The 144,179-nt window shown below is 40.7% G+C and overlaps 6 pseudogenes; 3 read left to right on the forward strand and 3 right to left on the reverse strand.

Moving 5' to 3' along the window:
- Positions 1-5,012: 5,012 nt before the first annotated feature.
- On the reverse strand, positions 5,013-44,685 carry LOC128576951 (HORMA domain-containing protein 2-like; annotated as a pseudogene).
- A 32,466-nt stretch (positions 44,686-77,151) lies between these two features.
- LOC128578507 (TAF5-like RNA polymerase II p300/CBP-associated factor-associated factor 65 kDa subunit 5L) lies at positions 77,152-78,940 on the forward strand (annotated as a pseudogene).
- Positions 78,941-89,489: 10,549 nt separating this feature from the next.
- Positions 89,490-90,291, forward strand: LOC128577881 (DCN1-like protein 1; annotated as a pseudogene).
- Positions 90,292-91,831: 1,540 nt separating this feature from the next.
- On the forward strand, positions 91,832-96,261 carry LOC128576952 (methylcytosine dioxygenase TET3-like; annotated as a pseudogene).
- Positions 96,262-109,544: 13,283 nt separating this feature from the next.
- LOC128577839 (DCN1-like protein 1) lies at positions 109,545-110,347 on the reverse strand (annotated as a pseudogene).
- A 10,642-nt stretch (positions 110,348-120,989) lies between these two features.
- Positions 120,990-122,956, reverse strand: LOC128576953 (TAF5-like RNA polymerase II p300/CBP-associated factor-associated factor 65 kDa subunit 5L; annotated as a pseudogene).
- Between the last annotated feature and the right edge of the window lie 21,223 nt (positions 122,957-144,179).

Raw genomic sequence — 144,179 nt, forward strand, 5'->3', positions numbered from 1 at the left:
CTTTCCAGGGGTAGGGACCTGAGCACTGGCCTAGGTCAATGCTTGGGGTGAATCCTCCCCATAGTCCATTAAGACAAGGAAGTGAGCTTGAGATAGATTTTCCTGTTTGGATGGCATAATGGGTGGAGCAGTGTCATGGGTCCTGAAGACACAGAACCAGCTAGGGAAATGGTCATTTCAGCCATGAGCATTGGAGACACATGAGTGATGATGACAAGGGCCTCCCCAATCTATTTCTGGAGGACAAAGTATGGCAAATGGGACTGTTTTGTCAAGGAGCATGAACATTGAACATTTTTAATAATTACTTTTTCGCATTCTAATGTTCTTACTATTGTACATTCCAATCAACTACAAGGCAAAGAGCTCCTCTTTTTCTGAATATGTACAATAATGAGTTTCCTGACATTATTATTATTAGGTAAATATCCTATTGTTAAAATATTAGATTACTCTTCATTTTTTCAATCTATTCCCATGTAAACAGCATATTTCACATGTACATTTCTAAACGCAAGCACAGTGGTGCCACCTTATTTTTTAGGATAAGTCTTGGAATAATATTAGAGTTGACAAGAAAAACTGATCAGTGTGTTTGTTCTTACATTGTGTCCAGTTTAAATTGAGACTGTGGAGTCTCAAGAATTCCACACACTGCTGGTGGAGGATAAAGTGGAACATCATATTTTAGCAGAGACACTGGGCAACATCTATGCAAGTGAGGCCCCTTCAGCTGCTGCCCTGTCAGGTCTCCTCGGCAGAGTCTTGGGCAAGTGTGCAAAGCCAGTTATAGCAGCACGGCTAAATGTCAACATAGCCCCATAGCTGCCTAGTTAGAGACACCTCAGAGACATGATTTTCAATGAAAAAAACCCAATACCTGCTATATAAATATATTATGTACATACTTATAATTTAATCTTTGCACAGTAATTATTTGTTTTGGATGTATCCATAAGTACAAAAATGTGGAGCAAAGCGTGAGAATGATAAAACTAATTTTGGATAGTGGTTTCCCCTGGGGGTTAGACAATCAGAGACATTATCCTGGAGCACCCACTCCATCATGTTTTACTTTATAACCTTGGCTGTGTACGTGTTTGTCTATTATGGTATTTACTAAATATTTTAAAATGTTTGAAAGGTGACATATTTGACATGAATAAATCTTTAATGGGCTTTATCTATGATTAATAAATAGCTTGTTGTGCATTTAGAAAATGTGGAGAATGCATTCAAATACCAAAATGAATATATTCAAAACCTTCAACCCTACTAAGCACTAGTAAAGCTGTTATCATAGAGATGCATCTACTCTGAATATATGTATACACACACCTGTGCTCACACACAATATGGGTGCATTTAACATAGATCTAACTTAGGCTCGGCGCCCATAGGTCAGTGGTTAGGGAGCCGGACATGTAAACCGGGGTTAGTGGGTTTCAACCCAACAATGACTACTACAACAAAAAAATATTTGGGCGTTGTGGCAGGCACCTGTATTCCCAGCTACTTGGGAGGCTGAGGCACAAAAATCACTTAAGCCCAAGAGTTTGAGGTTGCTGTGAGCTGTGATGGCACGGCACTCTACCTAGGGCAACATAGTGAGACTCTGTCTCAAAAAGATAAAAACAGATCTAACTTAACTAGAATATATTAACTATCTGTATGTGTCTGACAAGAAATTTAGTGTCTCGAAGCTATACTCATCCATTAGCTCACAGGTCTATATGTCAGAAATCTGGTGTGGCATGTATGACCTTATTTTCTGTTCAGGGTCTCTCAAGGCTGGAATCAAGGGAGTTTTATGACCTGGCCCGAGATCTTGTCTGGAATTTCTGGGGAAAATTTGAAATTGACTCCACAATTTCAATTTAAACCAGACACGGTATTTAAGTACCTCCAAGATCATTTATTGTTGCAAGTATAAGTTATTTCCTCATAGCTATTGGATAGCAGCCCATTTCTATGATAGCTGTCATCTGGGGATGTTCTCAGCTTCTAGGGGATAAGTGCATATTCCTGCCATTTAGCTTCCTTCCTTTTCCCACCAGCAATTATGTGACAAAGGTTCTCTGTGCTTCAAATATGCCTTCCCCTCATATGAGCAGCCGGATAAAACTCTCTGTCTTTAAAGGGCTTGACTGATTAGATCAGGCCCACTCAGATAATCTCCTTTTTGCCACTAAAAGATCACAATGATATAAGTAATACTTTATTATAGTCTCTGGTTCTACTCACCCTTAAAGGAGAGAGGAATCACCTAATGGTGAGGGCCATTTTAGGTCATCTTAGAATTCTGCCTGCCACACTGAGATTCAGACCAAAAACGTGCAAACTTTAACAATTTTAAGTTTAAACTGCATTTTCTGACAAAGCTCAGGCTCATGTAATAGGGCATCATTATGCTTGGTTGAGGTGGGCACAGGGTAAGTGACTCACTCAATCTTCTGTTGTCAGGGATGTGTCTGGCCCCTGGCTCCAGACTTCTGTCCAGCATTAATGTCATCTTGCCCTGTACTTTCCCTTCTACTTTGGAATCAATGGAAAACTGCTCCTCCTGTCTCAAAGCATACAGTAAACTGGAGGGGACAGGAAGGGAGATGCAATCATGGGAAATATTGTGGTGATTTTCTTCTCTTCCCCATCTCTGGTGAATAACTCATTCTGTAACTCATAACTGGCCCAAAGCTCACAGGTAATGCGAGTATATTTCAGCTCTTGATCATACCCTTTTCAGATTCTTTCTATGTAGTAATGTTCTTAGGTTTAGTCAATGCCATGTTCTCTCTGAGAGGGAGGAGGTAGGTGGGCCAGGGTATGTGCTGAAGTCCCAATACCTCCTCCATAGGCATTTTATAGGTTTTATCATTTACCTCTCAGGGCAGCACTGTTAAGAAGTATCATGAGACCCACTGCACAGATGACCAAGCTCCAGCTCACAGAGACTAAGACCCTCTCCAGATCAGTTGCAGGATTAGAATAAGGTTCCACCTCTTACCCTTCCCACAATATAACTAGCAGCTTCCCATTTGAAAGATGATGATTTTACATTTTCCTAGCATCGTGCTGTATAGGGAGTCACTCAGCAAACCCTCATATTAAAACATAAGATGATAGAGTTGAGATACTGCCTTTTGGGCCATGAGGCCTAGCTGGGAGGATGGCCACATGGATTAGTAGGTCTCTGAGGTTAACTGTGGGAAGAAATGAGGGAGCATGACCTCATGTGGAACAAAAGGGAAGAGGATGATGATTTCCTTCCTTTTTTCTCCTTCTATTCCCTGGAGAAGAACAGGAACAACAGGTCCTCTGGGGTCTACTTCCATCTCTGTCTTTCTATCCTTCACTATCCCTTTTGCCTCTGCCCCTTTGACTATAGGAAATGTCCAGAGAAAGTAAGTGTCAGGGTTTGCTGACAGGGGACAGAAATTTGAGAAGTGCCCGATGACAAGAATGGTAGATTAAGAAGCACAGACGCTGGGACCCATGCCCTGGGTGCTCTATCAAGCACTGAGCACTTGATTTCCACCTGCTTTTCTGCCCCTTGCCGCCACTACCCCAGAGCAAGGAGCGCACACATGACAGAAATATCTGTTTTCAAAGTGAGGCTGACAGGGTGAAGTGATGTAGCCAGGAAACGAAAGTATCCCAGAATTAATTGTTTGGGTCTGGCACCAGGATGCAGGGACATTTCCTGCCTCTTGTTCCAGTGACCTACCTGTCAGGCAGATGCAGTATGAGGATTTCATATCACCTCATGAGAGAAGGGAACATGCTTCTCTCATGTAAAATTTGGGGGCAGGGTGGGATAGCAGACAGGAAACCCCTGGAAAAAGGCAGAAATGGGGTGAGTGGTAATTCCATTTCTAGCCCTCCCTCCAGCCCCATCAGGACACTCAACCTACCATGTGTAAATGCCACTGACTCACAGGGACATTAGAAACATGTGAGTGCTCTTCTCTCTACCTGCTATCCAGGAGAATGGTAAATAGTTACTGTACACTGGATAAATTTGACAGGCACTGTTGCCATTAGGGTCTCTCAGAGAAGCAGTGTTGTGGAGAATAAGACCAGCAATTGAAATTGTATGGAAAATAAAGGGGACCACCACTCTCTCATGGCATGTGGCAACCTTTATTTCTTCCTCCAAACCTTATATAGACACATAACTTAATCAATAAACACATGACTTAAACTTTGTCCCCAGGCTTCTTACTGCCTGGTATTTACAGGCCTAGGATAAACCAGATTAACTAATAAACATTTTACTAACATTATCTAAAGCTATTCTTATGGGCTAAGGTTTAATCGGATTAACTGATAACTACTTTATCCTCCTAAAAATACATGACTTAATGGAGAACATGTTGTTAGCCATTACTTCTTTGCTCTTATCTGACAAAGCCTGAGGTTCTGGGGGAGAATGATAGATTGAATATCTGGCTTACTGGCCTCACCGTATGGAGGCAGTGACTTTAGTCTTTAAGCAAGGCTTAGTCAGGAAATTCCTAAGACATACAGAAACTTGTTTGCAAGCCTCTGCTCCCATGTGGGATTTAAGTCAGGGGGTTTTAATGCCCACAACCAAGCAGGCCGACCTTAGGTCAGGGGGGTTTTAAGCCTGCAACCAAGCCGGCCATATAGGATTCTGCCTCAGTTTCTCACAAATATGCATGCACAAAGTCTTTTCACTACTACCTCTCAAACAGCTGTTTTGGCCAGAGGCATATAGGCCTTTCGCCTATATTTCCCCCTTCAATTTCTTATTGGCATTCATATCAGACATCATCAAAGTAAAAATGGCAGCATGTCTTTCAGTCTCCTTATTAGTTTCATTCACCTTCTTACACACGATATATAAAATCACATTTAAGTTTGATTTACTTTTTTAAACAAATTCATCACCCATAATAACAATAGCCTGTTCCAAATCAGAAATTTCATTACATATTTCAGTATCTATCTGTTTTTGAGCAGTGCATAGTTGTTCTGAATTTTTGTGCCAATCAGCAACAAAGTTCTGTGTCTTTATATTTCGTGCCAAGGTGACTCCCCCTGTTGCGGCAGTTGCAGTAACAGCAATGATCCCTAAGATAGCAGTAATCAACAGTCCAATGAACCAGTGATGTTTTTTCAGGATTCGCTCGACCAATAGCTGAAACATTGGCAGAGCTGAGGACTTCTGCCAAGGTCTTGACAAGTTCACCGGCAGCCACACTCCAGTTAAAGTTCTCAATAAATACAGTTGTTCCTTAGAGGGATCAAAACTCACAGATTTGTTAACACAAGTAAATAATTGTCAAACAGGACAGAATAATTCTCTTGCTTCCCTGTTCCAATTTACATTTCCTTTAAGCCACACAAAAGGTAATGGTAGGCAATCCTGAATATATCGAGTATCTTTAACTTCAAAACTCATAGCATACTGATTATTCTCAGGCTTGTGAGACAGACCACCCCTCCAGGCTTTAATGGCCTGCATGGCAGCAGCAACCTTCCACAAATGAACATGCATTGGGTAACTTCCCAGACTGGGGGAGGGAGGTGAAAACCCACCACTGCTTCAATGCATAGGGTAACTAGTGGCTATTCCAACTACCTTTTTCTTTCTTTCTTTTTTGCAGTTTTTGGCTGGGTCTGGGCTTGAACCCACCACCTCCAGCATATGAGGCTGGCTCCCTAGTCCTTTGAGCCACAGGCACCACAATCCAACTACCTTTTTCTTTAATAGATGTTTATAATTCTCCATCGGGATGTCAACTGGGACATCGAATGGAACAGGAACATCAGATGAGGTTTGTAAACTTGCAACAGGACCCCATCCACAATCTCCCCGTATGTGGTATTTATCAACATAAAGGGATGTTTTCCTTTACATTTCACCCAATGAATATAATTATGAACTTCTTTAAAAGAATGCATCTGGCACGGGGGTAATTCTGGATTAGTGAGCATGTTTTTAACTTGATGTTTTTCCCATGCATAGTACTCAACATATATATTTGAGAGATCAAATATGGTATGTTGGATGGATGTTCATATGAGCTCGCCCATGCTTGCATAGCCATATGGAGACAATGCATAGAGTTACCAATACAAATGGGGGGATCAATCATTCCAGTAGTATAATTAAAAATGGTAGTGTCTTTTTCTCCTTATTTAAAAGGCCCCCTGGTATTGGAGGGGCCTGGAAGCCAGGCAAAATCATTAATATAAACAGGTACAGTAAGTCCCATCCAACTGACTCCTCTTAATGGGGGGAGGGGTTAGGGACATATGTCCAATAATGAAAAGTCTCTCCCCTTGCTGTTGTTGATAAAACAGCAATAACAGCTAAAAGGAAATTAACAGTAGTCATCTCTTGTTGGGTCTTACTTACCACACCTTCGGCAGCATCACATAGTTTCTTTAACTGGCCCCAAGTAACGTCAGACGATTTCAGTGTTCTCTACAGAAGATTCCATCTCTCTCCTCGGGGTCAGCTCATGCTCATCTTGTTCAAGTTGGTTGTTACTCATTTCACCGCCTTTTTCTTCATTTTCCGTTTGCAATATTACTTCCTCTGGGCAGTGTTGTAATTTTAGATTATTATCTGGAACCCAGAGTTTATTGTCTCCTGTAGAAATATAAGCATAGCCTCTTCCCCAACATATAAAAGTAGCTGATATCCATACATTCTTAATTACATCTTTATAATAAACTGGTTGTTCAAGAGCAGATGAGGTCACAGTTACCCAATGTTTATAAGCTGGTATTTCATTTTTCTCATTCATATTCAAAAAATTTAAGGTAAAAAGAGCTGAAGATCTATTTCTAGGGGTGATGTTATACTGTTCTCCCCTTTCTTCTGTTTTAATAACATTTCCTTTAGTGTTCGATTTTGTCTTTCAATAATAGCTTGTCCAGTGCTATTACCAGGAATTCCTGTAATATGTTTGATATTACATAATTTAAAAAAGACTTGACATCTGTTAGTGATATAAGCAGATCCATTATCTGTTTTGATAGTTGAAGGCTTTCCCATAACTGAAAAGGCCTCTAACAAATGGGTGATGACTGCATCAGCTTTTTCAGATGATAAAGGTGAAGCCCATGAGAAGCGAGAATAAGTATCTACTGAATGATGAATATATTTTAATTTTCCAAATTCAGGAAATTGAGTTACTACCATTTTCCATAATTGATTAGACATTAATCCCCTGGGATTTACTCCCATAGGTAAATGTGAAGCTGTTAAAGGTTGACAAGTGGAACAAGATCATACTATGGTTTTGGTGGCATGCCATGAAATGTTATGTCTTTCCTTTAAGGCTTGAGCATTAGTATGATGTTATGTATGCTCTTGCTGAGTGGTTAAAACAGAGCTGATTAATTGATCAATGGCTTGATTTCCCTGAGTTATAGGACCGGGCAAGCCGGAACGAGATCTTACATGGGTAATATAAATAGGATAAGATCTCTGTCTTATAAGCTGTTGCAGTTAAGAGAATAGTAAAGTTAATTCTTCACTATTGTAGGGTAAAGTCACAGTATCAATAGTTTGAACAATGTGAGTACTATTTTGAGAATCAGAAGTTATATTTAGGCCTTCTTCTGGAAAGTCAGTTAATAATATAATGGCAAACAATTCAGCTTTCTGTACCAATGAATAAGGTGATTGCTGGAACTTATGAGTTTTAGAACTCAGGTATCCTGAGTTTATTAGCATCAGTATAAAAAGTTTCTACATTCAGGATTGGTTCTAATTTGACAACCTTAGGAAGGATCCAAGAAGTATTCTTAAGAAATTGAATTCTCTTATCCCGAGTAAAATGATTATCAATGATTGCTATTTAATCTAACAAAGCTATTTGCCAGTCAGGGTTGAGCATCATCAAATCAGAAATCTGACTGTTAGTAAGAGGAACAATAATTTTTTCTGGGTCTCTACTGACTAATTGCCTTAATCTTTGTCTCCCTTTTAAAACTACAAGGGCTATTTTTTGTACGTAAGTTTCCATTCTTTTAGAAGCTTTATTAGGTAAAAAACACCACTCTATAAGAGCTGTTACTTGTGTTAATAATCCTGTAGGAGAGTGTAAAGATGGAAATACAAACAACTGAAAATGATTAAATTCTGACATTTGATTTAACTGAGCATCTTGAATATGTCTTTCTATCCACTGTAACTCTTTTTCAGCCTCAAGGGTTAATTTTCCAGAGCTACAGAGATCAGAGTCTCCTTCTAATGTTGCAAAGAGGTGGCTAAGAGAATAAGTTGATAAACCTAAACTAGGTTTTACTCAATTAATATCTCCTAAGAATTTTTGGAAATCATTTAAAGTTTTTAGAGAATCTCTCCTAATTTGAACTTTTTGAAGAATAATATTTTGGGCTGTAATTCGATATCCTAAGTATTCCCATGGGTCTTGAGTTTGAATTTTATCTTCTGTGATTTGAAGACCATATTCTTTAAATTTATGGCAAGCCAATTGATATAATTCTTGCAATTTTTAAGAATTAATATGAGCTAATAAAATGTCATCCATATAATGTATACATATAGCTTCTGGAAAAGATTTTCGAAGTTCTTCTAGGGGTTGGTCTACAAATAATTGACACAGGTGGGGCTATTGAGCATGCCTTGAGGCGGATGCCAAAGCTGAATCTTGTAAATTAGCTTGAAAAGTGCCTGAACCGACCTTTCAGCAGGCACGAATATATTGTTCAATAGTAATATTTTCTTGATTCTTTATTCCTGCTAGAGCTTGCTTACAATCAGTGTTAGCATTTTTGAAAGCTAACTGTAAAAGCAATAACCTACGAGCATCCTCTCCTGGGATAAATCTTTCAATAGCAGTGTGCAATCAAGCAACAAATTCAGTGTAGGGTACACTGTTCTCCTGGAATACTTAAGTGAAAAATTGTTTAATTTCCCTTTTCTGGTCTAAATGCTACAAGCTCTGATACAGACATCCCTTACTTGTATTATCTGTTCAGGGGTCAGAGCTGCCTGAGTGTTCACTGCTTCAAATGTCCAGTTCCTGTTAGTTCTTCAAAAGTGAGTCAACCAGCAACTCTGTTTCTATAAGCTTGTACTTTTGCCTTTCAGCCCACCAGAATTTAAATTGAATATATTGACCTGGGCTCAAAGTGGTACGAGCCAAAGTGTCCAAATCTAAAGGAATTAAGTGATGGTTTCCACAATAAGAAGATAAAATCCCCACCACATAGGGTGAATTTGGCCCATAAGCATGAACCACATCTTTCAAAATTCTCAATATCTTAATCTGGACTTCAGTATAATTGACAGCAACATTGCCTTGGGCATCAATCACCTGGGTTGCAGGCATGACTAAGGATTCCTCCTTTCCTTTTCTAGAGGTAGAAGCCTCTACATCCTGAACAATGTTAAAAGTATCAGGCTTGACCTTAAAATGAATTATCTTAACAAAAGTAGGGCTGTTAAGATTAGGCCAGACCAGATAGAATGCTGGCAGTGTGGTTGGGGCAGTTTTAGAGGTAGGAAAGGCAGGAGGAGCTGTGGAAGGGGGCCTGAAAGTTTTTGTATATCAAGGCCCAGTCTGCCATTTTCCTAATTCCTGAAGCCGCTTTTCTATAGATAAAAAGCCCTCAGTAAATAACTTTTTAAGGCTCTTAAAGTCTTCTGCATCAGAGACAATGGTAATAGTACAGTCAGAACCAGTTTCACTATGCTCCTGACCAGACAAGTCCTTGCTTGGGGGGCAATGTGTAGAACAGCCAAACCCATCAGGACTTTTTAAGGGTACATCATATATAGGTTTTTCAGCACATGCACCCTCCTTGGTATTCAGAGTGGGGTGGTGGCGGCAAATAATCAAGAGTATTGTCTGTATCAGAATTAGACTGCAATGGTTCTAAGGCGCCTATAACCAAATAATATGCAGTCCAAACCTCTCTATTAATGAATTCTTCTTGCTGGTGTGCTCTTCTAAGAGCTGTTCTTACCTTCCTCCACACTTTAATATTTAGCTGATTTTTCTTTTCTAGCGTAAACCAGTAACAGTGCTTAGTTACCACCTGAAATAATTCCCTTAGAGTTTTAGTCTTCATAAAGACTCCTGTTCTTTGCAGCAGAGCTTTGAGCAAAGCAACATATTGTTCTTCTAAGGAATGATTATTACCCATTTCCCTTTATTTATGCCACAGAGCCTTGTGTACCCAGCATGACCATTACCTTCATTGTTTCATTCGTCCGTGGTTTACCTTAGGGGTCCACAGCTATGTCCGGAGTGTTGAAGTCTGCCGCGCCCACGGCATTACCGCCGAAACGAGGCGGCACTGACCGCGTTTAGAACGCCGGTAAGGAGGCTTGTGCTCCACGGAGCTTCGCCCCCAGCGACCCCTGCACAAACGGCATCAGAAACGGTGCTCTACGTGCCAAGTCACCCGCAGGAGCTTGAACGACCGTGGCAATCTTTAAAATTTATCACTTTGTTTTTCTTTAGCATAGGTCTGTGTGTTCTAATACTAATCACAATGTGCTTTCTCAGGGCTGGACCCATTGCACTGCAGGATGAGATAAGGCACGAGCTTGCTAGACTCAATACTGCCTATAAGTCAGGCACTAAGACGTTTAAGTAATAAATACCTTCACAGTAAATACCAATGATTTCAGACAATGTATAGATGTTTTATTAAAAGAAGAATCATTTATAACTAGAATAGACAATGATCCTATACAAATCAAAATAGTACAATCACGCAAAGGCAGGAAAAGCAGGATAAACAGAGAAGTAAGAAATTATGCCAGCCTTCCCTTTGTCTTGAGCAGTTAGCAAGAAAATGCAAACCTTGTTATCTCTGGAAAGAGGAAGAAGCAAACAACTTCACAACCATGCTGAGACCAGCTCTTTTATAGTGAGTTAAACTTTGTACTGTTTAGTCTGGACATGCTTTTGACTGTTATCAACAAAAGGCAGAGCAATTGAATTGTTGTTGAAAATGTCTCGAACAATCAGAGCTTACCTAAGCATGAGAAACTGCAAACATAAAGGAAAAATCTGTACATCTAAGTAAATGATTGTAACTCTCCCACTAACTCAAAATAACTCTTGTGTATGACGCCCCCTGCCTGTAAGAAAAAGTGTATAAGTACTTGCATGCTTTCACAGTAAAGTTGCAGCTGCATACTCCGACCCGTAGTGTGTCAGACTGTCATTCCTGCGCCGACCTCTCAACCTTCCTCGTTCCTTCTCCCTGCTCTCCCTCGAACTGAAGCCCACCGACTGGGTGGTCCGTGGCAGAAGTCCAGGTGTCTCCCTGAAGAACCTAGCCAGGCTATCCACAGGAAGAACACCCTGCTCACTGCACCAGAATGTTGCCGTTAGGGTCTCACGGAGAAGCAGTATCACGGAGAATAAGACCCACAATTGAAATTGTATGGAAAATAAAGGGGACCACCACTCTCTCATGGCATGTGGCAACCTTTATTTCTTCCACCAATGCTTATATAGACACATAACTTAATCAATAAACACATGACTTAAACTTTGGCCCCAGGCCTTTTACTGCCTGGTACCAAGGAGCCTAGGGATAAACCAGATTAACTGCTAACCATTTTACTAACATTATCTAAAGCTATCCTTATGGGCTAAGGTTTAATTGGATTAACTGATAACTACTTCATCTTCCTAAAAATACATGACTTAATGGAGAACATGTTGTTAGCCATTACTTCTTTGCTCTTATCTGACAAAGCCAGAGGCTCTGGGGGCGAAAGATAGATTGAATATCTGTCTTACTGGCCTCACCGTATGGAGGCAATTACTTTAGTTTTTAAGCAAGGCATAGTGAGGAAATTCCTAAGACATACAGAAACTCATTTGTGAGCCTCTGCTCCCATGTGGGCATTAAGTCAGGGGGTTTTATGCCCCCAACCAACCAGGCTGACCTTAGGTCAGGGGGGTTTTATGCCTGCAACCAAGCTGGCCATATGGGATTCTCCCTCAGTTTCTCACAAATATGCCTGCACAAAGTCTTTTCACTGCTCCCTCTGAAACAGCTTTTTTCACCATAGGTATATAGGTCTTTTGCCTATAAGGCACCACCTTAACCAAATGATGAATGTTAATATTACTAATGATATAATGTAGGCATTCTGTCCCCCAATCTGATGTGAGAAGAAGGCAACATTAACTCAAAGCTATTCTTTCTCAAAACATATAATCCTGGTACAATCAAAACAAAAATAACTCACTAAGCCTATACTCTTCATGGCTGTCAGTGTAATGAAAGTTGTCTGGCAGTTCCCCAAATAGATAAAGAAATTATCAGGAAGGAATTATTGACAAAGGAAGTTGATAGCAATTCCGCTCTTAGGTACATGCCCAAGGAGAAGGAAAACCTATGTTTGCACAAAAACTTACACATGAATATATGGAGCAACATTGTTCATAACAGCCCCAAACTGGAAACAACCCAAATGCCCATGAACAGATGAATGGATAAGTTAAATGTAATATTAGGTTGTCAAGTATGAAATGTCCGATTTCCTTGAGTACTAAATTTGACAGTTGATACCTCTGCAGTTTTACTTTGACCCTTGTGAAGGTACATGCTCATTCTTTCAAATGCACATTTTGGCTTGTTATTATCTTTCAATTTTTTTTTTTTTTGTTGTTGTTGTAGAGACAGAAGTCTCACTTTATCGTCCTCGGTACAGTCATGTGGCATCACACAGCTCACAGCAACCTCCAACTCCTGGGCTTAGGTGATTCTCTTGCTTCAGCCTCCTGAGTAGCTGGGAGTCTTTCAATTTTTTTAAGAGTAATTTTTATGAAACTATGGATAAGTCAAAAAATAGTGTTGTTTTTTAATCTGAGCTCCATCATGAAACCAATACAGCATGCAGGCAGCTCGAAATATCAACCAAGTGCTTGGGAAGGATATGGCTAATGAATACATAGTGTGTCAATAGTTTGAGAAGCTTCTTTCTGATAATTTTAGTCTTGAAAACTAGCCATGTGGGTACCTGAGACCAAAATGGAAATGATGAGCTTCAAGCTGTAGTGGAAGTGAATCTGTTTCATCCTACTCATGAATTAGCACAAAGTTTGATGTTCCTTACCATTCCAACACTATCTGACCATTTCAAACAAATTGGCAAGGTAAACAAAGTAGATAGATGGGTTCTGGATGAATTAAATGAGCGATAGAAGAAAATCATCTTGAAGCTTGCCTTTCCTTGCTGTCACAACATAAATGAAACCTTTTTTTAAAAAAGTTCAGTTTATTATATCTCAGACAAGAAGCACTACAGTGTTTTTTTCTTTTTTTGAGACATAGCCTCAAGCTGTCACTCTGGGTAGAGGGCTGTGGCATCACAGCACAAAAAAAACTCAAAGTCCTGGGTGCAAGTGATTCTCCTGCCTCTGCCTCCCAATTATCTGGGACTCAAGGCACCTGCCACAATGCCCAGCGAATTTTATTTTTATTTTTTTGGTTGCAGCCATCATTGTTGTTTAGTGGGCTCGGGCTGGATTTGAACCCGCCTACTCAGGTGTATGTGGCTGGCTTTACCCGCTTGAGCCACAGGGGCCTAGCCAAAATGATCCATTTTTACAACATATTACTATGCATGATGGAAACTGGATTCATTATGACAATTTCAAGTGCTTGACACAAAGGTTGCATAAAGGTGAACTGCGGAAGCGCAGTCCAAAACTGAATATTCTTCAAAAAAAGCTAATTGTGTCTGTTTGGTAGTCCAGAGCTGGTATCATTCACTACAACATCATGAAACTTGGTCAGCCTATCACAGCAGATGTCTACTGCAACCATTTGGATAAAATAATGAGGATGCTTATGATTAAGCAGCTTAGATCGGTATGATGATTACATTGGTCAATATAGACAGGCCAATCCTCTTGCAAGGGAACACTTTCACACAAACAACACTGCTCAAACTACAGAGGCTAGACGTGGAAACTCTGTCATCCACTTTATCCACCTGACCTTGCACCAACTGAATACCACTTCTTCCAGGCTTGTGAGCACTTTTTGCAAGGAAAAATATTCAGTGGTCAACAAGGTAACAGAAAATGCCTTTCGCAATTTCATGGCTACTCCTTTTTCAGGCCTCTTCACCGCTGGCATACACAAGCTACCATTAAGACTAGGACCATACTTTGACCATACTTCTTCTTGTTTCACATATAATAAACTAAGCTTTTGATTCAAAACCTGACATTTCAGATTTAATGACCTAATATATTCATACAAGATTTTTCAGTCATTAGAAAAAATGAAATTCTGACACATGCTACAATGTGAAAGAACCTTAGATACATCATACCAGATGAAAGAAGCCAAATTATAAAGATACCATATGATTGCATTTATGTGAAGTGTCTAAATGGGTAAATATATAGACACAGAAAACATATCTGTGATTGCCTAGTGCTGGGGATGGGCAAAGGGATTAACTGTATTCTAGCCTGACAGGACTTTTAGGGGTAACGGAAGTGTCAAAATCTAGATTATGGTGATGGCTGCATACCTATACACACTTACCAAAATTTATCAGATTTTACCCTTAAAATGAGTGAATTTTATTTATAATGCATGAAAAGATGTTTAAAATATGGCATTGATCTGTTCTTCTGTTGCACCACAGTAACAAACGTTTTTGTATAAATGGCTTGACGCACATGTTTCTATACCTTCGAATGTACAGTAGAAGCTCCATAGTTGACCACCCCCCTACATCAATCACCTCCCTAAGTTGACCTAATTTTCACAGACTGCACACACATCACATGTATGTATCAGTACCCTAGACCTGGTTCCTTATGTTGTCTACCTTCGTTTGTTGACCAGTTTGTCATGGTCCCTGAAGTGGTCAACTTAAAGAGGTTCAACTGTATAGCAAACTGTGGTTGGATCTCAAGCCTGCTGTCTCTGTCTTGTGTAACTCTAAACAAAGACAATTATCTCTTCACTCCATCTCATATAACCTCAGATCACGCTTGCGCACAAAATTCAATGACATCTGAACACTTCCACATCTTGCAATTATGGCAATAGTTTGAGAGTGGATCCATGATGGAGTCCAGGGCCTGGCCTCTGTTACAAGATGAAAGATGTCAGCATTATTACTTTATTCATTCCTGTGTGGTCTTCCTCACATACCTCCACTTAGGGAGTCTAAATGGCACTAAGTCTTATGAGTATCACTACGCAATATTTATCAAATGGCTATCAAGTGTACAATATTTGAAAAAAAATTTACCTTGTAGAAATTTATCTTCAGGACATAGTGAAGGTGTTGATACATATCTGGTTATGAGGACTGCCATTCTTAAAATTTTATCCTTTCATATCTGGGCCTGAATTTAGGAAGGGAGACCAAATGAAGAGGCAGAAGGGAGCAGGGCAAAATATTGATAGAAACGGACACACACACACTGAGACACAGACCACATCGTGTTATTATGATACTGGAATTGTCTCAAAGAGAGTGCTGGGCTCAGGAAGGGCACATTCATCTCACTAATGCAAACAGCCACAGGAAGGGTGCCCTATGCTGTGCCTACTACTAATGAGCAAACTCTTAAAAAATACCATCCACACGGTGTAGCTAATAGGGAATGTCAGAACACTTTAAATAACACAGAGTTATAAAAATTGATTATGTTGGCTCTGTGCCCATAGCATAGTGGGTACAGTGCCAGCCATGTACACCGAGGCTGGCAGACTCGAACCTGCCTGGACCAGCTAAACAACAATGTCAACTGCAACAAACATAGTCAGGCATTGTGGCAGGGGCCTGTGTTCCCAGCTACTTGGGAGGCTGACGCAAGAGAATCACGTAAGCCCAAGAGTTTGAGGTTGCTATAAACTGTGACGCCACTGCACTTTATGGAGAATGACACAGCGAGACTCTGTCTCAAAAAAAGAAAAATGATTATGTCATATTCATAGGCAAGAATGCTAAAAGGCAGCAAAACCAAGTTGTATTTAAAACAGTGGTGAGAGAGGATTTCTTACCTATCAGATTAATGATTCACATTATTTCTTTTTTTTTTTTTTGTAGAGACAGAGCCTCAAGCTGTCGCCCTGGGTAGAGTGCTGTGGCATTACAGCTAACAGCAGCCTCGAACTCCTGGGCTTAAGTGATTCTCTTGCCCCAGCCTCCGAGACCCAGTAGGCCCGGGCTAGATTTGAACCCGCCAGCTCAGGTATATTTGGCGGTCACCTTAGCTGCTTGAGCCATGGGTGCTGATCCAAAAATAGTTACCTTCACCCTTTGATGTCAGGAGTATTAATTAGTAATAGTATTGTGAGTGCATTGTTATCATAAATTTTTCTAGTTCAAAGGGTGTAGAAATGATACTATTAAGAAATTCTTACAAAGATATTTTAATATATATGAGTATGGTGATAAGTACATGATTGTCTATAATGGAGAAATGATAATGAGTCCTAAATTTTCTTTTTTACTTATTTATTTATTTATTTATTTTTCATTATTAAAGTGTAGTTGTGTATATTAATGCGATCATGGGGCACCATACACTGGTTTTATAGACCGTTTGACACATTTTCATCACACTGGTTAACATAGCCTTCCTGGCATTTTCTTAGTTATTGTGTTAAGACATTTATATTCTACATTTACAAAGTTTCACATGTACCCTTGTAAGATGCACTGCAGGTGTAATCCCACCAATTGCCCTCTTTCTGTCCATCCTCTCGTCTCCCTCCACTCCCTCTCCAGCTTCCCCCTATGCTTAGTATATAACTGGGTTATAGCTTTCATGTGAAAGCCATAAATTAGTTTCATAGTAGGGCTGAGTACATTGGATACTTTTTCTTCCATTCTTCAGATACTTTACTAAGAAGAATATGTACCAGCTCCATCCACGTAAACATGAAAGAGATAAAGTTTCCATCTATCTTTAAGGCTGCATAATATTCTATGGTGTACATATACCACAATTTACTAATCCATTCATGGATCGATGGGCACTTGGGCTTTTTTTTTTATTAAATCATAGCTGTGTACATTGATATAATCATGGAGCATCATTCACTAGCTTCACAGACTGTTTACCAAGTTTCACATATACCCTTGTAAGATGCACCGCTGGTGTAATCTGAACAATCCCCTTTGCTCTACCCACCCCCACCCTCCCTCCCCTCCCTTTTCCCCTTCCCCCTATTCTTAGGTTGTAACTGGGTTATAGCTTTCATGTGAAAACCCTAAATTAGTTTCATAGTAGGACTGAGTACATTGGGTACATTTTCTTCCATTCTTGAGATACTTTACTAAGAAGATATGTTCCATCTCCATCCATGTAAACATGAAAGAGGTACAGTCTCCATCTTTCTTTAAGGCTGCATAATATTCCATGTTGTACATATACCAAAATTTATTAATCCATTTGTGGATCGATGGGCACTTGGGCTTCTTCCATGACTTAGCAATTACGAATTGGGCTGCAATAAACATTCTGGTACAAATATTTTTGTTATGATGTGATTTTTGGTCTTCTGGGTATATGCCTAGTAGAGGGATTACAGGATTGAATGGCAGATCTATTTTTAGATCTCTAAGTGTTCTCCATATCTCTTTCCAAAAGGAATTTATTAATTTGCATTCCCACCAGCAGTGCAAAAGTGTTCCCTTTTCTCCACATCCATGCCAACATCTCTGGTCTTGGGATTTTGTGATATAGGCTAGTCTCACTGGAATTAGATGGTATCTCAAAGTAGTTTTGATTTGCATTTCTCTGATAAAAGATGATGAGCATTTTTTCAAATGTCTGAAGGCCACATGCCTGTCTTCTTCAAGAAGTTTCTCCTCAAATCCCTTGCCCAGCCTGCGATGGGATCCCTTGTTCTATTCTTCCTAATGCGTTTGAGTTCTCTGTGGATTCTGGTTATTAAACTTCTGTTGGAGACATAACCTGCAAATATCTTCTCCCATTCTCAGGGCTGTTTGCTTGCTTTACTTACTGTGTTCTTGGCTGTGCAGAAGCTTTTTAGTTTGATCAAGTCCCAGTAGTGTATTTTTGAAGCTGCTTCAATTGCCCGGGGGGTCCTTCTCATAAAATACTTGCTCAGACCGATTTCTTCAAGGGTTTTCCCTGCACTCTCCTCTAGTATTTTTATAGTTTCATGTCTTAAGTTTAAATCTTTGATCCAGTGAGAGTCTATCTTAGTTAATGGTGAAAGGTGTGGGTCCAGTTTCAGTCTTCTACAGGTTGCCAGCAAGTTCACACAGCACCATTTGTTAAATAGGGAATCTTTTCCCCACTGAATGTTTTTAATTGGCTTGTCCAAGATTAAATAACGATAAGTAGCTGCATTCAGCTCTTGGTTCTCTATTCTGTTCCGGACATCTACTTCTCTGTTTTTGTGCCAATACCATGCTGTTTTGATCACTATCAATTTGTAGTATAGTCTGAGGTCTGGTAGCGTAATTCCTCCTGCTTTGTTTTTATTTCTGAGTAATGTCTTGGCTATTCGAGGTTTTTTCTGATTCCATATAAAACGAAGTATTGTTTTTTCAAGATCTTTAAAGTATGACAGTGGAGCTTTAATAGGGATTGCATTGAAATTATATATTGCTTTGGGTAGTATGGACATTTTAACAATGTTGATTCTTCCCAGCCATGAGCATGGTATGTTTTTCCATTTGTTAATATTTTCAACTATTTCTTTTCTTAGAGTTTTATAGTTCTTTTTATAGAAATATTTCACGTCCTTTGTGAGAAAAATTCCCAAATATTTCATCTTCTTTGGCACTACTGTGAATGGGATAGAGTCCTTAACTGTGTTTTCAACTTGACTATTCTTTGTATATATAAAGGCTACCGATTTATGAATGTTGATTTTGTAACCTGAGACGCTGCTGTATTCCTTGATCACTTCTAAGAGTTTTTTAGTAGAGTCCCTAGTGTTTTCCAGATATACTATCATATCATCTGCGAAGAGCGAAAGTTTGATCTCTTCTGACCCTATATGGATACACTTGATCGACTTTTCTTCCCTACTTGCAGTGGCTAAAACTTCCATTACAATGTTAAAAAGCAATGGAGACAATGGGCAGCCTTGTCTGGTTCCTGATCTGAGTGGAAATGATTCCAATTTAACTCCATTCAATATGATATTGGCTGTGGGTTTGCTGTAGATGGTCTCTATCAGTTTAAGAAATGTCCCTTCTATACCGATTTTCTTAAGTGTTCTGATCATGAAGGGATGCTGGATAATATCAAAAGCTTTTTCTGCATCAATTGAGAGAATCATATGGTCTTTGTTTTTAATTTGTTTATGTGCTGGATTACATTTATAAATTTACATATATTGAACCAGCCTTGAGACCCTGGGATGAAAGTGACTTGGTCATAATGTATAATTTGTTTGATGTGTTGCTGGATTCTGTTTGTTAGGATCTTGTTGAATATTTTTGCATCTATATTCATTAGTGATATCGGTCTATAATTTTCTTTTCTTGTTGGGTCTTTCCCTGGTTTGGGGATCAGAGTGATGTTTGCTTCATAGAACATGTTTGGTAGTCTTCCTTCTTTTTCTATCTTTTGGAACAGGTTGAGTAATATAGGTACTAATTCCTCCTTAAAGCTTTGGTAGAATTCTGACGTGAAACCATCTGCTCCTGGGATTTCTTTTTCAGGGAGTTTTTGTATGGTTGATGCTATTTCTGAAATTGATATGGGCCTGTTCAACATTTCCACTTGATTCTGGCTAAGTCTTGAAAGGTGACGTGCTTCCATGTATCAGTTAATTTCCTTCAGATTTTCGTATTTCTGAGAATAAAGTTTCTTGTAATATTTATTAAGGATTTTTTGGATATCTGAGGAGTCTGTTGTTATTTCGGCTTTGTTGTTTCTGATTGATGAAATTAGATATTTTACTCTTTTTTTTCCTGATTAGGTTGGCCAAAGGTTTATCTATTTTATTGACCTTTTCCAAAACCAGCTTTTTGATTTATGATCTGTTGTATTATTCTTTTGTTTTCAATTTCATTTAATTCTGCTCTAATTTTGGTTATTTCTTTTCTTCTACTGGGTTTGGAGTTGGAATGTTCTTCCTTTTCCTGTTGCTTGAGATGTCCCATTAAGTTGTTAACTTCCTCTCTTTCCGTTCTCTTAGGAAGGCTTCCTGTGCTATAAATTTCCCTCTTAGAACTGCCTTTGCGGTGTCCCAGAGGTTCTGATAGTTCGTGCCTTCATTGTTGTTTTGTTCCAAAAAATTGGCAATTTCTTTCTTTTTTTTTTTTTTTTTGGCGATTTCTTTCTTAATCTCATCTCTGACCCAGTTATCATTCAGCATAAGGTTAATTAACTTCTATGTTTTTGTATGAGTATGCAGATTCCTGTTGTTACTCAGCTCAAGTTTTATTCCATGGTGGTCCAAGAAGATGCATGGAATAATTTATATTCCTTTAAATTTACTGAGGTTAGACTTGTGACCTAAGATATGATTGATTTTGGCGTAAGTTACATGGGCTGATGAGGAGTATGTGTATTCAGTTCTGTTGGGATGAAATGTTCCATATACGTCTGCTAAATCCAAATGTTGGATGGTTAGGTTTAAATCTAAGATTTCTTTGCTCAGCTTCTTGTTGGAGGATCGATCCAACACTGCCAAAGGAGTGTTGAAATCTCTGACCATTATGGAGGTGGAGGAAATCAAGTTGCTCATGTCTGTTAGAGTTTCTCTTATAAATTGAGGTGCATTCTGGTTGGGTGCATAGATATTAATAATTGAAATCTCATCATATTGACGATTACCCTTAACAAATATCAAGTGACCATTCTTGTCCTACCTCACTTTTGTTGGTTGAAAGCCTATTGTATCTGCAAATAAAATTGCAACACCTGCTTTTTCCTGATTACCATTTGCCTGAAATATGGATGACCATCCTTTCAACCTGAGTCTGTATTTGTCTTTCAAGTTAAGATGTGACTCTTGTATGCAACAAATATCTTGCCTGAGTTTTTGTATCCAGTCAGCTAACCTATGCCTCTTTAGAGGACAGTTTAAACCGTTCACATTAATGGAGAATATTGATAAGTCTGGTGAAGTTTTGGGTATCGAGCTTTTCAAAAGTCCAGTGGGCATTTTTAATCCTTTCGCCAGTGTGGAAATTGGAGTTTGATCCGAAGTTTCTGAGTGAGTTTACTTTTGTGGTATAGGATTGGGTTGGTCATTACGGAGAATAGGTCTGAAAATATCCTGAAGAGCTGGTTTGGTTATGGCAAATTTCTTCAACATATGAATGTCATTAAAGTATTTAATTTCTCCATCATAAATGAAACTCAGTTTAGCTGGATACAAGATCCGGGGTCGAAAGTTATTTTCCTTTATGATATTAAAAGTCAGTGACCACACTATTCTGGCTTAAAAGTTTCACCAGAAAGATCTGCAGTCATCCTAATATTCTTCCCTTTGAAGGTAATGGTTTTCTTTCTCTTAGCAGCTTTGAGGATTTTCTCCTTCATATTAACTTTAGTGATGTTAATTATGATATGTCTGGCGGATGTCTTATTGGGGTTGAGTCGTGCTGGAGTTCTGAAGCTGTCCGCTATCTGAATTTCAGAATCTCTAGGCATGTCTGGAAAATTCTCTTTCATAATTTTATGCAGAATGGCCTCTGTGCCTGGCAAGGCCACTTCATCTGTTTGTGGAACTCCAGTGAATCGGATATTCATCTTGTGTGAATTATCCCAGAGCTCTCAAAGAGAATGATCCATTTTTGCTCTCCATTTCTCTTCCTCTTTGAGAGTTTGGGAGCCAAAGGCTTTATCTTTGATGTCAGAAATCCTTTCTTCTGCTTGCTCCATTCTGTTGCTGAGGGATTCTCCTGTATTTTTCATATCTTTGAGGGCTGCAAATTCTTGCTTCAGTGTGTCTAAGTCTTTGGTGGTTTTGTCTTTTAATTCGTTAAATTCTTGAGACAACTTTTGAATTTCTCCTCGAATTCCTAATTCCACTTTGTTAATCTTGTCTGCAATCCAAATTCTGAGTTCGATTTCTGACATCTCAACTAGTTGTTTATGAATGGGATCTTATATTACATCTGCCATATCTTTCCTTGGGGGTTTTGATCTATTCTGGTTATTCATTTTACCCGAGTTTTTCTGCTGATTCCGCTCCATTGTTGTTTTCCCCCTTTGTTTTTTCCCCCTGGGGTTTTCTTGAGGGCCTGTACAGTGTTGTGGCCTGAGAAACTGGGGCCCTGTCTGGTGTGGTGGGGCTAAGTGGTTCTGTCTTGTTTTCAGCTGGTTTCTATTCCACCCTAGTGAAATAGATACTCTGGATTGAAGTCTCAGCTGTGGAGAAATATCAGCAATTAAGTCACCCTGTCCCCCACAGGCAAACAATTAGAAAAGAAAAATCAAAACTTACTACCACCATGCACCCAGGGCACCACCTGATTTGTCCTCAGGCGATTGGTTCAGTTTAAAAAGTCCAAATGAATTGTCTCAGTCTGCACCTGTCTCGGGTGAGAGAGTTTAAGAGGTCTCTGGGAACTGGATCACAGGGGTCTGGTGACTACTCTGGTGTGGCTTGCTCCAGTGCTGCGTGGAGTCAGGAGGAGCTACCCAGCCAATAGATCAGTCTGGGAAGGTTGATGCCTCCTTCCCCACCTTGCACCACTGTCACACCCAGTCACTGATAGCCTTGCAGTTGGGTGACCCAGTTGCCTGTAGTGAATCTGTACTCCAGGAGTTTGCACCTGCCTGAATCACAGGGAAGTTTGCCAGGCTGCTGTTCTCTACCTCTCTCTAGCAGGAGCAGGTGAGGCCTGACAACCTCGGGTGCTTGACGAAGGTTGGGGGTTTTCACTCAGGTCCAGTCTCGCCCCTGATTAATGTTATTCACAGAAGAGAACAGAACAACTCTGTGGTTCCCTTGCAGAAGAGAAGCTGTATTGAGTTCCAAATCAGCTTGTCTTTGATCTTGTATTTTCTATAGGCTGATGATCCCCTGAGGGCCAGGTGCATCTTAGGTTTAGTGAAGCTGACCTCTGGGTCAGCCCTGCCCTGGGATTTTCCCCAGTTTGCCAGTTGGAGTTGCCTCAGGCAAATCCTATACTCAGAGTCTCTGGTTGCCCAGGGAGACAGCGGGTGTGGCTTCAGAATATTCGGTAGTGAGCCATATTGCTACCAAAAGAGGGCTGCTGTTTTATGGCTCAGGCAACTGCTGCTCCGGTGTAGCTCCCTTCTGGCCAACTGTCCTCTCTCTGCTCCCGTACCCCAGAGTCTCCACCAACCGGCTGCAGCCCAGCACTGTCTACACGACTCGAGCATTCACCCAAGAGTCTGGACCCCTGGGGGACAGGCCTCCAGACCTTGGAGCGAGAGCAGAAGGGAGTGTGGGGAGCACTGGGAGCCTGGGGTTGCAGGCAGAGAACACACACAGCTTTACACAGTTTTATGCCTGGCTGTATTGTCACTACAAAATGGCTATTGCACTGTGCCTCAGGGAACTGCCACTCCGGTGCGGTCCCCTCTCCGCCGACCGGGACTGGCCTCCAGACCTCAGTGTGAGTGAAGGGGAGCACTGGGAGCTCAGAATTCCAGGTAGAGTCCATATACAGTTTATACAGTTTTATGCCTGGCAGGAGGACACTGTGGCACCCTAGCAGGGGAGGTAGGTCCAGTTTTTAGAGGGTCTCTCCCGTAGAGTGTAGTGGGAGGACCTTTGAACTCTGCCTGGTTGTTTGTGGGGCACTCTGAGCCGTTCTCATGTGTGAGGGGACTCCCGTCCTCTTGGTTTTGGATTTTGTACCTTTTGTTTGTATCCTTGTGGTCGCAGCTAGCCTCAGCGGGGTTGACGTGCGTTCTTCAACCTTCTCTCTTAGTGCAGCTCAAATCAACCAGGTTACTTGCTGAATTTTTGTCCTTTAACTCTCCTACTGGACGGGAGCCTCTGTGGAAAGCTGGCTTCAGTCAGCCATCTTGTCTCTTCACCCCTGGCACTTGGGCTTTTTACATGACTTAGCAGTTATGAATTGGGCTGCAATAAACCTTCTGGTACAAATACCTTTGTTATAATGTGATTTTTGGTCTTCCGGGTATATACCTAGTAGAGGAATTATAGGATTGAACAGCAGATCTATTTTTAGATCTCTAAGTGTCCAAATATCTTTCCAAAGTGAATGTATTAATTTGCATTCCCACCTGCAGTGTAGAAGTGTTCTCTTTTCTCCACATCCACGCCAACATCTCTGGTCTTGAGATTTTGTGATATGGGCTAATCTTACTGGAGTTAGATGATACCTCAAAGTAGTTTTGATTTGCATTTCTCTGATGATTAAGAATGATGAGCATTTTTTCAAATGTCTGTAGGCCGATGATTAAGAATGATGAGCATTTTTTCAAATGTCTGTAGGCCGTGTGCCTGTCTTCTTCAGAGAAGTTTCTCATCAAGCCCTGTGCCCAGCTTGCAATGGGATGACTTGTTCTTTTCTTGCTTATACTTTAGAGTTCTCTGTGGATTCTGGATATTAAATCCTTGTCCGAAAAATAACCTGCAAATATCTTCTCCCATTTTGAGAGCTGTCTGCTTGCTTTAGTTACTGTGTTTTTGGCTGTGCAGAAGCTTTATAGTTTGATCAGGTCCCAGTAGTGTATTTTTGAAGCTGCTTCAATTGCCGGGGAGGTCCTCCTCATAAAATACTCACCCAGATCAATTTCTTCAAGAGATTTCCCTGCACTCTCTTTTAATATTTTTATAATTTCATGTCTTAAGTTTAAATCTTTAATCCAGCGAGAGTCTATCTTAGTAAATGGTGAAAGGTGTGGCTCCAGTTTCAGTCTTCTACAGGTTGCCAGCCAGTTCACCCAGCACCATTTGTTAAATAGGGAATCTTTTCCTCACTGAATGTTTTTAATTGTCTTGTGAAAGATTAAATAACATTAAGTGGCTGAGTTCATCTTTTGGTTCTCTATTCTGTTTCATACATCCACCTCTCTGTTGTTGTTCCAGTACCATGCTGTTTTGATCACTATCGATTTATAGTATAGTCTGAGGTCTGGTAGCATAATTCCTCCTGCTTTGTTTTTATTTCTGTGTAATGCCTAGGCTATTTGAAATTTTTTCTGATTCCATAAAAAAGAAAGTATCATTTTTTCATGATCTTTAAAGTATGACAGTGGAGCTTTAATAGGGAATGCATTAAAATTATTTATTGCTTTGGGTAATATGGACATTTTAACAATGTTGATTCTTCCCAGCCATGACCATGGTATGTTTTTCCATTTGTTAACATTTTCAGTTAGTTCTTTTTTTAGAGTTTCATAGTTCTCTTTATAGAGATCTTTCATGTCCTTTGTTAGATGAACTCCCAAATATTTCATCTTCTTTGTCACTACTGTGAATAGAATAGAGTCCTTAACTGTTTTTTTTCAGCTTGACTATTGTTGGTATATATAAAGGCTACCGATTTATGAATGTTGATTTTGTAACCTGAGACGCTGCTGTATTCCTTGATCACTTCTGAGAGTTTTGTAGTAGAATCCCTGGTGTTTTCCAGATATACAATCATATCATCTGCAAAAAGCGAAAGTTTGATCTCTTCTGACCCTATATGGATAACCTTGATTGCTTTTCTTCCCTAATTGTGGTGGGTGCAACTTGTATTACAATGTTAAAGAGCAGTTCAGACAATGGGCAGCCTTGTCTGGTTCCTGATCTGAGTAGAAATGATTTAAATTTAACTCCATTCAATGCTATATTTGATGTGGGTTTGCTGTAGATGGGCTGTATCAGTTTAAGAAATGTTGCTTCTATACCAATCTTCTTTCTTTCTTTCTTTTTTTTAATGATGAGGGCAAGAAGTATTTACTTTGGTAGCACAACTTTTTTTTACAATGGTTACTACAATTTTTACAGTTTAACTTAGTTCAAATCAGGTTGAATCCGTTAAAATTAGTTGTTTTAACATATTTGAATATTTTTGTTGAATTATTTAAAAGCACTTTAAAGTACATCAGACAAAATGTAACAAAGCAAATCTGTGGAATGAGTTCTGTGGGCACAGTTTGAAAAACCTCTAATTTAATACAACAAGCAACCCTCCCTCCTGCCCCCACTTTGTGGGTGAGAAAGCTGAGTTCCAAAAGGGTCAAGTCAGAGCCTACTGTTACAATATTCATTACTTAGAGCCAATCTTGCTACCAATCTTGAAAGGGAATAAACTTGGCTATCTAAATGGGATTTTTCTGTTAAATATTATAATAGGCCAAAAATCCTAGTGTGATTCAGGACAAATGAACAAATATCTCAATGTCTAGATATAATAAACGTCTTTGTAAATTCAAAAATATGTGACTTTGTACTAAGAATATCTATGTTTTCCCTTTCTGGAGTTTCTAATTTTGGACGTAAATGTATTTGTTTAACGTACTTCTTTCATGTTTACATGGATGGAGCTGGAACATATTCTTCTTAGTAAAGTATCTCAAGAATGGGAGAAAAAGTACCCAATGTACTCAGCCCTACTATGAAACTAATTTAGGGTTTTCACTTGAAAGCTATAACCCAGTTACAAACTAAGAATAGGGGGAAGGGGAAAGGGAGGGGAGGCAGTGAGGAGGTGGGTAGAGAAAAGGGGATTGGTGGGATTACACCAGCAGTGCATCTTACAAGGGTATATGTGAAACTTGGTAAATGGTCTGTGAAGCTAGTGAATGATGCCCCATGATTATATCAATGTACACATCTACGATTTAATAAAAAAAAAGGAAAAAAAAAGATCTACCAATACAAGTTTGAAGGAAAGCTGATTTAGAAAAAGTAGTTACACTTTTTTGAGGTTCAGATACTTCAGGAATTATATTGGGAACTCTACTACTAATAAGAGTTCATTAAACTCTTGTATACCTGGGATCAGAGTAAACCTTCAAAGACAAAACAAGAAGCAATAGTCTAAAAAAAGGAGGCAGGAGTTTCTGTAAAATAGGTCTGTTCTCTCATCAGTCACAGAAGAATCAAACCCTCAGGAAACTATTTTCTAACTACAGATTTAATAGTCTAAGCGTAAAATCAAGACTGAACAGTGACATTAAACCAATTTTCTTAAGTGCTCTGATCAAGAAGGGATGCTGGATGTTATCAAAAGCTTTTTCTGTATCCATTGAGAGAATCGTACAGTCTTTGTTTTTTAATTTGTTTATGTGCTGAATTATATTTACAGATTTACGTATATTGAACCAACCATGAGACCCTGGGTTAAAACCGACTTGGTCATAATGTATAATTTGTTTGATGTGTTGCTGGATTCTGTTTGTTAGGATCTTGTTGAATACTTTTGCATCTATATTCATTATTGATATCAGTCTATAATTTTCTTTTCTTGTTGGGTCTTTTCCTGGTTTGGGGATCAGGGTGATGTTTGCTTCATAGAACATGTTGGGTAGTCTTCTTTCTTTTTCTACATTTTGGAATAGGTTGAGTAATACAGGTACTAGTTCCTTTTTAAAGGTTTTGTAGAATTCTAACCTGAAGCCAACTGGTCCCGGGCTTTTCATTTTAGGGAGATTTTGTATGGTTGATGCTATTTCTGAACTTGATATGGGCCTGTTCAACATTTCCACTTGATTCTGGCTAAGTTTGGAAGGTGTCGTGCTTCCAAGTATTGGTCAATTTCATTCAGATTTTCATATTTCTGAGAATAAAGTTTCTTGTAATATTCATTAAGAATTTTTTGAATTTCTGAGGAGTCTGTTGTTATTTCATCTTTGTCATTTCTTATTGATGAAATTAGAAATTTTGCCCCTTTTTTTCTAGTTAAGTTAGCCAAATGTTTATCAATTTAATTGACATTTTCAAAAAACCAAATTTTTTATTTATTGATCTGTTGTATAATTCTTTTGTTTTCAATTTCATTTAATTCTGCTATAATTTTGGTTATTTCTTTTCTTCTACTGGGTTTGAGGTTGAAATGCTCTTCCTTTTCCAGTTGTTTTGGATGTCCCATTAAGTTTTTAACTTCCTCTCTTTCCATTCTCTTGAGGAAGGCTTGCAGTGGTATAAATGTCCCTCTTAGGACTGCCTTTGCGGTATCCAAGATGTTCTGGTAATTTGTGTCTTCATTGTCGTTTTCTTGCAAAAATTTGGCAATTTTGTTCTTTTGGGGGTTGTTATATATAATTTATGTTTAAAATGATGTGTTTTAATGACAGCATATCAAGCATATCAATTCAAGAAAATTCACGTTTTTAAAAAAATATTATAACATAAGATAAGGCAATTTCATTCTTAATCTCATCTCTGACCCAGCTATCATTCAGCATAACATTATTTAACTTACATGTTTTTGTATGAGTATGCAGATTCCTGTTGTTACTGAGCTCCACTTTTATTCCATGGTGGTCAGAGAAGATGCAAGGAATAATTTCTATTCCTTTAAATTTACTGGCCTAAGGTGTGATCGATTTTGGAGTATGTTCCGTGGGCTGTTAAGAAGTATGTGATTTTAGTGTTGTTGGGATGAGATGTTCTGTAGATGTCTGCTAAATCCAAATGTTGGATGGTTAGGTTTAAACCTAAAATTTCTTTGCTCAGCTTCTTATTGGAGGATCAATCCAACACTCCCAAAGGTGTGTTGAAATCTCCAACTGTTATGGAGCTGGAGAAAATCAAGTTTCTCATGTCTGTTAGTTTCTCTTATAAATTGAGGTGCATTCTGGTTGGGTGCATAGATATTGATAATTGAAATCTCATCATATTGAGTATAACCCTTAACAAATATGAAGTGACCATTCTTATCCTTCCTTACTTTTTTTGGTTTAAAGCCTATTTATTGTATCTGCAAATAAATTTGCAACACCTGCTTTTTTCTGATTATAATTTGCCTGGATTATGGATTCCCATCCTTTCACCCTGAGTCTATATTTGTCTGTGAAAGTAAGATGTGACTCTAGTATGCAGCAAATATCTGGTCTGAGTTTTTGAATCTAGTCAGCTAACTTATGCCTCTTTAGAGGACAGTTTAAGCCGTTCACATTAATGGAGAATATTGATAAGTCTGGTAAAATTTTGGGTATCGAGTTTTTTGGAAGTCCAGTGGAGATTTTTAATCCTTTCACCATTGTGGAATTTGGAGTTTGATCAAAAGTTTCTGAGTGAGTTTACGTTTTTGGTAGAGGATTGGACTGTTCATTATGGAGGATAGGTCTGGGAATATCCTGAAGAGCTGGTTTGGTTATGGCAAATTTCTTCAACATATGAATGTCATTAAAGTATTTAATTTCACCATCATAAATGAAAGTCAGTTTAGCTGGATACAGGAGCCAGGGTTGAAAGTTATTTTTCTTTAGGAGATTAAAAATCGACGACCACCCTCTTCTGGCTTGAAAAGTTTCAGCAGAGTGATCTGAAGTCATCCTAATATTCTTCCCTTTGTAGGTAATGGATTTCTTATGTCTGGCTTCTTTCAGAATTTTCTCCTTCATGTTAACATTACTGACGGCAATTATGATATACCTGGGGGATGTCATATTGGGATAGAGTTGTGCTGTGGTTCTGAAACTTTGTGCTATCTTAATTTCAGGATCTCTTGGCATGTCTGGAAAATTCTCTTTCATAATTTCATGGAGAAGGTCCTCTGTTGCCAGTGAGGCCACTTCATCACTTTTGGGGATTCCAATGAGGCAGATATTAGCCTTTTTTAAATTATCCCAGAGCTCTCTGAGAGAATGATCCGTTTTTGCTCTCCATTTCTTTTCCTCTTTGAGAGTTTGCGAGTGTTCAAAAGCTTTGTCTTCAATGTCAGAGATCCTTTCTTCTGCTTGCTCCACTCTGTTACTGAGGGATTCTACTGTATTTTTCAGATCTTTGAGGGCTGAAAATTCCTGTTTCGGTACATCAAAATCTTTGGTGGTTTTGTCTTTAAATTCATTAAATTCTTGCGACAACTTTTTCATTTCTCCTCAAATTTCTAATTGTGACTTTTTAATTGCTCTTTGAAATTCTAATTTTAAATTTTCCTCCATTCTATTAATCTTGTTTGCAATCCGAATTCTGAATTCGATTCTGACATCTCTGCCAGCTGTTTATGAATGGTATCTTCAGTTACCTCTGGCATATCTTTCCTGGCGGGGTTGATCTATTCTGGTTATTCATGTTACCAGAGTTTTTCCACTGATTCTGCCCTATGATTGTTTTACACCATTTGATTTTTACCCTGGAGCTTTCTTGAGGACCTGTACAGTGCTATGGCCTGAGAAACTGGGGTCCTGTTTTGTGTGGTGGGGTTAAGTGGTTCTGTCATGTTTTCAACTGTTTTCTGTTCGACCCTAGTGAAATAGTTACTCTGGGTTGAAGTCTCAGGGGGCCTGCGTTTCCGTCCCAGATTTGTTCCGTGGTGGTTGCCACCTGAGTAGATGCCCAGCCTCCTCTGGTTGCCCAGGGAGACAGGGGGTGTGGGTTCAGAATATCCGGGAGTGAGCCCTATTGTTTCTAAGAGACAGCTGTTGCTGTGCACCTCAGGGCACCGCTGCTCCAGTGTGGTTCCCTCTCAGCTGACCATCTTGTCCTCACTCCTGTGCCCCAGAGTCAACACTGTCCAGCTGCTGTTTAGGCACTGTCCACACACCTCGAGAAATCACCCAAGAATCTGGATTCCTCAGGGACAGGCCTCCAGACCTCAGAGTGAGAGTGGAGTGGAGTGCTGGGTGCTCAGTGTTGCAAGTAGAGAATATATACAGTTTTATACAGTTTTATGCCTGGCAGGAGAACGCCATGGCACCCTAGTAGGGGAGGTAGGTCGAGTTTTAAAGGGTCTCTTTCTTGGAGTGTAGTTGGAGGACCTTTGAACTGTGCTCATTTGTTTGTGGGGCACTCCGAGCCATTCTTATGGGGGAGGGGACTCCCATCCGCTTGGTGATGGATTTTGTACCTTTTGTTTGTGTCCTTGGGGTCGCAGCTCACCTCAGGGAGGTTGATGTGAGTTCTTCAACCTTCTCTCTTGATGCAGCTGAAATCCATCATGTTACTTGCTAAATTTTTGTCCTTGAACTGTCCTTCTGGATGGGACCCTCTGTGGAAAGCTGGCTTCAGTCAGCCATCTTGTCTCCGCCCTCTTCTTCTTTTTTTTTTTTTTTTTGTAGTAATGGGGTCTCACTCTGGCTCAGGCTAGTCTCGAACCTCTGAACTTGGGGCAATCCACCCACCTTGCCCTCCCAGAATGCTAGGATTACAGGGGTGAGCCATCCCCCAGCCTGGGTCTACCTACTTTTAAATAAGGTCACTTGTGCAAGTGCCTACTATTAGAACTTTAACATAAATTTTAGGGGTGCAGCCAAATAGCAATATGTTGATTTTTTACTAATGAACTAGGCAGAAATTTAAAGTATTGATAATTATCAGTGTGGTTTGGAATTTTAGGGAATATATCCTATTATAATGTGGAAGAGGCTCCCTCAGGATCTTGTCTGTCTTCCTGAGCTCAGGAACACTCCTTATTCTAAATGTCTGTGGTCAGGGCTGTTTCTTTACATATTCCTGACAATTTATTATTTTATATAACTGCAGGGGTAATAGGTGTTTATTGTAGGTAAGAACATGTAATATAGAACAGGAAATTAATAATATTATCTGTAGACCACTCAAAGATTAGCCATGCTAATGTTTCTATCTGTATTATATCCTTCCAGATGTTTTCTTATGTTGGTACTTATATGTTTATGTAGAAATGCATGCATTTATATACTTATCTGCAAAAGATAAGGTCTCATCCTACATTTAGTTTTGTAACCTGCCTGTATCACAACATATAAACATCAGTCTTTATCATAGAGATACTAATGGCCAATAAAGATAGAGAAATAATGGATGGGTGTGGTGGCTCACACCTGTAATCCTAGCACTCTGGGAGTCCAAAGCATGTTTATGGCCTGAGCACACTAGTTCCAGAACAGCCTGAGCTAGAGCGAGACCTCTGTCTCTAAAACTAGCTGGGTGTTGTGACAGGCACCTGTAGTTCCAGCTACTCGGGAGGCTGAAGCAAGAGAATCACTTGAGCCCAAGAGTTTGAGATTGCTGTGAGCTATGACACTATAACACTCTACAGGGGATACAAAGTGAGATTGTCTCAAAAAAAAAAAAAAAGATAGAGAAATGGAAATGAATGTGGCTAAAACATATGTGCCAAGTGATTTTTAGGTATTGAGGCATTCAATTCTCACAGGACTCTTACAAGGTAGAAAGTTTGGCTAATCCCTCTTTTATAGATGTGAAACGGAGGGACAGATAAAGACCACCCAAGATTGCACAGTTAGGAATTGGGGTAGCCTGGATTTTTGTGCAGTACATCCTGCTCTGGGTTCTGCTAAACTGTCAAATATTTGTTGTGAAATAAAAGAAGCAGTCTTTACAATCATGTATATATTAGGATGTCATTAATAGTAATGGTCAGTATGTTGCTATTTTATAAAAAGTCTGGACATCGTGACAAAAAGGTGAATTGTGACCTTGGTGAGAGCATGTTCATTGAAATCCTGGGACAGAAACCTTAGTGCAGTGGGATAAGGAGTCAGTAGCAAGTAAAGAACATTGACAGGGAATGCAGAAAATTGGGGGGTTACTTTGTGTGTGGTGGGAAGGAGAGAGACAAAGAGAGAAAGGTAGAGGAAGAAACATTGATCTTTTGACTGAATGGGTAAAGAGGTGTCCAAGGACAGAGTTTTGAAAATTTTCAGTTCCTTGAAACTTGCTTAAGTTAAACAAGTTAAAAGTTACTTTTTATCTAGATGTCTGTGTTCTCATTAAGAGAGAATATGAGAAATTATTTTTCATAATGAATGCCTGCCTTAGCCTTGAGGCTCAGCCATCCCCTGCTGCTGTATCCCAGCAATTGAAGGGCCATGAAGTTTCATCACTCCATGCCATGTACTGTGGCCATGTTTTACACTCTGGACAGCTCTGCAAGGATGAGATAGTGTCAGTTCTATTTCACACATGACCAAGGCTCAGGGTCACCAATCCTAAGTCACCTCCTCAGATAAATGCAAGAATGGAAAGAGTTTGCACTGTCGCCATCACTAGAAGACCCCAAGCAGCCTCTGTTTTAGAAGATGGTCTTCCTGGCTTGGCACCTGTAGCTCAAGTGGCTAAGGCAGCAGCCACGTTTCCCAGAGCTGGTGGGTCGAATCCAGTCTGGGTCTGCCAAACAATGACATCTACAACCAAAAAATAGCCGGGTGTTGTGGCAGGTCCCTGTAGTCCCAGCTACTTAGGAGGCTGAGGCAAGAGAATCGCTTAAGCCCAGGAGTTGGAGGTTGATGTGAGCTGTGATGCCATGGCGCTTTACTCAGGGCAGTAGCTTGAGGCTCTGTCTGAAAAAAAAAATAAGATGGGGTTCCAACACTTGAGAAATGGTCAGATCACCCTCCCCTGTGATTTAGAACACAGAGGGCCTCATGCTACAACCAAGTCCTGGCTTTGTGCCAAGAGACCTTGGTATAGAGCCACGGAAGTTGGCTGATCCCTGAAGTGGTAAGTGGGCTTAGGCAGAAGCTGAAGTGTTGTCCTTGGGACAGGTGAGCTGAGGGAAGGGAGGTAATATGTACTGACCTACTATAAGCTAGTGTAGTTTTTATTCCATCCATTCCATAGGATCCATTTAATCCTAACAGCTATTCAAGTTACCTATTTGTGTTGACCATTATTCAGGTCAATGTAATGGCTGTAGGGGAGTTTATGTAAATCAAGGGGACAACTTGGTTACCATCTACTCATCAGCTAACTCTGGAATACTATAAAGATTTTCCATTTTTACTTGATGACACCAGGGCTCTGAGTGCTCTAACCTCCCTGGAGGCTGACTGTACATGCTCTGCAGGGTATTGTTGAACATTTTCTTTCTTTTTAAACTATGACCTGTATAGTTTTTCACTCACACTATTGAAATTCAATACAAATTTTGAATGAACAAAAACGCTCCACTAAGAATTGTATCAAAACAAGGGAGTAAACATTTGCATACTACACCTTAGATATGAATTAGTGTCCATGATTTGTGAAGCACATTCAGTAACAAAATAATTGGATGCTGATTTTTACAGAGAATTCGCGCAAATATATACATGAACAATAAACACATTAAATGTGGCAAAACTGCAATAACCAATAAGATGCAAATAAAATCCTATAATTAATATTAGGTGGAAAAAGGGAGTTGTAAAGGAAGATGTATCCTGTGATTCCCCTTTTGCAACAAGTATCTATGTGTGTAGGAGAACACATTGGTGTGCACCTGACCTACAGGGACAAATTTGGGGAATATGCACCATTCTATGGACTACAGATCCCTTGAGGTAAAGAGATGGGACGTGGGCCAGTGAGACATATAGGTTATTTTGAATGTATGAATATATACTCTTGTATATTGCTGGGAAGTTTATTTCAAGAAAAAGTATATTGATTAAAATTTGAATAAAGATAATATGTGTAAACCGATTGGCAACAGTAATGTGCACATGAATTAATTTGTAAAAGTATTCATTGCATATAATTTTTGGGGGAAGTAAATTGGATTTTAAAAAATGAAGTGTGTGGCTTGGTGCCTGTGGCTCAAGCAGCTAAGGCGCCAGACACATACACGTGAGCTGGTGGGTTCGAATCCAGCCTGGGCCCGCCAAACAACAATGATGGCTGCAACAACAACAACAAAAATAACCGGGCGCCTGCGCCTGTGGCTCAGTGAGTAGGGCGCCGGCCCCATATGCAGACCATGGCAGATGCAAACCCAGCCCAGGCCAAAGTGTAAAAACAACAACAAAAAATTGCCAGGTGTTGTGGTGGGCACCTGTAATCTCAGCTACTCGGGAGGCTGAGGTAAGAGAATCGCCTAAGCCCAAGAGCTGGAGGTTGCTGTGAGCTGTGATGCTACAGCACTCTACCGAGGACAACAAAGTGAGACTCTGTCTCAAAAATAAATAAATAAATAGTAACCAGGCGTTGTGGCAGGTGGCTGTAATCCCAGCTACTTGGGAGGTGGAGGCAGGAGTATCGCTTGAGTCCAGGAGTTGGAGGTTGCTGTGAGCTGTGATGCCACGGCAATCTACCCAGGGTGACAGCTTGAGGCTCTGTCTCAAAAAAAAAAAAATTAAGTGTGTGTGTGTGTGTGTGTGTGTGTGTTTCTCAATCCTCTATCTCCACCACCTCAAATATATCTCACATTGCAGCCTTACCTTCAGTTCAGACTGGGGATGGACTCACAATCTCTGATTTAGACAGCCCTTACAATGTGATTCTTTTATAAACCAGAAAAATGATGCATACAGGAGGATTGCTTCCTGCAGGGGGATTGCTGCCCAAAGGTGAAAAATTCCACCTATCAAGGACTGCCCCTGTGTGCTAGAGCTACCTCATGTTAAAATATAGATGCCTCAGAGCAGAGAATTTTACAATGTTCTTTCGCATCTCTAAGTTTTTTTCTGAGAAAATTAGAATCATTCTGTAAGTAGATTCCTAAACTGGATTTTCAGTGAGGTGCTGTGTATTTTTTGGTTCCTTGACACGTCTTTGTAGAGAAGTTTGATAACGGCAGTACGGTAGTGCCATCTAGCAACCAAAGACTGAACTGCGGCGTGAACATTGCCCAGCTGTAAGGTGGGAGGGAGGGACTCAAGCAAACTGAGGGTCTTTCTGGAAGTCTGAGTGGAAAAGCTGCATTCTCATTGTGTAGGGATACTGATGTGCTCCAGAAAGTTCAGCCTGTTACTATGCGGAAGAGAAATCTGTATGTGAGAGGACTAAACAAATAATTGTTCTAATGCTTTAAGCCTTATGTGTAAATAGTTGGAGATTTTGGTCAGCCAAAATGGATCCAGATTTTCATGATATTTATAACCTGATGTTGCCCTTATTGTGACCATATTTCCATGGAAATACATGTTGATTATACCATTTTAAAATACTTTTTTGAGACAGAGTTTCATTTTGTCACCCTTGGTAAAGTACCGGGGCGTCATGGCTCACAGCAACCTGAACTCTTGGTCTTAAGCGATTCTCTTGCCAAAGCCGCCAAAGCGATTCTTTTGCCAAAGAGGGACTACAGATGCCCTCCACAACACCCAGATATTTTTTGTTGCAGTGGTCACTGTTGTTTAGCAATGCGTTTGAACCCAACTGCGTTTGAAACTGGCAGCCCCGGTGTATGTGGCTGGCGCCCTTAACCACTGAGCTATGGACGCCCAGCCCATTTTAAAATAAATACAAAATTTCCATTTGTATATGGTGATTGGTTATTTCATCAAGTAGATGCCCCCAAATTTATTTCACCAGTGTCCAGTAATGAAAATTTAGTTCTCTTACTATCATTTCTTCATTAGGGACAATCATGTACTTAGCACCATACTCATATATATTAAAATATCTTTGTAAGAATTTCTTAATACTATCATTTCTACACCCTTTGAACTAGAAAAATTTTTGTTAACAATGAACTCACAATACTATTACTAACTAATACTGCTGACATCAGAGGATGAAAGCTCGGCGCCCGTGGCTCAAGCGGCTAAGGCGCCAGCCACACATACCTGAGCTGGAGGGTTTGAATCCAGCCCAGGCACGCCAAACAACAATGAGGCTGCAACCAAAAAATAGCCTGGCGTTGAGGCGGGTGCCTGTAGTCCCAGCTACTTGGGAGGTTGAGGCAAGAGAATCCCTTAAGCTCAGGAGTTCGAGATTGATGTGAGCTGTAATGCCACGGCACTCTACCCAGGGCGACAGCTTGAGGCTCTGTCTCAAAAAAAAAAAAAAAGTAATGCTTTTCACACTTTAGAAATAATGTGAATCATTAATCTGATAGGTAAGAAATCCTCTCTTGGGCGGCACCTGTGGCTCAGTGAGTAGGGCACCGGCCCCATATGCCAAGGGTGGCGGGTTCAAACCCAGCCCCGGCCAAACTGCAACAAAAAAATAGCCGGGCATTGTGGCGGGCGCCTGTAGTCCCAGCTACTCAGGAGGCTGAGGCAGGAGAATCGCCTAAGCCCAGGAGTTGGAGGTTGCTGTGAGCCGTGTGATGCCACGGCACTCTACCGGAGGGCAATAAAATGAAACTCTGTCTCTACAAAAAAAAAAAAAAAAAAAAATCCTCTCTAACCACTGTTTTCAATACCGCTTGTTTTTCCTTCCTTTGGCATTCTTTCCTATGAATATGACATAATCATTTTGCTTTTTTTGAGACAGAGTCTCACTGTGTCGTTCTTCATAGAGCACAATGGCGTCACAGCTCATAGCGACCTCAAACTCTTGGGCTTAAGTGATTCTCTTGCCTCAGCCTCCCAAGTAGCTGGGACTACAGGCCCCTGCCACAACCCCCGGCTATGTTTGTTGCAGTTGATGTTGTTTAGCTGGTCCGGGCAGGTTCAACTCTGCCAGCCTAGGTGTACATGGCTGGTGCTGTACCCACTGTGCTATGGGCACAGAGCCGACATAATCAATTTTTATAACTCTGTATTATTTAGAGTGTTCTGACATTCCCTATTAGCTACACTGTGTGGATGGTATCTTTTCAGAGTTTGTGCATTGGTAGTGGGCACAGTATAGGACACTCTTCCTGTGGCTGTTTGCATTAGTGAGCTGAATGTGCCCTTCCTGAGCCCAGCAACCCTCTTTGAGACAATTCCAGTATTATGATAACACAACGTGTTCCGTGTCTCAGTGTGTGTGTGTCCGTTTCCATCAATATTTTGCTCTGCTCCCTTCTGCCTCTTCATTTTTTTCTCCCTTCCTAAATGCAGTTCCAGATATGAAAGGAGAAAATTTTAAGAATGGCAGTCCTCATAACCAGATATGTATCAACATCCTTCCCTATGTACTGAAGATAAATTTCTACAAGGGAAATTTTTGTTTCAAATATTGTACAGTTATGTAGCCATTTGACAAGTATTGCATAGTGATACTCATAAGACTTAGTGCCATTTAGATTCCCTAAGTGGGGGTATGTGAGGAAGACCACACAGGAATGAAGAAAGTAATAATGATGGCATCTTTCATCTTGTCACAGAGGCCAGGCCCTGGACTCCATCATGGATCCACTCTCAAGCCCTTGCCGTAATTGCAAGATGTGGAAGTGTTCAGATGTCATTGAATTTTGTGCGCAAGCATGATCTGAGGTAATATGAGATGGGAGGAGAACAGAGAATTGTCTTTGTTTAGAGTTACACGGGACAGAGACAGCAGGCTTGAGTTCCAACCACAGTTTGCTATACAGTAGAACCTCTGTAAGTTGACCACTTCAGGGACTATGGCAAACTGGTCAATAAACGGAGGTAGACAACATAAGGAACTGGGTCTACTTTACTGACACATATATGTGATGTGTGTGCAGTCTGTGAAAATTAGGTCAACATAGGGAGGTGATCGATGTAGGGAGGTAGTCAACTATGGAGCTTCTACTGTACATTGGAAAGTATGGAAACATGTGCATCAATCCATTTGTATAACAACATTTGTTACTGTGGTGCAACAGAAGAACAGATCAATGCCATATTTTAAACATCTTTTCATGCATTATAAATAAATTCACTCATTTAAAGGGTAAGGTCTGATAACTTTTGGTAACTGTGTATCAGTATGCAGCCATCACCATAATCTAGATTTTGACACTTCTGTTACCCCTAAAAGTCCTGTCAGGCTAGAGTACAGTTAATCCCTGTGCCCATCCCCAGCACTAGGCAATCACAGATATGTTCTCTGTGTTTTGGCTTCTATCATCTGGTATGATGTATTTAAGGTTCTTTCACGTTGTAACATGTGTCAGAATTTCATTTTTTCTAATGGCTAAAAAATCTTGTATGAATATATTAGGTCAGTAAATCTGAAATGTCAGGTTTTGAATCAAAATCTTAGTTTATTACATGTCAAACAAGAAGAAGTATAGTCAAAGTATGGTCCTAGTCTTAATAGTAGCTTGTGTATGCCAGCGGCTTAGAGGCCTAAAGAGGGAGTAGCCTTGAAATTGTGAAAGGCGTTTTCTGTACCTTGTTGACCACTGAATATTTTTTCCTTACAAAAAGTCCTCACAAGCCTGGAAGAAGTGGTATTCAGTTGGTGCAAGGTCAGGTGGATAAAGTGGATGACAGCGTTTCCACATCTAGCCTCTGTAGTTTGAGCAGTGTTGTTTGTGTGAAAGTGTTCCCTTGCAAGAGGATTGGCCTGTCTATATTGACCAATGTAATCATCATACCGATCTAAGCTGCTTAATCATAAGCATCCTCATTATTTTGTTCAAATGGTTGCAGTAGACATCTGCTGTGATAGACTGACCAGGTTTCATGATGTTGTAGTGGATGATACCAGCTCTGGACTACCAAACAGACACCATTAGGTTTTTTTGAAGAATAATCAGGTTTGGACTGTGCTCCAGCACTTCACTTTATGCAACCATTGTATGTCAAGCACTTGGAATTGTCAAAAAGAATCCAGTTTCCATCACATGTAGAAATATGGTGTAAAAATGGATCAATTTGGCTAGGACCCTGTGGCTCAAGTTGCTAAGGCACCAGCCACATATACTGGAGTTGGCAGGTTCCAATCCAGCCTGAGACCACCAAACAACAATGACGGCTGCAACCTAAAAAAAAAAAAAAAAATTACCCGAGCATTGTGGAAAGTGCCTTGAGCCTCAGCTACTTGGGAGGTGGAGATAGGAGAATCACTTGAGCCCAGGACTTTGATGTTGCTGTGAGTTGTGATGCCACGGCCCTCTACCCAGGGTGACAGCTTGAGGCAATGTCTGAAAAGAAAAAAAAAAAAAAAAACTGTAGTGCTTCTTGTCTGAGATATAATAAACTAAACTTAAAAAAATGGTTCGATTTATGTTGTGACAGAAAGGAAAGGCAATCTTCAAGATTTTTCTTCTGTCGCTCATTTAATTCATTCAGAACCCATCTATCTTGTTTGTTTACCTTGCCAATTTATTTCAAAAGGTCAGTGTTGGAATGGTAAGGAACATCAAACCTTGTGCTAATTCATGAGTAGGTTGAAACAGATTCACTTCCACTACAGCTTGCAGCTCATCATTATCCATTTTGGTCTCAGGTCACCCACATGGCTAGTTTTAAAGATCAAAATTATCAGAAAGAAGCTTCTCAAACTATTGACACACTATGTATTCATTAGCCATATCCTTCCCAAGCACTTGGTTGATATTTCGAGCTGCCTGCATGCTGTATTGGTTTCATGATGGAGCTCAGATTAAAAAACACTATTTTTTGACTTATCCATAGTTTCATAAAAATTACTCTTAAAAAAATTGAAAGACTCCCAGCTACTCAGGAGGCTGAAGCAAGAGAATGGCCTAAGCCCAGGAGTTGGAGGTTGCTGTGAGCTGGGTGACACCACATGACTGTACCGAGGATGATAAAGTGAGACTCTTGTCTCTACAACAGCAACAAAAATTGAAAGATAATTCACAAGCCAAAATGTGCATTTGAAAGGTTGAGCATGTACCTTCACAATAAAAAAAGAAGGGTCAAAGTAAAACTGCAGAGGTATCAACTGTTAAATTTAGTACTCAAGGAAATTGGACATTTCATACTTGAGAACCTAATATTACATTTCATTTATCCATTAATCTGTTCAAAGCATTTGGGTTGTTTCAAGTTTGGGGCTGTTATGAACAATGATTCTCCATAGATTCATGTGTAAGTTTTTGTGCAAACATAGGTTTTCATTCTCCTTGGGCATGTACCTAGGAGTGGAATTGCTAGCAACTTCCTTTGTCCATAATTCCTTCCTGAAAATTTCTTTATCTATTTGAAGAACTGCAAGACAACTTTCATTACACTGACAGCCATGAAGAGTATAGGATTAGCGAGTTGTTTTTGTTGTGATTATACCAGGATTATGTGTTTTGAGAAAGAATAGCTTTGAGTTAAAGTTGCCTTCTTAACAAAAAAACAGCTGAAAACAAGACAGAACCACTTAGCCCCACCACACCAAACAGGACCCCAGTTTCTCAGGCCATAGCACTGTACAGGTCCTCGACAAAGCTCCAGGGGAAAAATCAAAGGGTGTAAAACAATCATGGGGCAGAATCAGAGGAAAAACTCTGGTAACGTGAATAACCAGAATAGAGCAACCCCCCAAGAAAAGATATGGCAGATGTAACTGAAGACCCCATTCATAAACTACTGGCCAAGATGTCAGAAAATGAATTCAGAATTTGGATTGCAAACAAGATTAATAAAGTGGAGGAAAATTTGGAATTAGAAATTTGAGTAGCAATTCAAAAGTCGGAATTAGGAATTTGAGGAGAAATTCAAAAGTTGTCTCAAGAATTATACGAATTTAAAGACAAAACCACCAAAGATTTAGAAACACTGAAGCAAGAATTTTTAGCCCTCAAAGATCTGAAAAATACAGTAGAATCCCTCAGTAACAGAGTGGAGCAAACAGAAGAAAGGATTTCTGACATTGAAGACAAAGCCTTTGAACACTCCCAAACTCTCAAAGACGAAGAGAAATGGAGAGCAAAAACAGATCATTCTCTCAGAGAGCTCTGGGATAATTTGAAGAAGGTCAATATCCGCCTCATTGGAATCCCTGAATCTGATGAAGTGGCCTCACTAGGCACAGAGGCCCTTCTCCAAGAAACTATGAAAGAGAATTTTCCAGACATGCCAAGAGATTCTGAAATTCAGATAGCAGACAGTTTCAGAACACCAGAACAACTCAATCCCAATAAGACATCCCCCAGGCATATATAATTAACTTCACTAAAGTTAATATGAAGGAGAAAATTCTGAAAGCAGCCAGATGTAAGAAATCCATTACCTGCAAAGGTAAGAATATTAGAATGACTGCAGATCTCTCTGCTGAAACTTTTCCAGCCAGAACAGGGTGGTCATCGACTTTTAATCTCCTAAAGCAAAATAACTTTCAACCCCAACTCCTGTATCCAGTTAAACTGAATTTCATTTATAATGGAGAAATTAAATACTTTAATGACATTCATATGTTGAAGAAATTTGCCATAACCAAACCAGCTCTTCAGGATATTCTCAGACTGATCTTCCATAATGAACAACCCAATCCTATACCACAAAAGTAAACTCACTCAGAAAATTTTGATCAAACTCCAACTTCCACACTGGTGAAAGGATTAAAAATGTCCACTGGACTTTTGAAAAACTCTATACCCAAAATTTTACCAGACTTATCAATATTCTCCATTAATGTGAACAGCTTAAACTGTCCTCTAAAGAGGCATAGGTTAGCTGACTGGATACAAAAACTCAGGCCAGATATTTGTTGCACACAAGAGTCACATCTTACCTTAAAAGACAAATACAGACTCAGGGTGAAAGGATGGTCATCCATATTTCAGGCAAATGGTAATCAGAAAAAAGCAGGTGTTGCAATTTTATTTGCAGATACAGTAGGCTTTAAACCAACAAAAGTAAGGAAGGATAAGAATGGTCACTTCATATTTGTTAAGGGTTATACTCAATATTATGTGATTTCAATTATTAATATCTATGCACCCAACCAGAATGCACCTCAGTTTATAAGACAAACTCTAACAGACATGAGCAACTTGATTTCCTCCAGGTCCATAGTAGTCAGAGATTTCAACACTCCTTTGGCAATGTTGGATCAATCCTCCAATAAGAAGCTGAGCAAAGAAATTTTATATTTAAACCTAACCATCCAACATTTGGATTTAGCAGACATCTACAGAACATTTCATCCCAACAAAACTGATGCACATACTTCTTATCAGCCCATGGAACATACTCCCAAATTGATCACATCTTAGGTCACAAGTCTAAACTCAGTAAATTTAAAGGAATAGAAATTATTCCTTGCATCTTTTCAGACCACCATGGAATAAAAGTTGAGCTCAGTAACAACAGGAATCTGCATACTCATACAAAAACATGGAAGTGAAATAACCTTATGCTGAATGATAGCTGGGTCGGAGATGAGATTAAGAAGCAAATTGCCAAATTTTTGCAAGAAAACGCCAAGGAAGACACAAATTATCAGAACCTCTGGAAGGTAGTCCTAAGAGGGAAATTTATAGCACTGCAAGCCTTCCTCAAGAGAATGGAAAGAGAAGAAGTTAACAACTTAATGGGACATCTCAAGCAACTGGAAAAGGAAGAGCATTCCAACCTCAAACCCAGTAGAAGAAAAGAAATAACCAAAATTAGAGCAGAATTAAATGAAATTGAAAACAAAAGAATAATACAACAGATCAATAAATCAAAAAGTTGGTTTTTTGAAAAAGTCAATAAAATAGGTAAACCTTTGTCCAACCTAATCAGGAAAAAAAGAGTAAAATCTCTAATCTCATCAATCAGAAATGACAAAGACGAAATAACAATAGACTCCTCAGAAATTCAAAAAATCCTTAATGAATATTATAAGAAACTTTATTGTCAGAAATATGAAAATCTAAAGGAAATTGACCAATACTTGGAAGCATGTCACCTTCCAAGACTTAGCCAGAATCAAGTGGAAATGTTGAACAGGCCCATATCAAGTTCTGAAATAGCATCAACCATACAAAACCTCCCTAAAAAGAAAAGCCTGGGACCAGATGGTTTCACGTCAGAATTCTATCAAACCTTTAAAGAGGAATTAGTACCTATATTACTCAACCTGTTCCAAAAGGTAGAAAAAGAAGGAAGACTACCCAACACGTTCTATGAAGCAAACATCACCCTAATCCCCAAACTAGTAAAAGACCCAACAAGAAAAGAAAATTACAGACCAATATCACTAATGAATATAGATGCAAAAATATTCAACAAGATCCTAACAAACAGAATCCAGCAACACATCAAACAAATTATACATCATGACCAAGTCAGTTTTGGCCCAGGGTCTCAAGTCTGGTTCAATATCCACAAATCTATAAATATGATTAAGCACATAAACAAATTAGAAAACAAAGAACATATGATTCCCTCAATTGATGCAGAAAAAGCTTTTGATAATATCCAGCATCCCTTCATGATCAGAACACTTAAGAAAATTTGTATAGAAGGGACATTTCTTAAACTGATAGTGACCATCTACAGCAAACCCACAGCCAATATCGTATTCTTCAAATCAAACACTCTGGTAGCCTCAGCTGTGACTTTTACTTTCATGAAAGCCAGAGGAGACCAAGCCCATTTGCAGGTTGACAGGCTCCTCATCAAATAGCAAGAAGTGTGAATCTACCCCTTTTTCAAAACCAGGGGCTTGATAATCATGTGGGATCACTGCATTATAGTAGCAGAGTTTCATAGTAAGTATAACATAATTAGAAAGAGTTCCAAGGTTGTGCATCAGTACATACAATTTACGGATCAGTAGAACACTGGCTTTCTTAATATCTTCACTGTTTGTCCCACTTTCTTTTTTTTTTTTTTTTTTTTTTTTTGGCCGGGGCTGGGTTTGAACCCGCCACCTCCGGCATATGGGACCGGCGCCCTACTCCTTGAGCCACAGGCGCCGTCCTGTTTGTCCCACTTTCAAAGCTTGTGTTGCTTCTGTCAAAATCCATGGTAGCTCTTCTTTTGTAAATTTGAATTTGAATGGTATATTTTAGTCACTTTCTCAGGTTCCTTGGGACTTGCGAAAGTGTTAAGTACTGCCATGTGTAAGCATCTATTTTCCAAAGCGTCAAAACAGCTTTGAACCCATTTGATAATATGCAGTGGTCCAGGACATTTTTGTCTTCTTGAAGGATTTTTAAGGTGAGGTCATCCAAATGGTACTCTCCCTAAGAGCTCTCTGGAAACAGGCCCCTTAGATATGTTATATGTGAGATAGAAGTAGCAAAAAGTTTCTTCACCCTTATCTTTTTTTTTTTTGGCCAGGGCTGGGTTTGAACCCATCACCTCTGGCATATGGGACCGGCGCCCTACTCCCTTAGCCACAGGCGCCACCCTCTTCACCCTTATCAATGACTCAAGCTCATTAGTGATTTGAGATGGGAAAACTGTTTCCCGAGATGCCTTTTGTACTGTGAATGAATGAGAGACCTGGGCAGTGGCCATTGTAGGGATGTATTAGGATTCTTTCAACAATTCTAACCTCAGCTTGCTGATGCTCCCCTCCTGACCATGACTTAACTGCCTTTTGTTACTGTATTTTTTTCTTTGTTCTTTTTTTTTTAATATGGTGAAAAGTTATGTATTTAGAATTAGCCAGCTAGACTAGGTTTAGGTAATACAAATTTTGTTGGCAACATCCAAAACATCATAATCAAGAGCCAGTCGATCAAATGCCTTCTTGTCGCCATCAGGCCTGCTCAGGGTGTTGAGCTCGGCCATATCAATGTCATAGAGCTTCTAAACAGTCTGTTCGATCTGGTGCTTGTTGGTTTGGACATCATCAGTGAACACAAGTGTGTTGTTGTCTTCTATTGTGTTCATGGCAGACTCAGTGGTCAGGGGGAACTTGATGATGGCATAGTGGTCAAGTCTGGGAGAAAGGCAAAATTTGGTCATCTGGCCTAGGCCTAGTGGGATGGGTCCTCTTTTCGAGCTCAAGACCTAGAAGCCTAGGTATATTTCTTGATCATTTTCAGGAGTTTTGCAGTTGAATCTCTGGGGTTCTCTAAGTATAAAATCCTATCATCGGTAAAGAGCATGGGTTTGACCTCCTCTGTCCCCATTCATATCTTTCTCTTGCCTGGTTGCATTAGCTATAACTTTCAGAACTATGTTGAATAATAGTGGCAATAGTGGACATTCTTGTCTGCTTCCGGTTGTAAGTGGAAAAGATTTCAGTTTTATTCTGTTGAGTATGAAATTCACTGTGGGTTTGTTGTAGATGGTTTCAATCAGTTTAAGAAATGTGCCACCTGTGCCCATTTTCTTAAGTGCTCCTGTTAGAAAAGGATGCTGAATTTTGTCAAATGCTTTTCCTGCATTTATTGGAGAAGTTCATATCATCTTTGTTTTTGCTTCTATTTATTTGGTGAATTACATTTATGGATTTGTGTATGTTAAACCAACCTTGCATCCATGGGCTGAAACCTACTTGATTACATTGTATAATTTTTTTTAATATGTAGCTGTAATCTGTTTGCTAAGATTTTATTATTCTTGCATCTATATTCATTAGTAAATGTAGTCTTCTTTTTAGTTGGGTCTTTTCCTGGTTTTGGTTTCAGGGTGATGTTTGCTTCGTAGAATGTGTTAGGGAAGGTTCCTTCCTTCTCAGTTTTGGAATAGGTTCTGCAGTATAGATAGAAGCTCTTATTTGAAGGTTTGATAGAATTCTGGTGTGAAACTGTCTGTCTGTTCCAGGACTTTTTTTTGGGGGGAGGGAAGATTTTTTAGGGTTTCTTCAATTTCAGGGCTTGATATTGGTCTGTTTAAGAGATCTATTTCTTCCTGGTTAAGTCTAGGGAAATAGTGTATTTCTAGGTATTGGTCTGTTTATTCCACTTTGTCAAATTTCTAGGTGTAGAGGTTTTTTCTAGTAGTCAGAGATGATCTCTTCTATCAATGTAGTATCTGTTGTTATTTCCCCTTTTTTGATTCTGATTGAGGTTATTAGAGATCTTGCTTTTCTGTTTCTAGTTAATCTAGCCAAAGATTTATTGGTTTTTGCTTATTTTTTCACAGAACCAAGTTTTTGTTTCATTAATTTTCTGAATGATTCTTTTGTTTTCAATTGCATTTGTTTCTGATTTAATTTTGATTCTCACTTCCGCTAGGTTTGGGATTAGATTGTTCTTCCTTTTCCATTTCCTTGGGATACTTCATTAGGTTTCTGTTTTTTGGATGTAGGCATATGGAAATTATTCTCTATGTGTTGACCACCTCTTTATAAAATTTTGTAATTAATATTTTGTAAATAAAGTTATATTTAGCTATAATTTCCCATTTTTCCTATGTATTACAACTTTATGGGTGGTCTTTGGGACACCTTGTATACAATGCAACATTTTTTTAAAGGAAAGGGTCTGCCATTTTCTACAACACGATAAAGAAGATTATTCTTTGTGAAATAAGACAGAGGAAAACATTTTGTAATCTTGCTTATATATGAAACCTAAAAATAACCATTTTTTAAAGTTAATAGAGATATAGAGAGAATGCAACAGTAACTACCAAGGTTAGAGGGTGGGAGGGGAAAATTGGGAGATGTAGGTCAAAGGAGATAAATTAAAAGTTATAAGGACAAAAAGATGAACATGTATAAAGGTCTAATGTACAGCGTGAGGAGTATAGTTTTAGCTGCTCTTGTAAAAAAGTGCTTATTTCAAATGATAGATATGTTAATTTGCTTCACTACGGTAATGATTTCACTATCTATGTGTATCCCATAATATGTTGTAAATCTCAAATATACAGAATAAAGTTTGTTTTTTAAAAGAAGGAAAAGAAAAACCCGAGACTAAGGTACTGTATTAGTAAGGCTGCTCTATTATGAACCAAAAACTTATGATTTGAAACAGAAAAATTTTAATTTCTCATAGTTCTTGATGCCAAAAGTCTGAAATGAAAGTGTCAGCAGGGCTTGGCTCACTTTAAGTCCCTGGGAAGGATTTCTCCTTACCTCTTCCTAGCCCCTGATGAAGGATGGCTATGGTGTCTCAAAATTCCTTGTATGCAGAGACATCATTCCAGTCTCTCCCTCTGTCATCACATGCTGATCTCTCTCTGTGTCTCTGTATTCACTGGTATTTTTATCTTCTTACAGGGATGCAGATATGTCGAATTAGGGCCACCCAAATTACCTCATCTTAACTTCATTGGATCTACCTACTTTTTTTTTTAGTGATGGGGTCTCACTCTGGCTCAGGCTAGTCTCGAACCTCTGAACTTGGGGCAATCCACCAGCCTTGGCCTCCCAGAGTGCTAGGATTATAGGGGTGAGCCACCACACCTGGCCTGGGTCTACCTACTTTTAAATAAGGTCACTTGTGCAAGTGCCTGCTATTAGAACCTTACCATAACTTTTAAGGGTTCGGCCAAATAGCAATATGTTGAATTTTTCCAAATGAACTAGGCAGAAATTTCAAGTGCTGATAGAACTATCTGTGTGGTTTAGAATTTTAGGGAATATATCCTATTATACTGTGGGAGCCCCCTCAGGATCTTTTCTGTCTTCCTGAGCCTCAGGAATACTCCTTATTCTAAATGTCTGTGGTCAGGTCTGAGTTTGATTACATATTCCTGACAATTTATTATTTCATATAACTGCAGGAGCAATAGGTGTTTATTATAGGTAAGAACATGCAACATAGAAGAGGAAATTAATAATATTATCTGTAGACCACTCAAAGATTAGCACTGCTAACGTTTATTTCAATATTATATCCTTCCAGATGGTTTATTATGTCACTACTTCTATGTTTATGTAGAAATGCATGCATTTATATACTTATATGCAAAAGATAAAGTATCATCCTACATTAATTTTGTAACCTGCCTGTCTCACAACATATAAACATCAGTACTTATCATAGAGATACTAATGGCCAACAAAGACAGAGAAATAATGGATGGGTGCGGTGGCTCACACCTGTAATCTTAGCACTCTGGGAGGCCAAGGCATGTGTATCACCTGAGCTCACTAGTTCCAGAACAGCCTGAGCTAGAGCGAGACCCTGTCTCTAAAACTAGCTGGGTGTTGTGATGGGTGCCTGTAGTCCCAGCTACTCGGGAGGCTGAGGCAAGAGAATCACTTGAGCCCAAGAGTTTGAGGTTGCTGTGAGCTATGATGCCACAGGGGGTTACAATGTGAGACTGTCTCAAAAAAAAAAAAAAAGACAGAAATAGAAATGAATATGGCTAAAACATTTATGTGCCAAGCAACTTTTAGGTATTGAGGCATTCAATTCTCACAAGACTCTTACAAGGTAGAAAGTTTCGCTAATCCCTCTTTTATAGATGAGAAACGGAGGAACAGATAAAGATGGACAAAGACTGCACAGTTAGGGGATGGGGTAGCCTGGATTTTTGTGCAGTACATTCTGCTTCAGGTTCTGCTAAACTGTCAAATATGTGTTGTGAAGTAAAAGAAGCAGTCTTTACAAGCATTCATATATTAGGATGTCATTAATACTAATGGTCAGTATGTTGCTTTTTTATAAAAAAGTCTGGACATTGTGCCAGAAAGGTGGATTGTGACCTTGGTGAGAGCATGTTCATTGAAATCCTGGGACAGAGCCATAGTGTAGTCAGATAAGGAGTCAGTAGCAAGTAAAGAATGTTGACAGGGAATGCAGAAAATTGGGGGGTTACTTTGTGTGTGGTGGGAAGGAGAGAGACAAAGAGAGAAAGGAGGAGAAAGAAACCTTGATCTTTTGACTGAATGGGTAAAGAGGAGTCCAAGGGCAGAGTTTTGAAAATTTTCAGTTCCTTGAAACTTGCTTAAGTTAAACAAGTTAAAAGTTAAATTTTATCTAGATGTCTGTGTTCTCACTAAGAGAAGCTATGAGAAATGATTTTTCATGATGCCTGCCTTAGCCTTGAGGCTCAGCCATCCCCTGCTGCTGTATCCCAGCAATTCAAAGGCCATGTAGTCTCATTAGTCCATGCCATATACTGTGGACAAGTTTGATGCTCTGGGCAGCTCTGTAAGGATGATGTATTGTCAGTCCTATTTCACACATGACCAAGGCTCAAGGTTACCAAGCCTAAGTCACCTTCTCAGACAAATGCAGGAACACAAAGAGGTTGCACTGTCGCCATCCCTAGAGGACCCTGAGCAGCCTCACTTTTAGAAAATGGGCTTCCTGCCTCGGCACCTGTAGCTGAAGTGGCTAAGGTGGCAGCCATATACACCAGAGCTGGCGGGTTCAAATCTGGCCTGGGCCTGCCAAACTATGACAACTACAACCAAAAAATAGCCGGGCATTGTGGCAGGTCCCTGTAGTCCCAGCTACTTAGGAGGCTGAGGCAAGAGAATCGCTTAATCCCAGGAGTTGGAGGTTGATGTGAGCTGTGATGCCTTGGCACTCTACTCAGGACAATAGCTTGAGGCTCTGCTAAAAAAAAAAAAAAAAAAAGAAGATGGGGTTCCAATGCTTGAGAAATGGTTAGATCACCCTCCCCTGCTATTGTGACCCCAGAGAGCCTCACGCCATAAACAAGTCCTGGCTTTGTACCAAGAGACCTGGGTATAGAGCCACAGAAGTTGGCTGATCCCTGAAGTGGTGAGTGGGCTCAGCCAGAAGCTGAAGTGTTATCCTTGGGACAGGTGAGCTGAGGGAAGCAAGATATTATGTACTGATCTACTGTAAGCTAGTGTAGTTTTCATTCCATCCATTCCATAGAGTCCGTTTAATCCTAACAGCTATTCAAGTTACCTATTTGTGTTGACCATTATTCAGGTCAATGTAATGGCTGTAGGGGAGTTTATGTAAATCAGGGAGACCACTTGTTTGCTATTTACTCAGCAGCTAACTCTGGAATACTATAAAGATTTTCCATTTTTACTTGATGACACCAGGGCTCTGAGTGCTCTAACCTCCCTGGAGGCTGACTGTACATGCTCTGCAGGCATTGTTGAACACTTTCTTTCTTTTAAACTATGACCTGTATAATTTTTCACTCACACTATTGAAATTCAAAACAAGTTTTGAATGAACAAAAACACTCCACTAAGAAGTGTATCCATCTTGAATCAATTTTTGTGAGTGGAGAAAGGTGTGGGTCCAGTTTCAGTCTTTTACATGTGGATATCCAGTTCTCCCAACATCATTTATTGAAAAAATGTTCATCATCCCTATCTATTAGAGAAATGCAGATCAAAACCACCCTGAGATACCATCTAACCCCAGCAAGAAGGGCCCACATCACAAAATCTCAAAACTACAGATGCTGGCGTGGAGGTGGAGAGAAGGGAACACTTTTACACTGCTGGCGGGACTGCAAATTAGTACAACCCTTTTGGAAGGAAGTATGGAGAAATCTCAAAGCACTCAAGCTAGACCTCCCATTTGATCCTGCAATCCCATTACTGGGCATCTACCCAGAATGAAAAAAATCCTTTTATCATAAGGACACTTGTACTAGAGTATTATTGCAGCTCAATTTACAATCGCCAAAATATGGAAACAGCCTAAATGCCCACCAACCCAGGAATGGATTAACAAGCTGTGGTATATGTATACCATGGAATACTATTTAGCTATTAAAAAAAACAGAGACTTTACATCCTTCGTATTAACCTGGATGGAAGTGGAAGACATTATTCTTAGTAAAGCATCACAAGAATGGAGAAGCATGAATCCTATGTACTCAATTTTGATATGAGGACAATTAATGACAATTAAGGTCACGGTTGGAATGGGGGAAGGGGAGAGCAGAGAGAGAAAGAAGGAGTGAGGGGTGGGGAAAGGAAAAGCAGAGAGAGGAAAATATGGAGGGGGTTGAGTCCTTGGTGTGTGCCACACCGTTTGGGGGCAAGACACGATTGCAAGAGGGACTTTACCTAACAAATGCAATCAGTATAACCTGGCTTATTGTACCCTCAATTAATCTCCAAGAATAAAAAATAAATAAATAAATAATAAAAAAAAGAATTGTATCAAAACAAGGGAGTAAACATTTGCATACTACACCTTAGATATGAATTAGTGTCCATGTTTTGTGAAGCACACTCAGTAACAAAATAATTGGATGCTGATTTTTACAGAGAATTCACACAAATATATACATGATTAATATACATGTTAAATGTGGTAAAACTACAATAACCAACAAGATGCAAATAAAATCATAGAATTAATATTAGGTGGAAAAAGCAAGTTGTAAAGGAAGATGCATCCTGTGATTTCCCTTTTGGAACAAGCATCTATGTGTGTAGGAGAACACCTTGGTGTGCACCTGACCTACAGGGACAGATTTGGAGAATATGAACCATTCTATCGACTACAGATCCCTTGAAGTCAAGAGATGGGAGGGGGGCCAGTGAGACATATACTTTAATTTGAATTTATGAATATATACTCTTGTATATTGGTGGGAAGTTTGTTTCAAAAAAGTATATTTTTTAAAATTTGAATAAAAACAATACATGTGAACCAACTGACAACAGTAATGTGCACATGAATTAATTTGTAAAAGCATTCATTGCATATAATATCTTTGGGAAGCAAAGTGGATTTTAAAAAATGAAGTGTTTGGCTTGGCGCCTGTGGCTCAAGCGGCTAAGGCGCCAGACACATACACCTGAGCTGGTGGGTTCGAATCCAGCCTGGGCCCGCCAAACAACAATGATGGCTGCAACAACAACAAAAATAACCGGGCACCCGTGCCTGTGGCTCAGTGAGTAGAGCGCCGGTCCCATATACGGAACATGGAGGATTGAAACCCAGCCCCAGCCAAAGTGCAAAAACAACAACAAAAAATAGCCAGGTGTTGTGGCGGGCACCTGTAATCTCACCTACTTGGGAGGCTGAGGTAAGAGAATCGCCTAAGCCCAAGAGCTGGAGGTTGCTGTGAGCTGTGATGCCACAGCACTCTACCAAAGGCAACAAAGTAAGACTCTGTCTCATAAATAAATAAATAAATAAATAAATAAAAAGTAACCTGGCGTTGTGGCAGGTGGCTGTAATCACAGCTACTTGTGAGGTGGAGGCAGAAGAATCGCTTGAGTCCAGGAGTTGGAGGTTGTTGTGAGCTGTGACGCCACAGCACTCTACCCAGGGTGAAAGCTTGAGGCTCTCTCTCAAAAAAAAAAAAAAAAATTAAGTGTGTGTGTGTGTGTATGTGTGTTTCTCAATCCTCTATCTCCACCACCTCAAATATATCTCACACTGCAGCCTTACCTTCAGTTCAGACTGGGGATGGACTCCCAATCTCGGATTTAGACAGCCTTTACAATGTGATTCTTGTATAAACCAGAAAAATGATGCATACTGGAGGATTGCTACCTGCAGGGGGATTGCTGCCCACAGTGAAAAAATGCCACCTACCAAGGACTGTGCTAGAGCTACCTCATGTTAAAATATAGATGCCTCAGAGCAGAGGATTTTACGTTCTTTCACATCTCTAAGTTTTATTCTGAGAAAATTAGAATCATTCTGTAGGTAGATTCTTAAACTGGATTTTCAGTGAGGTGCTGTGTATTTTTTTGTTCCTTACAGACACGTCTTTGTAGAGAAGTTTGATAAGTGAAGTACGGTGGTGCCGTCTAGCGACCAAAGCCTGAACTGCAGCGTGAACATTGGCCAGCTGTATGGTGGGAGGGAGGGGCTCAAGCCAACTGTGGATCTTTCTGGAAGTCTGAGTGGAAAAGCTGCATTCTCATTGTGTAGGGATACTGACATGCTCCAGAAAGTTCAGCCTGTTACTATGCGGAAGAGAAAGCTGTATGTGAGAGGACTAAATAAATAATTGTTCTAATGCTTTAAGCCTTATGCATAAATAGTTGGGAGATTTGGGTCAGCCAAAATGGATCCAGATTTTTATTATCTTTATAACCTGATGTTGCCCTTATTGTGACCATCTTTCCATGGAAATACATGTTGATGATACCATTTTGAAAATACTTTTTTTGAGACAGAGTTTCACTTTGTCACCCTGGGTAGAGTACCATGGCGTCACGGCTCACAGCAACCTGCAACTCTTGGGCTTAAGCGATTCTCTTGCCAAAGCCCCAGAGTAGCTGGGACTACAGGCGCCCTCCACAATGCCCAGCTATTTTTTGTTGCAGTGGTCATTGTTGTTTAGCAGGCCCAGGCTGCGTTTGAATCCGCCAGCCCTGGTGCATGAGGCTGCTGCCCTTAACCACTGAGCTATGGGGGCCGAGCCCATTTTAAAATACTTCAATACAAAATTTCCATTTGCGTGTGGTGATTGGTTATTTCGTCAAGTAGATGCCACCAAATTTATTTCACCAGTGTCCAGTAATGAAAATTTAGTTATCTTATTATCATTTTTGCATTAGGGACAATCATGTACTTAGCACCATACTCATATATATTAAAATACCTTTGTAAGAATTTCTTTATTTTATTTTATTTTTTTATTGTTAAATCATAGCTGTGTACATTAGTGCAATCAAGGGGTACAATGTGCTGGTTTCATATACAATCTGAAATATTCTCATCAAACTGTTCAACATAGCCTTCATGGCATTTTCTTAGTTATTGAATGTAGACATTTGTATTCTGCATTTAGTAAGTTTTGCCTGTACCCATTCTAAGATGCACAGTAGGTGTGGCCCCACCTATTGCTCTCCCTCCACCCTAACTCCCCCCTCCCTTCCCCTTCCTTGGCCCTTTCCCCATAGTCTTGTGCTGTAGTTGGGTTATAGCCTTCATGTGAAAGCTATAATTTAGCTTCATAGTAGAGATGAGTACATTGGATACTTTTTCTTCCATTCCTGAGATACTTTGCTAAGAAGAATATGTTCCAGCTCCATTCATGTAAACACGAAAGAGGTAAAGTCTCCATCTTTCTTTAAGGCTGCATAATATTCCATGGTATACATATCCCACAATTGGCTAGTCCATTCGTGGGTCCATGGGCTTCTTCCATGACTTAGCAATTATGAATTGGGCTGCAATGAACATTCTGGTACAGATGTCTTTCTTATACTGTGATTTTTAGTCTTCCGGGTATAAACCTAGTAAAGGAATTATAGGATCGAATGGCAGGTCTATTTTTAGGTCTCTAAGTATTCTCCAAACATCCTTCCAGAAGGAACGTATTAGTGTGCATTCCCACCAGCAGTGTAGAAGTGTGCCCTTTTCTCCACATCCACACCAACATCTCTGGTTTGGGGATTTTGTTATGTGGGCTACTCTTACTTGGGTTAGGTGATATCTCAACGTAGTTTTGATTTGCAATTCTATGACGATTAAGGATGATGAGCTTTTTTTCCATGTGTTTGTAGATCTTGCGTCTGTCTTCTTTAGAGAAGTTTCTCTTCAAGTCTCTTGCCCACTCTGAGAGGGGATCACTTGTTCTTTTCTTGTTTGAGTTCTCTGTGGGTTATGGTTATTAGACCTTTATTGGAGGTATAACCTGCAAAATTTTCTCCCATTCTGAGGGCTATCTGCTTTTTTACTTACTATGTTCTTGGCTGTGCAAAAGCTTTTTAGTTTGAGCAGGTCCCAGTAGTGTATTTTTGATACTGCTTCAATTGCCTAGGGAGTCCTCCTCATAAAATATCACCCAGGCCGATTCCATCAAGAGTTTTCCCTGCACTTTCTTCAAGTATTTTTATAGTTTCATGTTTTAAGTTTAAATCTTTTATCCAGTGAGAGTCTATCTTAGATAATGGTGAAAGGTGTGGGTCAAGTTTCAGTCTTCTACAGGTTGCCAGCCAGTTCAACCAGCACCATTTGTTAAATAGGAAATCTTTTCCCCACTGAATGTTTTTAATTGGCTTGTCAAAGACCAAATAATGGTAAGTAGATGGATTCATCTCTTGGTTCTCTGTTCTGTTCCAGACATCTACTTCTCTGCTTTTGTGCCAGTACCATGCTGTTTTGATAGCTATCGATTCATAGTACAGTCTCAGGTCTGGTAGCGTGATTCCTCCTGCTTTGTTTTTATTGCTGAGTAATGTTTTGGCTATTCAAGGTTTTTTCTGATTCCATATAAAACGAAGTATTATTTTTTCAAGATCTTTAAAATATGACAATGGAGCTTTAACAGGAATTGCATTAAAATTATATATTGCTTTGGGTACTATAGACATTTTAACAATGTTGATTCTTCCCAGCCATGAGCATGGTATGCTTTTCCATTTCTTAACACATTCAGCTATTTCTTTTCTTAAAGTTTCATATAAAGTTTCATAGTTCTCTTTGTAGAGATCTTTCTCGTCCTTTGTTAGGTATACTCCCAAACATTTCATCTTCTTTGGCACTACTGTGAAAGGATTAGAGTCCTTGACCATTTTTTTTTCAGCTTGGTTATTGTTGGTATATATAAAGGATACAGATTTATGGGTGTTGTATTTGTAGCATAAGACATTGCTGTATTCCTTGATCACTTCTAAAAGTTTTGTAGTAGAATCCCTAGTGTTTTCCAGATATATGATCATATCATCTGCAAAGAGTGAAAGTTTGATCTCTTCTGGCCCTAGGAGGATACCCTTGATCACCTTTTCTCCCCTAATTGCCATGGTAAAAGTTCCATTACAATGTTTTTAAAAGCAATGGAGACAATGGGAAACCTTGCCTGGTTCCTGATCTAAATGGAAATGATTTCAATTTAACTCCATTCAATATGATATTGGCTGTGGGTTTGCTGTAGATGGCCTCTATCAGTTTAAGAAATGTCCCTTCTATACAAATTTTCTTAAGTGTTCTGATCATGAACACAGGATGCTGGATATTATTGAAAGCTTTTTCTGCATCAATTGAAAGAATCATATGGTCCTTATTTTTTAGTTTGTTTATGTGCTGAATTACATTTATAGATTTACGTATATTGAACCAGCCTTGAGACCCTGGGATAAATCCCAGTTGGTCATGGTGTATAATTTTTTTTCATGTGTTGTTGGATCCTGTTTGTTAGGATCTTATTGAGTATTTTTGCATCAATACTCATTAGTGATATGGGTCTATAATTTTCTTTCTTTTTTTTTTTTTTTTTGGTCTATAATTTTCTTTTCTTGTTGGGTCTTTCCCTGGTTTGGGGATCAAGGTGATGTTTGCTTCATAGAATGTGTTGGGTAATATTCCTTCTTTTTCTATATTTTAGAAGAGGTTTAGTAATATAGGCACTAGTTCTTCTTTAAAGGTTTGGTAGAATTCTGATGTAAAGCCATCTGGTTCTGGGCTTTTATTTTTAGGGAGATTTTGTATAGTTGATGCTATTTCAGAACTTGATACAGGCCTGTTCAACATTTTCACTTCATTCTGGCTAAGTCTTGGTAGGTGGCATACTTCCATGTATTGGTTGAATTCTTTCAGATTTTCATATTTCTGAGAGTAGATTTTCTTATAATATTTGTTATGGATTTTTTTAATTTCTGATGGATCTGTTGTCATTTCATTGTTACCATTCGTGATTGATGACATTAGAGATTTTACTCTTTTTTTCCTGGTTAGGTTGATCGAAGGTTTATTTATTTTATTGATCTTTTCAAAAAACCAACTTTTGGATTTATTGATCTCTTGTATAATTCTTTTGTTTTCAATTTCTTTTAATTCTGCGCTGATTTTGGTTATTTCTTTTCTTCTGCTGGGTTTGGGGTTGGAGTGTTCTTCCTTCCCCAGTTGCTTGAGATGTCCCATTAAGTTATTAACTTCCTCTCTTTTTGTTTTCTTGAGGAAGGCTTCAGTGCTATAAATTTCCCTCATAGGACTGCCTTTGCAGTATCCCAGAGGTTCTTAAAATTTGTGTCTTGATTGTTGTTTTGTTCCAAAAATGTGGTGATTTCCTTCTTAATCTCATCTATAACTCATCTATCCTTCAGCATAAGGCTGTTTACCTTCCATGTTTTTGTCTGGGTATGCAGCTTCCTGTTGTTATTGAGTTCAACTTTCATTCCATGATGGTCTGAGAAGATGCAAAGAATAATTACTAATTTTTTAAAATTTCCTGAGGTTTGATTTGTGGCCTAGGATGTGGTTGATTTTGGAGTATGTTCCGTGGGCTGAAGAGAAGAATGTGTATTCAGTTTTGTTGGGATGAAATGTTCTGTAGATTTGTGTTAAGTGCAGATGTTGAATGGTTAAGGTTAAATCTAAAATTTCTTTGCTTAGCTTCTTTTTGGAGGATCTATCTAGCACTGCTAAAGGGGTGTCAAAATCTCCAACTACTATGGGAATGGAGGAAATCAAGTTGCTCATGTCTGTTAGACTTTCTCTTGTAAATTGAGGTGTGTTCTGGTTGGGTGCATAAATATTAATAATTGAAATCTTGTCATATTGAGTATTACCTTTAACAAATATGAAGTGTCCATCCTTATCCTTCCTTATTTTGGTTGGTTTAAAGCCTAATGCATCTGCAAATATGATTGCAATGCCTGCTTTTTTCTGCTTTCCATTTGCCTGGAGTATAGATGACCATCCCTTCACCTTCAGTCTATATTTGTCTTTTAATATAAGATGCGATTCTTGTATGCAGCAGATATCTGGCTTGAGTTTTTGTGTCCAGTCAGCCAACCTGTGCCTCTTTAGAGGACAATTTAAACCATTCACATTAATTGAGAATATTGATAACACTTTCGAGAGTCTGGTGGACATTTTTAATCCTTTTGCGATTGTGGAAGTTGGAATTTGATCAGAATGTTCTGGGTGGGTTTTCTGTTGTCGTGGAGGATTATGCTGGTCTTTATGGAGGATTGGTCTGAGAATATCCTAGAGAGCTGGTTTAGTTAGGGCAAATTTCTTCAACATGTGAATGTCATGGAAGTATTTAATTTCTCCATTGTAAATGAAACTCAGTTTAGCTGAGCACAGGATCCTTGGTTGAAAGTTATTATTTTTTTTTTTAGGAGATTAAAAGTCTATGACCATCCTCTTCTAGCTTGAAAGGTTTCAGCAGAGAGATCTGCAGTTATTCTAATATTCTTGCCCTTGTAGGTGATGGTTTTCTTTCATCTGGCCACTTTCAGAATTTTCTCCTTCATATTAACTTTAGTGGAATTGATTATGATGTGTCTGGGGGCTGTCTTATTTGGGTTGAGTCGTGCTGGAGTTCTGAAACTGTCTGCTATCTGAATTTCAGAATCTCTTGGCATGTCTGGAAAGTTCTCTTTCATAATCTCATGGAGAAGAGACTCTTTGCCTTGTGAAGCCACTTCATCACTTTTGGGGATCCCTAGAAGACAAATATTGGTTTTCTTCAAATTATCCCAGAGCTCTCTGAGAGAGTGATCTGTTTTTGCCCTCCATTTCTGTTCCGCTTTGAGAGTTTGGGAGCATTTGAAAGCTTTGTCTTCAATGTCAGAAATCCTTTCTTCTGCTTGCTCCATTCTGTTACTGAGGGATTCTACTGTGTTTCTCAGATCTTTGAAGGCTGCAACTTCTTGTATCAGTGTGTCAAAGTCTTTGGTCATTTGGTCTTTGAATTCTTTGAATTCTTGAGATATATTTTAGATTGCTGCTTGAAATTCTAATTTGATCTTATTTGCTTTCCAGATTCTGAATTCGATTTCTGACATCTCAGCTATTTGTTTGTGCATGGGATCTTGTGCTATGTCTGCCCCATTGATCCTTGGGGGAGTTGATCTACTCTGATTATTCACATTGCCAGAGATTTTCTGTTGATTTCGCCTCATGATTGTTTTTCACCATTGCCTCTGGCTGTCCTCAGAGTTGGGTAGGTGTCTCTCCAAGATTAGATCCCAGCGGGATCACTCTATTGTTGGTGGATATTTGTAGGGAGTGACCCTGTGTAGTTCCTCTGGGGCTTCCCCAGCCAGGGAGTTCAGGTTGTGAAAGCAGCTCCGGAGTTTGATACACCTGGATCCAGCAACATGGTGGGAGGTGGTGTGTACGGTTCTGGGAGTGCCTGGTGCCCCGTGACTTTGGCACAGAGAGCCCAAGGATACAGCAGTCTCTGGCCAGGAGAAGGGCTCTGCGCTGAGGCAGGGAGGGCTCCAGAGGGCACGCAGCTACCAGAGTCCCTGGCCAGAAGAGCAGGCCTGTGTGGAGGCAGGGAGGGTACAGGAGGGAGGATGCGGGGTTGCGCGGCTCCCGCAGTTCCTGGGCAGGGCATGTGGAGGCCTGGCGGGCTCGGGTCACAGGTGGGGTCACGGCGCAGCTCTTATGGAGGTCCAGGCAGTGCCAAGCACAGAAGTTTGAGGTTGCTATGGAGCTTTGACACCATGGCACTCTACCCAGTCCCAATCTGTCCCTGAGGGTTAAGGCTGTAAGGCAGCTCAGTCCCTGCCTTTAGGCTGCTCAGTCTCTAGGTTACGAGCTCCCGCCTGATCCTTGCTCTGCGACCCTGAGGGCAGAGTTTGCCGGGGCAGTTCTCTCACAATGGCTCCCTGTGGCCCACAGCCGAATACTATTAGCTCTGCCTGGCTCAGCTGCTTTCTGGGGCCCTAGACAATGCCCAAAGTTCTCCGCACTCCTGCTCAAGCTCTCCCCAAGGCAGTTCAACTGAGTGCCAAGTCCAAAAACACCAAAAACAGTTCACAGATAAATCCTTTCCAGTTTGCAGTCTCACTGCTGCTTGTACTTACGGCTGCCAGAGGGATTAGGTTGGTCAAACACATGCAACCTCTTGCCAGTTTTCCACTGTTTTTGTCCTCCTTTGGGGGTCCAGAAGTCCCTTGCTGACTCCCTGAATCCTCAAAGGGATGATTATATGTAGATCCCACCAGCCAGAGAAGCCTGGAGTCGTTTCTCCCCAGACTCACCATGCCCTGTTGCAGGGAAGTTGTTACTCGGCTACCATCTTGCACCAACTCCCTCCTTCTGCCAGAATTTCTTAATAGTATCATTTCTACCCCCTTTGAAATAGAAAAATTTATGTTAACAATGAACTCATGATGCTATTACTAATTAACACTCCTGACATCAGAGGATGAAAGTAACTGGTTTTGGCCCAGTGCCTATGGCTCAAGAGGCTAAGGCGCCAGCCACATATACCTGAGCTGGTGGGTTTGAATCCAGCCCAGGCCCACCAAACAACAATGGCAGCTGCAACCAAAAAATAGCCAGGCATTGTGGTGGGTGCCTGTAGTCTCAGCTACTTGGGAGGCTGAATCAAGAGAATTGCTTAAGCCTAGGAGTTCGAGGTTGCTGTGAGTTGTAATGCCACAGCACTCTACCCAGAGTGACAGCTCTGTCTCAAAATAAATAAATAAATAAATAAATAAATAAATAAATAAAACCAGAAAATAACTTTTCTCACAAGTTAGAAATAATGTGAATCATTAATCTGATAGGTATGATATCCTCTCTCACCACTGTTTTCAATACAACTTGTCTTTGCTGCCTTTTAGCATTCTTTCCTATGAATATGACATAATCATTTTTCTTTTTTTGAGACAGAGTCTCACTGTGTCGTTCTTCATAGAGTGCGGTGGCGACATAGCTCATAGCGACCTGAAACTCTTGGGCTTAAGTGATTCTCTTCCCTCAGCCTCCCAAGTAGCTGGGACTACAGGCCCCCGCCACAACAGCCGGCTATGTTTGTTGAAGTTGACATTGTTGTTTAGCTGGTCTGGGCAGGTTCAAATCTGCCAGCCTCAGTGTATGTGGCTGATGCCGCAACCACTGTGCTATGGGCACAGAGCTGACATAATCAATGTTTATAACTCCGTGTTATTTAGAGTGTTCTGAAATTCCCTATTAGCTACACTGCATGGATGGTATCTTTTCAGAGTTTGTGCATTGGTAGTGGGCACAGTATAGGGCACGCTTCTTGTGGCTGTTTGCATTAGTGAGCTGAATGTGCCCTTCCTGAGCCCAGCAACTCTCTTTGAGACAATTCCAGTATTAGGATAACACGACATGGTCCTTGTGTGTGCATTTCCATCAATATTTTGCTCTGCTACCTTCTGCCACTTCATTTGTTCTCCCTTCCTAAATTCAGGCTCAGATATGAAAGGAGAAAATTTTCAGAATGGCAATCCTCATAACCAGATATGTATCAACATCCTTCACTATGTCCTGAACATAAATTTCTTTTTATTTTTTTATTTCTTTATTAAATCATAGCTGTGTACATTAGTATGATCATGGGGCACCATATACTTGGTTCATAGACCGTTTGACACATTTTCATCACACTAGTTAACATAGCTTTCCTGGCATTTTCTTAATCTTGTACACTTACGTAGCCATGTGATAAATATTGCATAGGGATACTCACAAGACTTAGTGCCATTTAGACTCCCTAAGTGGAGGTATGTGAGAAAGACCATACAGGAATGAAGAAAGTAATAATGCTGACATCTTGCATCTTGTCAAAGAGGCCAGGCCCTGGACTCCATCATGGACCCACTCTCAAGCCCTTGCCATAATTGCAAGATGTGGAAGTGTTCAGATGCCTTTGAATTTTGTGCGCAAGCATGATCTGAGGTAATATGAGATGGGGGGAGAAGAGGGAATTGTCTTTGTTTACAGTTACATAGGACAGAGACAGCAGGCTTGAGATCCAACCACAACTTGCTATACAGTAGAACCTGTATAAGTTGACCACGTCAGGGACCATGACAAACTAGTCAACAAACAGAGGTAGTCCACACAAGGAACCAAGTCTACTGTACTGATACATACATGTGATGTGTGTGCAGTCTGTGAAAATTAGGTCAACTTAGGGATGTGATCAATGTAGGTGCGTGGTCAACAATGGCGCTTCTACTGTACATTAGAAGGTATAGAAACATGTGCAGCAATCCATTTGTACAAAAATGTTTGTTACTCTGGTACAACAGAAGAACAGATCAGTACCATATTTTAAACATCTTTTCATGCGTTATACATAAAAGTCATTCATTTTAAGGGTAAAATCTGATAAATTTTGGTAACTGTGCATAGGTATGCTACCATTAACATAATCTAGATTTTGACACTTCCATTACCCCTAAAAGTCCTGCAGGCTAGAGTGCAGTTAATCCCTGTGCCCATCCCCAGCACTAGGCAATCAAAGCTGTGTTTTCTGTATCTATACATTCACCCATTTAGACACTTCACATAAATGTAATCATATGGTATCTTTATAATTTGGCTTCTATCATCTGGTATGATGTATCTAAAGTTCTTTCACGTTGTAGCATGTGTCAGAATTTCAATTTTTCTAATGGCCGAAAAATCTTGTATAAATATATTAAGTCATTAAATCTGAAATATCAGATTTTGAATCAAAAGCTTAGTTTATTACATGTCAAACAAGAAGAATTACAGTCAAAGTATGGTCCTACTATTTTGTTTTTTTTATTATTGATGGGGATTCATTGAGGGTACAATAAGCCAGGTTACACTGATTGCATTTGTTAGGTAAAGTCCCTCTTGCAGTCATGTCTTGTCCCCAGAAGGTGTGTCACACACCAAGGCCCCACCCTTCTCCCTCCTTCCCCCGTTCTGCTTTTCCTCCCCCCCATGACCTTAATTGTCATTAATTGTCCTCATATCAAAATTCAGTACATAGGATTCATGCTTCTCCATTCTTGTGATCATTTACTAAGAATAATGTCTTCCACTTCCATCCAGGTTAATACGAAGGATGTAAAGTCTCCATTTTTTTTAATAGCTAAATAGTATTCCATGGTATACATATACCACAGCTTGTTAATCCATTCCTGGGTTGGTGGGCATTTAGGCTGTTTCCACATTTTGGCAATTGTAAATTGAGCTGCAATAAACAGTCTAGTACAAGTGTCCTTATGATAAAAGGATTTTTTTCCTTCTGGATAGATGCCCAGTTATGGGATTGCAGGATCGAATGGGAGGTCTAGCTTGAGTGCTTTGAGGTTTCTCCATACTTCCTTCCAGAAAGGTTGTACTAGTTTGCAGTCCCACCAGCTGTGTAAAAGTGTTCCCTTCTCTCCACATTCACGCTAGCATCTGCAGTTTTGAGATTTTGTGATGTGGGCCATTCTCACTGGGGTTAGATGGTATCTCAGGGCGGTTTTGATCTGCATTTCTCTAATATATAGGGATGATGAACATTTTTTCATATGATTGTTAGCCATTCGTTTGTCTTCTTTACAGAAGATTCTATTCATGTCTCTTGCCCATTGATATATGGGATTGTTGGCTTTTTTTATATGGATTAATTTGAGTTCTTTATAGATCCTAGTTATCAAGCTTTTGTCTGATTGAAAATATGCAAATATCCTTTCCCATTGTGTAGGTTGTCTCTTTGCTTTGGTTGTTGTCTCCTTGGCTGTACAGAAGCTTTTCAGTTTAATGAAGTCCCATTTGTTTATTTTTGTTGTTGTTGCAATTGCCATGTGAGTCTTCTTCATGATGTCTTTCCCTAGGCCAATATCTTTCCTATGCTTTCTTTGAGGATTTTTATTGTTTCATGCCTTAAATTTAAGTCCTTTATCCATCTTGAATCGATTTTTGTGAGTGGGGAATGGTGTGGGTCCAGTTTCAGTCTTTTACATGTGGCTATCCAGTTCTCCCAACACCATTTATTGAATAGGGAGTCTTTTCCCCAAAGTATGTTTTTGTTTGGTTTATCGAAGATTAGGTGGTTGTAAGATGTTAGTTTCATTTCTTGGTTTTCTATTCGATTCCAAGTGTCTATGTCTCTATTTTTGTGCCAGTACCATACTGTCTTGACTACTATGGCTTTGCAGTACAGCCTAAAATCTGGTATGCTGTTGCCCCCAGCTTTATTTTTATTACTAAGAACTGCCTTAGCTATACGGGTTTTTTTTCTGGTTCCATACAAAACACAGAATCATTATTTCCAAATCTTGAAAGTACGGTGTTGGTATTTTGATAGGAATGGCATTGAACAGGTAGATTGCTTTGGGAAGTATAGACATTTTAACGATGGTGATTCTGCACATCCATGAGCATGGTGTGTTCTTCCATTTGTTAAAATCTTCTGCTATTTCCCTTCTGAGGATTTCATAATTTTTTTTATAGAGGTCCTTCACCTCCTTCGTTAGATATATTCCTAGGTATTTCATTTTCTTTGAAACTATGGTGAAGGGAGTTGTGTCCTTAATTAGCTTCTAATCTTGACTGTTATTGGTGTATACAAAGGCTACTGACTTGTGGACATTGATTTTATATCCTGAAACATTACTGTATTTTTTGATGACTTCTAGGAGTCTTGTGGTTGAGTCTTTGGGGTTCTCTAAGTATAAGATAATGTCGTCAGCAAAGAGGGAGAGTTTGACTTCCTCTGCTCCCATTTGGATTCCCTTTATTTCCTTGTCTTGCCTAATTGTATTGGCTAGAACTTCCAGCACTACGTTGAATAGTAAAGGTGACAGAGGACAACCTTGTCTGGTTCCAGTTCTAAGAGGAAAAGCTTTCAGTTTTACTCCATTCTGTAAAATATTGGCTGTGGGTTTGTCATAGATAGTTTCAATCAGTTTTAGAAATGTGCCTATACCTATGCCTATACTTTTCAGGGTTATAATTAGAAAAGGATGCTGAATTTCATCAAATGCTTGTTCTGCATCTATTGAGAGGATCATGTGATCTTTATTTTTGCCTCTGTTAATATGGTGGATAACGTTTATGGACTTGCGTATGTTAAACCAGCCTTGCATCCCTGGGATGAAGCCTCCTTGATCATGATGAATGACTTTTTTGATGATAAGCTGTAATCTATTGGCTAGGATTTTGTTGAGAATTTTTGCATCTATATTCATGAGTGAGATTGGTCTGAAATTCTCCTTTTTGGTTGGATCTTTTCCTGGTTTTGGTATCAGGGTAATGTTTGCTTCATGGAATGTGTTGGAGGAAGATTCCTTCTTCCTCAATTTTTTGGAATAATTTCTGCAGTGCAGGAATAAGCTCTTCCTTGAAGGTTTGATAGAATTCTGGTGTGAAGCCATCTGGACCAGGGTATTTTTTGGTTGGAAGCTTTTTTATTGTTTCTTTAATCTCAGTGCTTGAATTTGGTCTGTTCAGGAGTTCTATTTATTCCTGGCTAAGTGTAGGGAGAGGGTGTGATTCCAAATATTGATCCATTTCCTTCACATTGTCAAATTTCTGGGCATAGAGTTTCTGGTAGTATTCAGAGATGATCTCTTGTATCTCTGTGGGATCAGTTGTTATTTCCCCTTTATCATTTCTGATTGAAGTTACTAGAGATTTTACTTTTCTATTTCTCATTAGTGTGGCCAATGGTTTACCTATTTCATTATTTTTTTTCAAAAAACCAACTCCATGTTTCATTAATTTTCTGAATGATTCTTTTGTTTTCAATTTCATTGATCTCTGATTTGATTTTGGATGTTTCTTTTTTCTATTGATATTAGGCTTATATTGTTCTTCTTTTTCCAATTCCGTAAGATGGCTTGTGAGTTTGTTGATGTACTCTCTTTCTGTTTTTTGAATGCAGGCATCTAAAGTGATAAATTTTCCTTTCAAAACTGCTTTTTCAGTATCCCATAGATTTTGGTAGCTTGTGTCTTCATTGTTGTTATGCTGAAGGAAGTTAATAATTTTATGTTTTATTTCTTCCTGCACCCAACTGTTATTCAACAGAAGATTGTTTAATTTCCATGTCTTTGTGTGGGGTCGAACGTTTTTGTTAAAGTTGAGTTCCACCCTTAGTGCCTTAAGTCTGAGAAGTTATAAGTAAAATTTCAATTATTTTGAATCTGTTGATATTTGTTTTGTTTCCCAGGATATGATCAATTTTGGAGAATGTTTCATGGGGTGATGATAAGAATGTGTATTCTTTATCTTTGGGATTGAATGTTCTATATGCGTCTATCAAGCACAGTTGTTCTAGGGTCTCATTTAAATCTCTTATATCTTTGTTTAATTTCTGTTTAGAGTATCTGTCCAGCTCTGTAAGAGGAGTGTTTAAGTCCCCTGTTATTATGGTATTATCGGATATCATATTGGTCAGACTGAGTAAGGTCTGTTTCAAGAATCTGGGAGCATTTAAATTGGGTGCATAAATATTTAGAATTGAAATGTCTTCTTGTTGTATTTTTCCCTTGACCAATATAAAGTGACCATCTTTGTCTTTTTGACTTTAGTTGCATTAAATCCACATGTATCTGAAAATAAGATTGCAACTCCTTTTTTCTTCTGATTACCATTTGCCTGAAAAATTGTCTTCCAACCCTTGACTCGGAGCTTTAATTTGTATTTTGAAGATGGGTGTGTTTGTGCAGACAGCAAATGGGTGGCTTGTGTTTTTTTAATCCAGTCAACCAATCTATGTCTCTTCAGTGGGGAATTCAAGCCATTATCATTTATTGATATAATTGACAAGTGTGGTAGTGTTCTTTTCATCTTATTTTGTGAGAGTCCATTGCTTAGTTTTATCTTTTGCATCAGTGTGGAAGTTAGGTTATGACCTTTAATTTCTGAGATCTTACTTTGCTGGTGATCCATTGTGATGGTCATTGTCTAGAACAGGTTGAAGTATTTCCTGTAGAGCTGTTCTTGTTGTGGCGGATATTCTCAGTGTTTGTATATCTGTAAATGATTTGATTTCTCCATCAATTTTTAAGCTTAGCTAAGCAGGGTACAAAATTCTGGGCTTGAAATTGTTCTGTTTAAGTAGATTAAAGGTAGATGACCATTGTCTTCTTGCTTGGATAGTTTCATTAGAGAAGTCTGTAGTCACTCTGATGGATTTGCCTCTTTAGGTCAACTGGAGCTTACTTCTGGCAGATTGCAGAATCTTTTCCTTTGTCTTGGCTTGGACAGGTTCATCACAATATGTGTTGGAGAAGCTCCGTTAGAGTTGAGGCGACCTGGGATCCGATATCCCTCTGAAAGCAGTGTGTCAGAATCCTTGGTGATATTTTCTTTTATAACATTCTCTAATATGGCTTCCATTACCATGGAGCATTCTTTTTCCCCTTCTGGGATTCCTATAACTCGTATGTTGGAATGTTTCTAAGGTCCCATAATTCTGACAGTAAACATTCTGCTTTCTCTCTCTTCTTTTCTGCCTCTTTTACTATCTGAGTTATCTCAAAAACTTTGTCTTCTACCTCTGGAATTCTTTCTTCTGCATGGTCTAACCTGTTTCTGACACTTTCCATTGCATCCTTAAGTTCCCTAATTGACTGCTTAAGTTCCTTCAGCTCTGCTATATCCTTTCTATATTCTTCATATAGTTCATCTCTTATTTGATTCTGTTTTTGGATTTCCTTTTGGTTATTTTCCACTTTATTAGCAGTTCCCTTCATTGTTTCCATCATTTCCTTCATTGTTTTCATCATGTGTATTCTAAATTCCCTTTCTGTCATTCCTAACATTTCTTTATTGGTGGAATCCTCTGCAGTAGCTATCTCATGGTCCCTTGGCGGGGTTGTTCTGGACTAGTTCTTCATGTTGCCTGGAGTTTCCTGCTGATTCTTCCTCATGAGTGATTTCTTTTATCTGTTTCCTTGCCCTAATTTTCCTTTCACTTCCTCTTGCTCTTTTAGTTGCCATGCCTGTGGACTAAGGTTTTGATGAATCCTTTTGGTATACGACCAGAAGGATGAGAAGGTTGAAAAGCAAGAAGGGATGAAAGAAAGAAGGAAAGCACGAAAAGAAAATAGAGAAAGGAGAGGGGGAGAGTAAAACGAGTTTTGACAAAAAGAAGAGAGGCACAGAAAGAGAGAGACAGAGCAATATAGGTGTACAGTAGGGTACTTTGACACAACCTTAAAATACCCCAACCTCTGGGTGTGCCCGGTTGGGTGGTTCCCTTGAGGTCAGCAACTCTCTGCTAACCTGATCAGACGCAGTACCCCACTTCCACCAAGTAGAGAGGAAAGACAAAAATGCTATAAATCAAACCAAAACAAGCAAACAGACAACTTTCTGGGATAAAATTCGGTGAAAAACCAAATAATAAGTTTAGAAACACTAGCAAAAATGAAGTTCTATTTATTGAAAAAGGCAGTAATGGGAGATCGTATTTATACTAGAAAACTGGAGAAAGAAAAGAAAAAATCTGTACGGAAAAGCTTGACATTACAAAACAAAACAACGACAGCATCAAAATAACGAAAAAAACATACAAACAAAACAAAACAAAACAAACAAACAAAAAAAACAACCAAAAAGAAAGCAGTGTATATATCTTGTTGAATATTGTCTGGGTAACAGCTGGTCTTCTGGGGTATGAGATTTTAATTACAATGCTGATATGACTGGAGGCCTCTGCTGATTTCTCAAATCCTACAGGGTAGACACCCTAAGTCTCTCTTCAGCTCTCTTAAAAGGCACTTTAAGCTTCTAAACTTGCTAAGCAGAAGTTTTCCCAGGAAACTGCTTGTCGCTGGAATCACTAGTGAAGTGGCTATCCACTTACCCAGTGTGCTAAAATCGGTCTCACTCTGCCTCTCAGGGTTAGGTGTGTAAGACGGCTCAGACCCCACCTTTAGGCTGCTCAGTCACTAGGTTACTAGGTCCCGCCCGATCCTTGCTCTGCAACCCCTAGGGTGGACCTTGTTGGGGCAGTTCTCTTCCAATGGCTCCCTGTGGCCCACAGCCAAACACTATTAGCTCCGTCCGTCAGGCTCAGCAGCTCAGTCTGGGGTCCCAGGCAATGCCCAAAGTTCTCCACACTCCCGCTCAAGCTCTCCCCAAGGCAGTTCAACTGAGTGCCAAGTCCAAAAACACCAAAACAGTTCACAGGTAAGGCCTTTCCAGTTTGCAGTCTCACTGCTACTGCACTTACAGCTGTCGGCGGGATTAGACCGATGGAACACGCATGATTACTTGCCAGTTTTCCACTGTTTTTGTCCTCCTCTTGGGGTTCAGAAGACTCTCGCTGACTCCCTGTATCTTCAAAGGGATGATTATAGGCAGATACCACCAGCCAGAGATGCCTAGAGTCTTATCTCCCCAGACTCATCGTGCCCAGATGCAAAGAAGCTGTTACTCGGCCACCATCTTGCTCTCCACCTTCTGGTCCTAGTCTTAATAGTAGCTTGTGTATGCCAGCGGCGAAGAGGCCTGAAGTGGAAGTAGCCATGAAATCGTGAAAGGCCTTTTCTGTAGCTTATTGACCACTGAATACTTTTCCTTGCAAAAAGTGCTCACAAGACTGGAAGAAGTGTTAATCAGTTGGTGCAAGGTCAGGTGGATAAAGTAGATGACAGAGTTTCCATGTCTAGCTTTTGTAGTTTAAACAGTGTTGTTTGTGCGAAAGTGTTTTCTTAGCATATGGATTTGCCTGTCTGTATTGACCAATGTAATCATCATACTGATCTAAGCTGCTTAATCACAAGCATCCTCATCATTTTGTCCAAATGGCTTCAGTAGACATCTGCTGTGATAGACTGACCAGGTTTCGGATGTTGTAGTGGATGATACCAGCTCTGGACTACCAAACAGACACCATTAGCTTTTTTTAAAGAATATTCACTTTTGGACTGTGCTTCAGCACTTCACCTTTATGCAGTCATTGTGTCAAGCACTTGGAATTGTCAGAAAGAACCCAGTTTCCACCAGACATAGAAATATGGTATAAAAATGGTTCGCTTTGGCTCGGCCCCTGTGGCTCAAGTGACTAAGGCACCAGCCACATACATCTGAGTTGGCGGGTTCAAATCCAGCCTGAGCCTACCAAACAACAATGATGGCTGCAATAAAAAAAAAAAATTATCTGGGCATTTTGGTAGGTGCCTTGAGTCCCAGCTACTTGGGAAGCGGAGGCAGGAGAATCACTTGAGCCCAGGATTTGAAGTTGCTGTGAGCTGTGATGCCAAGGCCCTCTACCCAGGGTGACAGCTTCAGGCTATGTCTCAAAAAAAAAAAAAAGTGTAGTGCTTCTTGTCTGAGATATAATAAACTAAACTTTAAAAAAAGTGGTTTGATTTATGTTGTGACAGCAAGGAAAGGCAAGCTTCAAGACGATTTTTCTTCTGTCGCTCATTTAATTCATGCAGAACCCATCTATCTACTTTGTTTACCTTGCCAATTTGTTTCAAATGGTCAGATAGTGTTGGAACGGTAAGGTACATCAAACCTTGTGCTAATTCATGAGTAGGTTGAAACAGATTCACTTCCACTACAGCTTGTAGCTCATCATTATCCATTTCAGTCTTAGGTCACCCACATGGCTAGTTTTCAAGATTAAAATTATCAGAAAGAAGCTTCTCAAACTATTGACACACTGTGTATTCATTAGCCGTATCCTTCCCAAGCACTTGGTTGTTATTTCAAGATGCCTCCATGCTGTATTGGTTTTATGATGGAGCTCAGATTCAAAAACAACACTATTTTTTTTACTTATCCATAGGTTAATAAAAAAAAAAAACACACTCTTAAAAAAATTGAAAGACTCCGAGCTACTCAGGAGTCTGAAGCAAGAGAATCACCTAAACCCAGGAGTTGGAGGATGCTGTGAGCTGTGTGATGCCACATGACTGTACTGAGGATGATAACGTGAGACTCTTGTCTCTACAACAACAAAACAAAAAATTGAAAGATAATCACAAGCCAAAATGTGCATTTGAAAGAATTTGAAAGAATGAGCATATAAAATTTGACCCTTCACAATAAAAGAAGAAGGGTCAAAGTAAAACTGCAGAGGTATCAACTGTCAAATTTAGTACTCAAGGAAATCGAACATTTCATAATTGAAAACCTAATATTACATTTCATTTATCCACTAATCTGTTCATAGGCATTTGCATTGTTTCCAGTTTGGGGCTGTTATGAACAACGATGCTCCATAGATTCATGTGTACGTTTTTGCACAAACCTAGGTTTTACATCCCCTTGGGCATGTACCTAGGAGTGGAATTGCTAGCAACTTCCTTTATCCATAATTCCTTCCTGATACGTTCTTTATCTATTTGAGAAACTGCCAGACAACTTTCATTACACTGACGGCCATAAAGAGTATAGGCTTAGCGAGTTTTTTTTGTTGTGATTATACCAGGATTATGTGTTTTGAGAAAGAATAGCTTTGAGTTAAAGTTGCCTTCTTGTCACATCACATTGGGGGACAGAATGCCTACATGATGTCATTAGTAATATTAATCTTCATCACTTGGTTAAGGTGGTGCCTTATAGGCGAAAGGCCTATATGCCTCTGGCCAAAAAAGCTGTTTGAGAGAGAGCAGTGAAAAGACTTTGTGTAGGCATATTTGCGAGAAACTGAGGCAGAATCCCATATGGCTGGCCTGGTTGTGGGCATTAAAAACCCCTGACCTAAGGTCAGCCTGGTTGGTTGTGTGCATAAAACCCCCCTGACTTAAGGCCCACATAGGAGCGGAGGCTTGCAAATGAGTTTCTGTATGTCTTAGGAATTTCCTGACTATGCCTTGCTTAAAGATTAAAGTAAACTGCCTCCACACAGTGAGGCCAGTAAGTCAGATATTCAATCTATCTTTCTCCCCCAGAGACTCAGGCTTTGTCAGATAAGAGCAAAGAAGTACTGGCTAACAACATGTTCCCCATTAAGTTATGTATTTTAAGGAGGATGAGGTAGTTAACAGTTAATCCGATTAAACCTTAGCCCATGAGGATAGCTTTAGATAATGTTAGTAAAATGGTTATCAGTTAATCTGGTTTATCTGTAGGCCCGTAAGTACCAGGCAGTAAGAGGCCTGGGGCCAAAATTTAAGTCATGTGTTTATTGATTAAGTTATGTGTCTATATAAGCTTTGGTGGAAGAAATAAAGATTGCCACACACCATGAGAGAGCGGTGGTCCCCTTTATTTTCCACACAATTTCAATTGCGGGTCTTATTCTCCGCAACACTGCTTCTCCAAGAGACCCTAACGGCAACAGTGACTGTCAAATTTCTCTAGCATACAGTAACTATTTCCCATTCTCCTAGATAGCAGGTGAAGAGAAGAACACTCACATGTTTCTAATTTCCCTGTGAGTCAGTGGCATTTGCACATGGTAGGCTGAGTGTCCTGATGGGGCTGGAGAGAGGGCTGGAAATGGAGTTACCACTCACTCCATTTCTGCCTGTTTCCTGGGGTTTCCTGTCTGCTATCCCACCCTGCCCCCAAATTTTACATGAGAGAAACATGTTCCCTTCTCCAATGAGGTGAGATGAAACCCTCCTGCTGCATCTGCCTCATGTAATAATATCTGCCTCAGAAAATGGATACATCCATTTGGCACCAACAACAAACCAGCGTTTGAACTTTTTGCCAATTTGATCTGTTTGTTTTCCCCAGACTTGCCTCACTGGAAATGTCATCGCCTCAGCACATCCAAGGGTTTCTCCCCTAGAGTTGTCAGTGTTAGCAAATAAAAATACAAGATCATTTAATTCAGATTAACAAAATTATATTTCATGCAGGGTCTAGAGACACACATCTAATAGGGTGTGCATCTATCTATCTATCTTTATCATCTATTTATCTAAAGAAAGGGGAGGGGAAAGATTGGGTTTATTTTTGGAATTGGCTAGTACTGTTAGGGAAGCTGGAAATCCCAAATCTATAGGGAGTCATTGTGGACTGGAGACCAGGGAAGAGCTGATGTTCAGTTTCACTTCAAAGGCCGTCTGCCGGCAGAACTCATTTCATCGTCATGAGTTCATTTTATTCCATTCAGATCTCCAACTGATCACTTCTCAGCCTTTTGGTTAAGCACATATGCAGACCTCCAACTGATTAAATTAGCCCTACTCACATTATAGATAGATGGCAATCTGCTTTACACAGTGTCTAATGATTTAAATTCTTATCTCATCCAAAAATATCTTCAAGAAACCTTCAGATTAATTTGTTTGACTACTTACCTGGGTACCATGGCCCAGTCCAATTGACACATAAGATTAATCATCAGACACTAAAATATTATTCATTGTTTTTCCAAATCCAAATTTAACTGGATGTCCTCTACTATATCTGGCTACCCAACACATAGAGGATTCTGTGGAGAATCAAGGTCGTTCAGACAGCAGGTCCAGCTGAGCTCCTAGCAGACACCTAGCGGTCATACATGTCAGGGCACTCTCTTGTATGTGCTACACAAGTGGAGTCTCAGGATGAATGTAACTGTAGGAGACAGAAACCACAGAGAAGAAAACATCCAGGTGAGCCCAGTTAACATAGAGAATCCTGAGATAATAAGAGGCTATTTGAGGATATTGGTTAAGCAGAAATTAAAATCCAAAACATTATGGATTTGGTGAACTTGTCCTCTTTTTCTGTGGTCTGTTCTTATTGAATAAGAAACAGATTCTTTTATCTTTGAAAGCTTAGTAGGAATTTCTTATAATTTTGATTATAATCAGAGTGTAGCTTCTATGGGACTAGAGATTTATGAACATGTCATCAATCCTGATTTGAAAGCATTTCCAGGGGAAAATTTCACAGTGTATAACTTTCCCATTACTCTTGGGATTTAGAACCTGATCCCATATGATGAGCTTTTACTGCAGTCATGTACATTAAGGTAATGAGAGGATGTGGCTACAACCCACTCCATGTGGAGGACCTCAGAGGTTGGCTTAGTAGGTATTCATTCCTAACAAGAGGTTTTTTTTTAATTCACTTTGACTAGTGTTTCCCAAGGAAAGTGTCCTGAAGCAGTCTTGTGCTACAGGGATCGCTATTGGCTAGGAAATCACTTTCCTCAGGCACACCTAGACAAGTCTTCTCCACCAGATAGCAGAGAGATATGCAGTGCAGTCCTTGGCCTTTGTGACTGTCCCAATGCACAGTCTTGGTGGACTATTCTTGGATTCACTCATAGGAAGCCCATGTGCCAACAAGTCCAAGTCACATTTTCCAGTACTATGTTTGATGAGGAATAAAATCCATGTATATTTTTCTTTTGTCATATTTCTTAGTTGGTTTAGAGCTGAGACTAGAAGAAAGAAGGCATTTTAGGGGCCCCTTTAGGATCCAAGCATTGTGAAACAGGACCATAGGAATAGTTGGGGAGCCAATGAGAGACATGGAAAAGGGGCAAGAGCTGTGGGCCTATTGTAAGACCACCCCCTTCAAGGGAAGCTTATTACACAGAGTTTTGAAGAGAGAAGGCTTGAGCTGAGCAACAGGTTTCTCCTTGCAAAGGAGTGTGCAGAGGCTAGAAATGTTTTCTTCCTGTGTGTCCATCCACATCGAAGAAAATTAAAGGAATGAGGGATAAGAAATTTGTCAAGGCAAATCATTGTATGGATCAGTTGACTAGATTTCTGCCTACTACACGACTATTTTACTATAGGTCTGCTTTCCTGAAATAACTCTGAGATATCTTCAATGACATGTTTTTGTGTTTCTAGATCATTAGTGAAATGACTGCATACACTTTCTTAGTCTGCCCAGCATGGCAGAACGCAGAAGTCTGTGTTGTCTGGACATTTGTTTGTTTGAAAAGTGACCTTAGGGGGTCAGCACCCAGACCCCTAGGGGAGGTGTCCTAGGGCTCTTGAAGACGAGCTAGTCCTCTGATGGGGCACATGTAAAACACACACCGTGGTTAGCAGTTAGCCATCTCTGGCAGAAAACTAAGACAATAATTCTGTGACTAAATGATCTGGGAACACCAATAAAATGTCATTAAGATATCTCAGAAGTATTTCAGGGAAGAATAGCTAGGACAAAATAGTCTTTTAGTGGGCAAAACCCTAGTTAGTTGAACCATACAATGGTTTTCCTGACACAGTTCTAATTTCCTGTCCCTGTTAATTTCCTCCATAGGGATGGACATGCAGGACCAAAACATGTCTAGCCTCTCCGGGCATAATTCCACTTATTGCTTTACTCCCAGTTTAGCTCCTTTGATTATTAAGTTTTCTTAGGTGGTGGCCTAACAAATGAAAGTGTTTTCTTTTCTGAGAAAGGCAAGGGGACAGTGCTCTGTGCGGAGGCATTTCCAGTATCAAGGACAAGCCTGAGCTTTGAGGTTGCCCTGAAAACTTGACCCCATTATGGCGACTGTGCTGGCTTTTCATAGAAACCTACAGTGTGACTGGTCACCCATTCCAGAGCTGCTAGGCCTGCGGCCACATACACCAGGGCTGGAGGGTTCAAAACTGGCCAGGGCCTGCCAAACAACAATGACAACTACAACAAAAAAATAGCTTGGAGTTGTGGTGGTCGCCTGTAGTCCCAGCTACTTGGGAGGCTAAGGCAAGATAATCGCCTAAGCCCAAGAGTTTGAGGTTGCTGTTAGCTGTGATGCCAGGGTACTCTCCTGAGGGCAACATAGTAACACTCTGTCTGAAAAATAGAAAAAAAAAAAAAGAATGAAAGAAAGAAAGGAAATGAACCTAGAGTGGCCTGGTGAGAGGAGTAGGGACCTACTTTCAGATGTTTGGATTTACCTGTGGGGCGGATGCCCCACCATGGCAGCTGAATCTCCCTAGGGAGTGAGGAGAGGAAGGGATTCGTGCTTGCTTTGGAACTTTGTTTTCCCCTGTCTCTTGAGGGGTATATGGGACCCTCCTGACCCCAGTGAGGGTGGCATCCTGCTCCAGGATGTCCTGCTGCTACTTTCCTTGTGAAGGTGGGCATCAGAGGATGAGACAGGTAACAATCCTGCCTGAGCCCCGCCTCCCCCTCTGTTAAATGGGCATTCTGTCTCTCTCCTGGTAGCTCTTCTTGCAGGTGACTGAACTTCTATGAATCAGGTATCTGAAGGAGGCGAGTTCTAAGGATCTGCATCATGATGGCTGCAGAAGTTTCTCCAGATTTGAATGGAAACAGTCTTCAGGAGACCCAAACGCTTCCATCCCAGGTGGAATATGGCACCTGATTCTAGTGAGTTTATAGATCTGAACAAAACATGTTGTGGGATAGCTCCGATGAGGCTCACAAAATAGAGTAAAAGTAAAGAAGCTACTTTGATGTCATCATTGGACAAGAGCCTTAGCAGATGGCATTCCTTCCCATCAGTAACTACAGGCTTTGTTGTTGCTCTTGAGGGCCATCTGAGAGATATCTTACTTTGTCATTAAAGAATGAATTTTTAACTTAGGGAAGGAGCTTGATGTTTAACATGATTTGCAATATTAATTAATTTTCTGACTACCTTTTTTTTTTTTTTTTGAGACAGAGTCTCACTCTGTCGCCTTGGGAAGAGTGCTGTGGCACCACAGCTCACAGAAATCTCACTCTCTTGGGCTGAAGTGATTCTCTTGCCTCAGCCTCCCGCATAGTTGGGACTACAGGTGCCTGCCACAATGCCTGGCTATTTTTTGGTTGCAGTTCTCATTGTTGTTTGGCAGGCTGGGGCAGGCTCGAACCTGCCAGCTTGGTGTATATGGCTGGCACCTTACTCACTGAGCTACGGATGCCAAGCCAATTCTCTGACTACTTAAATAATAATAATAATCAGTCATTCCCAAGTACATCTCAAATGAACATTGATACATGCAGTTAGTTAAAAGGTCTTCCTGGCAGTTTGAGATTATAAATGTCCATCCTTCCATGGTTTCCATGTTTTTATCTATTTTGCAATGCATTTTTCTAAGATTGCAAAAGTTTATCAAGTGTTCACATCGTTCAAATGTCAGGTACAGGCCGTGTTCTGGGTGTCAGTCGGTCATGGAACTGCCGCCCAGGGCCACGTGGTGGGCTGCGGGGCTTGGAGGCCCAGCTGAGCCGGCTGTGGGAGCGAGACCCCACAGCAGAGAGGATGGAAGCAGAAGCAGTCCAGAGGCGGCGGAGGTGGTGGTGGAGGCTGCCAGGGTGACGGGAGCCGCCGGGGGTATTCAGTCATGAAACGAGTGCCTGCAGAGCAGATTCAGAGGGCAGTGTCCTGCTACCTCAAATGCTGGCAATGCTTGGGCTCAGATGGTCCCTTGAAGCAAGGGCTGGGAACTCTCACAACTGCTGAGGACATGGCGGTCAAGCAAACAGTTCAGTCAGAATCTGGTTGTGCCAACATAGTGTCTGCAGCCCTTTGCCAGCCAGAGCCCCATCAATACGAAGTACAGTTTGGATGACTGCGGGATTTGCTCACTGGTTCTGATTCCCAGCACAGCCACGAAGTGATGCCTCGCCTCTATCCTCTCTTTGTCTACCTCCATCTCAAGCTGGTCCAGAACAGTTCCAAGAGCACAGTGGAAAGTTTTTACAGCCGCTTCCATGGAATGTTTCTGCAGAATGCTAGCCAGAAGGATGTCATTGAGCAACTACTGACCACTCAGACCATCCAGGACATCCTGTCTGACTTGAAGCTCCAAGCATTCCTAGATAACAAGTATGTCTTCTGTCTCCAGGAAGACAACTACCACTACCTTATCCTCTACCTCCAAAGTGACAACAATACTGCCCTATGCCAAGTCCTTACCTTACATATTCATCTCAATGTGCAACCTGCCAAGGCAGCAGACTACCAGCTCTGTGCCAGGGGCAGCTCCTCTCTCAGAGAGAGCAATGGCTTAGAGCCCCCTGATGTAGCCAGCCCTATTCTACAGAATGAGGCTGCCCTGTAGGTCCTGCAGGAGAACATTAAGCAAGTCAAGGATGGACCTCACTCCCGCATCACCATCTGCTTCTATGCCTTCTATAGCACAGAGCAGCTGCTGAACACTGCAGAAATCTCCCCTGATAGCAAGCTGCTTGCTGCTGGGTTTGACAACTCTCTCATTAAACTTTGGAGTTTACGATCCAAGAAGTTAAAATCAGAGCCCCATCAAGTGGATGTGCCCTGCATCCACTTGGCTTGTGACATTCTAGAAGAGGAGTATGACGAGGATGCCAATGCCGGCACAAATATGAAGATACTGCGAGGACACTGTGGACCAATGTACAGCACGAGGTTCCTTGAAGAAAGCTCAGGCTTACTTTCTTGTTCTGAGGACATGTCCATTTGATACTGGGACCTGGGGAGCTTCACCAACACTGTGTTGTACCAAGGGCATGCCTACCCCGTGTGGGACCTGGACATCAGCCCATATAGTCTGTACTTCGCCAGTGGGTCCCATGACCGCACCACCAGGCTGTGGTATATTGATTGGACGTACCCACTGAGGATACCTCCTACCTCCTACCCACGTACGTCCACACCTGGCAGATGTGGACTGTGTCCAATTCCACCCGAATTCAGACCACTTACCTACAGGCTCCACTGACAAGACTGTGTGGCTGTGGAACACCCAGCAGGGGAACTCAGTGAGACTTTTCAGAGGCCACCTTGGCCCTGTGCTTTCTCTTTTCTTCTGTCCCAATGGTAAGTACTTGGCATCTGCAGGCGAGGACCAGTGCTTGAAACTGTGGGACTTGAATGCTGGGACCCTTTATAAAGAACTGAGAGGCCACACAGACAATATCACCAGCCTCATCTTCAGTTCAGACAGCTGCTTAATCACCTCTGCCTCTATGGACAACTCGGTACATGTCTGGGATATCAGGAACACTTACTGCAGTGCGCCTGCTGACGGCTGCTCCAGCGAGCTTGTGCGCGTGTACACCAGGCACATGAGCAGCGTCCTGAGTGTGCAGTTCATGGCCTGTAACCTTCTTCTGGTGACTGGAATTACACAAGAAAATCAGGAACATTAATTTTTTCCTTTGTTGGAATGGACTGGTGCAGTGGTGGAAGGCCTTCAGTTGTAGTCCTTCCACAAGTTGAGACTGAATCACTGACTGTGAAAGAGCACCCTGCTCCCCTGTCTCCTGGGCCCTCATCCCAGGAAGGTCTTTTTTTCACTCAGCCCAGGAAGGTCTTTTTCACTCAGCCCCCCAGCATCAAAGGCCTGGGTTGGGGTTGGAGACTGAGACAAGGCAGTGGTGACTGGACACAAAATCTAGAATTAGGATGCTCCAGAGGCCCCGTGGCATGCCCTACACGAGTGAGCACCTTCCTGTCTCTGTCTCTTCTACCCCATTCGCTGCCCAGGGCTGGTCTGCGTAGAGGGTGGTTGCAGAGCACTCTAGAAGCCAGTGGCAGAGGTATCACCTATGTCTAGTCCTTGGTGGAAGGGAAGTCCTTATTGGTGAAGGGATGTTGGGGTGGGTACTAGGAAAGGGGAGGGGATGATCCTGACCAAAAGTCTTTCCTTTTTCATAATTACAGAGAACCAGGATTTTTTATTAGTGTTATTATAATTATTACTATTGGCTCGCGCCTGTGGCTCAAGCGGCTAAGGCTACAGCCACCTACACCTCAGCTGGCCGGTTTGGATCCAGCCTGGACCTGCCAAACAACAATGATCACTGCAACAAAAAATAACTGGGCTTTGTGGCGGGCACCTGTAGTGCCAGCTATTTGAGAGGTGGAGGCAGGAGAATTGCTTGATCAGTCCAGGAGCTGGAGGTTGCTGTGAGCTGTGATGCTATGGCGCTCTACCCAGGGCAACAGCTTGAGGCTCTATCTGAAAAAAAAAATATTATTATTACTGAGAAGAGGAAACCTAGCACTGGCAGAGGTGACCTTCTTTGCTTTTCTCCTTCAGGTTTGACTTTTGGCACTGGCTTTGACATTTGGAATTTTGAGGTTCAGCGAATTCTGAGAATCTGGTAGCCCAGTGTATTAGAGAAATGGAAATTTTGGGTGGTAGACTGATCTCATCAGTTGACATGTTCCTGGAAGTGGGTGAGTGGGTTTGATTGAGAACATTTGGGCTCTCGGGCTTTTGCAGTGATGGTGGGGAAAAAATTCATTCCATGACTGCACTTCTATTATGAATTTTATCTGCTCAAAAGAAAGAAAATGATAAAGAATAACTTGGAGTAGTAAGTCACAAGATAGAATTAGAGAAATGTAGAATTTCCAAATGACCCTTCAGAGGTGTAGCTTTCTCTGTATTTTTCTTGCCTGTGATGATACGTTCCCACCTCCTGCACTCCAATCCCAGGAGGCACACATATCAAAGTATGCTCTAGGAAAAACCAAGTTCTAATTTTTGGAAAAGGATTTAATATTTCTGTTTTCTGAAGAGAGTTATTTTGTATTTTTTGTTTTTTCAGTTTTTGGCCAGGGCTGGATTTTAATCTGCTCACATTTATGGGGCCGGCACCCTACTCCTTTGAGCCATAGGCACTGCTGTTGTATTTTGTTTTCTATTAAAATACATTTAATTTTTTTTTTTTTTTTTTAGACACAGTTTCACTTTGTGGCCCTTGGTAGAGTGCTGTGGAATCAGAGCTCACAGCAACTTCCAACTCTTGGGCTTAGGCAATCCTCTCCCTCAGCCTTTTGAGTTGCTGGGACTACAGGGGCCCGCCCGGCTATTTTTTGGTTGCAGTTTGGCCAGGGCTGGGTTCGAACCCACCACCCTCGGTATATGGGGCCGGTGTCCTACCGACTGAGCCACAGGCCCCGCCCAAATACATTTAGTTTCAAAAAAAAAAAAATGTCAAGTACAAGAATTCAGTATTTGCAAAACTAAGAATTGCCTTATAGTTTGTCCTATGGTGATACTCAGCTACATCCCCTAAAATAACCAGATGTCTCTAAATATCATTATTACTTCCCAGGACATTCTAATTTCAGTTAGGTAATGACTGGCTACATACAGTTCTGTAATGACTAGCTACATCCCAGCCACATACACCTGCCTTTCCCACCACACTGTCCCCGGGCCAACACAGAGTGTCTGTCACCATACATTACTTTTCAAGTCCTAGAAATGTATTTAAGTTGAATAATACAGGTTTTTTTTAACCAGGGCCTGTCTTATTTATTTTTAGATTTGTTCATTTTATTGCATGTGTATGTATGTTGATGTATTTAATGGGTATTTTTTCATTGCTGAATTGTATTCCAATATATGTCTATGCCAAACGTTTTATTATTTATACACTTGTTGATAGACATTATGATTAATTCAATTTGGGGCTCTTGTAAATACAGGTGCTGTGAATATTTGTGAATAAATCTTTCCATGGAAATATACTTTCTCTCTTATTGGTTCATTGGCTGGATCAGATGAAAGATGTAAGATTGACAGTGTAGAAACTGCCAAGGCATTGCCAAGTATTTGCATTTTTCATTGCCACCAGCAGAGTATGAGAGCTGTATCCTCCAGACACTTGCCAATGCTCGGTGTGGTCAGTCTTTTAATTAGGTTATTTTTCCAGAATGTGATAGTATCTGATTATAGGTTTCAGCTTTCTTTCCCTAATGGTTAATGATGCTGAACATCTATTCATATGCACACTTGACATTTGTCTATCTTCTGTGGTGCAGTGTTTACTCAAGTCTTTTATCTATTTACTTCTTGGAGTGTTTGTTTTCCTCCTCCTGAGTTTTGTAAGATTTTCTTTGTTCTAGTTGTTTACCAGATAAATGATTTTCAAACATGTTCTCCCAGCCAGGGGCTTGTCTTTTTATCATCTCAACAGTGTTTTTTAGAAAAGCCAAAGATAATGTTGAAGAAGCCCAATTTATGGATTCCTTCAGGTATGGTTTGCAGCTTTGTTGTCTCATTGATGAAATCTTTACTGAGCCTAAGGTCATGGGAATTTTCTCCTGCATTTTGGGGTATAAGTCTTGTAGCTTTAGGGTTCATGTTTATTTAGATCTATGACCCATTTTGGATTAACTTTTGTAAATGGTACTATATTTCGATTACAGTTTATATGTGTGAGTATAGATATCCACTTGTCCCAGCAGAAGTTGTTGAAAAGGCTATCCTTTCTCGGCTTGGCTCCTGTGGCTCAAGCAAGTGTCTAAGGCCCAAGCCACATACACCTGAGCTGGCGGGTTCGAATTCAGCCTGGGCCCGCCAAACAACAATGATGGCTACAACCAAAAAAATAGCCAGGTGTTGTGGTGAGCTCCTGTAGTTTCAGCTACTTAGGAGGCAGAGGTAGGAGAATTGCTTGAGCCCAGGAGTTGGAGGTTGCTGTGAGCTGTGATGCCACCGCACTCTACTCAGGGTGACAGCTTGAGGCTCTGTCTCAAAAAAAAAAAAAGTAAGAAAATACTATCCTTTCTCCACTGAGTTACTTTTTAATTTTTTTTTTGCACTTTGGGGCTGGTGCCCTACTCCTTTGAGCCACCAGTACTGCTGAGCTGCCTTTGTATCTTTGTAAAATCTCAGTTGTCCATACAGTTACAGGGCTATATCTGAATTCCTCATTTTGTTCCTTTGATCTTTTCTACCTCAGTGTTAATAGTACCCTGTCTTGATTACTGTAGGTTTGTAAGGAGTCTTGAAATGAAGTAATATTTCATCTCTAGCTTTGTCTTTTCTAAAGTTGTTTTCAAGGCCGGGCAGGGTGGCTCACTCCTGTAATCCTAGCACTCTGGGAATGTGAGGTGGGTGGATTGCTTGAGCTCACGAGTTTGAGTCCAGCCTGAGCAAAGGCAAGACCCTGTCTCTAGTAAAAATAGAAAAACTGAAGCAAGAGTATCACTTGAGCCTGAGTTGGAGGTTGCTGTGAGCTATGATGGCAGGGCACTCTACCCAGGGCGACAGCTTGAGACTTTGTCTCAAAACAAACAAAGAAAATGAATAAAAATGAATAAATAAATATATATATATATAAAGTTGTTTTCATATCTAGGTTATTTCTAGCATTTCCACATGAATTTTGGAATGAATGTGTTAATATCTCATAAAATGTGTTTGGTAGGATTCTTACTGAGTTTGAGTTTACATTGAATCTATAGATCGGATTGGGAAGAATTGAATTCTAAACAATTGATCAGGCATGGTGGCTCACGCCTGCAATCCTAGCACTGTGGGAGGCCAGGGCAGGTTGATAACCTGAGCTCAGGACTTCCATACCAGCCTGAGTAAGAGTGAGACCCTGTCTCTACTAAAAATAGAACAACTAGCTGGTCGTGGTGGGCACCTGCATTCCTAGCTACTCAGAAGGCTGATGAGGTTACCATGAGCTATGACCCACAGCATTGAACCCCAGGACGACTGAGTGTGACTCTGTCTCAAAAAAATAAATGAATAAATAAATAAATTCAAGAAGAGGGAAGGGCAGAGGGTAAGGTGAGTTTCCAGCTAATGATGACAATGTAGGAGTCTATGGCTCACTTCCGGGTGAAAGGACTCAACTACAACTCAGACATTACCTTGCAAACCACACACACACACAAAATGTAATCTTAATCATATCTACCCCTGTATTATTCCAAACTTTGAAAAAATATTAAATTATGGAATGCATAATAATGGGAATAATAAAGTAATAAAGAATAATAATAAAATAATAAAGAAAAATGCACAGTGGGAATAATAAAGATGAAAATATCTACAGCTAGAGCAGTGGTCACAGAATATTTTTATGCATTCAATACCTACATCAATAAAGAGAAACATAAATCAATTAAACATTCAATTCAAAATGGCAGATAAAGGACCAGAAAGTAAACTAAAGGAATGCAATGAGAATGAATAAAGTTTAAATAGAAATGAATGAGTTAAAAAGCAAAAGGTAAGAAGAATTTATACAGGAAGGGAAAGGAAGGTTTATTTCAGGGGGATATCAAAAACATGAAATGCCAGTGGGTAAATAATTTAAGGAAACTGAGAAAAAGACAAACAAAATTTAACATAGCCAAAGTGACAATTTTCAACACAAAGGAAACTTCAACTCTCTTAAGTGAAAGATTTACAGAATTCTATTCCAATGCATTTGAAAGTAGCCAAAATAAACAAATTTCTAATAAAAACACAGCTTACTCAGACTGATCCCAAAAGATACAAAACATCTTAACAGACTGGTGAAATAATCCCCCATAAAAAGTACTAGCCCCAGATCTTTCTAGAGAATTATTGCAAACCTTTAAAGGTAAGCTAAAGATCAATATTCCTTAAACTATTCCAAGGGCACAGGAAATACATAAAACAGTGAACCAAGTATAAAATTCATTCTAAAACGAATGGCAAGAAATGCAACAGAAGCAAAAATACAGAGAAATCTCAAAAAAATTCTTAAATGAAAACTAGCAAACACAATTAAAGAGGTCATAAAATATAGATCATGGCATTATGAAGCTTTTCCATTTATCAAAAGGGCTTTCGATATCAGGAGAACTATGAATATAGTGTGTTAATAGAGGAAATAAGAAAATAATTATATCATCACTTCTATATGCAGCATGAACGCTCTACAAAACGAAAGATACATTTTGTAAGCAAATAAATGAGATGGTTAAGAAAAAGTTGTGGGACCTTTTATGCAATAAATGAGATATGATAGAGTTAAAGAGAAATTAAATCAGAGAATTTATATTTAAAGTCACAATGAGACACTTCGAAAAACTGCTTGGCAGTATCATCCACTGAGCTGAGCATACACGTACCCTAACTCAGAAATGCTGCTCCTTGGTACATACTCAAAAGAAAAATTAATGTCCATCCAAAATATACATACAGGTATGTTCATATGTTAGGTGGTGCCCTGCACCAGAGCACGGCCAGGCTCACACAGAGCAGGCCCACGCCTCGGGGAAGAGGCAGCCTGTAAAGGCACCATCCTGACCAGCCTCGGAGGCAGGAGTCACAGTCAGGGAGAGCAGGAGCTCCAACAACTGCCCCAGCTGAGGGAAACACAGCCTGTCCTGCCCCCACCCCCCACCCCACCGCCCATTATTGTGCGAGAGAATTGCAAACTTCAACCCCGTGCTTTCTTCAGGAAGTTTCCTGAGAAAGAAGCCTGAGCATTGAAATGTTTGTTCTGTAATCTCTACCTGTCACTTACCCAAAGGCGGGAGGCAAGAGCTAATCCTGCCAGGGGAAAGGGGGGACCCACTTGGTAGCTTAGTTAGCCTATAGACAGTGTGTGTTCAGACTTTAGGGTGTCTTCTCCACTCCTGTAGAGGAAACCACCTCTGCCTCCCAAACAGTGAAGCCTAGAACACAGAACAATGTCATTTCCATCTGGAAATAGAATTCATCATGGAAATTCAGAAAGTCATTTTAATAGTCAAGTTGTCTAATGCACAGAAACTATGAGGATTATTAACTTTTAAAATAATTCATACAATTCTGTTTTAACACTTATTTATTTATTTTTAAGACAGAGCCTCAAGCTGTCATCCTGGGTAGAGTGCTGTGGCATCACAGCTCACAGCAACCTCCAACTCTTAGGTTCAAACCATTCTCCTGCCTCTGCCTCCCAAATAGCTGAAACTACAGGTGCTCACCACAATGCCCAGATATTTTTTGGTTGCAGCCTCCATTGTTGTTTGTTGGGCCGGGCTGGATTCTAAACCGCCAGCTCAGGTATATGTGGCTGGAGCCTTAGCCGCTTGAGCCACAGGCACCGAGCCTGTTTTAATACTTATTACCATTTTGTTTTTCTTAAACAAATACCATCTAAGACATGACACAAAGGCCACTGAATGACAGTTTCCACCAAAAGACATAGGGCCCTACCTACTATCAACCACCATGGGCTGACATGGTTTAACACATGTCTATTTCTTAAGTGTACTGGTTAGGAGTGCAGGTTCTAGAGACCACTCAAATGACTCACCATTAAATTGGGATTATGCAGAACACACTGTAGAAGACAAAATGTTTTTAAACAGATATTGATTTGTTTTGGTTTTATCAGCATAAATGAATGGAATCCCATTATTTAAAAAATATATTGCAGAGACATTAGAACACCTGTGGTTCTGTCTGACAGATTTTGTAAACAAAATTATTTACGCCTCAGTTGCCTCTTCTGTAAAATTGGGGAAAAATTCCTCCTAATTTCATGGATTGTTGCTTTGAGAATTAATACGTGCAAAAGTTTTGAGACAGACTGTATTATGTTCTGTTATTTGACTTCCACCGAACACAGTTCATGGTGTCATTTCTGATTGACCCATGCAAATTTCAAGTTGGTAGGCTTATCAGTGTTGCTATGAGGGCTTCATTTGCTTCCATCCACATTGATTTTATTTTAGGTTTCCTGAGTTCTGTGTATCTCAAAACTTTTGTAATGACCTACATCACATGAAAACCCTTAGAACAGGGCTAAGAACACATGCAAAGATCAACACTGTGAACTGTTGTATAAATACTTGCAAGGTGAGATTTTTACAATTTTCATAGTTTTATATTTTTCATCTGTTTTTAGTGAAGGTTAACCATCTAATAGCTGAATCCTATTAATCAACCTATGAATTGTTAAAATTACTAATTTTCACTACATTCATTGTTGGATGACCTAACTGCAGAATATCTCAGAAACACTTGGAACAGCTGATCTTAGAAAAACTTTTGTCCACCTGGCCAACAAATAGCTAAGGGGTCATCCTTAATTCTGTCTTACCCCCCACACCCTACACATACAGACACTGCAGGTGCCACCGGCCTTACCTCAAAGCACGTCCTGTCCACACCTCCCTCTGCACATGGCTGCAACCTGGGGCCTGGCCACCTGGGTCCCTTGCCTGGACTTCTGGGATATTCTCCTCATGGCTATCCTCACATACTATCTTATCTCTCCCCAGTCCATTTTCCATACACTGGCCAGAGACACCTTCTGACAGTAGACACCAGATAGTGTCACTTCCATACTCTCACCTTTCACACTCTAAGTAAAATCCAACTCCGTAAAAGACTGCAACCATGCCATTCCTGTCTGCCCTTTGAAACTCACCTCCCATCTGCCTGCACATAGTCTGCCAGGCTCCAGTCACTCCAGCTTCTCCTTGGCTCCTGGATCAATCGGTGTCCACTCACAGCACAGAGATACTGATAAAATCTCCTGTCCAGGCCTGGCTTATTCTGTCCTTCAGGACACAGCTCAAACCTCACTTCCAGAGAGATTCATAGACAACCCTGTCTATGATATTCCCTATCCCTGATGCATTCTATTGTGCATACTTATTTTCTTCAAAGCACAAAGTCTCATGTAACATTGCCCAGTTTATTGATTGTTTTACTCTTTGATACCAGTTTACCATTTTATTATTTTTTATTTTTTTAGAGACAGATTCGTACTTTGTCACCCTCAGTAGAGTTCTGTGGTGCCACAGCTCACACCAGCGTCCAACTCTCTCACTTAGGTGATTCTCTTGCCTCAGCCTCCCGAGTTGCTGGAACTAGGGGCACCCTCCACAAGGCCCAGCTATTTTTTGTTGCAGTTTGGCCGGGGCCAGGTTCGAACCTGCCACCCTCCATACCTGGGGCCGGCGCCCTACTCACTGAGCCACAGGTGCCACCCCAAGTTTTACTATTTTAGAATAACTCCAAGGTCCCTGCCTGTTTCTGTGCTGTTATCCAAGTGCCCATTTCAGCACACTCACATAGAAATCATTGAATCAAAATTTCTTAGCTACCTGTTTATCAGACCAGAGAAGACACATATTTAATGTTGAGTATCAGGGGCAACAGACAATAAAATTAGACACCAAAGAATTTAATATTTTAATGAACCTTGGTGCAAATCCACAGCAGGGCTTCTCATATTTGGTTGATTACCAGAACCAACTGGAAAAATAACCCAAATGTAGACAAATTACAACCCACTTCCCTGGTTTAGATTCAGAGTTATGGTGGATCCATATATCTGCTGTTTTCAAAAGCAAACCCTGAGGATGTTAAGGAAGTTTTCCATGGACCACACTTGGAAAAATCATGACCTCAACAGCTTATATTACAATACCATTAATTTAATGGTGACAATACAAGGATCTGAGCCACCCTGAGTGTCTCTGTTAATGTAATTACTGTAAACTGCACTGGTCTTTGCCTCCCACCTAAATCCTCAGATGGTTTCTCCACGTGGGATCACACTTACACTCCAGAGTATTCCTGGTAGTTGGGAAGATTGGGTATTGTTAGGCTCTTGTAAGGACCACCTTGGTTGAAGAGTAGTAACTTACCTAAAGTATCCCTGTGAAGCAGTAACTTACCTAAAGATACTGGTCTAACAGATTCAATATCTAACTTGGTGTTTCTCCATCAGCTCCTGTTTCCGAGGCACTGAGTAAATACCCTTCTCTGATGTCACACCAGAAGGCAGAGGAAGAGGATAAGAAAGGCAAAGAATAGAGAGGATATTAGGCTGTTTTTGTGCTGCTATAAAGGAAATACCTGTAGGTGGGTAATTTATAAAGAATTTGGCTCTCAGTTCTACAGGTTGTACAAGAAGCAAAATGCCAGTATCTACTTCCAGTGAGTACTTCAGGGATCTACTAATCAAGTCAGAAGCCAGAGAGGTATCAGGCACATCCCATGGCTGGAAAGGGAGCAAGAGAGAGAAGAGGGTACAAGGCTCTTATCAACAGGATGACACCAAGTCATTTATGAGGGATCCACCTCAACGACGCAAACACATCCCACTGCGCCCCCCCAATATTGGGGTTCCAATCTCAGCATAACCTTTAGAGGGGAAAATATTCGAACCATTTCAGAGGCAAGTACTACAAAAGGATGGGAAGCACATGAAGTGCATGACATAGAGTGAAGATATCTAGCCTATTTCCTCTCAGTTAATAGGAAGCTGTGCAATGATGCTTCTCCTCTCTTCCAGCTCCATCACACAATTCCTTCCTCCTCCACACAACAGTGACAGTGACACTCACATGTAATGGAAATGTGGGCTTATATCTGTTTGCTGTCACATTTCCAAGTGTTCTCTCTGCTAGTCATGCTATTATGTTAATGTCACAGGAATCACAACGATGGAATGAAGGAAGCAACGATGGAATGGAGAACTAACATTCATTTGTTGAGGGCCTAGAAAATGCCACATTCTGTATGTGGTAGGTTTTTATTTTTAGGCTTTTTCACTTCAAATCCTCCAAGCCATAATCTTAGAGGTAGGTAACATTACTTTCTTTCTATGAAGGGAAGATCATCAGGCTGAATGGGACTTAATTAAACTGAAAAGCTTCTGTGCAGCTAACGAAACAACAACCAAAACAAACAGGCAGCCTTCAAAATGGGAAAAGATATTTGCCTATTATGAATCAGACAAAAACTTGAGAACGAGGATCTATACGGAACTCAAATTAATCAACAACAAAAAAATCCAACAACCCCATACATACACTGGGCAAGAGAGATGAATAGACCTTCTCTAAAAAGACAGACAAATGGCTAATAAGCAAATGAAAAAATGCTCATCAGCCTTAATCATCAGAGAACTGCAAATCAAAACTACTCTGAGATTAGATGCAGAGCTGGAGGAGGAGGGGAGAGGCCTGGAGGACACCAACATGAACAAGTTGAAATCATTGCAGAAGGATAAAGTTCGTCAGTTTATGATCTTCACACAATTTAGTGGAATAACAGCAGTAAGTTGTCTGTCTGAAAATCACTAGAAGTTAGATGTTGCAACAGATAATGTTTTCCAAAATCCTGAACTTTATATACGAGAGAGTGTAAAAGGATCATTGGACAGGAAGAAGTTAGAACAACTATGCAATAGATATAGAGATCCTCAAGATGAAAATAAAATTGGAATAGATGGTATACAACAATTCTGTGATGACCTAGCACTCGATCCCGCTGGCATTATTGTGTTGATCATTGCATGGAAGTTCAGAGCAGCAACACAGTGTGAGTTCTCCAAGCAGGAGTTCATGGACGGCATGCAGAATTAGGATGTGACAGTATAGAAAAACTAAAGGCCCAGATACCCAAGATGGAACAAGAATTGAAAGAACCTGATGATTTAAGGATTTTTACCAGTTTACTTTTAATTTTTCAAAGAATCCAGGACAGATCTCAACAGGATTAGATCTAGAAATGGCCATTGCCTACTGGAACTTAGTGCTTAATGGAAGATTTAAATTCTTAGACTTATGGAATAAATTTTTGTTGGAACATCATAAACGATCAATACCAAAAGATACTTGGAATGTTCTTTTAGACTTCGGTACAATGACTGTAGATGACATGTCTAACTGTGATGAAGAAGGAGCATGTCCTGTTCTTATTGATGACTTTGTGGAATTTGCATGCCCTCAAATTGCTGGAACAAAAAGTGCAACAGTGTAACACTAAAGGAATCTTCTATAATGTACATAGTCTATACAATAAATACAACGGAAAATTGCACAGTCAGTTTCTTCTGGCTGGACTCAACTGAAGATCAATCCTCATAATTCAGACTGAGGGTTGACACAAAACTTTCAGGATACATCTTGGATCATATCGTATGTCATTTTCCAAATGGTGGTTTGGGCTTGTCTTCTAGTCTGGGGTGCTTGAAACATTTATAATTCCAACATTGTGGATTTCATCATATATCTGTGGACCATCCTAGTTTATTCTCCCACAAGTCTTAGAAGCTTTATAGTGATTATTATGAGGTTTCCATTCTTGCATAAAGCACGATGCTGAGTTCATCAGAAAACTGTTGGCATAAGAATAAAACATATGAACATCACAAACAATTTATAAAAACTTCTTAAATACATGCTTTGGGCTAGTTGTAAAGACTATGCTAATAGTACTTCCCATGAGAGTGATATATTTAAGTGTACCGGATCTGGAGTCGTGTTTTAGTTTGGAGGGATTTTTTTTTTTTTTTATGGTCCTGGCAAATGACATGTTGAGTAGAGTTTCTGATGAAAAAAATGTCAAAATAACCAATGTGAAAAAATTTTAGGATAACTTGATGCCTACCTAAAAAATGTGTTTCAGACTCTAAATTTCAAAAAGTTTCCATAGATCTAATCTGCGCTTACCCATGTTTATATGTAGTTGTCCTACAGGGAGCTTTTATTTAGAAAATGTCTGCATAATGTTAGCTTCCACTCCTGACTACATTATGCTTACTACATAATTGGATTGCATTGTGCTTTTTAAATGCCTTTATGCCTGTCGAATAAGTTAAACTATTTAATTTGTTTCAAATGTTTTGATTACTACACAATACAATATTCTAAATTTAGGCATGAGGGTTTACTTTTTGTTTTTCTTTTACTTGATTTTCTTTTTCGGTCATCATAGTGTGGAACACAATGAAATTCTCTTCATTTATGAGGAGATAGTAGGAATTAAATTTTGAAAATGGTTGTTATGAGCCATGAAGTTCAATTTTTATAATATAGGTACTGCTCTTTCACACAAATCATCCATTTTTGATGACTAAAATTATTGACAAAAAAGTATAAAAGCTGACAAGAAAACATAAGCAAGTACAAGTTAAGCATCAATTACCTTTTTCCTCCTTTGATAAGTAGCCTAAAATTTCAACCTCAAAGATTCCTCACCAGCTATTGTTAAACATTTGGCTGCTGACAGCCCAATGAAAATAAAAGGCACAAAAACTATAATGAACAATACTACCATTTATAATTTCAACAAGAATTGTGAAATAATAAGGAATAGTCTGTCCATACATGTGAAATACTTGGTCATTGAACACTACAAAAACACTGGTAAGAGAAATTAAAGATCTAAGTAAATAGACATAGTGTCTTCATGAGTTGGAAGATAGTATTGTTAAGATGTCTGTTATCCTTAATTTAAACTATAGATTTACTGCAGCCTCAAGAAAAATCCTAACATACATTTTGGTAAAGAAATTGACATGCTTGCTCATTATAAAATTCATGTAAAAATACAAAGGACCTAAACTATGAAAATAGCTTTGAAAAAGAACAAGTTGGAAGATAAACACTACCTGAGTTCAGACTGGACACAGTGGGCTCACACCTGTAATCCTAACACTCTGGGATGCCAAGGTGGGCAGAATGATTGAGGTCAGGAGTTGGAGACTAGCCTGAGTGAGAGTAAACCCTCATCTCTACTAAAACTACAAAAAATTAGCCAGGCATTCTCGTGGGTGTCTATATTCCCAGCCACCTGGGAGGCTCAGGCAGGAGCAAGACTTAAACCCAGGAGTTTGGAGTTGCTATAAACTATGCTGACGCAATGGGACTCTAGCTTGGGCAACAGAGTGAGACTGCAACTCCCCGGAACTCCTGGCCCACACCCCGCCCAAGCCCAGACCCCAGGGATGAACTAGAGCAGTTATTGGGCAGTGCCAGTGATTACATCCAGTCAGTATTCAAGCGGCCCAAGGCCCTGCCTACCAAACCCAAGATCAAGGTAGAGGTGCCCTCTTCCTCCCCATCCCTACCTCAAGTTCTAGCCCCAGCCCCAGCCCCTGCTCTCCAGAGGGAGGCCTTGGAGCCAGACGAGCACCAGAAGGCCCAGACAGCTCTGAGGCAGCACCTCCACAATAAGTGCAATCTCTTCCTAGACCAGGCACATGATACCTCTTTCCCCTCTGCCTCAGAGCCTCCTATTCCTGGATGGTGGGCCCCACCAAGCTCAACTGCCTCATGGTCTCCAGATAGACCACCCAAGGTGAAGAAGAAGAAGCACCTGGCACCAGCTGGGGGCCCTGTGGGAGTGGAGAAAGGTGCTCCTGAGATGAATCCCAGTGTCCGAAAGTCTATTCAGATCAAGAAGTCCAGGCTGCTGGAAGCACAGCCCCTCTTCCTGCCTCTCAGACAGATCTTCCTGGAAGGGATAAGGCTCACGGCCTCTGAGGGAGTGCAGGCTCCCCAACCTGACCCACTCTCTGCCTCACAGGGCTCTGCTGTCCCCCTAACCCCAGAAACTTCTCTTGCGCTGTTTGCACCTAGTCCCTCCAGGGACAGCCTGCTGCCCCCTACTCAGGAAATGAGCTCCCCCATCTCCATGGCAACTCTGCAGACAGGCTCCACCAGTCCTCTCCCACCTGCTGATGATAAGCTGGAAGAGCTCATCTGGCAGTTCGAGGCTGAATTTGGCAATAGCTTTGGGCTTCCCAGCCCCACTTCTGTACCCATTCAGGACCCTGTGAACCAGCCAACATGCCTCCCAGCCCAAGAGAGCCCTCGCTACCCGCACTCTCAAGCAAATCAAGATTGAGTCTTCAGGGGCTATGACTGTGCTCTCAACTACCTGCTTCCACTCAGAGGAGGGGGGCCAGGAGACCACACCCACCAAGGCGAGAATCCACTCACACCCACCCTCAGTGGCTTTTTGGAGTCACCTCTTAAGTACCTGGATACATCCACCAGGAATCTGCTGGACACGCCTGCCAAGAGAGCCCAGGCCGAGTTCCCCACCTGCCATTGCCTCAAACAGTGGAGAAAGATGAAGGTCCATTATTATACTCACTTGGGATCTGGCCCCACGGTAGTCTCTATCCTAGAACTCATAGAAGAGGGATATGGAGAGAAGGAAAAGCCATTCGGATTGAGAAGGTCATATACACCGGGAAGGAGGTGAAGAGTTCCCGCGGCTGCCCCATTGCAAACTGGGTGATCCGCAGGCACACGCTGGAGGAGAAGCTGCTCTGCCTGGTGCGGCACGCGGCAGGCCACCACTGCCAGAATGCTGTGATCGTCATCGTCATCCTCATCCTGGCCTGGGAGGGCATTCCCCGTAGCCTTGGAGATACCCTGTACCAGGAGCTCACTGACACCCTCCGGAAGTATGGGGACCCCACCACCCGGAGATGCGGCCTCAACCATGACCGAACCTGCGCTTGCCGAGGCAAAGACCCCGACACCTGCGGTGCCTGCTTGTCCTTCAGTTGCTCGTGGACTATGTACTTCAACGGCTGTAAATACTCTGGGAGCAAGACACCCCTCAAGTTCCGCCTCGCAGGAGACAATCGCAAAGAGGAAGAAGTACTCGGGAAGAGTTTCCAGGACCTAGCTACCGAAGTTGCGCACCTGTACAAGCGACTGGCCCCTCAAGCCTATCAGAACCAGGTGACCAATGAGGAAATAGCAATCAACTGCCCTCTGGGGCTGAAGGAAGGGCGCCGCTTTGCGGGGGTCACGGCCTGTCTGGACTTCTGTGCCCACACCCACAAGGACCAGCATCACCTCTACAATGAGTGCACTGTGGTCTGCACCCTGACCAAGGAGGATAATCGCTACGCGGACAAGATCCCTGAAGACAAGCAGCTGCATGTCCTCCCTCTGTACAAGATGCCCAACACCTATGAGTTTGGCAGCAGAGGAGAACCAGAACGCCAAGGTGGGCTGTGGAGCCACCCAGGTGCTCACCTCCTTCCCTCGTGAGTTCTGGCGCCTGCCTGGGCCTGCCAAGTCTTGTCGCCAGGGGCAGCTAGAAGCCAGGAAGGCAGCAGCTGAGAAGCAGCAGCTTCAGAAGGAGAAGCTGAGCACTACTGAGAAGATCAAGCAGGAGGCCCTGGAGCTGGCAGGTGTCACAACCGATCCAGGCTTATAGTTAAAGGGTGGATTGTCCCAGCAAAGCCTGAAGCCCTGCCTTAAGGTAAAGCCGCAGAACCACTTTAGCTCCTTCAAGTACAGTGGCAACAGCACTCGGTGCTGGGCAACTGCCAGCCCTCCGACCCATACAGCATGAACAGCGTATTCCTACCACTCCTACGGTGCATAGCCCAACCTGACCCCGGTCAACAGGTTTCACTCCAAGTATATTCTCCCATCCTTTGGCTACTACAGCTTCCCATCAAGCAACTCCATCTACCATTCTCAGTTCCTGGGTCCTGGTGCCTGGGGGCACAGTGGCAGCAGAGGTAGTTTTGAGAAGAAGCCAGACCTCCATGTTCTGCATAATAGCTTGAGCCCGGTCTACAGTGAGGCTGAGTTTGCCCAGCTGCCCAGCCAGGCTATTCCCATGGACATCCAGCACCCCTCTCCTCACCACCAGCAGCCTGCTTTTTCAGGCCCCAAGGTATATCTTCTTCCCAAGGCCCCCTAGATCCACCCAGTGGCCAGGGACCCTTCTCCCTTTGCTCAGAGCTCCAACTGCTACAACAGATCCATCAAGAAAGAGCCAGTAGACCCACTGATCCAAGCTGAATCTGTACTCAGAGACAGTGGTAAGATGGGCAAAACACCTCTGCCCGAGGCATCTCAGAATGGGGGCCCCAGTTACCTATGGGGACAGTATGCAGGAAGCCTAAGCCTATCCCCCAAGAGCACTAACAGTGTGGGTGGCAGCTAGGGTATGTTCCCTTTTGGGGAGAGCACTGCCATCGTCCCTGGCAAGCTCAGTTCCTTTGGGGCCAGCTGCTTGACCTCTTCCCACTTCTCAGATGGCCAGTGGGGGCTGTTCTCTGGTGAGAGGCATCAGTCATCACCCCATCCTGGAGGACAGCTGCCAGGTAAACCATGGAGCCCTTGCAAGTTTGGGAACAACACCTTGGCCTTGACTGGGCCCAGCCTGACTGAGAAGCCATGGGAGTTAGGGGCAGAGGATTTCAATTCTGCTCTGAAAGGTGGTCCTGGGTTCCAAGACAAGTTGTGGAATCCCTTGAAAGGGAAGGAGGGAAGGATTCCAACACCAGCGGCAAGCCAGCTGCACAAAGCCTGGCAGTTCTTCAGCGTGCCCTTGGGCTCCAGTGAGAAGCCCTTTGGGGCCCTAAAGTCCTTGGAAAAGCTGTGGGATCCCTTTGGCCTAGAGGAGGGGCAGGCTGAGGAGCCCTCTAGCAAGGGAAGAGTGAAGGAGGAAAAGCCTGGCAGAGGCAGTGCTGAGAAGGAGGAGGAGGAGGAGCTGTGGTCAGACAGTGAACACAACTTCCTGTAGGAGAACATCAGTGGCATGGCCGTGGCCCCTGCTCAGGGCTCCATCCTCACCGAGTGTGACTGCCGGGAGCTGCATGCCACCATGCCACTCAAGAAACGTTGCCACCCCACTCGCATGTCACTGGTCTTATACCAGCCCAAAAACCTCAACCAGCCCAATCAAGGACTGGCCCTCTGGGAAGCGAAGATGAAGCAGCTGGCAGAGAGGGCACGGGAGCAGGAGGAGGAGGCTGCCCGGCTGGGCCCAGGCCAGCAGGAGGTCAAGCTGTATGGGAAGAAGGGCAAGTGGGGCGGTGCCATGCTATCAGAGCCCCAGCAGAAGGAGAAGAAGGGATTTGTCATCCCGACCCGGCAGGCGCTGGCCATGCCCACAGACTCAGTGGTCACCGTGTCCTCCTATGCCTACACGCAGGTCTCTGGCCCCTACAGCCCCTGGATCTAGGTGACGGCAGCCAACGTACCTCAGCTTCCAGCCCAGCCCGAACTGCCTCTGTGGTGCTTTTGCCCTTACACGTGGGGGCGTATTGGGGGTGCTGAAGTCTTTATTTATATATACATATATAGATACGTATATCATATGTATGTATTTATGGTCCAAAGCTCAGAACTGACCCGCCCCTCCCTTCCCCCACGTCCCCAGCACTTTGAAGAAGAAACTACGGCTGTTGGGTAATATTTCCATGACCTTAATATCTCTAAGTTTGTTTGTTTTTTCCTCCCCCATTTGTATGGGGGGGGGTTATTTTCTCTTTGTTTTTAAAACTCTATCCTTGTATATCACAATAATGGAAAAAGAAAGTTTATAGTGTCCTTTTCACTAAAAAAAAATAAAAAATAAAACAAAAAATAAAATATACAAATATGAAATAAGCACATGAAAATATATTCAATACCATTAATCCTTGGGGACAGAAAAATGACAACTACACTATTACATTCCTGGAGAAGAACCATTATTAAAAGACCAACCATACCAGGCATTGGCAAGGTTCTGGAAAACACAACTTTCATACACTTCTGATGGCCATGAAAAATGGTACAAACCTTGGCAACAGCTTGGCACTTTCTTATAATGTTAGCCTTACATCTGTCATGCATTCCAGCCATTTCACTCCTAAGTATTTACCCTTGAAAAGAAAGCATATATCCACGAACAGACTTATTCTCAAGTGTCTTAGCTCCCTCATATTCCAAAAAGAGTTTTCAGTGTTCATGTCAGAACTGAAGCAGGCAGCTAAGTGGCCTTGACTTGACAGGGATGAAACAGTGAGCGTTAGTTATCTCATCTCCAGTGGTTTAGCAACAGCAGTCTTGGCAAAAGCAGAGAAAAGGCAGAGAGGTCTCAGTACAAACTGCTGAACAGAACTTTGTAACTTTCTTCACAGTGAGGCAATTGTTTTGAGCTTTTCCCAGTAACAGTGGAACCTCCCTGTAGCCCTGTGATAACCATAGCGCCTTACTCTGCCAGATTGTCCAGAGAAAGACAAGATAAGCCATAGACCACTAAAGATTGTGCTCAAGAGTCACTGAGCCTGCTCACAAGGCTAAACGAATGATTAACCACTACCTCCTTTTAATAAGAAAAACTCCACTCTGGGGAGGGATTTGCCCACCATTTTTTGTTCATGGGATGTATGTAGTAGCAGGATTCCTGACTGCGCTTGCGTGCTCTGCACTCCAACCAAAACATGCAATGAGGTTCACTCCCTGTATGCATCATTGATTTTCACCAACACCAAAAACCCTTGATCTTGCTAATTAGAGAGGGAGATTTGTGGTAGTCTGTGCCTCCCCCTCCCAGTTGATGCATCTTTTGATGTAAATTCCTTCCTCTTTGACAATCCTCATTGTCTCAGTCATTGTCTTTCTGTGCAATCACTCCTGTTAAGGAACAGAAAGGCTGCGTCTACAGACAGTTCCCTGAGCCATGTGGACAGCTGTCTCTTAAGCAGGTTGCTTGATGAGTATATAATCCAGTCAAGGGAAATTTATTCACATTGAGAAGTAATTCATTATCCTGAAACACCTTCTCTTGCTATAGGGATAGACTTTAGGAAGTCAAATGACTTTCCTAGGGCACACTCACACAGGCTCTTTCAGCAGACAGCAGGTAGGATGCAGTGCAGTCCCTGACCTTTGTGACTATCCCAATACAGCATGGCTGGGTGGAAAAGTCTGTCCAAATCTGGAGTTTGTTCCCAGGAAGCCCATGTGGCAGCAAATTTACGTCACATTCTTCAGCATCACCTTTATAAGAATTGAAGTCATTGGATTCTTCTCCTCTCCTTTTGTCCTGATTCTAAGTTAGTTTAGAGCTCAGACTAAGAGAAGGAGGGTAGCAAGGGGGCTTAAAGATCCAAGCAAGCATTGTGAAACAAAACCTTAGCAAGAGTTAAGGAGTCAGTGAAACTTGGGAGAATAAAGCTGTGGGGCCTACTGAAAGGTCCACCCCTGAGGGCAGAGTAGGTAAAGTGCCCCTCAAGGACAGCTTACTACGAAAAATCTTTTTTTTTTTTTTCTATTTATTTTGAGACAGAGTCTCACTTTTGTTACCCTGGGTACAGGGTCATGGCGACACAGCTCCCAGCAACCTCAAACTCGGGCTTAAGCGATTCTCTTGCCTCAGCCTCCCAAGTAGCTGGGACTACAGGTGCCCACCACAATGCTTGGCTATTTTTTTGTTGTAGTTGTCCTTGTTTAGCAGCCTTGGGCTGGTTTTAAACCTGCCAGCCAGGATGTATGTGGCTGGCGCCCTAACCACTGGGCCACAGGCGCTGAGTCATTCCTAAAAATCTTGAGGGGAGAAGACATGGGCTGTTCAACCACATTTCTCCTTCTAGACTCACTAATCAGTATATGCGGATTCCAGAAGCTGTTCAAGTGTCAATGACCAGCCTGCAGATCTCGCTTGCCACAGAAACCTGACGTCATATGGCAAACATGATGGCCTTCTCATAAAGACCAACATGGTCTGGTAAGAATAGCAGGGTCGTGCCCTCAGGAGTTTGGGACTGAGCTGAAGGTGCAGGGGTTGAATTGCCCTGGGTGTGGGGAGATGAACAGATCCCAGGTCCAAGTCTCCTTGTTCCCATTTGGAACTTCGTCCCCTGCTGTCTCCTGAGGCAAAGAGATTTGTGCAGTGAGTGCAGTGTCTTGTTCCAGGGTGTTCTGGAGCTACTTTCCATGCAGAGGCCCAGGGCAGAAGGATGGGACAGTAACACTCTCTCTCAGCCCAGCTTCCCCATCCGTAAAGTGGGCATAAGAATGCTCACCACTGGATCGCTGGAACCAAGATTGTGATAATACCCACTTCAAGAATAATCAGTTTCCCACGTATCTCTTAGATGAGTGTTGAAACATGTAGTTGATTGGATGGTCCATCTAACAATTTGAGATTTAATATGCATTCTTCAATGGTCACCACTTTTTTATCCATTCTATAATGAAATGTTTTTTAGAAGCCAGGAATCTAGGAAGTGTTATTTTAAAATGTCAAAATATCAGGTACAAGAATTATTTCCCAAAATTATAATTACCTTGTACTTTGTTTTATTATAATGATACCTAGCCATGTTCCTTTAAATAACCAGATAGAGCTAAATCCCATTACTATTATTTTCCAGGCCATAACATTTAATTTCTGTAGTCCTATGCCACTCTACCCCTTCCACTACCCTGGTCATTCAGAGGATTCTGATATTCTTTGTTATCTACACTGCGTGATGGCACCTTTTCAGAGTCTGTGCCATGCTAATGGGTGCAGGTCAGGCTGACTTCCCGTAGTTGCCTGCACTGGTATACTGTCGTGAGAGAATTCTATTCATGTGATAACAATACCAGGTTGGTGTCTCAGAATGTCTAAGCATGTCTTTCTGTGTGTGTGTGTGTAATGACAACAATATTCCCCTCTGTTTCATTTTCCCCTGTTATTGTTTTATATCCAATTCCTTCTCTCCTACTAAATTCAGGCTCAGAAGTGAAGGATGGGTCCAGGCACAGTGGTTCATGCCTGCAATCCTAGCACTCTGGGAGGCCAAGGCGGGTGGATTGCCTGAGCTCACCATTTTGAGATCAGCCTCAGCCAGAGTGAGACCTCATCTCTAAAAATAGTGGGTCGTTCTTGTGGGCGCCTATAGTCCCAGCTACTTGGGTGGCTGAGGCAAGAGAATTGCTCAAGCCCAAGAGTTTGAGGAGGCTGTGAGCTGTGATGCCACAACACTCTATTGAAGGTGACAAAGTGAGACTTTGACTCAAAAAAAAAAGTGAAAGAAAGAAATTGTAGGATGACAATCCTTATAGCCAGATCTTGTGCAACATCTTGCACTTTATCCTGAATATGTAAAGCAGTGCTTCTCAAGCAAAACAATTATGCTCCCTACCTCTAGGAATAAGTGGGAATGCCTGAAGACATTTTTGGTATTTATAAGTAGGGTACTACTGGAATCTTATGACTAGAGGCCCAGAGTGCTGGTAAAGTTCCACAGCTTAGGACAACCCCCACAACAAAGAACTTTCTGGCCCAAAATTACAATAATGCCAAGATTGAGATGACCTGCTCCAGAGCAGAGCAAATGTTACTCCCCATACCTATGTGCATAGGTTCAGAGTTTCACTCAGCTTTGGAGTCTGATAACCCTCAATTAGAATAACCATGCTGCCTCTTACCAGGCATGTGCCCTTGGAAATTGCATTTGACCCCTCTGAGCCCTAGTAGAGCCTACCTTGGGGAAGGAATGAGTTTCCACAGGCAATACTGATACCTAACTTACAGAACCATTGCAAGGAGTTAGAGAAACGGTATGTAAAGTGCCTACCAGTGTCTGGCCAGTAGCAGGCCCTAGAAGTATTAGTTTCTTTCCTAGCCCACTCTAGCTTCTGCTCCTGGGAAAAACTTAAACCTAAACTACATAACCATGAAAGCATAACTGTGTGCCAGAGAACTTCTGGAAATATGATACCAGGACGGAAAATATGCTCACACATATCCACATAGTCTATAAACTTGGGTGCTTCCTCTGTGTTTGGAGAATCATCCAGTGGAGTTTGGGAAAGGAGAGATTGACCTTCCTGCTTCTCCTCTTTTCTCAATGACAAAGTACCCTATTTGGGGATAGCTTGAACCCCATCAAAGCCCTAACTGAGTTTTGTTATAATTTGGAATATATTCCCTGCATGAGATTATAATGTGGGTATTGATTTCTCCACATTTACTCAATTCCATCCTGAAGGGATTTCCAAGAAAAATTTTCATGATAAATACTTTCGAACATACTCTTAGAATTTGGACCCAAATTAAAACCCCCCTCCATAAAATGAGCCTCCACTACTATAAACAGCTCCCTGAGCCATGTAGAAGTCATAGGCTCAGCATGTTGCTTGATAAGTATGCAATCGGGACAAGGGGGATTTTGGAAGTATTTCTTACAGAAGTCCTAAAACACTCTCTTCTGCTATAGGGATAGTCCTTAGTAAGGAAGCCACATTCTTTGGACACACAAATACAAAACTCCTCCAGCAGACCACAGCTAGATAGATATGCATTGAAGTCCTTGGCGTTTGTGACTGTCCCACAACAGCACTGCTGGGTGGAGAAGGCTGGTGCCATTCTGGGACTCATTTATAGGAATCCCACGTGCCAACAAATCTAAGTCCCATTCTCCAGTCTCACCTTTATAATAAATGAATGAGGTCCATGTAATGTTCTTCTTCTTCTGTCATAGTTTCCCTTGGGTGTACAGGTAAGACTAAGAGCAGGAAGGTACTGTGGGGCCCTTTAAAGACGTAAGCACTGAGAACGAGGACCCTAAGAATACTCAGGGAGCTGGTGAGACCCAGGAAGGAGAGGGGAGCATGGGCCTATCCTAAGACATATCCCACCCCGCCCCGGGACAGAGCAGAACAAGGGCCCCCAAAGGGCAGTTTACCATGGAGAGTTTTGAAGGGAGATGGCCAGTGCTGGGTAACCCCAGTCTCTTCTTCCAATCTCACCACTCAGTTCTTAGGGATGTCCGGAGATTTTTCAGGTGTGGAGAAGGAATCTGCGCATCATTGTTGCTATAGACATCTGACGAGTTTTTGCCACTGTGACGACGTTTTCCTAGCAGTTGCCATAGGAACGTGATGTCATTATGGCAACAATGACGATTTTTTCACAGAGAGCAACATGACTTGGTAAAGAGAGCAGGGTCCTGCGTTCAGGTGCTCAGGTGCGTGTGACTCAGCTGCAGGAGCGGGTGCCCTGAAGCCGGGAGCTGTAAAGGGGAGACGGACGGATCAGCGGTCCAGGTCTCCTGGTTCCCGCTTTGGGGCTCGGCCTCCCGCAGGCTCGGGAGGGAGAGATGTGGGACTCTTCGGGACACGGTGAGGGTGGCGTCCTGGAGTTACTTTCCAGGTAAAGGCGGGCGCGGGAGGATGAGAGAGGTAATGACTCTGTCTGAGCCCAGCCTTCCCCTCTGTGAAATGGGGTGAGGACACTCACCACAGGATTGCTGGGACCACAATTGAAAAGAGTTGTTTGAATAACAGTCAGAGATTACAATGTATCTGTCAGATGGGTCTCGAAATGTATGACTGGTTGGATGGTGTTTCTAGTACTTTGAGGTTGTAATACGCACTCTTCAATGGTCACCACTTTTTTATCCATTCTATAAAGAAATATTTTTAAGCCATAAATCTATGAAATGTTAGTTAAAAATGTGAAAAGGTCAGGTACAAGAAGTAATAATTACCTTATAGTTTAATATAAGTGATACCCAGCCACGTATCTTAGAATAAATCTAAGTGATGGGCCTAAATTTCATTATGATTATTTACGAAGATGTGACATTTTTCAGTTCTTCAGGGCCTTGACTCCTACCTTCCCACTGCCCTGGTCCCTAAAAACACAGGGTTTTTGTCTCTGAATATTAAGTTTCATTTCTAAAAAATTTATTGAAATGGAATAATATCAGTGTTTTGGGTGTATTTCTCTTTTTTAGCCATATCTGGCTTTTTAAATTAAGCTTGTTTGTGTATAGATTTACTTTTTTTTTTTTTTAACCTACATCAATAGTTCATTCGGTTTTGGTTGTTGATTAGTATTCTTGCACATGGCTGCACCAGGAATTGTACTATTACCTTTTTGATGGATATTTGCACTGTTTCCAATTTGGGGCACTTCTAAAAGAAGCTGCTCTGAGCACTTCTGAATAAGTCTTTTCATGGAAATACGCTTTCTTTCTCAAGTTTAAATATTTAGGAGTACAAAGGCTGTATGACATGATGCATTTAAGGTTAACACTTTAAGATAAAGTGCCAAGCCGTTTCTGAGATGGGTGCCAACAGCCTCATGGGTGCCAGCTGCCTCATTACCTCCATAAGATGGATGCCGGTGCCTCACAACGGCCTCACCCCCCTCCAGGAGGAAGGGTAAAAAGAGGTAAATTAAATGATGCCAAGTACCATTACTCTTAAATCCGTCCGGATCGGGCTGAAACAGGACAAGACAAGAATGTATGGGCCAAGAACTCTCGTCATGAGAGTTAATGAGCTAAGTACTGTGACAAATTGTTATATTTATCCATTAGTTGCTTGATCTGCATTATGTTACTTTATTGCTATCTAACTGCCCTTTATGTTACCTATTGGCTAAACCGCTAAATTGCAAGGTTCGCTTGTGTAAAAGACGTCATCGTGACCCCGTGCTTGCTTTTTCCTTCTTTTTCCAACTTTCTTTTTTGTTTCTAATTGCTAAGTTTAAGCCCACCTGTTTGGCCATTTGCCAACTTTCAGACTAAAAAAAACCCAACTTCAGACCCCTCAATGTTCTCTCACTTAGTCTGCTTTAGACTTTGCTGAGACAGCCCCATGGTTAATAAAAGACTCCTTTTTGAAATTCTAATTTGAGTCCATTTTTCTTATCTCACCCCATAACATTCTTGGCGGCCCCAGCAAGATTCCCGGGTTTTAACCCAGGCTAAGGCCACTGGTTGTGGCTAGGGCACAAGAGCTGGTTTTCACCTAGGGGGCAACCGCTGAGAATTTCTCAGCCCCTGGTGAAAGACCAACTCCGTCCCCTTGCTTCAATCTGCCAAATTGATTGACTAAATTTGGGCAGTAACAGAGTCATCTGTTCTGGAATTCTTACCGGTAAGTCTGTTTTGGGACCCCTGGAGGCTGGATGCAGCCAAAGATTGGGATCATCAGTCTGTCTTTCTGTCTTTTTGCAGCGCTATTCTGTTCTGGGACCCCTGGAGGCTTTCATATTTTTTTGTTGATAATTTTATTATGCATTCCTGTTTTTTGAATATTTACATGGACATTCTATCATTTTTTTCAGATTATTATAGGGGTACATTTTGGTGACATAGTTTGCTCTTATATGGTTAAAGTCAGAGTTATAGTGTGTCCTTCACCCAGAAAGTACAATATACATGTATCCATTGGGTGGGAATTTACCCATCCCCTTTCATCCCTCCCCCCACTTGAATTTCATTGACTTTGTTTCCATATGAGCATAGACATGTTGATAAACTCAGTCCAATTTAGTAGTGAATACATGTGATGTTTGTTTTTCTATCCTTGTAGTTCTTCACTGAGAAGAATGGTCTCCAGTTGCATCCAAGTTGTTACAGAAGACACTAGATCTCCATCTTTTTATGGCTGAATAATATTCCATGGTATACATATATCACACGTTATTAATCCAGCCATGTATTGAGGGGCACTTGGGTTGTTTCCATATCTTGAAATTGGGAATTCTGCCACTGTAAACATTTGGGTGCAAGTGTCTTTATGATAAAATGATGTTATTGGCGATGTAGTGAAACGAGGGAGTAAAATGTTCTAGAGACAACTCCATAGATAAGCTCTAGAAAAATCCATTACTTAAATAGTTTAAGTAGATTTAAACTTCATATTTGACATCAGAATTGAATCTATTGAATGGTGATGTATTTCTTCTTGATACCCAGCATTCCACCTATATGAATTCCTGCAATCTTGGAAGGTGAGATGTGTGTGGGATGAAGCACGTATGTAGGTGTGTATGAATGTGTATATTGCCGAAGATGGCAGGAATGTTTATTGTGAGGTATAATGAGATTATACTCTGCATCATGTCAGTCCTGTCCCATTCCTAGCGTATATTAGCAATGTAAACTAAGGGGAAAAAGTCAAGCTTTTAAAGAATGTAAGTTAGTTTTGTTTAGTCTTACTGAGGACTGAAACCCAGGAAAACCTTTCAAAGTTTGTGTTAAGAGTGCTCCAAAGCAATGTTTCAACCCACAGTTTGTATATAGGTGGTGGCAGTTCTGCATATGCTCAGAAGTTATATCAAACATACTCAAATGCTACATGAGTGCAATATCTTGTCAAAGCTTAGATTCGCGGGTACATCTGGTTATAGATTACAGAAACATACTCATTAATCCTATCAGCCATTATTTTATGTATAAGAAAAGACAAGGGCTAGGATCATAGAACTTTACATTTTATTTGTTTGTTTAGCACGTATGTTCTTGGGATTAAAGAGGTGAAAAGCTCCTGCCCTTGTGCTGTTTTGTGGGGGTGACAAATATAGAAATCCACAATTATAAAAAGTGTCACTACACAGTAACCAGATATGTGTAAGAGGTATAAAATCAAGAATCAGTGTTTCTCTACAGGCTCTTGGGGGGAAAGTACTAGATGTTTCATTAAAGGTACCTGGGAAAACATTATACTATATATTTGTTAAGGTTTTTTTATTGTTTAGGATTCATTGAGGGTACAAAGAATTAGGTAAGACTGATTGCATTTGTTAGATAAAGTCCCTCTTATAATTGTGTCCAGTCCCCAAGTGGTGTGCCATACACTGTGATCCCCAATCCCCCTCCCTCCTCCTGTCTCCCCACTTGCTCATTCCCCTATCCCCCCATTGTATTAGCTCATCTACTGCCTTCATTTTAGAATAGAGTACATTGGATTCTTGCTCGTCCAGTCTCATGATGCTTTACTAAGAAGAATATGTTCCACCTCCTTACAGGTTAATACAAAAGCTGTAAAGTCTCCTTCTTTTGTAGTGGCTGAATAGTATTCCATGGTATACATACACCACAGCTTGTTAATCCCTTCCTGGGTTGATGGACATTTAGGCCATTTCCACATTTTGGCGATTATAAATTGAGCGATAAAGAGTCTGGTGCAAGGGTGGCGCCTGTGGCTCAGTCGGTAGGGCACCGGCCCCATATACCGAGGGTGGCGGGTTCAGGCCCAGCCCCGGCCAAACTGCAACCAAAAAAAAAAAAAAAAAATAGCTGGGTGTTGTGGCGGGCACCTGTAGTCCCAGCTACTGAGGCAAGAGAATCGCTTAAGCCCAGGAGTTGGAGGTTGCTGTGAGCTGTGTGAGGCCACGGCACTCTACCGAGGGCAATAAAGTGAGACTCTGTCTCTACAAAAAAAAAAAAAAAAAAAGAGTCGTGCAAATGTCCTTATGATAAAAGGATATTTTTTCATCTGGTAGATGCCTAGTAATGGGATTTCAGGATCAAATGGGAGGTCTAATTTGAGTTCTTTGAGGATTCTCCATACTTCCTTCCAAAAACACTGTATTAGTTTGCAGTCTCACCAGCAGTGTAAGAATGTTCCCTTCTCTCCACATCCATGCCAGCATATTCAGCTTTGCGACTTTGTGATGTGGGCCATTTTCACTGGGGTTAGGTGATATCTCAGAGTAGTTCTTTTGTTTGTTTGTTTGTTTGTTTTTTGTCATGGCAATTTCACTGAAGCTTTTATTACCTCTGTTGTAATATGACAGGGATTGTAAGAAACACAATTGAACTTCCAGAGATATGCAGATGATATTCACCAAAGATAATCTTGATCTCAAGTATTTTTATATGTGGGCACTTCTAATTTTATACATTTCACTATTTAAAAAGCATTAAATTTAAAATGTGTACCTGTTTTTACATTTGGCAAAAATGAAACAGTATCTGTGGTTCAGTTTAAAACAAAGAATCAATATGGAATACTGAAATGCTTATGAATTAAAGCAATTCAAGCTGTATGTCTCTCTGTTAATCTCTATCAAAAACTTTCTCTCTCTCTCTCTCTATCTCTCTCTCTTTCTCTCACACACACACACAGCGCCATATGTGTAAGCATTTTTTAGTCCGAATATTCCCTGTAACCAGACATTTATCTTCACAACAATCACACCACATTAAATCAGTCTTCTCTTTTCCGCCCTAGTAAAAGTTTTAATTCTACAATGCCATCATAGTGAACAACCTTAACTTTTATGCTACATAATTACGTGGTCAAAGCTTTATGCATTTTTCTTTACAATTACAAAGTAATTATAAATGTTTAGTACCAACCTGATGACAAACACTATTTTGTTGAAAAGGTTTTGCATTTAAAAGAAAAAAGTATGTAAAACCCAAGGCACTAGGCCGTGAACCAATATCAGAGTTTTATAGAAAACCATTTATATTGGGGGAAAAACAGTTAATGAGATCTCATTTCAAAACACAGCATACTTGAATTAATCAATCTGAAAACAACACCACAACACAAAATATTCTAAATAGGAAACAAAACAGTACATACATGTGTATCTCTCTCTCTTTAAATTTTTTTCATAATTGAGATTCCTCTTTATATTTACAAAAATGAAATCAGGAAATACTGAAAGCAGCAGGATTCTTCTTTTTTCTTTTTAATAACCAATTCCAGTAGCCTGAATAGACACTTTTTTCTTTTGGTAGAATTGCATTTTAAAATTTATGATTGGAATATTGATTATAATATCTATGGAAAAAGCTTTCTAGTCAATTTCAAAATTATGTAAATAAAAAACAGTTTTAATATGTCATTATTTTTTAAAATCATTTCCACAGTTGCATAAAATGTACTGCTATTCTGAAGTACATTCCTTTGTTAATACGAACCCTAGACCTTACAGGGTACCTGGATATGCCAGAAAAATATATTCCTCTTATGGTCCACAGTCATCCAACATAGGAAGTATGATATTTTTGATCTGCTTTATGGAAATGTCTAAGAAAGCAAGAAACCCTTCTTCACATGTCAGTAAGTGAGCAGCGAAATGAGATTTTTCAGCATGAAAGCAGTTCCTGGGTCTTGTAATGAAAAAAAAAAAATACAAGATTGCATTCTGCTTTGATGAGAAAACAAAGCTAATTTGAGTAAAACAAAAACAACTAAATAATTATAACAAATAGATAACAAATAATTATAACAATAATAACAAAATAGAACCCAGATTAGTATTTAACATCAAGTGTATGCTTGTTTGAAAATCTTTGCTCCTGAAGTAAATATTCGGCAACCAGAGTGATTGGCAGTTAACATAATTTCAACAAAATAAGAAGTCATCAAAAATGGACGATTTGTCTGAAAGAACAGTACCTATATTATAAAGATTGAACTTCATGGCTCATCACAACCATTTTCTTTTTTCTATTTTTTTTTTTTTTTTGTAGAGACAGGGTGTCACTTACTGCCCTCGGTAGAGGGCCATAGTGTCACAGCTCACAGCAACCTCCAGCTCTTGGGCTTAGGCGATTCCCTTGCCTCAGCCTCCCGAGTAGCTGGGACCACAGGCGCCTGCCACAACGCCCAGCTATATTTTGTTGCAGTTCTGATGGAGCCGGGTTTGAACCCGCCACCCTTGGTATATGGGGCCGGCACCCTACCCCCTGAGACACAGGCACCACCCATCACAACCATTTTCAAAATTTAATTCCCACTATCTTCTTATAAATGAGGAGAATTTCATTGTGTTCCTTAGTACAATGAACAAAAAAGAAAAAAAACAAGTAAAAGCAAAACAAAAAATAAAATCTCGTGCCTAAATTTAGAATATTGTATTGTGTAGTAATCAAACATTTGAAACAAATCAAATAGTTTAACTTATTCGACAGGCATAATAGCATTTAAAAAGCATAATGCAATCCAATTATGTAGTGAGCATAATGTAGTCAGGAGTAGAATCTAACATTATGCAGACATTTTCTAAATAAAAGCTCCCTGTAGGACAACTATATATAAACATGGGTAAGTGCAGATTAGATCTGTGGAAACTTTTTGAAATTTAGAGTCTGAAACACATTTTTTAGGTAGGCAGCAAGTTATCCTAAAATTTTTTCACATTAGTTATTCTGACTTTTCTTTTTTTTTTCATCAGATACTCTACTCAACATGTCATTAGCCAGGACAAAAAAAAAAAAATCCCCCCAAACCAAAACACCACTCCAGATCCGGTACACTTAAATATATCACTCTCATTGATTGGAAGTGCTATCAGCATAGTCTTTGCAACTAGCTGAAAGCATGTATTTAAGAAGTTTTTATAAATTGTGATGTTCATATGTTTTATTCTTATGCCAACAGTTTTCTGATGAACTCAGCATCGTGCTTTATGCAATAATGGAAACCTCACAATAATCACCATACAGCTTTTAAGACTTGCAGGAAAATAAACTAGGATGGTCCATAGATATATGATGTAATCCACAATGTTGGAATTATAAATGTTTCAAGAAGCCCAGACTAGAAGACAAGCCTAAACCACCATTCGAAAAATGAAACACGATATGATCCAAGATGTATCCCGAAAGTTTTGTGTCAACCCTCAGTCTGAATTGTGAGGATTGATCTTCAGTTGAGTCCAGCCAGAAGAAACTGACTGTGCAATTTTCCGTTGTATTTATTGTATAGACGATGTACATTCTAGAAGGTTCCTTTAGTGCTACACTGTTGTACTTTTTGTCCCAGCAATTTGAGGGTGTGCAAATACCACAAAGTCATCAATAAGAACAGGACATGCTCCTTCTTCATCATAATTAGACATGTCATCTTCAATCATTGTACTGAAGTCTAAAAGAAGGTTCCAAGTATCTTTTGGTATTGATCGTTTATGATGTTCCAACAAAAACTTTATTCCATAAGTCTAAGAATTTAAATCTTCCATTAAGCACTAAGTTCCAGTAGGTAATGGCCATTTCTAGATCTAATCCTGTTGAGATCTGTCCTGGATTCTTTGAAAAATTAAAAGTAAACTGGTAAAAATCTTTAAATCGTCCCAGTTCTTTCAATTCTCGTTCTGTCTTGGGTATCTGGGCCTTTAGTTTTTCCATGCTGTCACATCCTAATTCTGTCATGCTGTCCATGAACTCCTGCTTGGAGAACTCACACTGTGTTGCTGCTCTGAACTTCCATGCAATGATCAACACACTAATGGTGGTGGGATCGAGTACCAGGTCATCACAGAATTGTTGTATACCATATATTCCAATTTTATTTTCATCTTGAGGATCTCTGCATCTATTGTATAGTTGTTCTAACTTCTTTCTGTCCAATGATCCTTTTACACTCTCTCGTATATAAAGTTCAGGATTTTGAAAAAAAATTATCTGTTACAACATCTAACCTCTACTCATTTTCAGACAGACAACTTACTGCTGTTTTTTCACTAGATTGTGTGAAGATCATAAACTGACGAACTTTATCCTTCTGCGATGATTTCAACTTGTTCATGTTGGTGTCCTCCAGGCCTTTCTCCTCCTCTCTGGCTCTGCAGCGAATCTCAGAGTAGTTTTGATTTCTCTGATGAATAAGGATTATGAGCATTTTTTCATATGTTTTTTAGCCATTTGTCTGCCTTCTTTAGAGAAGGTCTATTCATCTCTCTTGCCCAGTGATATATGTATGGGATTGTTGGATTTTTTTTGTTGTTGATTAATTTGAGTTCCGTATAGATCCTCGTTCTCAAGTTTTTGTCTGATTCATAATAGGCAAATATCTTTTCCCATTTTGAAGGCTGCCTGTTTGTTTTGGTTGTTGTTTCGTTAGCTGCACAGAAGCTTTTCAGTTTAATTAAGTCCCATTCAGCCTGATGATCTTCCCTTCATAGAAAGAAAGTAATGATACCTACCTCTAAGATTATGGCTTGGAGGATTTGAAGTGAAAAAGCCTAAAAATAAAAACCTACCACATACAGAATGTGGCATTTTCTAGGCCCTCAACAAATGAATGTTAGTTCTCCATTCCATCGTTGCTTCCTTCATTCCATCGTTGTGATTCCTGTGACATTAACATAATAGCATGACTAGCAGAGAGAACACTTGGAAATGTGACAGCAAACAGATATAAGCCCACATTTCCATTACATGTGAGTGTCACTGTCACTGTTGTGTGGAGGAGGAGGGAATTGTGTGATGGAGCTGGAAGAGAGGAGAAGCATCATTGCACAGCTTCCTGTTAACTGAGAGGAAATAGGCTAGATATCTTCACTCTATGTCATGCACTTCATGTGCTTCCCATCCTTTTGTAGTACTTGCCTCTGAAATGGTTCGGATATTTTCCCCTCTAAAGGTTATGTTGAGATTGGAACCCCAATACTGGGGAGGCGCAGTGGGATGTGTTTGCGTCGTTGAGGTGGATCCCTCATAAATGACTTGGTGTCATCCTGTTGATAAGAGCCTTGTACCCTCTTCTCTCTCTTGCTCCCTTTCCAGCCATGGGATGTGCCTGATACCTCTCTGGCTTCTGACTTGATTAGTAGATCCCTGAAGTACTCACTGGAAGTAGATACTGGCATTTTGCTTCTTGTACAACCTGTAGAACTGAGAGCCAAATTCTTTATAAATTACCCACCTACAGGTATTTCCTTTATAGCAGCACAAAAACAGCCTAATATCCTCTCTATTCTTTGCCTTTCTTATCCTCTTCCTCTGCCTTCTGGTGTGACATCAGAGAAGGGTATTTACTCAGTGCCTCGGAAACAGGAGCTGATGGAGAAACACCAAGTTAGATATTGAATCTGTTAGACCAGTATCTTTAGGTAAGTTACTGCTTCACAGGGATACTTTAGGTAAGTTACTACTCTTCAACCAAGGTGGTCCTTACAAGAGCCTAACAATACCCAATCTTCCCAACTACCAGGAATACTCTGGAGTGTAAGTGTGATCCCACGTGGAGAAACCATCTGAGGATTTAGGTGGGAGGCAAAGACCAGTGCAGTTTACAGTAATTACATTAACAGAGACACTCAGGGTGGCTCAGATCCTTGTATTGTCACCATTAAATTAATGGTATTGTAATATAAGCTGTTGAGGTCATGATTTTTCCAAGTGTGGTCCATGGAAAACTTCCTTAACATCCTCAGAGTTTGCTTTTGAAAACAGCAGATATATAGATCCACCATAACTCTGAATCTAAACCAGGGAAGTGGGTTGTAATTTGTCTACATTTGGGTTATTTTTCCAGTTGGTTCTGGTAATCAACCAAATTTGAGAAGCCCTGCTGTGGATTTGCAACAAGGTTCATTAAAATATTAAATTCTTTGGTGTCTAATTTCATTGTCTGTTCCCCCTGATACTCAACATTGAATATGTGTCTTCACTGGTCTGTCAAACAGATAGCTAAGAAATTTTGATTCAATGATTTGTATGTCAGTTGGCTGAATTGGGCACTGGGATAACAGCACAGAAAACAAGGCAGGCAGGGACCATGGAGTTATTCTAAAATGGTAAAACTTGGGGTGGCACCTGTGGCTCAGTGAGTAGGGCGCCAGCCCCATATATGGATGATGGCAGGTTTGAACCTGGCCCCGGCCAAACTGCAACAAAAAATAGCTGGGCCTTGTGGCGGGAGCCCCTAGTTCCAGCTACTCGGGAGGCTAAGGCAAGAGAATCGCCTAAGTGCGAGAGTTGGACGCTGCTGTGAGCTGTGGCACCACAGCACTCTACTGAGGGTGACAAAGTACAAATCTGCCAAAAAAAATAAAAAATAATAAAATGGTAAACTGGTATCAAAGAGTAAAAAATCAGTAAACTAGGCCATGTTACATGAGACTTTGTGCTTTGAAGAAAATAAGTATGCATAGTAGAATGTGGCAGGGATAGGGATTATCATAGACAGGGCTGTCTATGAATCTCTCTGGAAGTGATTTTTGAAATGTGTCCTGAAGGACAAGAAGAAGCCAGGCCTGGACAGGAGATTTTATCAGTATCTCTGTGCTGTGAGTGGACACCCATTGATCCAGGAGCCGAGAAGAAGCTGGAGTGAATGGAGCCTGGCAGACTATGTGCAGGCAGATGGGAGATGAGTTTCAAAGGGCAGAAAGGAATGACATAATTTCAGTCTTTTATGGAGTTCGATTTTACTTGGAGTGTGAAAGGTGAGAGTATGGAAGTGACGCTATCTGGTGTCTACTGTCAGAAGGTGTCTCTGGCCAGTATGTGGAAAATGGACTGGAGAGAGATAAGATAGTACGTTAGGATAACCATGAGGAGAATATCTCAGATGTCAAGGGGAGGGACTCGGGTGGATGGGCCCAGGGCTGCAGCCATGTGCAGAGGGAGGTGTGAACAGGATGTGCTTTGAGGTAAGGCCGGTGGCACCTGCAGTGTCTGTATGTGTGGGGTGTGTGAGGTAAAATAGATTTAAGGATGACCTCTTAGCTATTTGTTGGCTAGGGGGACAAATGTTTTTCTAACATCAGCTGTTCCAAGTGCTTCTGAGATATTCTGCAGTTAGGTAATCCAACAGTGAATGTAGTGAAAATTAGTAATTTTAACAATTCATAGGTTGATTAATAGGATTCAGCTATTAGATGGTTAACCTTCACTAAAAACAGATGAAAAATACAAAACTATGAAAACTGTAAAAATCTCACCTTGAAAGTATTTCTACAACAGTTCACAGTATTGATCTCTGCATGTGTTCTTAGCCCTGTTCTAAGGGTTTTCATGTAATGTAGGCCATTACAAAAGTTTTGAGATACACAGAACTCAGGAAACCTAACATAAAATAAGCATGGATGGAAGCAAATGAAGCCCTCATAGCAACACTGATAAGCCAACCAACTTGAAATTTGTATGGGTCAATTAGAAATGACACCATGAAATGTGTTCGTTGGAAGTCAAATAACAGAACATAATACAGTCTGTCTCAAAACTTTTGCAGTGACCCACATATTAAATCTCAAAGCAACAATCCATGAAGTTAGGAGGACTTTTTTCCCAATTTTACAGAAGAGGAAACTGAGGCATAGATAATTTTGTTACAAAATCATCAGTCAGACAGAACCACAGGTGTTCTAATGTCTCTGCAATATAATTTTTTAAATTATGTGATTCCATTCATTTATGCCGATAAAACCAAAACAAATCAGTATCTGTTTAAAAACATTTTGTCTTCTACAGTATGTTCTGCATAAACCCAATTTAATGGTGAGTCATTTGAGGGGTCTCTAGAACTGCACTCCTAACCAGTATACTTCAGAAACAGACATGTGTTGAACCATGTCAGCCCATGGTGGTTGATGGTAGGCAGGGCCCTATGTCTTTTGGTGGAAACTGTCCTTTGTTCCATGTCTTAGATGGTATTTGTTTAAGAAAAACAAAATGGTAATAAGTGTTAAAACAGGCTCAGTGCCTGTGGCTCAAGCGGCTAAGGTGCCAGCCATATACAGCTGAGCTTGCGGGTTCGAATCCAGCCTGGCCCACCAAACAACAATGGAGGCTGCATACAAAAAATATTTGGGCATTGTGGCAAGCACCTGTAGTTACAGATACTTGGGAAGCAGAGGCAGGAGAATGGTTTGAGTCTAGGAGTTGGAAGTTGCTGTGAGCTGTAATGACACAGCACTCTACCCAGGGTGACAGCTTGAGGCTCTGTCTCAAAAAAAAAAAAAAGTGTTAAAACAGAATTGTATCAATTATTTTAAAAGTTAATAATCCTCATAGTTTCTGTGCATTAGACAACTTGACTGTTAAAATGACTTTCTGAATTTCCATAATGAATTCTATTTCAAGATGAAAAGAAACATAAAATAAAATCTGTGAATAATCAATGTTTATTGAAAAAGATAAAGAACACGGATAAGCCAAGAGAAGACAACAAACATCATCTGTTAATGTCTTGGCAAATATCCATTTTCTATGCTTAGAAACAGAGAATACTTTTGTTTCACTAGTAAAATGTTTTCTTACTATGCACAGCTTTATAACTTGCTGTTTTAGAAAAATGGAACAATATACTAGGACATCTTTTCAGGCCAACAGATAAATATACTTCACCTTCACTGAAAAAAAAAAAAAAAAAACAGAAAATGACATTGTTCTGTGTTCTAGGCTTCACTGTTTGGGAGGCAGAGATGGTTTCCTCTGCAGGAGTGGAGAAGACACCCTGAAGTCTGAACACACACTGTCTATAGGCTAATAAGCTACCAAGTGGGTCCCGACTTTCCTCTGGCAGGATTAGCTCTTGACTCCCACCTTTGGGTAAGTGACAGGCAGGGATTACAGAACAAAAGTTTCAGTACTCAGGCTTCTTCCTCAGGAACCTTCCTGAAGAAAGCATGGCGGTTGAAGTTCCCAATTCTCAGGTACAACAGTGGAGTGGGGTGGCAGGACAGGACAGGCCATGTTGCCCTCAGCTGAGGCAGGTGCTAGAGCTCCTGCTCTCCCTGACTGTGACTCCTGCCTCCGAGGCTGGTCAGGGTGGTGCCTTTATAGGTTGCCTTTTCCCCGAGGCGTGGGCCTACTCTGTGTGAGCCTGGCCGTGCTCTGGTGCAGGGCACCACTTAACATATGAACATTCCTATATATATATATTGGATGGACATTGATTTTTCTTTTGAGTATGTACCAAGGAGCAGCATTTCTGAGTTAGGGTATGTGTATGTTCAGCTCAGTGGATGATACTGCCAAGCAGTTTTTCAAAGTGTCTCATTGTGATTTTAAATATAAATTATCTGATTTAATTTCTCTTCAACTCTATTACATCTCATTTATTGCAGAAAAGGTCCCACAACTTTTTCTTAACCATCTTATTTGTAGCTTACAAAATGAATCTTTTTTTTTTTTGTAGAGTATTTATTCTGCATATAGAGGTGATCATATAATCATTTTCTTATTTCTTCTATTAACACACTATATTCATAGTTATCCTGATATTGAAAGCCCTTTTGATAAATGGAAAAGCTTCATAATGCCATGATCTATATTTTATGACCTCTTTAATTGTGTTTGCTAGTTTTCATTTAAGAATTTTTTTGAGATTTCTCTGTATTTTTGCTTCTGTTGCATTTCTTGCCACATTTTAGAAAGAATTGTATACTTGGTTCACTGTTTTATGTATTTCCTTTGCCCTTGGAATATTTTAAGGAATATTGATCTTTAGCGTACCTTTAAAGGTTTGCAATAATTCTCCTCTAGAAAGATCTGGGACTGGTGCCTTTTTAAAGGGGACTATTTCACCTGTCTGGTAAGACGTTTTATATCTTTTGGGATCAGTCTGGGTAAGCTGTTTTTTTTAGAAATTTGTCCATTTTGGCTTTTTTCAAATGGATTTAAATAGAATTCTGTAAATTTTTCAAGTAAGAGACTTGAAGTTTCCTTTGTGTTGAAAATTGTCACTTTGGCTATGTTAAATTTTGTTTGACTTTTTCTCAGTTTTCTTAAATTATTTACCCACTGACATTTCATGTTTTTGATATCCCCCTGAAATAAACCTTCCTCTCCCTTTCTGTATAAATTCTTCTTAACTTTTACTTTTTAACTCATTCATTTCTATTTAAACTTCATTCATTCTCATTGCATTCCTTTAGTTTACTTTGTGGTCCTTTATCTGGCATTTTGAATTGAAGGTTTAATTGATTTATGTTTCTTTTTATTGATGTAGGTAATAAATGCATAAAAATATTCTGTGACCACTGCTCTAGCAGTAGATATTTTTATCTTTATTATTCCATTGTGCATTTTTCTTTATTATTTTATTATTATTCTTTATTACTTTATTATTCCCATTATTATGCACTGCATAATTTAATATTTTTTCAAAGTCTGGAATAATACAGAGGTAGATATGATTAAGGTTACATTTTTTTCTGTGGTTTGTAAGGTAATGTCTGATTTGTAGTTGAGTCCTTTAGCCAGGAAGTGAGCCATATACTCCTACATTGTCCGCATTAGCTAGAAACTCACCTTACCCTCTGCCCCTCCCCCTTCCTGAATTTATTTATGTATTCATTTATTTTTTTTGAGACAGAGTCTCACTCAGTCACCCTGGGGTTCAATGCTGTGTGTCATAGCTCACGGTAACCTCAAACTCTTGGGCTCAAGTGATTCTCTTGCCTCAGCCTCCTGAGTAGCTGGGAATACAGGTGCCCACCACGACCAGCTAGCTGTTCTATTTAAAATTATTTTTAGTAGAGACAGGGTCTCTCTCTTGCTCAGGCTGGTATGAAAGTCCTGAGCTCAGGTTATCAACCGCTCTGGCCCCCCCACAGTGCTAGGATTACAGGCATGAACGACCACGCTTGACCTATTGTTAAGAATTCAAATCTTCCCAATCCGATCTATGGATTCAATAAAAACTCAAACTCAGTAAGAATCCTACAAAACACATTGTACGAGATATTAACACATTCATTCCAAAATTCATGTGGAATGCCAGAAATAACCTAGATATGAAAACAACTTTAAATATATATTTATTTATTCATTTTTATTCATTTTCTTTGTTTGTTTTGAGACCAAGTCTCAAGCTGTCGCCCTGGGTAGAGTGCCCTGCCATCATAGCTCACAGCAACCTCCAACTCAGGCTCAAGTGATACTCTTGCTTCAGTTTTTCTATTTTTACTAGAGACGGGGCCTTGCCTTTGCTCAGGCTGGACTCAAACTCATGAGCTCAAGCAATCCACCAACCTCACATTCCCAGAATGCTAGGATTACAGGAGTGAGCCACCCTGCCCGGTCTTGAAAACAACTTTAGAAAAGACAAAGCTAGAGAAGAAACATTACTTCATTTCAAGACTCCTTACAAACCTACAGTAATCAAGACAGGGTACTATTAACACTGAGGTAGAAAAGATCAAAGGAACAAAATAAGGAATTCAGATATAGCCCTGTACCTGTATGGACAACTGAGATTTTACAAAGATACAAAGGCAACTCAGCAGTACTGGTGGCTCAAAGGAGTCGGGCCCCAGCCCCAAAGTGCAAAAAAAAAAAAAAAATTACAAAGTAACTCAGTGGAGAAAGGATAGTATTTTCTTACTTTTTTTTTTTTTGAGACAGAGCCTCAAGCTGTCACCCTGAGTAGAGTGCGGTGGCATCACAGCTCACAGCAACCTCCAACTCCTGGGCTCAAGCGATTCTTCTGCCTCTGCCTCCTAAGTAGCTGGGACTACAGGCACCCACCACAACACCCGACTATCTTTTGGTTGTAGCCGTCATTGTTGTTTGGTGGGCCCAGGCTGGGTTCGAATCTGCCAGGTCAGGTGTATGTGGCTTGGGCCTTAGAGGCTTCCTTGAGCCACTGGCACCCAGCTGAGAAAGGAGAGTCTTTTCAACAACTTCTGCTGGGACAAGTGGATATCTGTACTCACACATATAAACTGTAATTGAAATATGGTACCATTTACAAAAGTTAATCCAAAATGGGTCATAGATCTAAATAAACATGAAACCTAAAGCTACAAGAATTCTACCTCAAAATGCAGGAGAAAATTCTATGACCTTAGGTTCAGTAAAGATTTCATCAATGAGACAACAAAGCTGCAACCCATAGCTGAAGGAATCCATAAATTGGGCTTCTTCAACATTAAAAACTTCAGCTCTTCTAAAAGTCACTCTTGAGACGATAAAAAAACAAGCCCCTGGCTGGGAGAACATGTTTGAAAATCATTTATCTGGTAAATAACTAGAACAAAGAAAATCTTACAAAACTCAGGAGGAGGAAAACAAACACTCCAAGAAGTAAATAGATAAAAGACTTGAGTAAACACTCCACCACAGAAGATATACAAATGTCAAGTGTGCATGTGAATAGATGTTCAGCATCATTAACCATTAGGGAAAGAAAGCTGAAACCTATAATCAGATACTATTACATTCTAGAAAAATAACCTAATTAAAAAGACTGACCACACCGAGCATTGGCAAGTGTCTGGAGGATACAGCTCTCATACCCTGCTGATGGTTATGAAAAAATGCAAATACTTGGCAATGGCTTGGCAGTTTCTACAGTGTTAATCTTACATCTTTCATCTGATCCAGCCAATGAACCTATGAGAGAGAAAGCATATTTCCATGGAAAGATTTATTCACAAACATTCACAGCACCTGTATTTACAAGAGCCCCAAATTGGAATTAACCATAATGTCTATCAACAAGTGTATAAATAATAAAAGTTTTGGTATAGGCATATATGGGAATACAATTCAGCAATGAAAAAAAGCCATTAAACACATCAACATACATATACATGCAATAAAATGAACAATCTAAAAATAAATAAGACAGGCTCTGATTTAAAAAAATACCCTTTATTATTCAACTTAAATACATTTCTAGGACTTGAAAAGTAATGTATGGTGACAGATACGCTGTGTTGGCCCCGGGACAGTGTGGTGGGAAAGGCAGGTGTATGTGGCTGGGATGTAGCTAGTCATTACAGAACTGAGATTTGAATGTCCTGGGAAGTATAACGATACTTAGAGACATCTGGTTATTTTAGGTGATGTAGCTGAGTATCATCATAGGAGAAACTTTAAGGCAATTCTCAGTTTTGCAAATACTGAATCCTTGTACTTGACATTTTCTTTTGAAACTAAATGTATTTGGGTTCGGGCCTGTGGCTCAGTTGGTAGGACGCAAGCCACATATACCAAGGGTGGCGGGTTTGAACCCAGCCCCGGCCAAACTGCAACCAAAAAATAGCTGGACATTGTGGTGGGCACCTGTAGTCCCAGCAACTCATGAGGCTAAGGCAAGAGGATTGCCTAAGTCCAAGAGTTGGAGGTTCTGTGAGACTCTGTCTCAAAAAAAAAAAAAAAAAAAAACCTAAATGTATTTTAATAGAAAACAAAATACAACAGCAGCGCCTAGGTCTCAAAAGACTAGGGTGCTGGCCCCATAAATGGGAGGTGACAGGTTCAAATCCAGCCCTGGCCAAAAACTGCAAAAAAAAAAAAAAAAAAAAACAAAAAAAAAACAAACAAACAAAGAAACTCGTCAGAAAACAGAAATATTTAATCCTTTTTCAAAAAATTAGACCTTGGATTTTCCTAGAGCATACTCTGATATTCGTGCCTCCTGGAATTGCAGTGCAGGAGGTGGGAACAGATCATCACAGGCAAGAAAAATACAGAAAAAGCTACACCTTTGAAGGGTCATTTGGAAATTCCACATTTCTCTAATTCTATCTTGTGATTTATTACTCCAAGTTATTCTTTATCATTTTCTTTCTTTTGAGCAGAGAAAATTCATAATAGAAGTATAGCCATGGAATGAATTTTTTCCCCACCATCACTGCAAAAGCCCAAGAGCCCAAATGTTCTCAATCAAACCCACTCACCCACTTCCAGGAACATGTCAACTGAGGAGATCAATCTACCACCCAAAATTTCCCTTTCTCTAATACACTGGGCTACCAAATTCTCTGAATTCGCTGAACCTCAAAATTCCAAATGTCAAAGCCAGTGCCAAAAGTCAAACCTAAAGAAGAAAAGCAGAGAAGGTCCCCTCTGCCAGTGCTAGGTTTCCTCTTCTCAGTAATAATAATAATATATTTTTTTTGAGACAGAGCCTCAAGCTATTGCCCTGGGTAGAGTGCAGTGGCATCACAGCTCACAGGAACCTCCAACTCCTGGGCTAAAGCGATTCTCCTGCCTCCACCTCCCAAGTAGCTGGGACCACAGGTGCCCACCACAATGCCCAGCTATTTTTTGTTTCAGCCATCATTGTTGTCTGGCCCAGGCTGGATCCAAACCCACCGGCTCAGGTGTATGTGGCTGTAGCCTTAGCCACTTGAGCCACAGGCGCCGAGCCAATAGTAATAATTATAATAACACTAATAAAAAATCCTGGTTCTCTGTAATTATGGAAAAGGAAAGACTTTTGGTCAGGATCATCCCCTCCCATTTCCTAGTTTCCACCCCAACATCCCTCTACCAATTAGGACTTCCCTTCCACCAAGAGCTGGACCATAGGCGACACCTCAGCCACTGGCTTCTAGAGTGCTCCGCAACCACCCTCTAAGCAGACCAGCCCTGGGCAGGGGACGAGACAGAAGAGACAGAGACAGGAAGGTGCTCATTCGTGTAGGGCATGCCACGGGGCCTCTGGAGCATCCTAATTCTAGACCTTGTGTCCACTCACCACTGCCTTGCCTCAGCCTCCAACCCCAACCCAGGCCTTTGATGCTGGGGGGTTGAGTGAAGGAAGACCTGCCTGGGATGAGGGCCCAGGAGACCGGGGAGCAGGGTGCTCTTTCACAGTCAGTGATTCAGTCTCGACTTGTGGAAGGACTACAACTGAAGGCCTTCCACCACTGCGCCAGTCCATTCCAACAAAGAAAAAAAAAAAATAATGTTCCTGATTTTCTTGTGTAATTCCAGTCACCAGAAGAAGGTTACAGGCCATGAACTGCACACTCAGGATGCTGCTCATCTGCCTGGTGTACACACCCACAAGCTTGCTTGAGGAGCCGTCAGCAGGTGCACTGTGGTAAGTGTTCCTGATGTCCCAGACGCGTACCGAGTTGTCCATGGAGGCAAACCTGATTAAGCTGCTGTCTGAACTGAAGGAGAGGCTGGTGATAGTGTCTGTGTGGCCTCTCAGTTCTTTGTAAAAGGTCCCAGCATTCAAGTCCCACAGTTTCAAGCACTGGTCCTCGACTGCTGATGCCAAGTACTTAACATTGGGAGAGAAGGCAAGAGAAAGCACAGAGCCATGGTGGCCTCTGAAGAGTCTCACCGAGTTCCCCTGCTGTGTGCTCCACAGCTACACAATCTTGTTGGTGGAGCCTCTGGCTAAGTGGTTTGAATTCGGGTGGAATTTGACACATTCCACATCTGCCAGGTGTCCTGAATATATCCTCAGTGGGTACGTCTGATCACATGACCACAGTCTGGCAGTGCAGTCATGCGACCCACTGGTGAAGTACAGATTATATGGGCTGATGTCCAGCTTCCACACGGGGTAGGCATGTCCTTGGTATAACACAGTCTTGGTGAAACTCCCCAGGTCCCAGTATTGAATGGACGTGTCCTCAGAGCAAGAGAGCAAGCCTGAGCTGTCTTCGAGGAACCTCGTGCTGTACAAGGGTCCACAGCGTCCCTGCAGTATCTTCACATCTGTGCTGGCATTGCCATCCTCGTCATACTCCTCTTCCAGAATGTCACAAGCTAAGTGGATGCGGGACATGTCTACTTGATGGGGCTCTGATTTTAACTTCTTGGATGGTAAACTCCAAAGTTTGATGCTAGAGCTGTCAAACCCAGCAGCAAGCAGCTTGCTATCAGGGGAGATTTCTGCAGTGTTCAGCAGCTGCTCTGTGTTATAGAAGGCATAGAAGCAGATGATAATGCGGGAGGGAGGTCCGTCCTTGACTTGTTTAATGTTCTCTTGCAGGACCTCCAGGGTGGCCTCATTCTGTAGAATAGGGCTAGCCACATCAGGGGGCTCTAAGCCATTGCTCTTTCCGAGAGAGGAGCTGCCCCTGGCACAGAGCTGGTAGTCTGCTGTCTTGGCAGGTTGCACATTGAGATGAATATGTAAGGTAAGGACTTGGCACAGGGCAGTATTGTTGTCACTTTGGAGGTAGTGGATAAAGTAGTGGTAGCTGTCTTCCTGGAGACGGAAGACATACTTTTTATCTAGGAATGCTTGGAGCTTCAAGTTAGACAGGATGTCCTGGATGGTCTGAGTGATCTGTAGCTGCTCAATGACATCCTTCTGGCTAGCATTCTGCAGAAACATTCCATGGAAGTGACTGTAAAAACTTTCCACTGTGCTCTTGGGACTGTTCTGGACCAGCTAGAGATGGAGGTAGACAAAGAGAGGATAGAGGAGAAGCATCACTTCGTGGCTGTGCTGGGAATCAGAATCAGTGAGCAAATCCCGCAGTCGTCCAAACTGTACTTCATATTGATGGGGCTCTGGCTGGCAAAGGGCTGCAGAGACTATGTTGGCACAACCAGATTCTGACTGAACTGTATTGCTTGGCTGCCATGTCCTCAGCAAGTCTGTGAGTGCCCCAGTGCTTGCTTTAAGGAACCATTGGAGCCCAAGTATTGCCGGCATTTGAGGTAGCTGGACACTGCTCTCTGAATCTGCTCTGTGCACACTTGTTTCATGACTGAACATCCCTGGGCGGCTCTGTTCTCCCTGGCAGCCTCCACCGCCACCTCCGCCTCCTTTGGACTGCTTCTGCTTCCATGGTCTCTGCTGTAGGGTGTCACTCCCACAGCCGGCTCAGCTGGGCCTCCGAGCCCCGCAACCCCCCCCCACACACACACTGTGCCCCTGAGCAGCAGCTCCATGACCGACTGACACACAGCGGGTGGCCTGTACTTGACATTTGAACGATGTGAACACTTGATAAACTTTTGCGATCTTAGAAAAATGCATTGCAAAATAGATAAAAACATGGAAACCACGAAAGGATGCACATTTATAATCTCAAACTGCCAGGAAGACCTTTTAACTAACTGCATGTATCAACGTTCATTGAGATAGTCTTGGGAATTACTGATTATTATTATTATTATTATTTAAGGAGTCAGAGAATTGGGTCGGCACCCATAGCTCAGTGAGTAGGGCGCCAGCCACGTACACCAAGCTGGCGGGTTCGAGCCCACCCTGGCCTGCCAAACAACAATGAGAACTGCAACCAAAAAATAGCCGGGCATTGTGGCAGGCACCTGTAGTCCCAACTAAGAAGGAGGCTTAGCCAAGAGAATCACTTCAGCCCAAGAGAGTGAGGTTTCTGTGAGCTGTGATGCCACAGCACTCTTCCCAAGGCGACAGAGTGAGACTCTGTCTCAAAAAAAAAAAAAGGGTAGTCAGAAAATTAATTAATTAATATTGCAAATCATGTTAAACATCAAGCTCCTTCCCTAAGTGAAAAATTCATTCTTTAATGATAAAGTAAGATATCTCTCAGATGGCCCTCAAGAGCAACTACAAAGCCTGTAGTTACTGATGGGAAGGAATGCCATCTGCTAAAGCTCTTTTCCAATGATGACATCAAAGTAGCTTCTTTGACACTATTTTGTGAGACTCATTGGAGCTATCCCACAACATGTTTTGTTCAGATCTATAAACTCACTAGAATCAGGTGCCATATTCCACCTGGAATGGAAGTGTTTGGGTCTCCTGAAGACTGTTTCCATTCAAATCTGGAGAAACTTCTGCAGCCATCATGATGCAGATACTTAGAACTTGCCCCCTTCAGATACCTGATTGATAGAAGTTCAGTCACCTGCAAGAAGAGCTACCAGGAGTGAGACAGAATGCCCATTTTACAGAGGGGGAGGCTGGGCTCAGGCAGGATCGTTACCTGTCTCATCCTCTGATGCCCACCTTCACAAGGAAAGTAGCAGCAGGACATCCTGGAGCAGGATGCCACCCTCACTGGGGCCAGGAGGGTCCCATCTATCCCTCAAGAGACAGGGGAGAATGAAGTCCCAAAGCAGGCACAAAGGAAATTGGATGTGGGATCCCTTCGTCTCCTCACTCCCTAGGGAGATTCAGCTGCCATGTGGGGCACCCGCCCCGCAGGTAAATCCAAACATCTTAAAGTAGGTCCCTACTCACTCTATGTTCTTTTTCTTTCTTTTTTTTTTTTTTTTTCTTTGAGACACAGTGTTACCATGTCGTCCTCGGGAGAGTGCCCTGGCGTGACAGCTAACAGCAACCTCAGACTCTTGGGCTTAGGCAATTCTCTTGCCTCAGCCTCCCAAGTAGCTGGGACTACAGGCCCCCACCACAACTCCGAGCTATTTTTGTTGTTGTTGTTGTAGTTGTCGTTGTTTGGTAGGTCCCGGCCAGTTTTGGACCCGCCAGCCCACGTGTATGTGGCCACAGGCCTAGCAGCTGAGGAATAGGCGCCCAGCCACACTGTAGGTTTCTATGAAAACCCAGCACAGTTGCCATAATGGGGTCAGATTTCCAGGGCAACCTCAAAGCTAAGGCTTCTCCTTGACGCTGGAAATGCCTGGGCACAGAGCACTGTCCCATTGCCTTTCTCAGGAAAGAAAACACTTTCATTTTTTAGGCCACCACCTAAGAAAACTTAATAATCAAAGGAGCTAAACTGGGAGCCAAGCACTTGGTGGAATTATGCCCGGAGAGGCTAGACATGTTTTGGTCCTACATGCCCATCCCTGTGGAGGAAATTAACAGGGACGGGAAATTAGAACTGTGTTAGGAAACCATTGCATGTTTTAACTGACTAGGGGTTTGCCCACTAAAAGACTATTTTGTCCTAGCTATGCTTCCCTGAAATACTTCTGAGATATTTAATGACTTTGTTTTGGTGTTCCCAGATCATTTAGTCACAGAATTATGGTCTTAGTTTTCTGCCAGAGATGACTAACTCCTAACTGCGGTGTGTGTTTTACATGTGCCCCATAGGAGGACTAGCTCATCTCCAAGAACCCTAGGAACCCTCCCCTAGGGTTCTGGGTGCTGAGCCCCTAAGGTCACTTTTCAAACAAACAAAGGTCAAGACAACACAGACGTCTGTCTTGTACCATGCTGGGCAGACTAAGAAAGTGTACAGTCATTTCACTAATGATCTAGAAACACCAAAAAATGTCATTGAAGATATCTCAGAGTTATTTCAGGAAAGCAGACCTATAGTAAAATACTCACCTAGTAGGCAGAAACCTAGTCAACTGATCCATACAATGATTTGCCTTGACAAATTTCTTATCCCTCATTCCTTTAATTTTCTTCGATGTGGATGGACACACAGGAGGAAAACTTTTCTAGCCTCTTCACACACTCCTTTGCAAGGAGAAACCTGTTGCTCAGTTCAAGCCTTCTCTCTTCAAAACTCTGTGTAGTGAGCTGCCCTTGAAGGGGGTGGTCTTACAATAGGCCCACAGCTCTTCCCCCTTTTCCATGTCTTTCGTTGGCTCCCCAACTATTCCTATGGTCCTGTTTCACAAGGCTTGGATCTTAAAGAGGTCCCTAAAATGCCTTTTTTCTTCTAGTCTCAGCTCTAAACCAACTAAGAAATATGACAAAAGAAAAATATACATGGATTTTATTCCTCATCAAACATGGTACCGGAAAATGTGACTTGGATTTGTTGGCACATGGGCTTCCTATGAGTGAATCCAAGAATAGTCCACCAAGACTGTGCATTGGGACAGTCACAAAGGCCAAGGACTGAACTGCATATCTCTCTGCTATCTGGTGGAGAAGACTTGTGTAGGTGTGCCTGAGGAAAGTGATTTCCTAGCCAATACCTATCCCTGTAGCAGGAGACAGTGCTTCAGGACACTTTCCTTGGAAAACACTAGTCAAAGTGAATAAAAAATACTTCTTGTTAGGAATGAATATCTACGAAGCCAACCTCTGAGGTCCTCCACATGGAGTGGGTTGTAGCCACATCCTCTCATTACCTTAATGTACATGACTGCAGTAAAAGCTCATCATATGGGATCAGGTTCTAAATCCCAAGAGTAATGGGAAAGTTATACACTGTGAAATTTTCCCCTGGAAATGCTTTCAAATCAGGATTGATGACATGTTCATAAATCTCTAGTCCCATAGAAGCTACACTCTGATTATAATCAAAATTATAAGAAATTCCTACTAAGCTTTCAAAGATAAAAAAATCTGTTTCTTATTTAATAATAACAGACCACAGAAAAAGAGGACAAGTTCACCAAATCCATAATGCTTTGGATTTTCATTTCTGCTTAACCAATATCCTCAAATAGCCTCTTATTATCTCAGGATTTTCTACGTTAACTGGGCTCACCTGGGTGTTTTCTTCTCTGTGGTTTCTGTCTTCTGCAGTTACATTCATCCTGAGACTCCACTTGTGTAGCTCATACAAGAGAGTGCACTGACAGGTATGACCGCTAGGTGTCTGCTAGGAGGTCAGCTGGGCCTGTTGTCTGAAGGACCTTGATTCTCCACAGAATCCTCTATGTGTTGGGTAGCCAGATATAGTAGAGGACATCCAGTTAAATTTGGATTCAGAAAAACAACAAATAATATTTTAGTGTCTGATGATTAATCTTATGTGTCAATTGGACTGGGCCATGGTACCCAGGTAAGTAGTCAAACAAATTAATCTGAAGGTTTCTTGAAGATATTTTTGGATAAGATAAGAATTTAAATCATTTGACATTGTGTAAAGCAGATTGCCATCTATCTATAATGTGAGTAGGGCTAATTTAATCAGTTGGAGGTCAGCATAAGTGTTAGCCAAAAGTCTGAGAAGTGATCAGTTGGAGATCTGAATGGAATAAAATGACAGATCTCCCATGAAGAAGAAATGAGTTCTGCTGGCAGATGGCCTTTGAAAGGAAACTGAACATCAGCTCTTTCCTGGTCTCCAGTCCACAAAGACTCCCTATAGATTCTAGATTTCTAGCCTCCCTAATAGCACTAGCCAATTCCAAAAATAAACCAATCCTTCCCCTCCCCTTTCTTTAGATAAATCGATGATAAAGATAGATAGATAGATGCACATCCTATTAGATGTGTGTCTCTAGACCTTGCATGAAATATTATTTTGTTAATCTGAATTCAATGAATTTTGTATTTTTATTTGCTAACTCTGACAACCCTAGGGGAGAAACCCTAGGGTATGTTGAGGCAATGACATTTCCAATGAGGCAAATCTAGGGAAAACGAACAGATCAAATTGGCAAAAAGGACAAATGCTGGTAATGCCTAGAATTGTTGGTGCCAAATGGATGTATCCATTTTCTGAGGCACATACTATTACATGTTGATAAATTGAATGGCCTTTGACACAGAAATCCTATTTCCACGAACAAGGGAGTTTCTGATGAGGGCTTAAATAAAGCTCACCAGGTGTCTCTGATGTGCATCCTGGATAAGGGGCCCTGGCTGGAGGGACACCTTAAGCTGCTAATAAACTCCCTAATCCAGGGAGAAAAGACAGCTACTATTTATAAGGTAGTTTGTTTAGTAGGACACAGCTCCAGGTTCTTAATGCTACTATCTGGATTTAATCTCATGACAACCCTGCTGGTGAGGTATAAAGATTCTTTCTTCATTAATTTTCATGAAAACATAAAATTCCTAACCACAGAGATGGACAGCAAAGGGGTTGCTCACCACACACACTGCCAGAGACAAGGGTAAAACCTGCCAGCCTGGGCATCTTGACTTGCTGGTGGCAGATCATTAGTAAAGGTGTCTGGGCATATACCCTTGAGGAGGTTAATCTCTGTTCACCCTGTGTGTACTCTACCGGCATTTCCAGTAAGGAGTCAGGTTTGGTCCCCTTTCCTTTTGCTATATGGGAGGTTTATGGCAAGACAGAAATCAGAAGCCATTGGAAGTTACAATATTTCCTCTGTACTTTGAAAAATCTTCAATTTATGGAAATGATTGAGTTGCCTAAGGAACTACAAACCACCCCAATGGGAGGACCTCAGAGGTCGATTTAGTAAGTATTCATTCCTAACAAGAGGCATTTTTTATTCACTTTGACTTGTGTTTCTCAAAGAAAGTATCCTGAAGCACTGTCTCCTGCTACAGGGATAGCTGTTGGCTAGGAAATCACTTTCCTCAGACACCTGTTAGGGAAAGGAGGGCCTCTGAGGACACAAAGAGGGGACAGGAAGGGAGATTCCTCCCAGACAGAGATGAGGTCTAATGGCTACAGTTCTTTCCAGGAGTAGGGACCTGAGCACTGGTCTAGGTCAATGCTTGGGGGGAATCTTCCCATAGTCCATTAAGACAGGGAAGTGAGCTTGAGATAGATTTTCCTGTTTGGATGGCATAATGGATGGAGCAGTGTCAGGGGTCCTGAAGATACCGAGACAGCTAGGGAAATGGTCAGTTCAGCACTGAGTAGTGGAGACACATGAGTGATGATGACAAGGTCCTCCCCAGTCTATTTCTGGAGGACAAAGTATGGCAAATGGGACTGTTTTGTCAAGGAGATTAACACTGAACATTTTTAATAATTACTTTTTCACATCCTAATGTTGTTACTATTGTACATTCCAATCAACTACAAGGCAAAGAGCTCCTCTTTTTCTAAATCTGTACAATAATGAGTTTCCTGACATTATTGTTATTGGTAAATATCCTACTGCTGAAACGTTAGATTACTCTTCATTCTTTCTTTTTTTTTTTTTTTAATTGTTGGGGATTCATTAAGGGTACAATAAGCCAGGTTACACTGATTGCAATTGTTAGGTAAAGTCCCTCTTGCAATCATGTCTTGCCCCCATAAAGTGTGACACACACCAAGGCCCCACCCCCCTCCCTCCTTCCCTCTTTCTGTTTCCCCCCCATAACCATAATTGTCATTAATTGTCCTCATAACAAAATTGAGTACATAGGATTCATGCTTCTCCATTCTTGTGATGCTTTACTAAGAATAATGTCTTCCACGTCCATCCAGGTTAATATGAAGGATGTAAAGTCTCCATTTTTTTAATGGCTGAATAGTATTCCATGGTATACATATACCAAAGCTTGTTAATCCATTCCTGGGTTGGTGGGCATTTAGGCTGTTTCCACATTTTGGCGATTGTAAATTGAGCTGCAATAAACAGTCTAGTACAAGTGTCCTTATGATAAAAGGATTTCTTTCCTTCTGGGTAGATGCCCAGTAATGGGATTGCAGGATCAAATGGGAGGTCTAGCTTGAGTGCTTTGAGGTTTCTCCATACTTCCTTCCAGAAAGGCTGTACTAGTTTGTAGTCCCACCAGCAGTGTAAAAGTGTTCCCTTCTCTCCACATCCACGCCATATGCAGTTTTGAGATTTTGTGATGTGGGCCATTCTCACTGGGGTTAGATGAGATCTCAGGGTTGTTTTGATTTGCATTTCTCTGATATATAGAGATGATGAACATTTTTTCAAGTGTTTGTTAGCCATTCCTCTGTCGTCTTTAGAGAAAGTTTTATTCATGTCTCTTGCCCATTGATATATGGGATTGTTGGCTTTTTTCATGTGGATTAATTTGAGTTCTCTATAGATCCTAGTTATCAAGCTTTTGTCTGATTGAAAATATGCAAATATCCTTTCCCATTGTGTAGGTTATCTTTGGTTATTGTCTCCTTAGCTGTACAGAAGCTTTTCAGTTTAATGAAGTCCCATTTGTTTAATTTTGTTGTTGTTGCAATTGCCATGGCAGTCTTCTTCATGAAGTCTTTTCCCAGGCCAATATCTTCCAGTGTTTTTCCTATGCTTTCTTTGAGGATTTTTATTGTTTCATGCCTTAAATTTAAATCCTTTATCCATCTTGAATCAATTTTTGTGAGTAGGGAAAGGTGTGGGTCCAGTTTCAGTCTTTTACATGTACACATCCAGTTCTCCCAACACCGTTTATTGAATAGGGAGTCTTTCCCCCAAGGTATGTTCTTGTTTGGTTTATCAAAGATTAGGTGGTTGTAAGATGTTAGCTTCATTTCTTGGTTTTCAATTCGATTCCAAGTGTCTATGTCTCTGTTTTTGTGCCAGTACCATGCTGTCTTGAGCACTATGGCTTTGTAGTACAGACTAAAATCTGGTATGCTGATGCCCCCAGCTTTATTTTTATTACAGAGAACTGCCTTAGCTATACGGGGCTTTTTCCAGTTCCATACAAAACGCAGAATCATTTTTTCCAAATCTTGAAAGTACGATGTTGGTATTTTGATAGGAATGGCATTGTATAGGTAGATTGCCTTGGGAAGTATAGACATTTTAACAATGTTGATTCTTCCAAGCCATGAGCATGGTATGTTCTTCCATTTGTTAATATCTTCTGCTATTTCCTTTCTGAGGATTTCATAGTTTTCTTTATAGAGGTCCTTCACCTCCTTCGTTAGGTATATTCCTAGGTATTTCATTTTCTTTGAAACTATGGTGAAGGAAGTTGTGTCCTTAATTAGCTTCTCATCTTGAACTGTTATTGGTGTACACAAAGGCTACTGACTTGTGGACATTGATTTTATATCCTGAAACATTACTGTATTTTTTGATGACTTCTAGGAGTCCCGTGGTTGAGTCTTTGGGGTTCTCTAAGTATAAGATCATGTCGTCAGCAAAGAGGGAGAGTTTGACTTCCTCTGCTCCCATTTGGATTCCCTTTATTTCCTTGTCTTGCCTAATTGTATTGGGTAGAACTTCCAGCACTATGTTGAATAGTAAAGGTGACAGAGGACAACCTTGTCTGGTTCAAGTTCTAAGAGGAAAAGCTTTCAGTTTTACTCCATTCAGTAAAATATTGGCTGTGGGTTTGTCATAGATAGCTTCAATCAGTTTTAGAAGTGTGCCACCTATGCCTATACTCTTCAGTGTTCTAATTAGAAAAGGATGCTGGATTTTATCAAATGCTTTTTCTGCATCTATTGAGAGGATCATGTGATCTTTATTTTTCCCTCTGTTAATATGGTGGATAACGTTTATAGACTTGCGTATGTTAAATCAGCCTTGCATCCCTGGGATGAAGCCTACTTGATCATGATGAATGACTTTTTTGATGATAAGCTGTAATCTATTGGCTAGGATTTTGTTGAGAATTTTTGCATCTATATTCACGAGTGAGATTGGTCTGAAATTCTCCTTTTTGTTTGGGTCTTTTCCTGGTTTTGGTATCAGGGTGATGTTTGCTTCATAGAATGTGTTGGGGAAGATTCCTTCTTCCTCAATTTTTTGGAATAATTTCTGCAGTACAGGAATAAGCTCTTCCTTGAAGATTTGATAGAATTCCGGAGTGAAGCCATCTGGACCAGGGCACTTTTTGGTTGGAAGATTTTTTATTGTTTCTTTGATCTCAGTGCTTGAAATTGGTCTGTTCAGGAGCTCTATTCCTTCCTGGCTGAGTCTAGGGAGAGGGTGTGATTCCAAATATTGATCCATTTCTTTCACATTGTCAAATTTCTGGGCATAGAGTTTCTGGTAGTATTCAGAGATGATCTCTTGTATCCCTGTGGGATCAGTTGTTATTTCCCCTTTATCATTTCTGATTGAGGTTACTAGAGATTTTTCTTTTCTATTCCTCGTTAGTCTGGGCAATGGTTTATCTATTTTATTTATTGTTTCAAAAAACCAACTCCTTGTTTCATTAATTTTCTGAATGATTCTTTTGTTTTCAATTTCATTGATCTCTGATTTGATTTTGGATATTTCTTTTCTTCTACTGAGTTTAGGCTTAGATTGTTCTTCTTTTTTCAATTCCATAAGATCTCTTGTGAGATTGTTGATGTGCTCTCTTTCTGTTTTTCGAATGTAGGCATCTAAAGCGATGAATTTTCCTCTCAAAACTGCTTTTTCAGTATCCCACAGGTTTTGGTACCTTGTGTCTTCATTGTTGTTATGCTCAAGGAAGTTAATGATTTCCTGTTTTATTTCTTCCTGCACCCATCTGTTATTCAACAGAAGATTGTTTAATTTCCATGCCTTTGGGTGGGGTCGAGCATTTTTGTTAGAGTTGAATTCCACCTTTAGTGCCTTATGGTCTGAGAAGATGCAAGGTAAAATTTCAATTCTTTTGATTCTGTTGATATTTGTTTTGTGTCCCAGGATATGGTCAATTTTGGAGAATGTTCCATGGGGTGATGAGAAGAATGTATATTCCTTATCTTTGGGATGGAGTGTTCTATATGCGTCTATCAAGCACAGTTGTTCTAGGGTCTCATTTAAGTCTCTTATATCCTTGTTTAATTTCTGTTTAGAGGATATGTCCACCTCTGTAAGAGGAGTGTTAAGGTCCCCTGTTATATGGTATTATCAGATATCATATTGCTCAGACTGAGTAAGGTCTGTTTCAAGAATCTGGGAGCATTTAAATTGGGTGCATAAATATTTAGAATTGAAATGTCTTCTTGTTGTATTTTTCCCTTGACCAATATAAAGTTACCATCTTTGTCTTTTTTGACTTTAGTTGCTTTAAATCCACATGTATCTGAAAATAAGATTGCAACTCCTCTTTTCTTCTGAATTCCATTTGCCTGAAAAATTGTCTTCCAACCCTTGACTCAGAGCTTTAATTTGTCTTTTGAAGCCAGGTGTGTTTCTTGCAGACATCAAATGGATGGCTTGTGTTTTTTAATGCAGTCAACCAATCTATGTCTCTTTAGTGGGGAATTCAAGCCATTAACATTTATTGAGATAATTGATAAGTGTGGTAGTATTCTATTTGTCTTATTTTGTGAGAGTCCATTGCTTAGTTTTATCTTTTGCATCAGCGTGGAGGTTAGGTTCTGTTCTTTAATTTCTGAGTTCTTACTTTGCTGCTGATCCATTGTGGTGGTCAGTGTGCAGAACAGGTTGAAGTATTTCCTGTAGAGCTGTTCTTGTTGTGGGAATTTCCTCAATGTTTGTATATCCGTAAATGATTTGATTTCTCCATCAATTTTGAAGCTTAGCTTAGCAGGGTACAGAATTCTGGGCTGGAAATTGTTCTGTTTAAGTAGATTAAAGGTAGATGACCATTGTCTTCTTGCTTGGAAAGTTTCATTAGGGAAGTCTGCGGTCACTCTGATGGGTTTGCCCCTGTAGGTCAACTGGCGCTTACTCCTGGCAGCTTGCAGAATCTTTTCTTTTGTCTTGACTTTGGACAGGTTCATCACAATGTATCTTGGAGAAGCTCAGTTAGAGTTGAGGCGACCTGGGGTCTGATATCCCTCTGAAAGCAGTGTGTCAGAATCTTTGGTGATATTTGGAAAATTTTCTTGTAAAATATTCTCTAGCATGGCTTCCATTCCTCTGGGGCATTCTTCTTCCCCTTCTGGAATTCCTATAACTCGTATGTTGGAACGCTTCATAAAGTCCCATAATTCTGACAGTGAACGTTCTGCTTTCTCTCTCTTCTTTTCTGCCTCTTTTACTATCTCAGTTATCTCAACAACTTTGTCTTCTACCTCTGAAATTCTTTCTTCTGCATGGTCTAACCTGTTGCTGATACTTTCCATTGCATCTTTAAGTTCCCTAATTGACTGTTCAGTTCCGTCAGCTCTGCTATATTCTTTTTATATTCTTCATATCGTTCATCTCTTATTTGATTCTGTTTTTGGATTTCCTTTTGGTTATTTTCCACTTTATTAACAGTTTCCTTCATTGTTTCCATCATTTATTTCATTGTTTTCAACATGTGTATTCTAAATTCCCTTTCTGTCATTCCTAACATTTCTTTGTAGGTGGAATCATCTGCAGTAGCTACCTCATGGTCCCTTGGCAGGGTTGTTCTGGACTGGTTCTTCATGTTGCCTGGAGTTTTCTGCTGATTCTTCCTCATGAGTGATTTCTTTTATCTGTTTCCTTGCCCTATTTTCCTTTCTTGCTCTTTACGTTCTCGTGCCTGTGGAAGTTGCGGGCGGGTTTAGACGGATTGAACACACGCGGCCACTTGCCGGTTTTCCACTGTTTTAGTCCTCCTCTTGCGGTCCAGAAGTCTCTCACTGACTCCCTGTATCCTCGCCGGGGTGATGATAGGCAGATACCACCAGCCAGAGATGCCTGGATTCCTATCTCCCCAGACTCATGGTGCCCAGATGCAAGGAAGCTGTTATGGCTGCCATCTTGCTCCGCCTCAACTTACAATATTTTCAATTTAGGATTGGTTTATTGGGATGTAATCTTGCTGTAAGTTCATGACCATCTGCATGCATGTATGTATGTGTATAGACCTCCTTTTATTGCATTTATAAAATATAAACTTTTCTACAACTTGAAGGTTTCTGGCAATCTTGTATAATCTAACTCTATATGCACCATTTTTACAAAAGCATATACTCACTTCACATCTCTGTGCCACATTTTGTTAATTCCCACAATACTTCTAACTATTTCTTTATTAGTATATCAAATGTCAAGATTTGTGATCAATAAGTTTTGATGTTATTATTATTATTGTTTTGGGATACCATGAATCATGCCCATATAACATGGCCAACTTAAATGTATGTGTTCTCACTGCTCTACCAAATGGCCATTACCCTATCTCTCTCCCTCTCGTAAGGCTTTCCTATTCCCTGAGAAATGAAAATAGACCAATTAATAATCCTACAATAGGGCAGCACCTGTGGTTCAGTGGGCATTGAGCCGGCCCCATATGCTGAGGGTGGTGGTTTCAAAGACTGCTCCGGCAAAAGTGCAACAACAAAAAAATAGCTGGGCATTTGGTGGGCACCTGTAGTCCCAGCTACCCAGGAGGCTCAGGCAAGGGAATTGCCTAAGCCCAGGAGTTGGAGGTTGTTGTTGGCTGTGTGATGCTGCAGCACTCTACTGTGGATGATAAAGTGAAACTCTGTCTCTACAAAGAAACAAATATATAATAATAGTAATAAATAACCCTACAATTGTCTCTAAGTGTTAAGGTGAAAGATCTATATGTTTCTCACTTTAAATCCAAAGCCAGAGATGATTAAGCTTAATGAAGAAGGCATGATGAAAGCTGTGATAGGCTGAAATCTAGGCCTCCTTCCTCAGACAGTTAGCCAAGTTGTCAGTGCAAAGAAAAAGTTTGTGTAGGAAATTAAAAGTGTTACTACAGTGAACACAAAAATGAGAAGAAGGCAAAACAGACTTATTCATGTTATGGAGAAAGTTTTAGTGGTGTGGCTGGAAGATCAAACCAGCGTGATTACCTTAAGGCAAAGCCTAGTCCAGAGTCAGGCTCTAACTCTTTTTAAATCTATGAAGGCCGAGAGATGTAAGGAACCTATAGAAGAATGTTTTAACCTAGCAGAGGTTTGGTGATGAGGGTTGAAGAAAGGAGACATCACTTCAACATAAAAGTGATAACAAAATCCCCAAACCAGAATGTTGGCGTGGATGTGGAGGAAAGGGCACACTTCTACATTGCTGGTGGGAATGCACACTAATACTTTCCTTCTGGAAGGATGTTTGGAGAATACTTAGAGACCTAAAAATAGACCTGCCATTTGATCCTATAATTCCTTTACTAGGATTATACCCAGAAGACCAAAAATCACAATATAACAAAGACATCTGTACCAGAATGTTTACTGCAGCCCAATTCACAATTGCTAGGTCATGGAAGAAGCCCAAGTGCCCATTGACCCATGAATGGACTAGCAAATTGTGGGATATGTGTACCATGAAATATTATGCAGCCTTAAAGAAAGATGGAGACTTTACCTCTTTCATGTTTACAAGGATGGAGCTGGAACATATTCTTCTTAGCAAAGTATCTCAGGAATGGAAGAAAAAGTATCCAATGTTCTCAGCCCTACTATTAAACCAAATTATAGCTTTCACATGAAGGCTATAACCCAAGTATAGCACAAGACCATGAGGAAAGGGCCAAGGTAGGGGAAGGGAGGGGGTTGTCTAGGAAGACAGGAGGCTAGAAATGACAGGTAACTGAATGAAAACCTGCAGGAGCAAAGACAGGGCCTGAGGCGCAGGCTCTGAGAACTCAAAACAGCTTCTCTTCTGCAGAGGAATTTAGCAGGGAGAGAAACAAATTCCCACTAAGTTGTTCTGTTCTGTTCTGTCAGTATCATCAATAAGGGGCAGGGCTGGAACTGAGTGAACACCCCCCGGCCCCCATCAAGCACCTGATGTTGTCAGGCCTCACCTCCCCCTGCTAAATATAGGCAGAGCAAAGTGGCCTGGCTGAGCAGAAATAGGTTTCCTTGTGATTAAGACAGGTGCAAACCCCTGGAGTATCTATTCACTACAGGCAACTGGGTCAAAGCCCTGAGGGACTATCACTGACAGGGTGTGATAGAGATGCAAGTTGGGGAAGGAGGCATCAACCTTCCCAGACTTATCTATTTCCTGGGTGACTCCCCCTGGCTCCACGTAGCACTGGAGCAAGCCATAACAGAGTAGTCACCAGATCCCTGTGATCCAGTTGCCAGATACCTTTTAAACTCTCCCACCTGTGACAGGTGCTGACTGAGACAATTGATTTGGACCTTTTGAACTGAGCCAATCACCTGAGGACCATTCACGTGGTGCCCTGGGTGTGTGGTCGTGGGAATATTTGATTTTCCTTTTCCAATTGTTGCCTGTGGGGGGGGGGTGACTAGATTGCTGATATTTCTCCGCAGCTCAGACTTCAACCCAGGGTAACTGTTTCACTACGGTCAAACAGAAAGCAGCTGAAAACAAGACAGAATGACTTAGCCCCACCACACCAAACAGGTCCCCAGTTTCTCAGGCCATAGCACTATACAGGTCCTCAACAAAGCTCCAGGGGAAAAAATCAAATGGTATAAAACAATCATGGGGCGGAATCAGCGGAAAAACTTTGGTAACATGAATAACCAGAATCAATCAACCCCCCAAAGGATAGATATGGCAGATTTAATGGAAGATCCCATTCATAAACAGCTGGCCGAGAAGTCAGAAATCGAATTCAGAATTTGGATTGCAAATAAGATTAATAAAATAGAGGAAAGTTTGAAATTAGAAATTTGAGCAGCAATTCAAAATTCGGAATTAGAAATTCAAGGAGAAATTCAAGTTATCTCAAGAATTGAATGAATTCAAAGACAAACCCACAAAGGATTTTGACACACTGAAACAAGAATTTGCAGCCCTCAAAGATATAAAAAATACTGTAGAATCCCTCAGTAACAGAGTGAAGCAAGCAGAAGAAAGGATTTCTGACATTGAAGACAAAGGCTTTGAACACTCCCAAACTCTCAAAGAGGAAGAGAAATGGAGAGCAAAAACGGACCATTCTCTCAGAGAGCTCTGGGATAATTCAAAGAAGGTCGATATCCAAATCATTGTAGTTCCTGAAACAGATGAAGTGGGCTTGCTGGGCATAGAGGCCCTTCTGCACGAAATTATAAAAGAGAATTTTCCAGACATGCCAAGAGATTCTGAAATTCAGATAGCAGACAGCTTCAGAACCCCAGCATGACTCAACCCCCATAAGACATCCCCAAGGCATATCATAATTAACTTCACTAAAGTTAATATGAAGGAGAAAATCCTCAAAGCTGCCAGGAGAAAGAAAACCACTACTTTCAAAGGGAAGAATATTAGAATGACTGCAGATCTCTCTGCTGAAACCTTTCAAGCCAGAAGAGGGTGGTAATCGACTTTTAATCTCCTAAAGCAAAATAACTTTCAACCCCGGATCTTGTATCCAGCTAAACTGAGTTTCATTTATGATGGAGAAATTAAATACTTTAATGACATTCATATGTTGAAGAAATTTGCCAAAACCAAACCAGCTCTTCAGGATATTCTCAGACCTATCCTCCATAATAACCAACCCAATCCTATACCACAAAAGTAAACTCACTCAGAAACTTCAGATCTCCATGCTGGAAAAAAAACTCCAATTTCCATGCTGGAGAAAGGATTAAAAATGTCCACTGGACTTTTAAAAAACTCGATACCAAAAATTTCACCAGACTTATTAATATTCTCCATTAATGTGAATGGCTTAAACTGTCCTCTAAAGAGGCATAGGTTAGCTGACTGGATATAAAAACTCAGGCCAGATATTTGTTGCATACAAGAGTCACATCTTAACTTAAAAGACAAATACAGACTCAGGTTGAAAGGATGGTCATCCATATTTCAGGAAAATGGTAATCAGAGACAAGCAGGTGTTACAATTTTATTTGCAGATACAGTAGGCTTTAAAACAACAAAAGTAAGGAAGGATAAGAATGGTCACTTCATATTTGTTAAGGGTAATATTCAATATGATGAGATTTCAATTATTAATATCTATGCACCCAACCAGAATGCACCTCAATTTATAAGAGAAACTCTAACAGACAAGAGCAACTTGATTTCCTCCAGCTCCGTAATAGTTGGAGATTTCAACACTCCTTTTGGAGTGTTGGCTCCATCCTCCATTAAGAAGCTGAATAATGGTGAAGATGCTATAAATGTTGTTGAAATGACAGCAAGGGGTTTAGAATATTACATAAAATTAGCTGGTAAAGCAGCAGCAGGGGTTGAGAGAACCAATTCCAAATTTGAAAGAAGTTCTAGTATAGATAAAGTGCTATCAAAGAGTATTATGTGCTAAAGAGAAATATTTCAGGTAAGAGTCAATGTATGGGACAAACTTAATTTTTGTCATATTTTTAGAAATTGCTACAACTATGCTAACCTTCAGCAATCATTGCCACGATAAATGAGCAGCCATCAACGCTGAGGCAAGACTCTCTATGAGCAAAAAGATTACGATTTGATGAAGGCTTGGATGATTGTTTGCATTTTTAGCAATAAGGTATTTTTTAAATTAAAGTATATACCTTGTTTTTTAAACATAATGCTATTGCATACTTAGTAGGCTATAGTACAGTGTATATGTAACTCTTACATGCACTAGAAAATAAAAAAAAATTCTTATGAGTTGATTTATTACAATATTGCTTTATTACAGCCATCTGGAATTGAATCTACAACATCTCTGCAATATCAACGTATACAGATGTATGTATCTAATCTCCTATCGCTTCTGTTTTGCTAGAGAACTCCAGCTAATAAATAATGCAAAAATAAAAATATAGGATGAATATTGAAAGAGACATAAATTTCGGCTTGGCACCTGTGACTCAAGAGGCTAAGGCGTCAGCCACATACCCATGAGCTGGCAGGTTCAAATCCAGCCTGGGCCCACCAAACAACAATGAGGGCTGCAACCAAGAAATAGATGGGCGTTGTGGCGAATGCCGGTGGTCCCAGCTACTTGGGAGGCAGAGGCAGGAGAATCGCTTAAGCCCAGGAGTTGGAGGTTGTTGTGAGCTGTGATGCCATGGCACTCTACCCAGGGCAATGGCTTGAGTCTCTGTCTCAGAAAAAAATAAAATAAAATAAAATAGACTTAAATTTCACAAAAATTATGATTAAAACCAGAATAATATACCTACATACACTTACCAGAACAAAAGTGAAAAGTTGGAAAATATAAAGTGTTGATGAGGATATAAATCAAGTGGAACACTCACACACTGCTAGTGGGACTATAAATTGAACAAATCAGTTTGAAAAACTGCTTGGCAGTGTCGACTGGATTACACACAGACATACCCTATGACTCAGAAATGCTATTCTTTGGAATATAACCAAGAGATATAAAAAACAATGTCCATCCAACAGACAGAACAACATTCATAATATCATTACTCATGGTAAGTCAAAACTGGGAAGTATCCAAATCTCCATAACATTTATTTTTTTATTTTTATTTATTTTTTTATTAAATCATAGCTGTGTACATTGATATGATCATGGGGCATCATTCACTAGCTTCACAGACCGTTTACCAAGTTTCACATATACCCTTGTAAGATGCACCACTGGTGTAATCCCACCAATCCCCTTCCCTCTAACCACCTCCCCCCTCCCTCCCCTACCTTTCCCCCTTCCTCCTATTCTTAGGTTGTAACTGGGTTATAGCTTTCATGTGAAAACCCTAAATTAGTCTCATAGTAGGGCTGAGTACATTGGGTACTTTCTCTTCCATTCTTGAGATACTTGACTAAGAAGAATATGTTCCAGCTCCATCCACGTAAACATGAAAGAGGTAAAGTCTCCATCTTTCTTTAATGTTGCATAATATTCCATTGTGTACATATACCACAATTTATTAATCCATTCGTGGATCGATGGGCACCTGGGCTTCTTCCATGACTTAGAAATTATGAATTGGGCTGCAATAAACATTCTGGTACAAATATCTTTGTTATGACGTGATTTTTGGTCTTCTGGGTATATGCCCAGTAGAGGAATTACAGGATTGAATGGCAGATCTATTTTTAGATCTCTAAGTGTTCTCCATATCTCTTTCCAAAAGGAATGTATTAATTTGCATTCCCACCAGCAGTGCAGAAGTGTTCCCTTTTCTCCACATCCGCGCCAACATCTCTGGTCTTGGGATTTTGCGATATAGGCTAGTCTCATTGGAGTTAGATGATATCTCAAAGTAGTTTTGATTTGCATTTCTCTGATGATTAAAGATGACGAGCATTTTTTCATATGTCTGAAGGCCTTGCGCCTGTCTTCTTCAGAGAAGTTTCTCTTCAACTCCCTTGCCCAGCCTGTGATAGGATCCCTTGTTCAATTCTTGCTAATGCGTTTGAGTTCTCTGTGGATTCTGGTTATTAAATCTTTGTCGGAGACATAACCTGCTAATATCTTCTCCCATTCTGAGTGCTGTTTGCTTGCTTTACTTACTGTGTTCTGTGCAGAAGCTTTTTAGTTTGATCAAGTCCCAGTAGTGCATTTTTGAAGCTGCTTCAATTGCCCGGGGGGTCCTCCTGATAAAATACTCGCCCAGACCAACTTCTTCAAGGGTTTTCCCTGCACTCTCCTCTAGTATTTTTATAGTTTCATGTCTTAAGTTTAAATCTTTGATCCAGTGAGAGTCTATCTTAGTTAATGGTCAAAGGTGTGGGTCCACTTTCAGTCTTTTACAGGTTGCCAGCCAGTTCACCCAGCACCATTCGTTAAATAGGGAATCTTTTCCCCACTGAATGTTTTTAATTGGCTTGTCAAAGATTAAATAACGGTAAGTAGCTGGATTCATCTCTTGATTCTCTATTCTATTCCAGACATCTACCTCTCTGTTTTTGTGCCAATACCATGCTGTTTTGATCACTATTGATTTGTAGTATAGTCTGAGGTCTGGTAGCGTAATTCCACCTGCTTTGTTTTTATTTCTGAGTAATGTCTTGGCTATTCAAGGTTTTTTCTGATTCCATATAAAACGAAGTATTGTTTTTTCCAGATCTTTAAAGTATGACAGTGCAGCTTTAATAGGGATTGCATTGAAATTATATATTGCTTTGGGTAGTATAGACATTTTAACTATGTTGATTCTTCCCAGCCATGAGCATTGTATGTTTTTCCATTTGTTAATATTTTCAGCTATTTCTTTTCTTAGAGTTTCATAGTTCTTTTTATAGAGATCTTTCACATCCTTCGTTAGATAAAGTCCCAAATATTTCATCTTCTTTGGCACTACTGTGAATGGGATAGAGTCCTTAACTGTTTTTTCAACTTGACGGTTGTTGGTATATATAAAGGCTACCGATTTATGAATGTTGATTTTGTAACCTGAGACGCTGCTGTATTCCTTCATCACTTCTAAGAGTTTTGTAGTAGAGTCCCTAGTGTTTTCCAGATATACAATCATATCATCTGCGAAGAGTGAAAGTTTGATCTCTTCTGACCCTATATGGATACCCTTGATCGCCTTTTCTTCCCTAATTGCGGTGGCTAAAACTTCCATTACAATGTTAAAAAGCAATGGAGACAATGGGCAGCCTTGTCTGGTTCCTGATCTGAGTGGAAATGATTCCAATTTAACTCCATTCAATATGATATTGGCTGTGGGTTTGCTGTAGATGGTCTCTATCAGTTTAAGAAATGTCCTTTCTGTACAGATATTCTTGAGTGTTCTGATCATGAAGGGATGCTGGATATTATCAAAAGCTTTTTCTGCATCGATTGAGAGAATCATATGGTGTTTGTTTTTTAATTTGTTTATATGCTGGATTACATTTATAGATTTATGTATATTAAACCAGCCTTGAGATCCTGGGATAAAACCGTCTTAGTCATGATGTATAATTTGTTTGATGTGTTGCTGGATTCTGTTTGTTAGGATCTTGTTGAATATTTTTGCATCTATATTCATTAGTGATATCGGTCTATAATTTTCTTTTCTTGTTGGGACTTTCCCTGGTTTGGGGATCAGGGTGATGTTTGCTTCATAGAATGTGTTGGGTAGTCTTCCTTCTTTTTCTACCTTTTGGAACAGGTTAAGTAATATAGGTACTAATTCCTCTTTAAATGTTTGGTAGAATTCAGACGTGAAAACATCTGGTCCTGGGCTTTTCTTTTTAGGGAGGTTTTGTATGGTTGCTTCTATTTCCGAACTTGATATGGGCCTGTTCAACATTTCCACTTGATTCTGGATAAGTCTTGGAAGGTGACATGCTTCCAAGTATTGGTCAATTTCCTTCAGATTTTCATATTTCTGAGAATAAAGTTTCTTGTAATATTCATTAAGGATTTTTTTTGATTTCTGAGGAGTCTGTTGTTATTTCGTCTTTGTTGTTTCTGATTGATGAGATTAGAGATTTTACTCTTTTTTTCCTGATTAGGTTGGCCAAAGGTTTATCTATTTTATTGACCTTTTCAAAAAACCAGCTTTTTGATTTATTGATCTGTTGTATTATTCTTTTGTTTTCAATTTCATTTAATTCTGCTCTAATTTTGGTTATTTCTTTTCTTCTACTGGGTTTGGGGTGGGAATATTCTTCCTTTTCCAGTTGCTTGAAATGTCCCATTAAGTTGTTAACTTCCTCTCTTTCCATTCTCTTGAGGAAGGCTTGCAGTACTATAAATTTCCATCTTAGAACTGCCTTTGTGGTATCCCAGAAGTTCTGATAGTTTGTGTCTTCATTGTTGTTTTGTTCCCAAAAATTGGCGATTTCTTTTTTAATCTCATCTCTGACCCAGCTATCATTCAGCATAAGGTTATTTAACTTCCATGTTTTTGTATGAGTATCCAGATTCCTGTTCTTATTCAGCTCAAGTTTTCTTCCATGGTGGTCTGAGAAGATGCATGGGATAATTTCTATTCCTTTAAATATACTGAGGTTAGACTTGTGACCTAAGATGTGATCGATTTTGGAGTAAGTTCCATGGGTTGATGAGAAGTATGTGTATTCAGTTTTGTTGGGATGAAATGTTCTGTAGATGTCTGCTAAATCCAAATGTTGGATGGTTAGGTTTAAATCTAAGATTTCTTTGCTCAGCTTCTTGTTGGAGGATCGATCCAACACTGCCAAAGGAGTGTTGAAATCTCCGACAATTATGGAGCTGGAGGAAATCAAGTTGCTCATGTCTGTTAGAGTTTCTCTTATAAATTGAGGTGCATTCTGGTTGGGTGCATAGATATTAATAATTGAGATCTCATCATAGTGAGTATTACCCTTATCAAATATGAAGTGACCGTTCTTGTCCTTCCTTAATTTTGTTGGTTTAAAGCCTGTTGTATCTGCAAATGAAATTGCAACACCTGCTTTTTTCTGATTACCATTTGCCTGAAATATGGATGACCATCCTTTCACCTGAGTCTGTATTTGTCTTTTAGGTTAAGATGTGACTCTTGTATGCAACAGATATCTCGCCTGAGTTTTTGTATCCAGGCAGCTAACCTATGCCTCTTTAGAGGACAGTTTAAGCTGTTCACATTAATGGAGAATATTGATAAGTCTGGTGAAGTTTTGGGTATCGAGTTTTTCAAAAGTCCAGTGGCCATTTTTAATCCTTTCGCCAGTGTGGAAATTGGAATTTGATCCGAAGTTTCTGAGTGAGTTTACTTTTGTGGTATAGGATTGGGTTGGTCATTATGGAGGATAGGTCTGAGGATATCCTGAAGAGCTGGTTTGGTTATGGCAAA

Source organism: Nycticebus coucang, chromosome X (genome assembly GCF_027406575.1).
Source record: "Nycticebus coucang isolate mNycCou1 chromosome X, mNycCou1.pri, whole genome shotgun sequence".
NCBI classification, from domain to species: Eukaryota; Metazoa; Chordata; class Mammalia; order Primates; family Lorisidae; genus Nycticebus; species Nycticebus coucang.